At 32.5% G+C, this 144,179-nt stretch overlaps 6 protein-coding genes across 16 annotated transcripts; 4 read left to right on the plus strand and 2 right to left on the minus strand.

Moving 5' to 3' along the window:
* Positions 1–20,501: 20,501 nt before the first annotated feature.
* LOC120072534 (NADH--cytochrome b5 reductase 1) lies at positions 20,502–25,508 on the minus strand. Its single transcript, XM_039024922.1, has 9 exons — positions 25,224–25,508; positions 24,197–24,338; positions 23,495–23,585; positions 23,323–23,400; positions 22,751–22,831; positions 22,552–22,641; positions 22,040–22,105; positions 21,445–21,531; positions 20,502–20,832 (listed from the first exon to the last, which is right to left on the minus strand). Exons 1-9 carry the CDS (start codon positions 25,339–25,341, stop codon positions 20,740–20,742), a joined length of 846 nt encoding a protein of 281 aa, XP_038880850.1. The 5' UTR covers positions 25,342–25,508; the 3' UTR covers positions 20,502–20,739.
* Positions 25,509–36,989: 11,481 nt separating this feature from the next.
* Positions 36,990–56,584, minus strand: LOC120073869 (L-2-hydroxyglutarate dehydrogenase, mitochondrial). 10 transcript variants are annotated; one of them, XM_039026767.1, is made up of 8 exons: positions 56,191–56,584; positions 55,473–55,754; positions 54,655–55,091; positions 53,796–53,955; positions 53,003–53,115; positions 52,616–52,717; positions 49,863–50,021; positions 39,588–39,978 (listed from the first exon to the last, which is right to left on the minus strand). In XM_039026767.1, exons 1-5 carry the CDS (start codon positions 56,455–56,457, stop codon positions 53,005–53,007), a joined length of 1,257 nt encoding a protein of 418 aa, XP_038882695.1. In that variant the 5' UTR covers positions 56,458–56,584; the 3' UTR covers positions 39,588–39,978; positions 49,863–50,021; positions 52,616–52,717; positions 53,003–53,004. The 10 variants fall into 10 exon arrangements, with proteins under 10 accessions (XP_038882690.1, XP_038882692.1, XP_038882698.1 ...); XM_039026762.1 differs by adding an exon at positions 36,990–37,505 and having other exon boundaries at positions 39,658–39,978; positions 49,863–52,717; positions 53,003–53,955; XM_039026770.1 differs by having other exon boundaries at positions 39,567–39,978; positions 49,863–52,717; positions 53,003–53,955; positions 55,473–55,594; positions 55,679–55,754.
* A 9,426-nt stretch (positions 56,585–66,010) lies between these two features.
* Positions 66,011–67,569, plus strand: LOC120073413. Its single transcript, XM_039026263.1, has 3 exons — positions 66,011–66,502; positions 66,787–66,911; positions 67,123–67,569. The coding sequence occupies exons 1-3, from the start codon at positions 66,097–66,099 to the stop codon at positions 67,327–67,329; spliced, it is 738 nt and encodes a 245-aa protein (XP_038882191.1). The 5' UTR covers positions 66,011–66,096; the 3' UTR covers positions 67,330–67,569.
* Positions 67,570–69,267: 1,698 nt separating this feature from the next.
* Positions 69,268–70,678, plus strand: LOC120073412 (metacaspase-9). Its single transcript, XM_039026262.1, has 2 exons — positions 69,268–69,859; positions 69,935–70,678. Exons 1-2 carry the CDS (start codon positions 69,508–69,510, stop codon positions 70,534–70,536), a joined length of 954 nt encoding a protein of 317 aa, XP_038882190.1. The 5' UTR covers positions 69,268–69,507; the 3' UTR covers positions 70,537–70,678.
* A 4,338-nt stretch (positions 70,679–75,016) lies between these two features.
* Positions 75,017–82,103, plus strand: LOC120072954. Of its 2 annotated transcripts, XM_039025496.1 has the most exons (4): positions 75,017–75,244; positions 75,365–75,988; positions 81,442–81,762; positions 81,889–82,103. In XM_039025496.1, exons 1-4 carry the CDS (start codon positions 75,097–75,099, stop codon positions 81,912–81,914), a joined length of 1,119 nt encoding a protein of 372 aa, XP_038881424.1. In that variant the 5' UTR covers positions 75,017–75,096; the 3' UTR covers positions 81,915–82,103. The 2 variants fall into 2 exon arrangements, with proteins under 2 accessions (XP_038881424.1, XP_038881423.1); XM_039025495.1 differs by having other exon boundaries at positions 81,442–82,103.
* A 50,257-nt stretch (positions 82,104–132,360) lies between these two features.
* Positions 132,361–136,913, plus strand: LOC120074423. The gene is made up of 7 exons (XM_039027542.1): positions 132,361–132,561; positions 133,841–133,980; positions 134,528–134,588; positions 134,734–134,869; positions 135,017–135,347; positions 135,718–135,846; positions 135,950–136,913. The coding sequence occupies exons 2-7, from the start codon at positions 133,881–133,883 to the stop codon at positions 136,378–136,380; spliced, it is 1,188 nt and encodes a 395-aa protein (XP_038883470.1). The 5' UTR covers positions 132,361–132,561; positions 133,841–133,880; the 3' UTR covers positions 136,381–136,913.
* The last annotated feature ends 7,266 nt before the right edge of the window (positions 136,914–144,179 follow it).

Below are 144,179 nucleotides of genomic sequence, written 5' to 3' on the forward strand. Positions count from 1 at the left end.
AATGTATGCGATGTTATGTACTAGACCTGACATTTACTATTCAGTGGGATAGTCAGTAGATATCAATCTAATCCAAGATTAGATCACCAGACAGTCGTTAAGAATAGCCTCAAGTCTCTACAGAGAACGAAGGACTACATGCTTGTGTATGGTTCTAAGGATTTGATCCTTACGAGATACACGGACTATGATTTTCAGACTAATAAGGATTCTAGGAAATCCATATCAGGATTGGTGTTCACTCTTAACGGTGGAGTGGTAGTATGGTGAAGCACCAAGCAAGGGTATGTCGCTTACTCTACCATGGAGGCTGAGTATGTAGCGGCTTGTGAAGCTGTTAAGGAGGTCGTTTGGCTCAGAAAATTCTTAACTGATTTGGAAGTTATTGTGACTAATTCCCAAGAGCCTAGGAGTCATAAGCGCGGCAAGCACATAGAGGGGAAGTATCATCTCATCCAAGAGATTGTGCATTGAGGGGACGTGATTGTCACAAAGATAGCTTCAGAACACAACGTTGCTGATCCGTTTACGAATGCTCTCATGGCTACAGTGTTTGAGGATCACCTGCAGAGTATAGGTCTATGGGACAAACCACAACTGGACTAGGGCAAGTGGGAGATATTTTACTGGGCGTGTTATACCCTAGTTTATTTTTTATGTACTTGTATTTTCGTTATATTGTACACCCCACTAGCTTTAGGTCAAGTGCAAGATTGTTGGGGTTAATGCCCTAAATCTCGTAAGGTCTTATAGTTTGTAAATATTGTATAAACAAACTCTATATGTGATTAATAAAATATATGATATTTTATTCATTTTGTCTATAAAATATGTGATATTTTAGTTGCATTAACCACAAACTAATAAACTAACATCCAAGGTTATCTTTGTAACTTAAACATGTATGTGGTGACATACGGGTGGATCATGTTTAAGTGATAACCTAAATGGTCTGTAGTAGGTGTTACAATTGTTGTAAAGTGCTACAAATGATCCGATCCTGATCATTCATATATTAGACATGCGAGCGGGGATATTCTATACAAAGGAGTTTGTATAAGACCGGACCACGAAATTTTTAGTCTCATTATATAACACCGTTATAATAGAGACTTACATTTTACCAGGATGACCATAGGTAACATGACCTCTGAGTTGTGAACTCTTGTTTATGAGGGCGATCCTTTAATTTGTATAGGTGAGAATGGCCATATCAGCGACTCAACAAGCCTACCATTTTGGGGATTCGTCTGATTAGGGAGCTGGGAACACAGTTACACAAGATGGAATTCACTCCTTCCCCGAAGCTGGGGTAAATAGATAAATTACTCTCTTAAAGACTGATTCCAGGACTTGAATAATGTGACGCCACACCCTCTCCTGGCCCGATAGGGGTTTAGTCATAATAGAACTATGATCTATTGTTCATTAAAGGGATCAATGGTACTTAAGAAGTTAGATGTAACTATAGGGGCAAAACGGTAATTTAGTTCAGTTGTACTTACGAGCAATTTGTCAAGGGTCATCGTACTGTTGATTGGTTATATCCAATGGACACAGAAATATATTTGCAATGCGAAAAGTGCAACCGTCGGTCTTTAGTGGAGTGTCCAACAGTTAACGAATGATGAATAATATAATTAAAGAATTTAATTAATTATTCATGTACGATTGGAGCTTCAAACTACAGGTCCATGAGGTCCCCTTAGTAGCTCATAATTTAATTGAGAATCAGTTTTTAGATTAATTTGAATTTTTCAAATTAATAGAATGATTTAATTATATTGATATAATTAAATTGTTTCAATTATATATGATATAATTGTCATAATGTATTTGATACATTATAGTTTAATGGGAGAAAATAAATATTTGAATGAGATTCAAATATATTTTCTATGAATAGGATTCATAGTTGTTAAATTTAATAAAAATATGATTTATATTAAATGCCATATAATAGAGAATACAATATTAAAACTATAGGTTATATGTTATATTTGATATAACATATAATTTAATATAAATATAATATGATGAATTAGTTATCATATTTATTTATATTATATTATTATATTTTGAATAATAAGGGAATGAGTTACAATTCTCTTCCCCATCTTTTCTCTCCACCCAGTAGTGGGGTGGCTATTCATTTTGGGCAATAAGAGAATAAAAGAAAATTAGTTTTTCTTTCTCTGATTGAGAGAAAATAATAAAAGTGTTCGGTAATTTGTGAGTTCTTGTGTGAAAAGCTCTCAATCTTCTTCTTCCTCCACACATTTAAATCTTTCCATCTAACCAAAATAGTCAGAGCCCACCACTCTTCGGTTCTCACCCCGAGAATACCGACTCCATTGTGGTTGTATTCGGTTTTTGGTTCAAGAAAATTTTGAAGAATGTCTTCAAGAAGTTGTTGATTCCGTTCAAGTGCGTGAGAGAAGCACTTTTTCAAAAAAAAAAAAAAGCTTTATTTTCTTTTTTCCTTTTAAACTCATCCTAGTATATTATATCTTACGTAAACTCCTTTCCTTTTCCTCATCAAATTCCAAATTCCCAAATCCTTTTGGAAAATTATCCCAATAAAACTGATTTGAAACAATTATCTTTTCCAAAATCTAAATCTCCCAATTTTAATTTAATTTTCCAAATTAATTGAAGTATATCCCAAATTTCCCTTAAAATGTTTTAAATTCCAAAATCCTTATTAAAGCAAAAATTTTAAATTGAATTATCTTTTCATAATAATTCAATTTAACCTCCAAAATTTCAAAATAACTCTCAAATATTACAAAATATCCAAATTTAAATTACATAAAAAAAATTTACGATGTCACACCCATACACACTAAAATTGATAAAAAAAAACCAACGTTACAACCTATAACAAATCCAGAGAGCTACACCAATGCAAATGCATTGTATTTAGTATTTTAGAAATTACTAATTACAAGCAAATACATATACACAACCAAAGAAAAATAATAATAATAATATATATAGCTGAAAAAATAGATTGATTCGGGCACATTTCGAAGGCAAACAACTAATTGATGGAGGATTGCAGTAGAAAACAAAATCCAACATGGTGGTGTGAGGTTGAAGTAGAGAGTGAAATATGAAGAAGAAAAAGGAAAATGGAGATGTAGCTTTGTTGGCGATCGAAAATCGACGACAACATCACATAGAAGAAGAAACGATAAAAGGCGAAAAAAATCAAAGATGAAAGTTGGTGTATGGTTGTCGATTGGAGAGTCATGAACAAACAAGAAAACAGGAGAAAAGGTGGAAAGAAAACACACCAGAACTGTGCTGCTGCAACAATGGAAGAACGAATAGATGGGGAAGAAAGAAACATAATATAGGGTTATCCTTTTTTAAAACTTTTTTATCGATTTAAATTCTACTAAAATTTATTAGATTCTAACGGGAAATCTAAAATTTAAAATTCTATTAAAATTTATTCTGAAGCATGGGTTTAAACAAAAGAAATCAAATTCAAAATTTACCATTTCCAAACTATTCATAAATTTCAAATCCAAAAATTGCAACCATCATAAGAAAATGAAATTAAAAAAATTGAAAAGAATTACATGATACTGAATCAAATAAAAAAATTACAATATGATAAGAAAATGTATAAATAAATCGGAAAATAATAAAATCAAATCAAATTTGATAACAAAAGATATATTTGAGTATAGATTGATGGAGAAAAATAAAAAAACATACAAAATTCTGTTATAATCCGGAATCACAAAAATGATGACTTATAACTTCACATTACGATTACACAGTATGTGTAAATGTATACTATTATAATCAAGAATGATGAAAAATATTGGTTTAAACCCCATAACTATAAATTACAATATACTGCATGTGTAAATGTAGATTACTTAAGTCTCACGGTTTCATTTTACTATTATACGGTATGTGTAAATGTATACTAGTTAATCATCAAAACATACTAATATTAATGGAGAAAAAATCAAGAAAATATATTCTATTATGATCATGAATCACAAAAATGATGGTTAAAACCCCTTAACTTCACAATACAATCTTCAACGATTACATTGTATGTACTACATACTCCATTGAGGGCAAATCATGAATTATAAAATGTCAGATCACGTGCTCTATAACAAATTTGCTAAAATTCTTATTAGATTTTGGTGTCTTATTAGATTTTGGTTTTCCCCTTTTTTTCAATTGAAACTTAAAATCCTGCTATATACTCCAATTCTTCTAAAAATATTGCTAGATCAGGAAGGGTCCATTAATTATTATTATCCATAACTACATCCTTACTTCAACTCCAACAATAATTATAGTGTATTTATAAGAACACGAACCACAAAACTTAGCAGCCTTATTAGGGGAAAACAAGAATTAAAAAAATATCTCACACGTGATTTGCCAAAAATCCTATTATTTTTCGATTTTGACATTTTTTTTTCAAACGAAGCCTAAATCGTGTCTACATATTACAATTACTCCCAAATATATAAATAAAGGAGATCATCTTTGGTCTTAGAGTATTTAGTCATGATCCAAAATAAATTCATCAAACTAAATAAATAAAGAAGACTACCCTTCATTTTAATTCAGACATATTCTGAAATAATAGGAAGCCAAATATTTAAAAGTACACTAAAAAGACAATCCAAAGACATAAGATTCCAATACTAGCTAGCAAAAAAATCCAAGAAGATCAACAAGTCAATAGAACGATCTAAAAAGATCAATATGTTAACATACTGATTTAAGAAGACCAACAAGCTAATAAATGCAATGCTTACATACCCGAGAAAAAAATGGATGAAAAATACTAGAAATTGTGATACTTATACAAATATCAAAATTCAAGTTCATTTCCACAAATATGAATATCTCTAAATCTATTGTGATATACTCATAGGATATGACATCCCGAGTAGGTGGCCATCATTGATTGACCTTATTCTCTTTAAGTCTTTTATTAATCTGTTTCTTTTATTCACCTCTCGGCCAACCCATGATGGTTCATTAGTAATCATATTGAACAAAAATTTGAATATTTGAGGCCACGATATGTATTTAGTATTTTTCTTTTCTTTATTCTTATTGTTTACACAAGATCTCAATAAAGAAATTTATTCATGGAAATGAAGTAGATTTTATTGATGTGTAGTAGTGCTACAATTTCTAATGTATAATCATCTGATGTTTTCTTTCGAATGTAAGTTTTGATCTGAGAGCTAGCAAGTTTATTCTCATATCAAGGAAGTGAATCTTCAACTTTTAAATTGTGAAAAGATGGTCAATTTGTTAGAATATTCTAGTCTTTGAGACTTCTTACTTCTAAATTTTGGAATTCTCTAATTTCCGACTTTTGTAGATTTTGACTTTTGATTCCTCCAAGTGAATGACTCAATGGATGCTTCAATCTCGAATCGTCCAAATGAATTGTGGCCTCTATTTGTAAAGTTTTGAGAGACCACGTATAAGCTTGGACACGATTCACTTTGAACCCAACTTTTGGGTTTGGGCTTAGGCTTATTTAAGCAACTCATTCCTTTTCGATGAACTTGGATTATTCAGCTTTAGCACAATCTATTTTTTAATGAGCCCTAATCAAATTATTCGCGGATCCAGCTGTCATGTGGCACAATTTGATTGTCCAATTTTCATGTTTTTAAATTTAATATGAGGACAAGTGTATTTTCTAATCGATCCTAAATTTATAAGCATATATGTTTTTAATCATTAATGATGTGGCAAATGGTTATTGGTCAAGATTTTCCGGTCAATACTAACCATTAGGTATACGTTCTTTTTTAGAATGAGGACCAAGGTTTGTAGGGATGATATGGGGAACGAGGGAGAGGGCGGAAATGAAAATTTTCTCGTTAGCTAAATGAGTATTGAGACAAGGAATGTTCCCTATCTTTATCCTATGTCCGTCCCATCCACATTCTTCATCCCAACCCTAGTTTCCAAGCCAAAAATGGGTTTTGCCCACTTTTTGAAACTTAAGAATTTTAGTCTCTTGCTTACATCATTATCCGTCAAATTTACCAAATTACCCTTATTTCCTTTTTCTCTCTTCATTTTCCTTCCTCTTCCACATTTCCTTTTTTTTTTTTCCTCTTACTTCTTGATCTTCTCATCTTACTTGCCTTTGATTTTCTCTTCTTTTTTTTTCCTCTCCTTGTCTGCTCTGTAACTTTTCTTCTCCATGGGTTTGTTCGTCTGTCTTCTTTGTGGGTTTTGATCTTGGAGATTTTGTGCTGCAGAGCGAGAGAGCGAATGGGTAAGAGCATGAGAGCAAGAGAGCAAAAGAAAGACGATTTGCGTGAAAGAGAGAAAAGATAGAGTGAGAGCGAGATGCCCAATTTTCATTCACAAGGTTCCGTTTTGGTAATTTTACCCTAAAAGGACATCAGCAAAGGATAAAAAAAAACCTCAATTTCAAAAAGTATGACAAATTTTTTCATTTTTCTCTCAATTTTTGGGTCATCCATCCACTGGACCTTGACTTTGTACATGTATATGAATTCTAAGTTTGAACTTTTACGAAATAAAATTTTATTTTTATTTGAAAGTTTAGATTTTTCTCTTTAGATAGAGGATTCTTATTGGGAATTAATCATTTATTGATTTTTTTAATCTCGATATTAAATGGGGTAGTAAGGGGAAAATTTTTTTCTTCTCCTTTTACCCTTGCAATTTTTAAAAATTCCTATTTATCCCTATTATATTTCTTCGATTAAACCTTCTAAGCAGACACCTCTCACTCAAACTCTTTCATGATCATCAATTGAAACCTTTCATCAAAAGACCCTTTTATAAAGAGACCCATCCCTTTTACGACAACCATCCTAGCCTACTTTTTTTTAATTTATTTTTTTCAGTTTTACTTTTGTCAAACGTTTTACATAAGCAACCATTTCTAAACTATTATAAATCGAAATTGAACCAGAGTGCACGGGACTCTAAAATCGATGCCATTATTGATATGATAAAGTGAAAATTCCAAAATGAAAAATTAAAGTAGAATTTTCAAGAAGACAATTCCAATTCTTTTTTTCTCTCTTTTATTTTTGTTCGAATGACTTTTTGGAGAAAATATTAACGGTAATGGAATTCTTACTTTAGTTAATTGGACGAATTTTTGTGACTTACATTTTGCAGTTATTGAAAGGGGACGAATCTACAACATTGCTAGTTTTTAAAAAAGTGTAGAGTAAACAATTGGTTATTGTTGTTTTGTTTGTTTTTTTAGATGCAGGTTTTTGTATTTTTAGTTTAGCAATTTTCATTTGATTATAGATTCATTTTAGAAAGGCAAAGACTCAATATAGTTAGAATTGATAAGTAACCATTTCTAAATTATTAGAGATAAAAAAAATGAATTGGAATGCACAAGACTCTAAAATTTGTCACCATAGATACAATAAAATGACAATTTCAAAATGAAAAATTAAGATTGAATTTCACAACGAGAATTTCAGGTTCTTTTTCCTTTTCTTTTCTTTTTGTTTGAATTACTTTTTAGAGAAAATGTTAATGGTAGTGTAATTTTTTCTTTAGTTAATTGAACGAATTTTTGTGACTTGCATTTTACAAGTATTGAGAGGTGACGATCTATGATATTGTTAGTCTTTAAAAAGTGTCGGAGTAAGTAATTGGTTGTTATTTTGCTTTTTTTTACAAGCACATTTTTTTTATGTTTTTAGTTTACCAATTTTCATTTGATTATAGATTCTTGTTAGAAAAGCGAAAAACTAATACAGTTGGATAGAATTTTCTGGTATTCACAAGTAATTATGGTAACAAGGTATCTACATTGGTCGATTAAGATTCATAATTATTTTTTAATTTGTCTATACTATTTATAAAAAGGGCTATAAGAGGAGAATCTTTATATACCTATTTTGTCCTTATAGTTTTAGTAAATTCCTATGTTACCCTATATTGATTGAATGAGCCTTTTTGAATTTAGAGTCCATTCAAAAGACAATAGATATGATCTTTCTAATTTTTAATTCACAAATATATTTATATATTTCAAAATTAAAATTTTATGTTGAATAGGTGCAATTGGTGTTGTCAAGATACAACTCTTTGAGTGTATGTGTTTGACGAGCACCAATTGATGCCAACGGGATGTGACGTTTTGGAGGGTGTGGTTACACATTAAACATGTCTTTCCTTTCACATAGGATTGAAATGCATATATAAAAAGAAAAAAATTAAAGTGTGTGATTATGTTTTTAATTTTTAAGAAATCATATAACTCTCATAAAATAGAGAGGAGAGAAGAACAAACATAAGAATATAAGAGAGAAATTGAGAGAAGAAAGTAGAGAACATATGTATTATACTCAATTGAGGTGTGTTTTCAAATGATCTCTACAATCTGTATTTATAGGGTTGTGAGGATGGTGATTATAAGAATGAAACATAAAAAGGGGACAAGATAATTATGGGGATTAAATGGAGAGGTTAATGGATGAGTTTTAACCTATGGAGGTTATGCATGGACATCTACATAATTATCATATTTATAATATTTCCCCTTCGATGTCCATAATATACAAAATATATACATTGTTAAAACCTTACTAGGAAAAACCCAATGGGATAAAAACCTAGTGAAGAAAAAAAAAGTACATCATTCATATATTTTAATAATTGCCTCATTAAAACCTTGCTAAGAAAACCCAGTGGGACAAAACTATAGTCAAGGAAAAAATAGTGCAGCATATTTACTCCCCTCATGAAAATATCAATTGATACTCTTAGTTGTCACATACAAGTGTTGCGTATTTAAAATCTCAAATGTTGTTGCAGGTAACACCTTCGTCAATAAGTCTCCCAAGTCGTCTTTTGAAGAAATTCGTATAATAGCGATACTAGTACTTTATGTTTTATTATCTTCATATAAGAACACTATTGACTGGCCTCGTACATCATCAAGATTTTAACATGATATAAAGTAATTGTTATAATCTGCTTCATAAGCTACCATGGTTAGCTTTTTGGACCTTAATTTCAAATTAATTAATTAATTAATATTTTGATGATAAAAAACTAGCTTTTATTTATTAAAAATTTGAATGTTTTGAAGTACCCATTGTGTAGAGCTTGAAACAACGGTTTCAATGCAATTTGAATCAAGTTCAAACGAAGAAAATATGACCAAAACAAGTTTAACGAAAAAAAACTTGAGCTGATGACATGGCCAAGTTTTCTCATCAAAGTTGACCAATTGAAAAGTCCCCTTGAGCAATGGAAGAGTGACACATGGTGTGCTTTTGATTTTTGAATTGGTTTTAAAAAGAAAATTAATTTAAAAGGAAAATGACTTTAATATTATTTTATGTTTGTGTACTAGTTTTAGACACATAATAGGTTTTTGCTTTTTGTTGGGTTTTTAAAAAGAACATGAATTTAAAAAGAAAAGAAATTTAATAATATAATTTATTTGTGTCTACCAACTAGTTTAGTTTAAAATCTCCATCATTGATTTTTCTTTTCCGAGATCCAATGGTCCAAATTAAATATGGTTTTCAACAATTTTTCATCTCTATTTAAACTCATTTTCTCCTCTAAATCATAACAATTTTTATTATCTTCAATCCTCCATAACTCATTAAGCCACCATTGTTGCTTTTTCTCCAAGCTTTAATTTTCTTCTTTTCATCTTCTTCTTGAGAGAAATATTTTATGTTGTGAGGATTAATTCATTGATTACTCTTCAAGAGAGTTTTTCTCGTATTGTTTTTCATTTCCAAATTCATTATAAGAGTTGCTCTTGATCCCTAAAAAAAAGATTGTAATGGTTTGATCCCCAACCTTAGAAATGATCGTTTTCATTCTTGCTCCCGGAAAAAAGAACATTGTAGCAGTTCGATTCTAAGTCGTGGAAAGAGTCAAGTTCGTAGTGACATACACAAGAGGAGCTTGGGAAGTGGATATAGGCCGATTGTGTCGAATCACTATAAAATTCTCGGTGTCAGTTTCTCCTATTTAATTTTGCAATTAATTTATTAATATATTTCATTGCATAGAATTAGTTGTTATAGTTTGTTCTTGAATTTGTTTATGCCAATTTATTGATCTTTTTGAACTGAATTATTTGCATAAAATTTTTGTTTAAATTACTAATTAACAAAAGTTTGTTAATTTGTTTAATTGGGCTCATATTAGTAAAAAAAAAATTAATTGGTTTGAATAAACCCTATTCACGAGGGTTGTCATACCGATCGAACTCCTCCACATAAATTATTTTTAAAATATTATTAATGTTTTGAAAAATTGAATTGCAAGAGCTATGACAACTTTAAATGGTGATTCTATTAATAGACCTCATACTTTGATGGAAATAGAAATTATGATATATGGAAAAATAAAATGAGAACATTCATGCTTGCTATGATTTTAACATTTTGTATGTTTGTGAGCATGATTTGTCTAAGTTGCAATTAAATAATGAGTTGCTTTACTTTCAATGCCAAAGCCATAAATATCATATATTGTGTATTGGATAGACAAATATGTGATAAAATCTTACATTTTGAATATGCATATGATATTTAGAATTTTCTTGATAGTACATATAGCTTAGAAAATTCTCGTTATAGTACGATTTATTTGATGTGAAAGAGAACTATAATTCTAAAAATCAAGGAAAAGTCCATGAAGAAGAAAAAGGAAAATGTAATGGATCCTTATTATGCTTAGTGGCTCATTCAGATAACGACTCCATAGATGAAAGTGACAAAAATGAGGCAAATCATAGAACCTTCTTATGATGAATTATTTGATGCATTTGAAAGTATGCAACATGATCTTGAAAAAGTTATCTCTACATATTTAAAATTATCGAATAAGTATAAGATATTGATTGTTGAGGATAAAATTTTGATAGATGAAAATAATTCTTTGAAAAATAAAGCTACTACTAATATTTTGCATGATGATAAATTTTGTGATCATGAGAAATGTGCCTTGAATGATAGATTCAAGTTTCTTGAAAAAGAGAACGATGAACTCAAATTTTTATCTTGTGAATTGAAACTTGAAGTAAATCATTAGAGAGATAAAAATGAGTAAATTAAATCTGGTTCTTTAGAATTGAAAGATGAAATTGCTAGTTTGAAACATAGAATTAATGCGTTGGAAACTAACAATTCTTCTCTAGAAAAAAAAGTAAAATTTCTCTTGTTGATAAAATTAAATTTCTTGAGCATGATATTTTTTATAAAAATGAATTTGTTAAACCTTTAAGAGAAAAAGAGTCAAATCCTGTGACTATAGGTGCACATAAATTAGATAAAATTGTTGGATTGGATAAACCTTTTAGTGATAAAAGGGTATTAGACTATGTGAGTGAAAATTGTTCATCTACTTCTAAGAGTGTTACTTTTGTTAAGGTCACATTAATGTCTTATCCAATATGCCTAATCTTGTTAAATCAACTTTAACAAAAGTTGTGCATAAACGAAATCATGTTAGACCAAAATGTGCTCATAATATAAATTTTATGTCTAAGCATGGAAAAGGTAGATCTACACATGAAAAATCTAAGTTTATGCCTAAACATTATCTTGCTAAATCTAAATGTATTCATAGTACTAAATTTGTGTCTAGTCATGGAAATGCTCGAAGTGTGCATGGAAAATCAAAATTTTGTCATTTTTGTAGAGTTAAAGATCATATTAGACTAAATTATTTCAAATTGAAAAACGCTCCTAGAAAGAATTTCTTGATTAGAAATAAGGTACACAATCAATTAGTTCAAAAGAAATTCTTGCCCAATGTTGTATGTTATTCTTGTGACAAAGTTGGTCATAAATATCATGCTTGTTATTTACAAAAAAATGAATGCTAGTAATTTTGGATGTAATTTGAAATGAATTCCTAAATCTTTGCTCACTAATAATGGAGGATCCAAGAGATGGGTACCAAAATCCTTTGATCGAATTTTGTTTGTAGGTGTGATTCAAGAAGAAATTGTTGCTTAGATTGTAATTGTGGAATTATTTCAATTTGGAGCAACTAAAAGAAAATCTTGCATGAATCCTACAAAGGAAATGACTTACTTTGGTAACCTTTATTTAAAAGGAAAAAAATTCTTGAGACAATTATTCTTTTGTTATCTTTATTAAAATTATATCTATTGAATAGTTTTGAAAGGTTAGAATTTGAGATCTTGTGAATTACATTGACTATTTGATTTTTATGCCATAAAAAATTATTGTATATCTATCTATTTGGCATTTGTCTCTATTGCTTAATATTTGGTTTTTTGGCCGTTTAAATGGCTACTATATCCTTGTGTTTTTCTTTGAAAGATTTGAGCAAAAGGATATCGAGTTTGCAAAAGAGTGATATTGGTAGTGATAATTAAAATATGTTGTTTATGTTCTTAGATGAAATGGATTAGATTTCTATTAAATGCTTTTTTAGCATATTTTTGCATATCCTACGATTTTCATCATTGAATAGAAACTAATTGAGCATATTATCTGTCATATGTTGAAAATTGTGTTTTGTAATGTCGAGAAGATTTGATCATTGAGATTGTTGTTTTGAAGAATTGTTAAATTCCTTTTCATAGGGGGAGTATTTATGGAATTAATTTATATTTTTGAACCTCTTGAAATTTTTGCTCAAATTGGTGCTTATTTTATAATATGTTTGATATTTTGATATCTCAAATGTTTGAATTTTTCTTAATGATTTTATCTCCTCGGTTTTAATTGATATTTCTTATTAGAAGGAGAATGGTTGGCTTTACGGGAAGTTATGTATTTTATATATGAATTTCATTTATGAATAAGATTGATTCTCATATTCTTTTAGTGTTGTGTACCCCTCTTATGCATATTATTTATCCTTTTAAGGGAGTACTTATCTTTGAAGCAAAATTTTATTTGTTATTTCTACCCTCAATTTGATTATGTACTAAATGTCTTTTTGTCCCTTATTAAGGAGGAGTGTTTCTATTGATTCCAAAAGGGGGAGAAATTGTTAAATTGGTTTATTCTTTATGATGTCTTTTGAATCTACAATGTCGTTGCTTATTTTCTAAATGCATAGGAGAAGAAATATGCAAAATAGTATGTGTTCATGATTTTAGGAGACACTTTTATATCTTTGTTTATTTGTCTCAATTGTCCTTTTTTTAATTGATTCCAAATGGGGGAGAGGTAGTAAGAAAAATGAAAGTATCTTGTTATTGAAATATTCATAGTTTTCAAGTTAATTGAATTTATGTGTGTTATTGTGATTCTTGTTCATGTTTTATATCATACACCTCTTTGAATTTTATTTTTCTTGATTTGTTTGTCATCATCAAAAAGGAGAAGATTATTGGCTTTTTGGATCTTAATCTCAAATTAATTAATTAATTAATTAATATTTTGATGATAACAAATCTAGTTTTATTTATTAATAATTTGAGTGTTTTGAAGTGCTCATTGTGTAAAGCTTGGAACAACGATTCCAATGCAATCTGAATCACTCAAATTGGATATCAAACGAAGAAGATATGACCAAAACAAATTTAACGAAAAAATCCGGATCTGATGAAATGACATAAGTTTTCTCATTAAAAACTGAAACGTCCACTTGAAACAATGGAAGAGTGACACATGGTGGGCTTTTGATTTTTGTTGAGTTTTTAAAAAGAACATGACTTTAAAAAGAAAAAGAATTTAATATTATAATTTGTTTGTGTCTAACGGCTAGTTTAGTTAAAATCTTCAACATTGATTTTTCTTTTCCAAGATCCAATGGTTTAAATTAAATGTGGTTTTCAACAATTTTTTCTCTCTATTTAAACTCATCTTCTCCTTCAAATCATAACAACAATTTTTATTATCTTCAATCCTCCATAACTCATTAAGTCACTATTGTTGCTTTCTCTCCAAAGTTTAATTTTCTTCTTTTCATCTTCTTCTTAAGAGATATTTTATGTTGTGAAGATTAATTCATTGAGTGCTAACTTTGTAAATTTACTCTTCAAGAGAGCTTTTCTCGTCTTGTTCTTCATTTCCAAATTCATAGTAATGGTTGCTCTTGATCCCTCAAAAGAGTGGTTGTCACGGTTTGATCACCAACCATGGAAAGGATAGGGTTCATTCTTACTCCAAATATATATATATATATTTTAGCAATTCGACTCTAACCCATGGAAAGAGTCAAGTTTATAGTGATATACCAAGAGAAGCTTGGGAAGTGGATGTAGGCTGATTGTATCGAACCACTATAAAATTTTCAGTGTCAATTTCTCTATCCCTCTCCTATTTAATTTTACAATTAATTTATTAATATATTTCATTGTATAGAATTAATTGTTATAATTTGTTCTTGGATTTGTTTATGCCAATTTATTGATTTTTTTGAATTGAATGTCTTTGAAAAAAAAAATTTTTTAACTACTAATTAACAAAAGTTTGTTTATTTGTTTAATTGGGCCCATATTAGTAAAAAGTTTTCATTAAGTTAAATAAACCTTCACAGGGTTGCCATACCGATCCTATAAACATGTTTAAAATCTAGTTCTAACATATTAGAAAAGTAACTTATATTTTTACAATCAACTAGATCACAATTAGATTTATGAGAATAAAATAAATCTATATAAACTAATTCTCAAATAAAAACATAACCTATGTTTGACTCTACTCCAATATCTTCAGATGAATATTATATTTATGCTACGACAGGTAGCATATAAACTAGTAAAGATATAAGTACACTTATTTTCCAAAAATTATGGTTCTTCGGGACCTAAAGTTCTTTATTATATTTATGATATTAGATGATATAAATTTTCACACCAAGTGAATGAACCATCATAGAAATATTCAATGGTGAAACTAGTCTATGTAAGATCTATGCATAAATTGATGCAATTTCATCTACTTTATAAAGGCAAGCTAATGCAAAACTTATCATCCCAATTTATTTCTTAAAAAACTCTATTTGCATTTGAAATCTCTTTGGGAGTTTATGCTCAAATTATCAACATATGTATAAATAATATATAATAAATCTCAAGTTCTCATTTCTTTATAAAAGCATATGAACAAATAGGGTTATTTTTATACCCTCATATCATCTAATATTTAATAAGATGATTACTTTACATTCATCAGGAATATTTTATAAAAATCTCTATGATATATATATATATATATATATATCATTTCCTAATATTTTACTTATATGGTTTTGGTATCTTTAATCCTTTAGGGATATGTTATTAAGAGATTCATATAAATGTATAATGACTATATCCATAAGATGTATGTTAAGCTTTTCAATTAAATATCTCATGGTATTGTATCCACCATAGGATAATATGTCTCTTCATAATCAATATCAATGCTATGCCAGAATTATAACTACTAGTTTTCACGATTTGGAAAATGAATTTATTTCTATTGAATTGTTTGGTTTCTTTCCACATAAGTCAATCATTTCTATGACGTGACATTTTTCAATAGTATATAATACTCATTTTCATAAGTATAATATGTAGGGATGTATATTTATTCTCATATTTGAAAGATAAAATAATATTATTAAAAGAGCATCTTAACGAATAAAATATAATATTATTATGAGAGAATTTTACCTTTATTTAAAAGAAACTCAAATCTTATATAGAAATATGCAATACAATTAAGAAAACAAATATCCTAATTTAATTTTTCATATATAACAATTATATTCAAAGATATAGGAATATGAATTGATCATCTCAATCAAATCTTTCAAAAATAATAATTTATTTAAAATTAAGATTTATGATTTGTAGTCTATGATAAATTTTAATCTAAATGACATATTTTATACAAAGTAACAATTTTAAACATACACATGAAACTATATAGCATATTTGACATATTCATATAAAATGCCTAAAAACTTAGAGTCAATAAATATTTGATTTTCAATATCATTTCTATTTTGGATCACTTAAAATAAGGTTATTTGAGTTTCTCAAACCTAAATTTTATTATTCAACAATTTAACTTTTACCCATAACTCATGAAATACTCATCTAGATTGTGATGAAGACCCATGGCACAGTGTATGAATTTTTGGAGAGTAGGATTTGGAGTCTAACAAGTATATGTCTAACCAAATTCAATATGCTTGAGAAACTTGGAGACAAACAACGACCTACTAGTTGTAAAAAATCTCCCTTTAATTTTATAATAAGCAAACAAAGAATGCAAAGTCCCAAATTAGCCAACAAATGATGTAAAACCAAATTGCAAATAAGGCTTAAAAAAACTCACAAATGCTTCAAGCCAATGAAGATTTTAGTTTATTGCTCACATAAAATTGTATGAGTTTTACAACTTGACTAGATCAAATCTAATATTAAATAAATCAATTTTCACACATAAATCACATATATGATTAAAATAGAGTACTCGCCTTCTTTGAACTTTAGTTTTAAATATCTTGAAAATATGTAGACAATTCAAGTGGATCTTTGACGTTCTTGGTGTTCTAGTGAACCAACTCCAACCTCTACAAACATTTCAATAGTAGAAACTTGTGCTGAAAACCTATTATAAAATAGAGAGAAGAGAAAAACAAACATAAGAACATAAGAGAGAAATGGAGAGAATAAAGTAGAGAACGTATGTATTATGCTCAATTGAGATGTATTTTCAAATAATCTCTACAACCATTATTTATAAGGTTGTGAGAATAATGGTGGTTATAAGAATGAAACATAAAGAGGAGACAAGATAATTATGGAGATTAAATGGAGAGGTTAATTATCATATTTATAATAATAACTAAAATTTAGAGAGGGAAAAAAAAGTAGATCTTTTAAAGAAACAAGTTTGAAAATAAATAAAGTAAATGTATAAGTTTGAAAATAAATAACGTAGATGTATATATAAATAAATAAAAATTCAAAACAATTAAGAAAGTTGAGATCACTACATTCCAAAAGAAATTAATTAGTTTTCAAATTAAAATTTTAAATGTATTATATTAGTTTTAAAAATTAAATATAATTTTAATTTTTAAAATTATAAAATATTAAATTTTTTTCATAAAATTTTATGGAGATTAAAACAAACTTCAAATAGTATTTAAGTATGGCAATATGATTATTAAACAAAAACTAAACATCTTTATCTACTTTGAATTAAATTACCAAATTTTATTCGACTATAGAGAAGATTTTTTTGTCTTACTATTTAATTCTTTTTTTTTTTTCATAAAATCTCTGTCGTTCTCTTCAAATGGTTACAACTATTCAAATAATTAAAAAAAAATGATTAGTATTGCACACTATAGAATAATTTATTTATAAAAAAACAATAATATGAAAATATGAAAATATAAATTCTTACCCATTTAAATCTTAAAAATTTATTATAATTTTAAAAAATAAATAATAATTTATTTATTATGTGCTTAGAAATAGCTTTTAAAAAAAAGACTACAAGATTCACGTGCATATTTATGCACGTGTTTCTTGACTAGTGTATATATGTGTATATATCTTAATCAAAATTTAAAAACAAAATAAAATAAACGGAGAATGATTCTCCTCAACAATTTTAGTCATTTATTTTTAAATGTCAATTTAGTCAAGTGAATCAAATAACATTTACATAAGCAAAAATTTATATGCGGTGTAGATTGAGATTAAAATGTAGGATTGTTTTCAAATATATGAAAATGAACCAAGATATTTAAAATGAAAATGAACCAAGATATTTAAAAATAATAATAAAATATCATAGTCTATCTGCAATAAACCACGATAGACTACTATTTGTGTCTCTCAACATAGATAAAAACAGATAATAGTCTATCTGATCTATCACAAATTGACTATAATATCTTGTTATTATTCGTAAATATTTTTAATAATTTCGTCATTTAAAATAATTTTCCTAGAATGTAGATCACCATATGTTATATTTAAATGTATTTCATGGTTGAAAATTTGAAATGCAAAAAAACCAAATGGTTAATTTAAACTAAAATGTTCCATTTTTTTCACCCAAAAAATAAACATGTTTCTTTCCTCCCTTTACATTGTAAATTTACCAAAATGTCCTTAAATGATCACTTATTGGTCAAATTAGCATACCACATCAAAATAAGTAGAGTGTTAGCAACAATGTTCTTATTAGATTTAAAATCAAGAATTTATTGGGAAAAAACTCTTTATAAAGTCTATAAACAAGATGAAAATTGCGAAGGCTAGATCGTTACCAACCAACAATTCAAAATGTTATAGAGGTATTTTAGTAATCATCCAAGTGTTGAGCCTATTATAATTTATTAGATCGTTTTGGCAATTGATCAATCCAATTAGTTGTAAAAAAATAAAATATAGTTATGTTCATCGGCAAATTTAGTATAGGCCAAGTGACTCGAGTCCTCTTCAACTTTATGTTTTATATATATATAGCTGACATAGTATCAATACCATTAGCTAGTCCAGTGAACCCTCCAACACAGGTTCAAGCCCCACTTCTAAACATCAAGATATTAAATACGAATCAAAGTGAGTATAACTCAATCGATTTTTTTAGTATGATAAGGGTGGAGGGTTCGAGTTACAAATATTTTAATCGAACTGATACATACTGTATGTCAATTGAGTTGTACTCACTTTGGCTAGTTCAACCATTTATTAACATATATTAAATTCTTTGAAGTCAAGAGGTTAAGAAAAATCTCACTTTACCCTAAATCAAGTTAGCTAAATGCTAACTATATTCATCAAACGGCATATTCAACTTGAATGCTACTCTTAAAATAATAATAACAAATATGTTTGGTTAGAAAATTTATAATATTATATAGGATCTACTACTCTCATTCATAATTTGACACGTCATTAAATGATATATTAATTTATTATTTATTTATTTTGTAGACCTCAGATAATTCTTAAATTCTACTTTTATAGCAAACAATGACTGGTATCATAGTCAAGAAATTTTTCCATGTTTAGTTTCATAACAAACAACTCATTTGATGGGACATCTTACACTCACATATAAACCTAAATATATGAGTTATATCAATTAAAATTTTAAAGTAATAATTGTATCCATTTAAATTCTAAGTCTCGTTTGTTAATCATTTGATTTATGATTTTTTTTTCTTGAAAATTAAGTCTATAAATATCATTTTCATTTAAATCTGAATCCCTATTTAATTTGGGAAAAATTAGAATGTAGTCTCTATAGTTTCAAAAGGTAACTTTAATGAAAATCGATAAACGGGAATGCTTTTCCTAATAATGAGCAATGTTGAGCTAGCTTTGTTTTATTCCCTTCGATCCCAACTCGTGATAAAGATGAGATTTATGGTTTTTTTGTGTTTTGAAAACCATGAGTAAGAAATTGTGAAAAGAACAAATACGATTTTAAAAAACTAAAAAACAAATAGTTGTCAAATGAGACCTAAACTTTCATAGGTGAATAATTTAAATTCTCTGTTAGTGATTTATATCTCTTTTCTTTTAATTTCCTTTAAAATAAACTCAAACTCATCCAAATAAAGTTAAGACTGTGACTTAAGTCGATAAAAATAGAGAAAGGTTGTTACTATCCATTTGATTTTAGCATTTTTCTTTAATATTGTACTAAACCTTACATTAAAAATAAAAATAAAAATAAATCTTATACACTTGTAAAAATTATACACTAAATGGGTGTTTTATAGACTGTGGGTATAATAGTCGATAGGTTATCATACTTTGTGTTTAGAGTACAAACTATTTTAGTCTGAATACGAAATAATATACATTGTAACAAATAGTTAACATGGTAACAAAGAGAAATTTGAAATAGAAATAGTAAAATTAATTATAAGTTATAATAGTTGAAAACATATCTATTATAATTTAAACTTACCTAAAATTGGGACCCGAACACCCTCTAATATTTATTGTAATTACTTGACTAAGGAGTGTACATGAGCAAAAACAAATATATATATATAGTAAAACTAAACTAGTTAAAGAAACTTAATTGTGTAGTTGAGATAACAACCAAAACAAAGTATACCTCTAAACTTTCGAAATTTGGGAATTGTATTAATTAAAACTTTAAACTAATAATTTTATAAATTTAACTTTAAACTTTTATTAGTGTATTAATTTACTTCCTGCTTCAAATTTTGCTTGAAAAACATCAAACTCCTATATTGTTACAAGTAAATCTATTTCGATCTCTTATCTTTGAAAATGGCCAACGCATCAATTCTTACACATGTACACTTCTTCAAATGTCGAACTACCAAATAGACAATTATAATTGATGTATAGACAACTTTCAAAGAAAATCCTAATTGAGATTTCAACTTGATTCACTTACGAAAATTTAGGAGCTTAATTGATAGAACAATAAATCACCTGATATTTATCTAAACGAAATTTAATAGAAGGTGTAAATTGATACAATTAATATGTAAGATTTTACTGGATAGAACACCCAAAGTTTAGATATCAAAAAAAGACAAACTTCAAAGACTCTCATTATCATTGGCTCTAACTGCTAGAAGTAACCGTTATTGATGGCATCATACTTCCACAACATTGTTAAATAGAAGAGGCTAAGGAAACATCCTCTTCAGTACATAAATCTTGAGTTCTAAATTAAGACAGAAGTTTGAAATTTTCAAAATTTAGAAGTGGAAAAAATGATGCTTAGCTCTTGTGAAGAATTTGAGGAAAAATCAGAACATGAACAGCATCTCAGGTGCATATCCAAGAGCTTCAAGATGAGCAGCCATGGCCTTGTTCATTGGTGGTGGCCCACATCTTAAAATCTGCTTACAAAACAAGGTTTCGTATGAGATTATATTTTCCAAGTTTGAAACCATTCGTATTAATAAAAGATTAGATAGAAAACAACTTTACTCATCCCAATCCTATCTGATAACTATTTAGTTCTTGAAAATGAGCTTATAAACATTAACATTGCTTCTACGTGTGAGTTTCGTTATTATGTTGTCTATTTTCCAAAGATATTTTCAAAATGAATGGTTGTGAAAACACAACCACAATTTTCAGAAATGGAAAACTAGAAAACGAAATCCTCATCAAATGGACCTACTCCAATTCAACATGTAATCGTGCACATGGAAGAACAAGTTCGTTTGCTATTCAAGATATTAGTTTGAAGGGGAGGGCTTTTCTTTTTCCAGTTTAATTTTGTATCCCGTATTCTCTTTTGTTGTAATGTTATGTTTTTCCTTCATTTCTTGTATTTTGAATATTAGCCTCAAAATAAAAATAAAATAAAATAAAAAATAATTAAAACAAAAACGAACTTCAGTTGCTTTTGGAAAAAGGTCATTCGTAAAAACAAATTACAAGAGAAAGCCCTTTGGATAAAAAGAAATGGTTTTGTCTCTTATGGAATTGGTAATCAAATATACCTGAATATCAGAAGCAGGAGCAGGGCAGTGGGCTTGAATCATCTCCTTCGATACGAATCCGTCACCGCCATCCCACGCTTCAGGAGGCTGATTAAGAAATTGGTATACAAGATCAAAAAGATATGACATTGCAAATCATTCAACAAAAGTAAATATGCAAGCAAGCATAAATGAAGCTCAAGAGGAGATCTATCATGGCCTAAGAGAAGCCAATTCCATCCATAATTCACAACTTTACATATCCGCAGGTTCTCGTTACCTTGTTCGCGAAACTTTTTTAACAATTGTTATTGGGGTGGCTCTAGAGAGAGAACATCACCCACAAGGATAAACAGCTTTTAGAAAATAGTTAGCTGAAAAGGATTTTCATTTACCCTTTTGTTTCAAGAAATTGAAAACAACTTTTAAGAACAGTTATCAAACAACCCCAGATTTGAAGAACAAGAGATCCAATTTGTAAGGAAAGCATAACAAAATAATCATAATACGATTTTCCTTCATTTGACATGGAGATCTTGTAATGATAGAAAGTTTAGCCACAGAGAGAAGTTTAAATTTGTGGCTGTGGCAGAAGGAGAAGACTCAGAAGACTGACCTGGTTTAACACATAGTAGAGCTTGAAGCTATCTGGGTACCTTTTGGCAAGAAGATCCAACTCCTCCTACAACCACATAAGCTTCTTTTGGTAAGGAACAATTGCGAAATTAGAGAGAGAAATCATAGAAATTGAATTATTATAATGAAAGCAAAAGTGGAAGCCTAAGAGGAGACTACAAAACGGCACAAATTTATATGTTTTTCTTATCTTTGTATAAATGATAAATCCTTTTGGTCGAGTAATAAGTTATGCGCCAGTTGACAAATGAACTCTAGTCGAGCGTTTGACTGAGGAGTTCATTCAAACACTCAGCCGTTAAAATTCACAGCAATTAGAAAGGGGTAGATTTATTACAATATCACTCAGTTGGCCAGGTTTATCTCTCTCCATGAAGAGAAAAACTGGCTATCAACATGTTATGAAATAAAAAGATAGCCTGGTATCCAAATTTATGGTCAACATGAGGACGAGAGGGAGTGAGTATTATTGAAGATAGATATCGAAATTACCTTTAAAAGAATGTCCTCATAGGTGACATTGGCATAAATGAGATGTACCTTCGTCTTGTCATTTGGATTTTCTAATATTGCTCGAGCAACCTAAGAAGCAGAAACCAAAGCAGAATATCTATAACAACAATCAAGTAGTTCAAATGATAGTAAGTTGAGGAACTAAAATGATCCAGCCAAAAGAAAAGGAAACGTGTACTTGATACATAGGAGTAATGCCAGAGCCTCCAGCAAGCATCCCAAATGCTCTGACCTGGCCGGTTTGATACCTGAAACGCCCCTGCAGCAATATTTCCATTGTGAATTTTGAATATTCTCGGTGTTTTCAGAGGTCCTGTGAAGTTCTTTGTTTATCTCTCTATCTGAGAGAGAATGAGAGCTGTTTTTGTGTGTGTAACAAACAAAATGTTTTCATGAAATTCTTGAAATAGAATGTGTGGGAGAAGAAGTCTGTGGCCAACCCAGAAGGAAGCTGAATGCTAGACACACATAGATAACAAAAACTAAGGCAGTTGGCATAGGAGACTAATTTCCCTATCAACTTCAACATGACTAATCTTTTAGTTCTCTGTTCTAAAAGATTACACATATTTACTAAAATCTTTGTTTGTTTTCTAGTTTACTGTTAAATTGTTTTAAAAATCACTGGTCAAGATTCAAGAAAAGGCTTCGAACATATTGAGTGAGCAATTTATTCAAAAGAGAATTTTTTAAAAGAAAACAATTAGAAAAGATAAATTATAAAAAAGGAGAATCCATCCAAAGACATACCTTGGGACCCTTTACAGCAAGAAAATCGCCTACGCGCATCTGTCGGAAATGGTGTGACATCCTTCCTTGGGGATACATCTGATTAAACACAATAAAGACTTAAGATTAACATGCATACATACCATTAAAATATTCCCCATTAACAGAGAATCCAAATATACAAATTACAAACCTTTATGACTAATTCAAAATATCCAACATCAGAATCCAAAGTAATAGGTGTGTACGGTTTGATAACCTCCTCACCTTGGCCATCCTTGCCCCTGTAGGATGAATGGATTATAGTTTCCTCAGGAAAATAAATCCTTTTTCCCATATGAACAAGTCATCTTCAAAAACAACACTAGGTGATGAGGCAATCAGGCATGCATCCCCACTCAAACCCAAGGGAGATTTCGAAAACCATTTCCAGTTAGCTTACTTCAGAATACGCAAATGATTAGAATAGTCTTTGAACGATGAACACGATCAAGCAGCTCAGAGAAACAAAAGATACACCACCTCGACAAAGTTTTTAAAAGTTTCCCAAGTCCTACAACCTCTCTAAAGCTAAAAGACCAAAAGAAGTAGCCACCATTAAGTCAAATGACCTTATTCCAATAAAAGTTGTGACCGCCAATGAGCTGAATCAGAAAATCTATAATGAGGCAGAGGCAGGATTGATAGTTTAACAGGTATCTTAAAGGAAACTTGCTGTATTTCCAGGTTTTCTCTAAGTTTAACAGAGTTAACACCGGAGAGAATAGTATTGAGACTCCTACACCATATAATGCAAGAACCAACATAACTTTTTTGTTCAGCTACACACCCATAGCCATGACATGTAGAAATCCAACTAATCCTATGAAGAATAAATAAGGATCAACTACCAGACCTGCAACTTATATGTTGTCCAATGGGAAGACCCAGAACTGAAGTAGGACTGGGGAGGGCAAATGTAAACTTCGCCACATTATGGCTCAGTTGCAGACGCCTGATAAGTTTAAACTCCTTGAAAATCTCTGGATCCAAGCAACCTGAATGCGTGAATCATACAATAAGGAAAAACAAATTAAGAAATGAATAAAAAGAAAGTAGCAATAACAGGCAATATTCTAACGTATCATCACAAAAAAAACCATCCATAGCACAAGAATCCTGCCAAAGGTTGAGTGAACACCACAATTAGTCCACACTTCACTGAAATTAATCCTTCTTCTTATCGAATCGTATATATATTTTCAATATTTTCAAAGACAACTCCAACATGAACCCCTGTTCATGTGATACCTCCCATCAAATCTCCTTAACCGATAGATCAATTAAAAGCAGATCGTTGGTTTAATTTTGAACTGGAATGTCCATGACAGGTCTTTTGAAAAAAAAAAAAAGAAAAGAAAAGAAAAAAACAACAAAAATTCAGATAAAGAAAATGGAACCATGGTAAAATTCAGACTCCAGGAACTATCTAGAGAGTGTCAAAATATTGATTAGCTAACTTCTGGGAAGTGTAAATTACTATGAACAGACTTAAGCACAGCTTAAGCTCAAGTTGTCAACATAACAACTCTATTCTTGTATGCTGAAATTACTTGTCCTTATCTGTAACACAATATTCTAAAAAGAGAGAAAATAATACAACAACAAAAATAAAAATACAAGCAGTTTGCATGGATTAAATTCTTAATCCATATAGATTCCTTACTCAAAACTCCAAATATTCACAAAATAACATGCAAGAACTTCACGCTGCACTCTCAAATTTTCATCAAAACATAACGAATAACACACAATAAATCCCATAAACTGGTCACAGAAATCAAGTACAAGAAATTTCAATCGCAAATCATGAATCCAAAACACCCAACAAGGAAATCCAAATAATGGGGGTAAAAAAAACTTGAATTCAAGGGGTGGGTAACCTCCAGATTTGGTTTTTCTGGGCGAGGATAATACGTAGAGAGCACCAACGGCAATGGCTAAAACAGCCACAGCGAGACCCAGAAGGATTTGAGGATCCAAAGACTGTAAGAAGTCCATTTAAACGATTCTTCCCAAACAAAAACCTTGATAAAAATCAAATGGGGTTTCGATTTTTTGGTGGGATTTGAAGAATTTTATAATGGGTTTTGATTCACCAAACTTTTTCCAGTTCCACCAGCTACAACCACTGGTGAAAAATAAAGCGCCCACAGAGTTAGGTGGAGCCTGAGGCAGGTATTTGGAGGTCTTTCAAGTAATAAAAAAAAACAGATGGGTGAGCTTGAAATTGATTGATAATGACACCAAACATTTTTCTTTTTTAATTATTTTAAATGATATAACTATTCCAAATTTTTTGCAAAAGTCTATCCGTCGTAAAATAATAGTCTGTCATAGCCTATTATAGGTAGATAGTAAAATTTTGCTTAAAATTAATTAATAATGATACTAAACTTTTTTTTTTAATTATTTTAAATGACAAAACTGTTGAAAATATTTACAAAAATCTATTAGATTCAATTACAAATTTAGTCTTTATGATTTGGAGAAAGTTAAAACTTAGGCCACGTTTATGTCAAGTGAAACGTGACCCACATCCATTGATAATAATCTGAAAATTGAGTCTCATTTGATTACGTTTGTTATTATTTATCTGTATTCTGTAATCGTAATGAATTGTGTGGTTTGCCTCCAAATCTGTAATCGAAGTGTGCAATTTGATTGAAGAATAAAGAATGCTCAATCTAATTGTATTTGAAAATTACATAGGACCTTTTACCTTTATTGTTACTATTAAACATATTGTTGTTGTTAGAGTGTGAGAATTATAAATCTATCACATTTACTATTACATAAACCATTAGTGTTAGGGTCCAAGGTAACAGTCATAAATGTGATAGATTCATAATTCTAACGGTAACGGTTACCGTAACAGTAAATGTAATAGATTTATAATTCTAAATAATCGTGATTAAAAAAGTTCAATTATATTTGCGGTTAAGACTCGTTACAATTGATTCATCAATAGAATTCTATTATGATTACATCAGTTTTCATTAAACGTGACTTTGGTTCTTATGGTTTGATAAGACGTGATAAATAATCTTTATGCTTTGATAAAATTCTCATATATGGTCTCTATCGTAAGAACTATTTTATAAATATTTTATCAAACCGTAGAAATTAAATTCTAACTTTCTCCAAATTGTAAGGAACAAATTTGCAATTTAACTAAAAATCAACTTTGATTCTCAAATAAACTTGATTAATTGCTAAAAAAAGCTAAATTATTAAAGAAAATGCTATTGATTTTATACTTTGTGTCAAAAATACCCTTAAACTTTCAAAAGTTTCAAAAATATCCTTAATTTCTTCAAAAGAGTAAAAAAATATTCTTTTCCTTAATTTTGGATGGAAATCGTTTAATTTTTGTTTCAAAAATATCCTTAAATTTTCAAATGTTTCAAAATATCTTTAAATTTAAAATAACTTTAAAAAAAATACTCTCACTTTTAGTATATGAATAGAAACGTTAATACCTTATTGCAAAAGTAACTCTAAATTAAATAGCAAATTTAAAAATGTTCCAACTGTTAGTATGTGATAAATATGTTTGAAGTTTTCTTAAGTTTGAAAAGAACCAATTTTAAAAAAAATTATATTGAGGTGTTCTCATACCTTTTTTTTTTTTTTTTTTTTTGTGCATATGAATACTCTCATTTTCACTTATTTTCCCATTCTTATATCAATTTTCTCTCCAACCAAAATGTTAAGTTAAAATATAAAATCACACAAAATTCTAAAATCAAAATCTCCCTTATGTACAACTTTATTTAAACATTTAAGTCTTAAAATCCTTTAATATTTCTATTATATTCTTGATTCCTGTTATAGTTCATATACCTTAACTAAAATGTGCAATTTTATGTATTTATTGAGATAAACAAATGTCAAATAGGTAACAAAAATTATTACGCATTTAATTCAGTTTATTTTCAGCTAAATGAATAAAAAAAAAAAAAAAAAAAAAAGAGGAGACTAAGAAGGTATTGAAGAAGAGAGGGGAGAAAAAAAAAGAGAAATTAGAGAATTTAAACGACATTAACTGTTTCTGCTCATATAATATTAGTATTGTTTTTTAGCTTTTTTTTTTTAGTTTAAGGATATTTTTTTAATCTTTAAAAGTTGAGGGATATTTTTTACACAAAACACTAATGGTTTCATCCCAAACTAATCGTAAAAGCATTTTTAACTCATTTTGAAAGTTTAAGGATATTTTTAAAACTTTTAAAAGTTCAAGATTTTTTAACACGAAATATAAAGCTTGGGAATATTTTGTACAATTTAGTCCAAAGAAAATATACCAATTCAATGAAGTATAAAACATATGTATATAGAAAAAATGATAGGATTTTTAAAGAAAAGCAACAATTACAGCTAAGCTTTTGTTAAATTTTATGAGTTTTGTCAAAATTATTCAATGGTTTGTGATAAGCAAATTAAAATTTGTCCAAAATCGGATGTCATTAAATTAGTGAGTTTGTAGTACCCAAAAAAAAAAATAGTGAGTTTATAGAGCTTTTTGCATAGTTTCTTATTTTTTTATTTTTTTGGTTTGTAATTAATGGATGAATTAGAAAAATTAAATAGCAAATAGAGATTGCAACACCTAATTGAGTCTAAAGTTCACTTTGATGTAATTAAATTTAGGTTTAGAATTTTATTTTTCTCTTCAAAAATAAAATAAAATATAGGGGTTGAAATATAAGTATTTTATTCCCAGATTTATTTTTCAGCATGTTAACCTCAAAATAATAATAATAATAATAAAGACCAATGTCTTAACCATAAGTTAAGCTTATGGTGGCTAAACTTTTTTTTCAGTACTAAACTATATATTTTTAAGAGCTATTTTTTGTTTTTAAAAAAATTGATTTCTAAAAAACAAGAACAAAAACAAAATTGATTCAATTTAATTTGGATAAAATTAGAACATGGTTCTAGTGGATTCTTATTTTGGTATTTGAACTTTCAAGTTTATTTTAGGTTAAAATATCAATTTGATTCATATACTTTGAAAAATTGAAATTTATTCAATTTTAATCTTTGTTTCAAGTTCAATTTTAGTCTCCATACTTTTAATAAGTCTTTAAATTTATTTTTTTTTAAACATAAAAAATTTTCACAGATAGAAAAAATGTCAAACTATTTATAAAATACTCCAAACGGGCAACAAATTCAATACCTATCAGCCTCTATCAAAGAATATTAAAATTTTTCTTATTTTTCTATTTTTTAAAATCTCCCAAAAATTTATTGGAATTGATTAATAAGAACAATAATTTTCACATTAAAAATTTCATTATGTGAATATGTTTCCAAAATTTGTAGTAAAAATGCTAAAATATAATAAATAGAAGTTTTTGAAAAAAATCAACAATAAAATTAGAAGTATAAATAAATTTTAAGATTTATTGAAAATAGAGGAACAAGCATTGAATAAATCTCAAAGTAGAGAGACCAAAATAATAATTTAACACTATTTTGATTCTTGAACTCATAAAATTTCTTTTTTTACCCCTAACTTTCAAGTTCATTCTATTTTGGTTAATTTATAAATTTGGTCCTTATAATTTGGAGAAAGTTAGAGTTTAGTCGTATGGTTATAATAGTTAGAATTTAGTTCTTATAGTTTGATAAAAACTTCATAAATAGCCTTTATACTATGATAAAAATTAAAAACTTCATAGACGATTACGGTAGGGATTATTGATGAGAGTTTTATCAAACCAGAAGAATTAAATTTCTAATTATAAATCACAGAAATTAATATTTAACTTTATTCATATTATAGAGACCAAATTCGCAATTTAACCTTCTATTTTAGTATTCAAACTTCTGAAACATCTATTTCGGTCCCTAACTTTCAAGGTAGTAACCATTTTTCCTAACTTTAAATAATAATAATAATAAGCTATTTCGGTCCTTGTCAAGTAAGTGTATTAATATGTTAATAGAAGTTTGATTTTAAGCCAAATAAGTTGAAGATAAATATTGAGCAAAGAAAACTTATGGTAGAAAGGCAAAGGTAATGTGGCAAAAATACTACTTCAATCTCTCTTTCTAGAGCATTCTTTGAATTATTCACATTTTTTTTCGAATTAATATCACCAATCAACTCAAAAATAAAATATTACACACCAAATACAAATCTAAATTCACCATAATATAGCGAAAGTATCTTTAGTTCTTGTATAATTAATCAATATCTAATATAAAACATATGCATGTGTGGTTATTCGAAACATAAACCAATCATTTATATCTTGGATTCCATCGAGTTTCATAATCATTTTTCAAGATATCAAGGTATTATGATGGTTTTTTAGAAGTTTAAGGATTAAAATAGATACTTTAAAAGTTCATCGTCGATTAAAATAAAACAAACTTCAGCCATTTAAAAATTCACGGGCTAAAACAAAAAATTGTGTTTTAAACAAAATCAAATTCTCGATATTTAGCATTTTTTTTTCTATATGATTTTACACAAATCAAAAAAATTCTAACTCTTTATATATGTATATATATATCCCTAAAATTTAAAACTTCATGAGATTTATATAATAATCAATCCCATAAAATTAAGATGGACTCCTTAAAATAAGAAAAAGGAAGGTCTCCACGGATCTTTCTTCAAGATTTGAAAAACTTATTCACATCTTCTCATTTTCTTAATGGATATTGTTGATGCCAAATTTTGGATAGAGGAAACCACCTAACTTTCATGTGACATCGACAGTGAATTTGTTAGAAGAGGAAAAAAACGTGACTTGTAAAAAAGAAAATATGCATATTGTCGTAGTATTTGTCACAAGCACTCTAATACTTAAGTCAGAGAGTGAAAAAGTGTGGAAGCTATAAAGTTTTAAAGTATGACTCAAGTTATCTCATATGAAGTTATAATAATATATTTATAGAGAAAGTTGACATAGGTTATTCTCTAGAGTTTCAAAGTTGTCTCGAGATAATTAGATAATCTACCTGCCAAGAATCATGCCCGGTTTCATGTTTTGCTAAAGTCAGCTTCAGCCAAGCATCTTCCTTAAGCCATATTTTGGGTTTAAATGATCTACTGAACGCATGCCTGCTAGGTATTTGGCAAGTCTCGACCTTGACCTTTTTCTACACTTATTTTGGTCCTAAGTTGCCACTTTTGACCTGTATCATGCTTCTTCTTGACTTTTTCGTTTCTATTTGAACGATGTCAATTACACCCTTTGATCTAAAATCATCCATAACATATATAATTGTGGACAAATATCAATTTATATCTTAAACTTTGAGTGTTGTATCAATTTAAACCTAAAATAATAATTGTATCAGTTTAAACCTTGAACTTTGAGGATTGTAGCATTTTAAACCTCAAACTAATAATTATATCAATTTAAACTCCCAAATTTTCATAATTGTATCAACTTAAACTCTCTATTGTATTTTATTTAGATATACTTATAAATGTTCAAGGTTTAAATTGATATATTTATGAAAGTTCATAGTTTAAATTGATATACTTATGAAAGTTCATAGTTTAAATTGATATAGTTATTAGTTTGTGGTTTATATTGATACAATTCACAAAGTTCGAGGTTTAAATTGATACAACCCCCAAAGTTTAAGGTTTAAATTGATACAATTATTAGTTTAGGGTTAAATTGATACAATCTCCAAAGTTTATGAGTATAAATTGATATTTGCCCTATAATTATTTTTAATCTAAAATATTTTAAAATCACCGGGGTCATTTGATTACCTACCTAAAAGTACTGAATTAATTTTATTTTAAATATGTTAGATAAGATGTAATGTAGATGCTCATTATTGGTCATGCGTCACTTATCATCACCCTATGTCATGTGTCTAAAGATTACATACTATTAGTGTCCATGTAATTTCCCTCCTACTTGCCAAATTGCCTATGAATAGTGGCATTTTGTGGGTTTTGAAAGATACATATTGGTGATAAATCTAAAAACATTGGAGAAAGGGGAGAAATTCATTCTTTGTTATTTTATTTAATTTTTGTTATTTATTTATTTTATTATATATTATTATTATATTATATTTTTCCATATTCATGTTCTCGTTGTGCGTTGTTATGCTCTTCAAATTCACAACACATTATCAGCACGAGCTCCTATTGTTTCCCTCACTAAAGGTAGGTTCTAAAGGTATATCGGTTTTTCCCACTTCATTATAATTAATAAATTTAACGTTATTTTGCATATTTAATATCTATTAAATTTCTAATATAAATACAATATTTTATGATAGTGTTGGCATGAAAAATCTCACAAAATTAGAATTTTTCGCTCTTGGTAGTAGTAATTATTTGTCATAGGTACTTGATGCCTAAATCCATCTGGATGCTATGAATCTTGGAGAGACTATTAAAGAAGAAAATAAGTCTTCCAGTCAGGACAAAGAAAAAGCTATGATTTTCCTTCATCGTCATCTCCACGACGGATTGAAATGGAGCATCTTACAATAAAAGATTCATGTATCTTATGAAAAATTTTGAAAGAGAGGTATGATCATGAAAAAACATTATTCTTCCTAAAACTCGTTTATGAGTGGATGCACTTGAGGCTACAAGATTTCAAATCAGTAAGTGATTACAACTCTGCATTATTTAAAATCAATTCGAAACTGTTGTTATGCAAAGAGAAAATTACTGATGTTGATATGTTAGAGAAGACATTTTTTACATTTCATGTCTCGAACATACTCCTGCAACAGCAATATCGAGAGAATGATTTTAAATAATGTTATGAATTAATTTCATGTCTTCTCGTGGTTGAACAAAATAACAGGTTATTAATGAAAAATCATGAATCTCGACCAACCGGGACGACACCATTCCCTGAAGTGAATGTTGTGAATTTTAATAATAATTGTGGTCGAGGTCGTGGTCATGGCCGAGATCGTAACCGTGAAAGAGGAATAAATAATTATTATTTTCGTGGTGATCGTTCTAATCATTCAACTTTAAAAAAGAACATACAAAATGATGATCACAAATGAAAAGCTCCACAAGATAAGAGTTCAAAAAGTATTGAAAACAAATGCCTCTGATACAAAATGACTAGGCATTGGTCATGTACCTGTCGTATGTCAAAACATTTAGTTGATTTCTATAAAGTATCTCTGAAGGAAAAAAAGAAAAATGTGGAAGCAAATTTTGCATACCAAGATAATGACATATTTGACCCATCTCATATGACAAATTTGAATGTGGCAGACTTCTTTGAATCTCAGAAAGGCAGAATTAATGAAACAATAAGTGTTTCCTTTGACTTTGAAAATATCTAGGTTTAATGCAGTGTAGGTAATATCTGCCTCACGGCTCATAGTATTTCTATCAATACTATTGGTTAACTTGTAATTTTTTTTTCTGTAATTTATTTATTTGTTAAATTTTACCAATAAATAGCTATTTATTTAATATTAATCGTATGTAGGTATTTTTACTATTTTTATTTTTAAGAAAACATATATGAAAAACTAACAAGAAGTAACAAGACAATAATTTGCCTTAACAAGCTAGTGGATCCAATCGAGAAAATCTTCCCACCACACTTAGAGAATAAATCTCCTCAAGTCCCCTGGAAGCCATATTGTCTACCACATAACTTTGTGAATGACTAATATGTTGGAATTGCTTCACCATCTCACCCGTATCCACCTCAACAATCTCTTCTACAGAAGAACTCACAATCGTAAAATTGACCTCATCTACATTCAAAATACATACTATTATTAAGCTATTAGACTCTATCCTGATCAGATCCAAGCCTTGAGATGCAACAGCCTTTAAACGATCAACAATAGCCCACACCTCCACAGTCGTTATCCTTGACGTTGGATGGTTTTGCGGGAGGCATGAGGTGGTGCAAGCATATGTTTTTTTAATCTTAATAGTTAATATTAAAAAATTTTAATTTTAGTACACTCACTTTCAAAAGTTTAAATATAGTCTATTTGTTTTCGATAATAAACTAATTGTAAATGTTATATTTTAAAGATTTATTGATCGTACATGAATCATGATAGCACAAGGCTCAAAATTACATGGACTAGAATGGTTCTTTAACCAAACTAAAAATGTAGTGATTAAGCTTTTTCAATATGCTACTTTTTCTCATCTGACTTTTCTCAATTTTCAACTTTATTTTAAATATGAAATTTTTATATTTAAATTAGTTAAATTTGGAAAAACCACAAAACAGAGAACCTATGTTTATTTTTAATCTCATTCAAACTTTTTTTCATTAAATCTTCACATCATTTCACCTTAAAATTGAATTGATGTGATTTTTTTCTTTTATTATCCAAAATTTTCATTTCACGTTTCACCTCAAAATATTCCTAAACTTTATATTATTTTATAATTATTTTTTATTTCTATTTTAAATTTCCACTTTCGTATCAACATTTACACGGACATTTACAAAATCCATCTAAATTTTGTCTTACTTTATAGAAATGATGGTTAAAAATACTCAATTATAGTCTAATTAAGCCACAATCAAAATTTCATTAATTAATTATACATTTTTCAATTACCATAAAGTTATCCGAAATTTTCCTCGATCTTTTCATAAAATCGGGGCTTCGATATTTCTATCAACATCAATATTTTGGACTTGGTTGCGAGTATTTTAATTTATTTATGTTAATTATACAAAATAGCAATGAATTTCATTATAGATTAAAAAAATAAAACAATTATGTCCCTAAATTTTGAATAGTTTTATTTTTACCTTTTTTAACTTTAAAATTGTTCCAAACAAATACCAAACTTTGAGATGATATTTGTTAAAATACAAGAGGAAATTGTTTAGATGGTGTGCTTAATCTTTATCACTACTTAGAAGATTAAGATCGGTACTACCATTTATTTCATTAGAGTATATATTGTTGAAAACATTTATTTAGTTGTCAATAAGAGTGTAGTTCAATTGACATAGTGTTCATACTATTAATCTGTAATTTGAGGTTCGATTTCTCCATCTACACTTTAATTATAATATCTTTCTAAGAAAAACATTTATTTAGTCAAACTTTTACACATTAATTACAATTTAATTGATGTAAATGACATTGTAAATAATATTTTGTTGTGCCAATTTACATCTTTTAACGAAAAACTCTCACGTAATTGTTTTTTAACAAGTTTCAAAGTCCAAACTTAAAAATGATTTTTTTTTTTAAGTCAGATTAATTGAACCAAGCCAAAATAATAATAATAATAATAATAAATTTTGAGTACTGAATCTATATGTATAATAGATGACTCCCACGTGATACAATGCTCTTGTTTTTGTTTATTTATTATTTTTTTTTTCTCTTTCTAAACGTGAAACACGCCCATTGCCCAGCGTACATCATAACCCTTTTTTCTTTTTTAATTTTTTAATATACATTTTTGGTGTTGTTTGAATTAGATTTTATTTGAGTACTTACAATTTTAATACATGAGACTTTAGAACCTGTTGGGTAGCCATTTAATTTTTAGATAAATATCAATTTATACCTCCTGAATTTTAGGTATTGTATCAATTTAAACCTTGAACTTTGGAGATTATATCAATTTAAGCCTCAAACTAATAATTGTATCGATTTAAACCTAAACTTTCATAATTATATCAACTTAAACCCTCCATTGTATTTCATTTGGATATACTTATGAATGTTCAGGGTTTAAATTGATATATTTATGAAAATTCAGAGTTTAAATTGATATATTTATGAAAGTTCAGAGTTTGAATTGATATAATTATTAGTTTCAGGATTTAAATTGATACAATTATTAGTTTAGGGTTTAAATTGATACAATCCATAAGAAGTATAAGTTGATATTCATCCTTAATTTTTTTTTAATACTAAAAGTATATAGAAAGTTGAGAGATTCAAAACACAAATCTTTAACGAGAGAAATAAAGAGTTATAAAGTCTAAGGAATTGTAAACTATTGGAGCCAAGTGTTCGTAACATATAAAATTAATTATTTTTTAGTAGTGAAACTTACCAACTCCTTGGGTCAAACAAGAAGTGAAGTTTACAACTCAAGCTTCACAACTACTTGGATCAAACACATCCTTAATTGTTAGAGATAACAAATACATAAGGCTTCAATAAAGGTTTTATATTTCAATTATATATAACTTTTTCATTATTTAGAAAAATGTCTAAGTTGACTTTAAAATTACACAAAAATTAGGACTCGATTATGATTTAGTCCTCAAACATCAATTAATTACATGCATGTTCTAAAGTTTATTTAAAAATAAATATAAATCCGCTAGAAGAACGAATAAGTAGTTACAATGAAAATGAAAATGTTTTAGATGTAAAGAAAGAAAAGAAAATCTCAATTAGTTAATAATCTATAATAAATGTAAATTCTCTTTTCAACACACTAATTAATATATATATTTTGTCAATTTCTCTCTCTAGAATGCAACAATAAATGCTACAGTTAAAATTAAAAGAGCATTTTCGTCCAAATTTTCAATGAAAATATCCAAAACTTTACACATTTATGAGAATAAATTTTGTAGAAGGTCTACATCTATAACTATCCCTAGCTGTCCTAAACTTACTTTTTGAAGGTTAGTTTGAAAGTAAAAACAAATAAATCATTAATTTAAATAATTACTAAAAAATATCCACCAATATCAATAAAACTGAAATTCCAATATTGATATTCCCATTTATATTTAAATTCTTGCTTTCATCTAGCTTGTTCTCACACACAATTTTTTTTTTTTTTTTTAAAGTAAAAAATACAAACTTTTTTCACATTTCATAGGCATGGTAGATTAAGCTCATTTTGATTTCTCCCACGTGGTCAATTCACCAATGAACACTTGGACAACTTTATGTCAATTTTAATTGTGCATTTAAATAATCTCTCTGTATTTTGATAAACCCATCCCAAGGTCTCTATTGATGAGTGTCACAAAAAATAGTTTGACCATACCTAATATATAACATACACCAACTTACAAACTCACACTATCATCAAGTCGACTGTTGGAATGCTTTGAATTTATTTGTTGACGCTTCGAACAACCAAGTACGGGATATCAAAATTCGTATTTAGCATATTTATTAATTTATAGTTATTTACGATTATGACACTAAGATTTAGAATAGTGCGTTATATAAACTCTCTAACCCTAAAGACGCCGTTTGATGTAATTTTTGAAAACATTCTCCCTAATAATACTGTTCTCCCTCTGTCCGTGGATGTAGCTAACACACCGTTAGTGAACCACGTATATATATGTATCAATCTTCTCTATCTCTACGTCCCTTTTTATGTTCTTTAATTGTCGATTTCGTAACATCGACATTTACTAAACACCATTAGTTGACAGCAAAACCATCAATAGATCAATTTACACAACTTGTATTAAATCCTGTGAATCTATATACACTGAACATCATTTGTTATTAATCTGATATCATGATTAATAGGGCATGTCATGTTTCACTTGAAACTATCATTTACTAATTTCTAGCCAAGTTATATATAAAATATCCAGAATGAATAATGTTATATCCAAATCTTGCATTTTTATTGCAACAAATGTAAGAAAATTTGAACCTTCATATTGCAACAAATGGAACTATTCTGTTTTATATTACAATTTGGTTGGCTTTTCATAGATATGTGATAGGTCCATATTTCTTTACATTGACAAGCTAAGTTTGGTTTTTTCTTCATAGAAAATAGAAGTGCAACTCACCTCAGGGTTACCAATGCAACTTATTCAAGAATTAAAAGTACGTTTGATAATGTTTATGTTTTTTACTTTTCGTTTTCGAAAGATATATCACCAACAATTTTCTTTGTTTTATAATATATGCATTTAGAACGTTTTTCAAAATTTTCAAAAGCAAGAAAACAGTTCTAAAAACCATATTCTTTTGTTTTTGAAATTTAGTTGGAACTTTTTTAAAAGAAAAAAATTGTTAAACAAAGAAATTGATAGTCAAGTTGTTTTAATTTTAATGAACAGAAAGCTAAAACAAAATCATTATCAAACGGAATCCTACCTTGCTATATGCTCTACAATTGCAAGGCTTGAAGTCAGCCCAGGTGATTCAATTCCAAAAAGGTTGATGAGACCAGAAACCTTATGAATCTCCTTCCCCTGCAAAATATCATAGCAATTCCGTACTTAACATTGAATGACATTAACACCGAGTGAGATTTTCTAGAAAGCAAGATAACATTACAAAGTCCAAAATGTAGTCTGACGTAGTTCATGGATCTGGCACTTGTTTCTGTCCTAAGATGAAACCAAGGTATAGAAAAAGACGCAAATATATGGAAGATTCAATTAATTTGACAATGAATGGCAGAATTGAAAAATTAGGAATGCAAAAGAAGCTTGAACATCAATCAAGTTCCTAACTGTTTAATAATGAAATGGTTAAGAGTGTGTTTGGAATACATTTTCAAGTGTTTAATTTTTAAAAATAAATCATTTTAAAAGAAATTGAAGTATTTGACAACCACTCAAAATAGTTTTTCAAGTGTATTTTAATCGATTTTTATCAAAAGTGTTCATATAGAAATGAGTTTATTGAAACATGTTGAAAATAAGTTTATTAACATAGGGACATTTACGTAATTGTGTAGGTCCCTAGGGTTTCCTACTGTCTATTTATAGAGTGTGTCCCCGTGTATTCAATGTATCAGATTAACTAATAAGAAAAGATCTTTATATCATGGTTTTTCTCCCTGTACTAGGGTTTACACGTAACTGTGTGTTGTTATTCTCTTTTCTTCTTCTATATTTTAACATGGTATCAGAGCTAGGCGACGAAATCCTGGCCGTTATGGAAGAGAACCAAACACAGTCGTCTTCTACTGATGGAACTTCGAGTTTTGACATGAAGACAGCTATTCGAGCGGCCGTAAAGAAGTGTTTTCAAGCAGTCCTACCGGAGTTGATTTCTGTCGTCCAACTGCAGTCGATAGAGAGCCAAAGTCGATGGGAGCCACCGCGCCAGATAGAAGCCACGATCGGCGACCAAAACCAGGGTGGCGTTGTCTTCGACAGTCGGATAGAGGTGAATCCAATCAAGCCCAACCGAGTCTTCGACGGTCGGACAGGAACATATCCAATTGAGCCCAGTCGTGGGTTGTTGCAATCCGCGTCGATCGAGCCCAGACGTATCTTCGACGGACAAACAGGAACGAATCCGATCAAATCCAGCCGTGGGTTGCTGCCATCCGCACCGATCGTGCTCGCGCCAGGTCCATTCGATCAACGTGCACCGAACACTTCGCTCGAGCATTCCAGCCGACTGGTGTCTTCTCATATGCCGGCGAACTCCTTCCAACCAGCGACTTCCTTCCAGCCGTCAGTGGTTGCTCCGTTTCTAGCCGGCACTTGTGGCTCGAACCAATGCCCAGATGATGTTAGACAACGGTTTGCTTATCTCCAACAATAGATTTTGGACTTGGATACGATGTTCGGCGCAAATCCCCAACCGATTCAACCAATCTATTCAGAGAATCCGGTAAATTCGTTCCCTATTTTGCCAAATGCTTCTTATTTATCTGGCTCGATGGGCAACTCTGCAGGATTTCTTGTAGGAGAATAATTAAATGGCCAAAATTACTTCTCATGGTCCCAATCAATCCAAATAGCCTTGGAAAGGCGTCACAAATTTGGGTACTTGACAGGGGAGATTCCAAAGCCAGTACCAAACAATCCTCAAGAACGGATCTAGAAAGGGGAAAACTCGCTATCACACTCTATCTTCGTGAATAGTATGGAACCTTAAATAGCCAGACCATTATTGTATGTTGCAACTGCCAAGGATATCTGGGAGGTTGTACGAGATTTGTACTCAAAGGGACAGAATGCCTCTCAACCTATGAAGCACAGATACAGATACGACTACATGATACGAATACGACGATTCGTCAATTTCTAAAAAACTAAGATACGGATACGTCTAAGGATACATCACTTTTTTATATACTTTTTTAATAAATATATTTCTAAAAAACGAGAATACTGATACGTTGAAGATACATTTTTTTTTCTTTAAAAAAATTTAGGATATAAATAAATTTAGCATACAAGTTAATAACAATAGCACAAAATAGAATACAAACACTGAAATACAATAAAAAAAAACATCTAAGATATTGAAGTACAATAGTTAATAAAATGCAATAGAAAAGTGACTCATGTTGCAAAGAAGAAGAAGAAAAGATTAGAGAGAGAAGTATGAAGATAAACAAAGAACTTATTGTTGAAGAAATCCAAATGGTTTATACTTAACCTTAAACTGGATGTGATGGTCCTTGAACCTTGCAATTAAATGTTCTTTGTAAGCTTTTCAGGAATGCGGGCTCGGGAGAGGCATGATGTTAATTGATGCTACTCTTTCATGACAACTATGGACATTACCTTACTAGTTTCCTTTTTAAACCTTATTTACTACAGAAGTGGAAAATCTTACATGCTTTATTTAGGAAACTAGTTTACAATTTCAAGTTACATTTACTAGTGTGGCAATACCCCAACTACAAATCTCTTTTAGTACTATTTCTAAACTTGTGGCAGACCTTGACCAACTTCGCAACCTGGACTCTTCTGCTACCTGCGAGAGAAACACAGAAAACAAACCATTACAAGTCTTCAGATCATAAGTATAAGCATTATATTTAAAAATATAAGTACAAGGTTCCACTGCAAACCATCACAATCCTAAGCATTATATTACGAGGTTCCAATGCAAACCTTCACAATCCTACCTACACACGATAGATAGTTAACATTTCACATTTAAAAATATTCATCAACCTATGTACACATCGTTCTCCCTTTCATGGGCTCAGAAGCTAGGCCTGTCGACTCTCTGACCATCCCATTCAAGGTTTTTCCTTCCCACTGGCTTAGGAACTAGATTCTTGGGTCCTCGCACCATCCCGTAGGGATTTATTTTGGGCTCAGGTTCTAGGTCCATAGACCCCCTGACCATCCCAATCTCATATTCATCTCATAATATAAACTACAACATATTAATTCTAAATATGCTTAAAAGAGTAAAAGAAGAAACCACTCACAGTGACCTGTTGAGATTTCTTTTTCCTCCCAGTTCACCCAGTTTCCCTTAATCTTCTGCTGGACCCTATTTCAGATTTAACTTTAAACTTAGATTACTCACTCTTTCGAGCCTTATCTCAAGACATTTCATTCTTAAAAAATGTATAAAAATGTCTTAACCAGATTACCTTAGAGTTTCGCCTTGAAACTCCTTGACGATAGTTCGAAGTCTCAAGTTCACTCCCCCTGGCCCGACTATTTCCCCACTGGTGAGCACCTCTCAGTTTTCCTTGAATTTGACAGTCTTAGAATTAGAATTTCATTAAGGCAGCCCTCATACCAAATCTACATTTAATTTAAAAGCTTTTGGTCAAAAAATCACCTGATTTGCACGAGTAGTCCGGAATAACTTCCTGTTTGAATTTAGTCTAGGCGGTGAGCACCTCTCAATTTTCCTTGAATTTGACAGCCTTAGAATTAAAATTTCATTAAGGCAGCCCTCACATCAAATCTACATTTAATTTAAAAACTTTTGGTCCAAAAATCACCTGATTTGCACGAATAGTCTGAAATAACTTCCCGTTTGAATTTAGCCTAGGCATCTGTCCGTACACCCAGCTTCCTTCAGCGCCTCTGTTTTTACTTTCGTCCGATCAACGCCTCTTTTCCCTCGTTCAACGTATGAATGTCTCTTATTTTCTCCTTTCTTTGTGATTTTTATGGACTTAAATGGTTTGTGGGTTAAAGTGAAGCGTTCTGCTCCTTTTATAGGCATCCCACCCTTCTCCTTTTTCCGATATCTCCTCCTTTGATCACATCCAAGCATATTCCTCTCATTCTGCCAACGCCCAGCCTCTTCCACCTCCTATTTGATGAGTCTTCTTCATGCATCAAACTCACTTTGCATGAATATTTATTCGTCCAGCTCCTACTATCTCTGTTTCAGACTTTCGTTGATAACGTTATTTGTCCTGATGAGATCATCGATCTTGCGTAACGCAGTCCTCAGCACCGCCCCATCGTTTAGTTCCTACTTCTATCGTCTAGCTCCAACAACCCATCGTGTAGCTCGATCTCGCGCATAGCCTATCGCTTAGCTACTGCGTGCATCGTTTAGCATTGACGCCTTATCGCCCAACGCATCCTCTAATCGCTTAACGTCATATCCCAGCGCCCGCGTCTATCGCCCGTCGCTTAGTATTCCACCTATCGTGTAGCGCATCTGCTCATCGCCTAGCGTAGCACAGCTATCGTCTAGCGCCTACGCCCATCGCATAGCGCCATCGTATAGTCCATCGCTTAGCGCCCGCACATCGCTTAACGCTTAAATATATTTTGTTTGTGATTAATAAAATATATTTTGACAATTTATGTTTGTTTGATGAAATGATTATTAGCTAGATGGGATCAAGTCAAGCAAGAAATCCTTTATGCGAAAGGTGTGGGAAGTACCACCCTGGAGAATGTTTGAAGGGAACAGATAAATGCTATATTTGTAGGCGCACAGGACATAAAGGGAAACAGTGCCCAGAGTTTCAACATTTCCTTAGTCACCGGGAACCAACCTTTGACGTAAGTAAAGACTATCCCTTTCGTAGATGTCATAAAAGCCATTTAAGAGACCAAGAAGGGAGAGAGGGTCTATGTCTCAAATGCGAACAACCCGATCACCATTGTAAGGATTGTCCAACCAATAATTCGGCCAGTAGCTCATGAGGAAATTAAGCTTAGAAGGATTACTAGTATTAAAATGAAAATAAAAGTGCTTGTAAATAGAACCTATGTGAATGAATAAAGTTGTAAAAGGTTGATATAAATAAATTAATTGATGTTTATAGTAATGCTTCAAATTTCCGGACGAAATTTCTTTAAGGGGAGGATAAATGTGAAACTTGCATTCCTATTTCCCTGTTTAAACTAATAACTAGGAGAATCTAAGTAGGTATGAAACCCTATGCCAAAAGGAAAAACTCTCAGTATTGAATAAATGTTCTTCAAAAAATTTGGAATTTAACTAATGGAAATTTAACTAAGTGCAAGATTAACACAGAACCAAGTGTTTAGTGTTAAACGCATAAATTAAACTAAGTCAAGGACAATCATGTGTAAATTTGTCAAGTTGAATGCATTGCATGAAAGTCGTCCATGCGTTGAGAATGCGTGAGCAAGAGCAGAGAAAGCGAGGGGTTAAACGCAAGGCGCTGGATGGACAATCGTGTAGCAAATGAGCAGTACTACACGATGAGGTAGGTGATCGTGTAAACGGACACTAGACGATTGTGTAGCAATGCGGGGAGCTAAACGATCATATAACAATGTGCAGAGTTAAGCGATGCGCTAGACGATCGTGAAGATGCGTGCGACGTTAAACGATGAGAAGTGACGTGCTAGATGATCAGGCTATACGATAGACAAAGTACTACACGATTAGTGTAAGCGCTAGACGATAAGCGTAGAAGCTGAACGATAGCATTAAGCGTTAAGCGATACGCGGGCGCTAACCGATGGACTATACGATGGCGTTACGCGATGGGCGTAGGCGTTAGATGATAGTCGTTCTGCGCTAGGCAATGAGCAGATGCACTACATGATAGGCGGAATACTAAGCGACGGGCGATAGACGCGGGCGCTGGGATATGACACTAAGCGATTAAAGGATGCGTTGGACAATAAGGCGTCAGTGCTAAACGATACACGTAGTAGCTAAGCGATAGGTTATGCGTGAGATCGTTGAGAGCGGATCGAGCTACACGATGGACTGTTGGAGCTAGACGATAGAAGCAGGAACTAAACGATGGGGTGGTGCTGAGGACTGCGTTACGCAAGATCAATGAGCTCATCAGGACAAATAGCGTTATCAACGGAAGTCTGAAACAGAGATAGTAAGAGCTTGACGGATAAATATTCATGCAAAGTGGGTTTGATGCATGAAGAAGACACATCAAATAGGAGGTGGAAGAGGCTGGGCGTTGGCAGAATGAGAAGAATACGCCTGGATTTGATCAAAGGAGGAGGTGTCGGGTAAAGGAGAAGGGTGAGATGCCTATAATAGGAACAGAACGCTTCACTTTAACCCACAAACCATTTAAGTCCATAAAGATCACAAAGAAAGGAGGAAATAAGAGACATTCACACGTTGAACGAGAAAAAAGAGGCGTTGATCATACGAAAGAACAGAGGCACTGAAGGAAGCTGGGTGTACGGACAGACGCCTAAGCTAAATTCAAACAGGAAGTTTTCCGGACTACTCATGCAAATCAGGTGATTTTTTGACCAAAAGTTTTTAAATTAAATGTAGATTTGGTGTGAAGGCTGCCTTAATGAAATTCTAACTCTAAGCTATCAAATTCAAGGAAAACCGAGAGGTGCTCACCAGTGGGGAAACAATCGGGTCAGGGGGAGTGAACTCGAGACTCCGAACTATCACCAAGGAGTTTCAAGGCGAAACTCTAAGAAGGAAATGTCTTGAGATAAGGCCCGAAAGAATGAGTAATCTAAGTTTAAAGTTAAATCTGAAATAAGGTCCAGTAAAAGATTAAGGGAAACTGGATGAACTGGGAGGAAAAAGAAATCTCAGCAGGTCACTGTGAGTGGTTTCTTCTTTTTACTCTTTTAAGTATATTTAGAATTAATATGTTGTAGTTTATATTATGAGATGAATATGAGATTGGGATGATCAGGGGGTCTATGGACCTAGAACTTGAGCCCAAAATAAATCCTTACAAGATGGTCAGGGGCATCCAAGAGTCTAATTCCTGAGCCTGTGAGAAGGAAAAACCTTGAATAGGATGATCAGAGGGCCGGCGGGCCTAGCTTTTGAGCTCATGAAATAGAGAACTATGTGCACATAGGTTGATGAATATTTTTAGATGTGAAATAATAACTATCTACCGTGTGTGTAGGTAGGATTGTGAAAAGCTTCACGGTAGGATGAAGGTTTGTATTGGAACCTCGTAATATAATGCTTATGATCTGAAAAAGACTTGTACTTATGGTTCCACTCACTGAGCTTTGTAAAGCTCATGGTTTGTTTTTTGTGTTTCTCTCGCATATAACAGAAGAGTCCAGGTTGCGAAGTTGGTCAAGGTCTGCCACAAGTTTAGAAATAATACTAAAAGAGATTTGTAGTCGGGGTAGTGCCACACTAGTAAATATAACTTGAAATTGTAAACTAGTTTCCTAAATAAAGCATGTAAGATTTTCCGATGTTGTAGTAAATAAGGTTTAAAAAGGAAACTAATAAGGTAATGTCAATAGTTGTCATGAAAGAGTAGCATCAGTTAACATCACACCTCTCCTCGAGCTCAGGAATGAGAGCTCGAAGCGGGGTATGACAACTCAAATGTGAAGATGGAGACTAGATGATTCTAGTCTATGATTTGGTCCGTTATTTATTTATTTATTTATTTTAGTTTTGGACTCGAATAGTAAGTTTTTTAAATAGGTTGCCTGATTTTAGATTGAGAAATATTATATAAGTTACTTGTCTTTTTTCTTTTTTTTTAAAAAAAAGTACACATAGAATTAGATACGTCAAATCGCGTGTCAAATGCATATCTAGAAAGTAGCTGAAAATATAGATACGTCAAATCACGTGTCAGATACGTATCTATGAAGTATCTAGAAGTATTGGTATCTAAGACGTGTCTGATACTGATTCTTTGCCTCACATGAAGTATTTGTGCTTCATAACTCTCGACTATATATGCTTCACAAGCAGGTCCATGAATGCAAATAAGGATCCATGGATGTTACATCATATTTTAATAAATTACAATGTTTTGGCAAGAGATGGACCTGTGTCGAGAGATTGTCTGGAACTACGCACAAGACGGGACTCAATACTTGAAAATTGAAGAAGCAGACCATGTGTATGTTTTCTTGGCTGGATTAAATCCTAAATTCGATGGTGTCCGTAGTCGAATATTGGGCCAACGCCCTACACTTTCTCTCAGAGAAGTTTGCTCCGAAATAGGGCAGGAAGAGGATCAGTCATGTGCCATGAATAATCCTATTACTACAATTGATGCAGCTGCCTTCATTACAAAGTCGCCCAGTGCTGATGTCGATAAAAAAAACTCTCACCTGTGTGTGAGCATTGTAAGAAGCTTTGGCACACAAAGGACCAGTGTTTGAAATTGCACAGGAAACCTCCAAACAGCAGGCGACGACAATCTCCTGACAAATCTAATACTGGTCGTGTCCTAGTAAGTGACTCCGCAGATGAATATACTCAGAAGCAGTCTTCCATTGACAGTAAGAACAATTTGAATATGGTTAGGGTGAGTGTTATTACACAATCAGATAATTTTCCTTCATTTTCATTTGGCATTATTAGTATAAATGGTAAAAAATCGTAGATTGTAGACTCAGGGGCCACAGATCATCTTACAAGTTCTTCAGATCTGTTTATTTCTTATAACCCAAGTGCTGGAAATTAGCGTATTCGAATTGCAGACGGGTCTTTTACCCCTATTGTAGGGAAAGGTCATATCTCCCTTTTTAACGGTTTAGTTCTGCGTGATACTTTGCATGTGCCTAAAATCTCTTATAATCAGCTGTCTGTCAGTAAAATTACAAGGGATTTGAAGTGTAAGGCAATTTTCTCATCTGATTTCGTTTTGTTTCAGGATCTAAAATCGGGGATGACGATTGGCACTGCCCGGCACGATAGGGGACTCTATTTCCTTTCTAAAGATGCTTCCTCTAGAGATGATCATCGAACTGGGTTTATGTCATTAAATTTTTCTATTTCTAAAAATGACTTTATGTTGTGGCATTTCCATTTAAGACATTCGAATTTTCAATATATGAAGTATTTGTTTCCGCATTTATTTCGCAATGTTAATACTTCCTCTTTAAATTGTGACGTGTGTATTCGTGTCATGCAAAGTCGTGTTTCTTTCCGGTCTCAGCCTCATAAACCCTCGAGTCCTTTTACTCTTGTTCATAATGATGTATGGGGTCCCTCACCTATTACCACTTCCACTGGTAAACGTTGGTCTGTCACATTTATAGACGACCACACTCGTCTTACCTGGGTCTTCCTCCTCACTGACAAATCTGAGGTGTCATCCAATTTCCAACAATTTTATACAACTATCGAGACTCAGCTCAATGCGAAGATTGGAATTTTACGGAGTGATAATGAGCGAGAATTCTTCAATACCTCCTTCAGAGATTTTCTTGTGTCTAAGGGAATTGTCCACTATGGCTTGTGTGCTTACACTTCGTAACAAAATGGAGTAGCCGAGTGGAAAAATCGTCATCTGGTGGAAGTAACCTGATCTCTTATGTTATCTGCCACTCTTCCGTCATACCTGTGGGGGGATGCAGTTCTTACTGCCACCCATCTCATTAATCGGATGCCCTCTCGTATTCTTAACCTTCATACTCCCTTGAAACTATTTAAAGAGTCCTTCCGAACCATTCGATTAATCTTCGATGTTCCCCTTCGAGTCTTTGGTTATGTTGCCTTTGTTCATTCCCATGGTCCAAACTGCACAAAATTTACTCCTTGTGCTCAAAAGTGTGTCTTTGTTTCACTTCATCAACGTGGGTATAAGTGCTATCATCCGTCATCTCGTAAATACTGTGTCTCCATAGATGTCACCTTCCTCGAGGATCACACGTTCTTTCCTGTTAGTCATCTTCAAATGGAGAACATGAATGAAGAGACTAACTGGTCCTCTTATGTTATTCCCTTAGAGTCAGCTCCTATTCATATCTCGTCTAAGCCTAGTTCTGAGCATGACGACTCGGTCCTTCCTACCAACCAAGTTCCTTGGAAAACTTACTATAGGAAGAATCTCAGGAAGGAAGCAGTATCACCTGTTGAAACAGAACCGCCGGCTCCAGTACATGAGTCAGGCCCGCCATCAGATCCAAGTACGTATATTCCTGAAACTAATGATGTTGATGTGTGTATGGAGACTGACGAATGCAGGCAGGATAAGAGCGAAGGAAGTAGTAATACTGAAAGAATGGCAAAAGAGGAGACAGCTGAGAATGAAATGATTCTAGTTAATGATGATGTGGAGGATACTACTGAAATCTCTGATACACGATAGCCAATCATGTTGAGGAGCCTGGACAGTTGAAGAATCGTGATGCATCGCTTGATCTTCCTATAGCTCTGAGGAAAGGCACTCGTTCATGTACTAAATACCCTATGCATAGTTACATGACGTATAGTAATCTGGCACCCGAGTTCAAAGCGTTCATTACCAGTCTGGACACTGTGATGGTTCCAAATGACATAAGTGTCGCAATGGAAAAACCAGAATGGTGGTCTGTTGTTATGGAAGAAATAAGAGCTCTCGAGAAGAATGGAACTTGGGAACAGGTGGCTCTGCCTGAAGGGCACAAGATAGTTAGATGCAAATGGGTGTTTACTATAAAATACAAATCAGATGGGACGATTGACCGATACAAGGTTAGGCTCGTTGCAAAAGGCTTTACTCAGACCTATGGAGTAGACTACTCTGAAACTTTTTCTCCCGTGGCCAAATTAAACATTATCCAGGTGCTTTTGTCATTTTTCGTAAATAAGAATTGGCCCTTATACCAATTTGATGTTAAAATGCTTTTTTGAATGGGGTACTTGAAGAGGAAATCTATATGAGTCATCCTCCTCGGTTCGAGAGTCAGTTAAAAAACAGGGTGTGCAGATTGAGAAAGTCGCTATACGGATTGAAACAATCTCCACGGACCTAGTTTGACAGATTCATAACTTTTATGAAAGCACAGGGGTATGTTCAGGGGCATTCTGATCACACACTATTTACAAAAAGGTCGAAATCAGGGAAGATAGTTGTTCTTATTGTCTACGTTGATGACATTGTTTTATCTGGGGAGGATGATGCTAAGATGATGAGACTCAAAACGAAGATGGCCAAAGAGTTTGAAATTAAAGACATTGGTAAACTAAGATACTTTCTGGGAATGGAAATAGCTCGATCAAAAGAAGGTATCTCAGTTTCTCAACAAAATACACTCTGGACTTACTAAAGGAAACGGGCATGACTGGGTGTAAACCTATTGACACACCAGTAGAGTACAATGAGAAACTCAGTGAGAAGAATGATAGAGTTCTTGTTAATAAAGAAAGGTATCAGCGGTTAGTCGGGAAGTTGATCTACTTGTCTCACTCAAGGCCAGATATTTCGTATGCAGTAGGTGTTGTCAGTCAGTTTATGCAGGTTCCCTATGAAGATCATATGACAGCAATTGAACGTATCCTTCGATACCTGAAAGGAACTCCTGCAAGGGCTTGATGTTCAGAAAGTCCGATAAACGATTTGTTGAAGCCTACACTGATTTTGACTGGGCAGGTTTTGTTGTTGACAGAAAGTCGACGTCTGGGTACTGTACGTTTGTCTAGGGTAATCTAGTCACCTGAAGAAGTAAGAAACAATGGGTCGTTGCTAGAAATAGTGCTAAGGCTGAGTATAGGGCCATGAGTCTGGGGATTTGTGAAGAAATCTGGTTGAAGAAAGTGTTATCTGATCTCCAGCAAGATAATGAGCTTTTGATGAAATTGTTTTGTGACAACAAAATTGCCATCAGTATTGCAAACAACCCGGTTCAACATGACAGAACTAAACACGTAGAGATTGACAGACATTTCATTAAGGAGAGATTAGACAGTGGAAACATATGCATCCTTTATATTCCTTCAAATTAGCAAGTTGCAGATGTGCTTACAAAAGGGTTACTAAGACAGAGCTTTGATTATTGTGTAAGCAAGTTGGGCCTTTTGATATCTATGCTCCAACTTGAGGGAGAGTGTTGAAAATAGGATTATTAACCTAGGGGCATTTATGTAATTGTATAGGCCCTTAGGGTTTCCTACTGTCTATTTATACAGTGTGTCCCTGCATACTCAGTGTATCAGATTAACTAATAAGAAAAGATCTCTATATCGTGATTTTTCTCCCTGTACTAGGGTTTCCACGTAACTGTGTGTTGTTATTCTCTTTTCTTCTTCTATATTTTAACAAAACACTTTTGTCTTAAGTCAATCCGAACGAGCCTTATGTTCGTAAATTTGATATTTGAAATGAAACTTCTCATTTTTTCTATTCCTTCTCTTTTTCTCTCTTATCTCTAGATTTACTGTGTTATTCGATTTTCCACCATATCGTCCAACAAATGTAAACATCCCAAGAGTATCGCTCACATTTCACAGGAAATTTTGTCACAACACCATCATTTTGTTGAAAGAAGAAATCCTTTGACATTATCCAGATTTTAAATTTGTATTAAAGAACAAACTTCTAACAAATTTCAAAGTAAACAGGTGAGTTAGTCTGAAATCTAGCAGCAGAGAAAACTACTTATTGTCCATTCAAAAACCAATCAAGAGTCAAAGACTATTGGGTGGTAGTGGTAGTGCATTGGATATGCATAATTCAAGATAAAGAGCTTAGAAATGACCTGTATAACAAAGTCAGCTGGAGTTTGTCAGGGCCTAAGAGTTTTGGCCGAATTCCTGCATATCCCGATTGTAGAGATCCATCCTTGAGCCTGGGTTAGTACTTTCTTACTTCCTCATAAAGCCACTCAGCACGACTACTAGGCACGGAATAGTCAAACCTAGAAAAGAAAGATATCATTAAATTGACAAACGTCATTCCTTTTTTACATCCTTCAGTTTCAAGGTCAAATTTTACATGCACCTCGACTAATCTTTCGAGACAAATCACTTTGGATTTATAACATTTGATTTTCAGAAAACTCATAGCATGTTTCGGAGTGGTTTAGAACATGACAAGAGTACTGTACAATTTCAAATTTTGACATCGATATTAGAACACTTACCCAGAGTCAGAGAATAAATATCAAAGAAGAAATTTTTCATTCTAAAACTAGGTGATATTCTATTTCTAGCTTTATAAATTTATCTTTCTATTTCTCCATAATGCATAATTGTTTTTTTTTTATTTTATAGCCACGAGTTATCTCCTACAAAGAAAAATAAAATATGGTGCTTAAATGGAATAGACAAACATGGATTGTATCACTACTTTCTTGCAAGAGAAGTAATTAACTCTCTAGGTGCTCTTTTAAATGTTATAAAATAAAATGTGACATTTATATGAGAAAAGTAACTAAAAGAATATTTTTATTAATTTATTTATTATAAATTATTTATAGTATTTAAATAATGCAGTTTAGGTATTTGGGGGTGATGATGTGTCGAAGACAAATGAAAAATTATATTAATTGTGCAATGTAATGTGAAGTTGGGAAAGAAGGTTAATGGACCAATCTCACATTGAAAATTTGAGATCACTCCACCTTCGAAGAGTTGTATAAGGTCTGTTGTGTCTAAACATTCGAAAGGTTTTGAACCAAATTTGGTGAAAGTTATGAAGAACAATGTATCAACCAAGTTTGGTAAAATGAGTCATTTGATCAGCCTTGGGGAACAAAACTCGATGGATACATTGTTCTTCCTAGCTTTCACCAAACGTGATTTAGAACAGACTATACACCTCTTTGAAAGTGGAGTGATCTCAAATATTTTAGTGCAAGATTGTTCCATCAACCTTCTCTCCCAACTTCACATTGAAATGCACTATCTAACATAATTTTTCATTTGTCTTCACAAACATCATCACCCCCAAGTACCTAAAATGCATGCAAGTAATATTTAAATACTATAAAATATTTATAATAAATAAATCGATAAAAATATTATTTTAGTTACCTTTCTCACACAAATGTCACATCTTATTTTCATAAGATTCAAAAGAGCCCCATGAAGGTAGTGATACGATCCATGTCTATCTATTCCATTTAAGCACCATATTTTTTATTTTCCTTCCTAGGTGGGAGATAACTCATGCCTATAAAATAAAAAATAAAAACAATAATGGATTATGGAGAAATTGAAAAATAAATTTATAAAGCTAAAAATAAAATGTCGTCTGGTTCTATTATGGAAAACTCCTTTGATATTCCTTCTTTTACTCTGGGAAAGTGTTCTAATATGTATTCAAAATTTGACTGTGGTTTAGAACATGACAACGATATTTAAATCCTTATTTTCATCTAGCGTGTTCTCACTCACAAAATTGATAAATGAAATCAATTGAGAACCCCAAACAAAAGGGATTACAAAAGTGAGCGCCAAATACTGGTGAGAAAAGATAAACTAAAGTGAGTGAAAGGGTGCTTTGCAATTTTTTAGTACCACAAATTGTAAGAATGAAGATTTGAACCTCCGATATCAAGAAAAGGAATGTCTTAATATTGAGCTATGCTCATGATGAAATAAATCATATACTTTGAATTGATTTCTTAGATTTTAACAACAAAGACAAAAGTAAAAACTTAATAAAACTTGACTATACCAAACCAATCCAATACTAGAACAAGTTCAAAACGTTATCACCTCAAGCAACTTGTTCACAAAATCGCTCTTGCTCTTGCTCTCGCTCTCGCTCAAACTATCGCTTAGACTCTTTTCTTCAATTGAATTCTACCTCCCGCTCTCACTTTGCAAATTCTCCCTTCTAAGCTTAGCTTGTCAATCTCAATCACTCCATGAAGCTTTAACTACATGCATTACCAGCAAACGGAACAACTAAACCCTAACCCTAACTTGTGACTAACCAGATAACATGACACAACAATATACATCATACCCACGCTCAAAAACAACATTCAACCCTCACACACACCTCAGAATCCATTGAAATAAATGGATTTGCAGTACATCAAATAGATTAAACCAAAACAATTTCAAAAAACAATAAAAACGAAAATGAAAGGGAAATAGAGTGATACGTTACCTTGTGAAATGCTAAAGGGAGTATTCTGAGGCGAATCACGAAGACAAAATGCACACTTAACAGTAAGAAACACAGAGAATACAAGAAGGAAATAAGGAAAGAAAAAGGAAATGAATCAAGGGAGGGAAGTTCTTTTGTTTAATACCTAAGAGCAATAAGGTAATTGTACAGTAGAACACAAACTTTTTGTAGTCATTATTTATTTTATTCTAAAATAACATTTTAATAATTATCTATATTTCACTCCGACTCTAGATGAATGTAAACAACATCAATGGATTTCTGATTCTAATTCCAGACAACCTTAGTTAACAGCATCAAATGATAGCATTCTCACTCTAAACGAGACCTTTGAGAGAATGAGATTGCCAGATTAGGAGTGAGTCTCACGTTTGATTCTCATTCTTGTTCACAAAATCGCTCTTGCTTGGTTTTGGACCTTTTGGTAAACACTTTGGAATGATTTTTCTTCCAATTTCTTGGTTTCAATTCCTGCAGAGAAAACGTTTCCTATAAAATATAATTTGACTTCTCATGCAATTATTTTGTTTTTTTATTATAATTTGGTTTGTCTTTTCATAGATAGGTCCCTATTTCATTACATTGAAAAGCTTGACTTGATTTTTTCTTCATAGAAAATAGAAGCACAAATCGTCCGAGAGTTACCAATGCAACTTATTCGAGATTAAAAGTTTAAATAGCTAATCGAGTCATTTTAAACTTTTAATTTTTAAAAACAGAAAGCTAAAAGAAAAATCATATCAAACGGGGTCTTACCTTTACATATATATTGCAGCTATATGCTCTGCAATTGCTAGGCTTGAAGTCAGCCCAGGTGATTCAATTCCAAAAAGGTTGACGAGACCAGAAACCTTATGGATATCCTCCCCCTGCATAATATCACAATGATTCCATACTTCACACCGAATGACATTAACACCAAGTGAGATTTTCTAGAAACAAAACATTGCAATCTTCAAAATGTAGTCTGAAGTAGTTCATTGAAATCTGACACTTGCTTCTGTCCACGATGAAACCCAGGTATATAAAGTATATAAAGGGAGTAAGTCGCCTGTTTACTTTGAAATTTGTTAGAAGTTTGTTCCTTACAAATTTAAAATATGGATAATGTCAAAGGATTTGTTCTTTCAAGTTTCAATAAACTGATGCTGTTGTGACGAGATTTCCTGTGAAATTTGAGCCAAACTCTTGGGATGTTAACATCTGTTGGTCAATTAGGCGGAAAATCGAATAACACAATAAATCTGGAGATGAGAGAAAAAGGAAAAGAGAAGGAACAAAATAAAAGAAAAGTTTCATTTCAAATTTCTATTTTAAGAACATGTCAGATTTAACCACTCCACTTCGTTATTAGACCAACAAGAACTTGTTTGATGTTCAAGCTTCAGATTTTGTCCCTGATTTGTCAATGCACTCTTTCACTGTCAAATTAACTGAATTTTCCATATATAATAAGAAACAGAAAAAATTGCTTATTGTCTATTCGAAACCAATCACAGGTCAAAGACTTTGGATATGCATAATTCAAGATAATAAGCTTAGAAATGACCTGTATAACAAAGTCAGCAGGAGTTTGTCGGGGCCCTGAGAGTTTTGGCCGAATTCCTGCATATCCTGATTGTAGAGATCCATCCTTGAGACTGGGATAGTACTTTCTTATTTCCTCATAAAACCGTTCAGCACGACTACTATGAACAGAATAGTCAAACCTAGACAAAAAAATATCATTAAATTGGCGAACATCATTCTTCTTTTACATCATTCAATTTCAATACCAACTTACATACTCCTCGACTAATCTTCTGAGACAAATCACTTTGGACTTATTAACATTTGATTTTCAGAAAACTCATAGGATTTTAATATTCTACATAGATTCATGTGTTATGAACTAAGAAAAGTGTGTAAAAGCAAGAATGGTAACAGGGAAGAGCCAAATAGGGGACAGAAAATGGTTAGTTCAGAGTTCAACAATTTATTGAAGGAATTCCAGCAAAACGCCAAATCATGCGAGCTTTCCATACGGATTTCAAAAAAAATAAAATAAAATAAAACGAAAATAAAACAAAATAAACTAAGACATGAACCCTGAGGTTCAGGCTATTGCTTGAGCATAGGAAGATAAAATCAGCAATTAAAACATTGACTGAATGTAAATAATTTGCCTACGACCTGTGTCATAATATATGAAAAGATAAAATCAGAAAAGAGATAAAATCAGAAAAGAGATATGTTTCTTCATTATATCGTACCAGAATTCAAATTTTGAAACCAGAGAAATGGAGTCTGTATTGCAGCTAGGCAATATGAATCCATCACTACCAGAAGCCAACAATTTGAATAAAAATTCAATAATGAAACACTCAATGAGCACATAAAATTAACAAATAATGAAATAGAGTGTCTACTTGTTCAAGAAGATTGAGATTCCATCGACCTCATCAATCCATTCGACATCAGGACCAAACTTGACTTGACCATCTAAATCCAGTGTAACATGCACACCAATACCACCATCCTCTGGTAGAGGATAAATCAAACGCTGGAATGGCGAGACTCCCACATTTGACAATGTAAAGTAGCAGCCACGTGCATAATAAGAGGGAGGAATGACTCCATCATGGAGACCATCGAATCTCTTTGCAAGCGGAACAGCAGATAACCCTGTGGAATTCACTACAAGTCTAGGAACCAACATGAACTCTGGCACTGGGGGATGATCTTCATTCATCTTTTCAAGATTTTTGGAATCGGATATATGGAGGTGAATTTTATTTTCTTGAACATGACCACCAATAACAGCAGTATTATAAGAGAATTTAGCCCCATGATTTTCAGCCTCCCCCTGGACCCACAAGGGAGTGATATTTCTGTCAATATGCAAGTAAATTAAAGTGATCAAATATATAATACCGCTGCAATCATAGACAATGATGAAACATAGCATGGATGAAGTTATACATGTATATAGATCTAACTTATGGAATGCCAATGAGTGATATTTGAAGTGGTTAAAATAACTTTTGTCATATTTAAAATTTATTCTGAAACATGCGTTTAATCATTCAAAATCAATTTTGATGTATGAAAATCGCATTTTAAAGTGTAAAATCAAACATTAAATTAATCTTGGATGATTAAAAGCATGTTCCGAAGTGGTTTTGAGCATGACAAAAGTAATTTTAACAATTTTATAATCACTCTCAAACATGCTCTTGGGACTTACCACTAAAGATAACATAAACGAATGGGAATCAACAATTCCAGACAAAGGTGAAAGCAAGGCTTTTACACACTGTAATTCAGGTTCCATTCTCATTGCCTCATTACCACCAACCATCCTCAACCCTTCAACCCCATTTTGAACTCCCCGAATCAATAATTCATTCAACTTTGGAACCTCTGATGTTCTAGTAGCAACTATAAGCTTACCAATTTGTTTATGAGGAATCTCATGTTCAGAACAATACCGGTAGAGTAAATCTCTTCCTCTTACGCAAAGAACTGCCTGCAAAAATTGATTGAGTTCATTTAGCTAAACTTTAAGAAGATATTTCAGAGAAATATTAGAAAGTTGCCCCAAAAATTTCACTTCGCTATCGATACTCCCTCTTTTATTTATTCATTTGTTATTTTAAGAAAACAAAAACAACAGTGAGTATCATTTCCTCTTCTATTGCAATTTGCAGCATTCAGGTTTTCAAGTACCTTCATGTGATATAGGAATCGGATAATCAAATTATGCAATATACACTATACATTTGATTTCTAATGAAAACTCTACAATCCTGTTCGCACTTAATACAGACTAAAAAAATGCGTCCATCAACTACAATTCTGCATGCAGTTAGATCCATAACCTAATTTTTCAATCCACGAAATGCTACTAGAAGAAATTTCTAATTACAGAAAAAGAACAAGAACGAGACGAAGTTTCAGTTCACCTTGAGAGAATTGCGAGGATAGTAAATGCCGGCATGGATGACTTCGCTGTTGCGAGAACTAGTTCCGGTACCGAAGGTGGGAGCAGATTCTAACACCAAAACATCTCTGCCTCTGAGAGAAAGCTCCCTCGCCACTGCTATTCCGACCACACCAGCTCCGATCACGACGCAGTCCACTTTCTCTTTCGCTGTACCGTCCGCCATTGATGATATCCTCCTCGCCATGCCCGTTCTACCCCGTAAACTTCGAACAGCAAGATTCAGCATCTTCTTCTTCTTCTCCCCCCGTTTTCACAACTTTCCTTTTTCTTCTGATTGGGGTTGAGCTTCGAGCTCTTCTGGATTTTTGTTTCAATAACTTAAAACTTGAAAGATTTAAAAAGATATTATGTATTTGAATTGAACACCCTATTTGTAAAATAATAAACTATTATATATAAACAAAGATAGTGATGTAATATTACAGTTTTATTTTACTAAATTTCTGACCGTAATATTTAAAAATAAAATTAGAATATGATATAGTATAACAATTTTATTACATAGCCAAGTAAAGATCTAAAAAATGTCAAAAATTCTATTTATTTTTTTAATATAATATTAATAATCCTTCTAACTAAAAGTAGTGGATAATTATATTTTATTTTAAATATCAACACTATGTTATTCGTTTGAGTAGTTGTTAGAGGTGGTCTTCTCACAATTAGCGGTTGAAGTTGGTCGTTAAGGCAATCGTCAAATTAGTTGTCTGTCAGACATGGCATCCAAGGTGGTATTCATCGAAATTTTTTATGATGGTGGTCATCGGATATGTCACCAAAGTGAGACAGCGATAGTCGTCGACGAGTGGAGTTGATGGAAATATTTGAGAGAGAGAGTTATTGTGAGGTGATTTGCATTGAGTTTCCATTAACATTTTCAACATTCGGGGTTAAATGTTAAGTTGATAAACCAACTCAATTCATGTTGGTGAGTCAAATTACACCCCTCCAAAGTTTTATATAATGATCTTTTACTTTATATAATTTAAATGAGTATTGTTTTTTTAATTTTACTTTTTTTAAAAAAATTTAACAAAACTGCACTATGATATATTGAAAAAAGATTAAATTGCAAAGGTAAGAATCTAGTCCTATAATTAGAATTTAGTTCCTATAGTTTGATAAAATCATCCTAATTTAACCTTTATTTATGATGACTTTTATTAAACTATAAAAACTAAAATTGTATTTTAATATAAAATTTAAAATAAATTGTGATATTATTTTTATATAATAATTAATTATTTACAAACAAAATTTTTAAATACGTAAATTTTTAAAAATTTAATTTAGTCTTGCAAAAAGAATATGGAAAGAAACCTGCAATATGATATAATGAAACAATAACCAAAAAAAAAAAGTGATATTATATTTCACTAAACAAATAAAAGAAATGGTTTTGTAAAATTAAAATAAAAAGTAAAACAAAAAAACTGGGAGCAAATATAATTAAATGGGGTGTTCGTGGGGTTGGTTTGGTTGATTTAAATGAGTTTTTAGATCCAATCCAATTATTGTAAAATTCTTCAATCCAATTAATTAAAAAAAAATGAACCCAATATTGATCGATTCGGATTAATCAGATCATTTATTTAAAATTTTATTTTGGAAAGAATAAATGTGAATACATAAAAATTTTATTTAATTATTTTCATTTATTGAATTAAAATTGACAACACATATATGATTGTGTCATAAGTTATACTAGATGTGTATAAGAGACAGATATATATATATATATATATATATATATATTAAAGTTAATAATAAGTTCTGAACCAATCCATAAATAGAGAGTCTCCTCTTCCTTGTATTAGAAGATATCTATATTATGAACGATAAGATGTCTAATTCAAGGAAACTCTTTATTTATAGAAAATTACAAGAGTCTAAAAAGGATAACTAAAATAGGTTAAAAACTAATTTGGTAATTAAAATGTAATTGATAAATGATTAACTAAGATTAACTTGATTTTACCAAAATATCTCAGTCCTTTTACATCAAATAGGGTATGAGAATTAGTCTATTTTGTCCATATATTATTACAAAGAAACCATAGCTAAGATTTACTATATTTGTATATGTTAATAATTTGAATATATAATGGAAACTTCTGAAGAAATTTCAAAGGCAGTATAGTTTCTTAGGAAATAATATGAAATGAAAATACCGAAAAATAAAGTTTTGTCTTAGCTTGCAAATAATGCGTAAAACGTATGGAATTGTGTCAATTTATAGAGAAGATATCTTATATGGACTAGGTACATCGTTGAATACTTTTATGGTGGTTCATTTATTTGATGTGGAAAAAATATATCATTTGATCTTAGGTAGATAAGAAAGAACTTTGGGTAAGAACCATGATTTTTTGTAATAATTGTACTTCTATCTCTACTGGTTTATACATTATTGTCGTAGCATTTTTAGTAATTATATTACATAGATATAATATTCATCCAAAAGGGTAAAGTTAAAGATATATTATGTTTCAGTTGAAAATTAGTTTACATGAATTTATTTTATTCTAATAAATATAATTGCGATCTAATTGGTTGTGAAGATGCATGTTATTTATCTAATGGTTGGATCTCAAATAGATTATTTATTACTGGATATATTTTTCATATTACTACACAGTCTATGTAGTAGATCATAACAACTACGGCTTTAAATCATGTTGAAACCCTGATGATTCATGAGATTAACTAATAGTGTTCTTATATGAAGACAATCAAGCATAAAATTAATGGCAATATCACTATTCAACATATTTCTTCAAAAGATGATTTAGAAGACTTATTGATGAAAGTGTTACTTACAACAATATTTGAGAAGTTGACACTACAAAATTTACATCTAATGCCCAAGAGTTATCAAGTAATATTTTCACGATGGGTGGTAAATGTGTTGCATTTTTTCCCCCTCGGCTATGGTTTATCCCACTGGGTTTTCTTAGCAAAGTTCGTGATAAGATCGTTATTAAAGTATATGAATAATATACTATTTTTCCTTCCCTAGATTTTTCCTATAAAGATTTTAACAAGACATGCTATATATAATATAAACATCTAAGGTAAGTGCGATATACATTTGAATAATATATTGAGGTTCATGGATTACATATCCCCAAATCTTCTAGTATCTTTACCAATATCTGTATCACTTTATATTTTATAAACTCTATAAATAGTGGTAAAAATATAAATAAATAGAAAATACATTCACCCTCTACTTTTCTTTTCCGTATTCTGCTCTCATTCCCTTGTTTCACAATATTACTATTTTTATTGTTTTGTGGAGGTTAAAAAATGTAGTTGGATTTGGATAATTCAAGAGAGATGATATGTGGCATCTTGGATAGGAGATGATATATACCATACATATGAATTTATACTCATAAATTTTAGATATCGTATGAATTAAAATCTAGAACTAATAATTGTATCAATTTTAAACAATGAACTTTGGTAAGTGTAACGATTTACATTCTCCACCTCCAAAATTCGTTCAATCAATATCGTATAAAACTTATAATTTGAGTCAATTAAACTCACGAATTTTCATAAGTTGACCAATTTTAAACCTTTCATTCATTTGAAAATCATTTATGCATTGAATATCAAATGTATGTAGACTTCTTCAAATATTAGTTTTACAAAATGAATGATTAGAGTAAGTGCATGGATGGTTTTTAATAGAAATTTTGACTAAGGGCTCGTTTGATAACATTCTTGTTTTCTGTTTTCTGTTTCTGTTTCTCATTTTTTAAGAAATGAAGTTGTTTGATAACCATTCTCGTTTCTTATTTCTAAATTTTAAGAAATGTATCTAAAAAGAGGGTCAAATTTGAGAAACTACACAAAATAGTTTTTGTCGTTCCTGTTTCTATTTATATATTCTTGTTATGTAAATTAACCAAACCTAGTGTTTGCTTTATAGGTATTCAATGCTAAGACCTTGTTTGATAGCCATTTTGTTTTTGTTTTTTAAAATTAAGCTTATGAACACTATTTCCACCTCAAATTTTCTTTTTTTGTTATTTACTTTTCATCAATGGTTTAAAAATCAAGCCAAATTTTGAGAACTAAAAAAAGTAGTTTTCAAAATGTTGTTTTTTATTTTTAAAAATTGGTTGAGAATTCAACTATTATACTTAAAAATATGCATATCATTATTTTTTATTTTTTATTTTTTATTTTAAAAAAACATGTATGAAATAGACTTAATTTTCAAAAACTAAAAAATGAAAAAAGACACGGTTATCAAACGGGACCTAAAGGATTCAAGAATTATTCCACCAGTCACAATGTTCTCATTTAAACAATTTATTTTTATGTTTTGAATAATCTAATTTTTATATTTTATTTCAATATCCCATCCAAATATTTATTACTTTCCTTTATTTATGTATTAGTTTAATATTGGATTATAAATTTTATAATATTTAGATTTATATATTATTTTAATTTTCAAAATTCAAAATTTCAATTTGTATATTTTAATATCTTGAACTTTCAAATTTAAATTTTGCAGAGTAGTATAGTCGAGTTAGACGTGGGTCAAAATTATTTAGGACAATAATTCAAGTGAGAGATGATATTTCGATCAAATTTGGGCAACATTTGATGGATAGATACAACTTCATTTTTGTATTTAATTGTACATCAAGACTTATTTGTATTAGATGATATAAATTTTTAATAATTTATTTTTCGATATTTCAAGTATGACACATCTCTTTTTATATATTATATTACTACAAAAATAAAAAATAAAAAAAGAAACAAGAAATAGTTATCAAACAAGTTTCGATTTATGCTTATTTTTCTCAAACAAAGGAAACATGAATAATTATCAAATATATTCCCATTTTTAGTTATTAAAATACAAGAAACGGGAAACAATAAACAAGGGACAAAAAACGGAAAACGAGAAACAGAGACATTATCAAATAGGCACTAAGAGTCTAAATGATTAATTTATGAAAGTTTAGGGATTTAGTTGATACATTTACGAGTTTCACACGAGATTTTTCTAAGCACAATGTAAGGTAGGGTATAAATTGATACACTTAAAAAAGTTTAGACTTTAAATTGAATTATTAGTTTAAAGTTTACATGGGTATAATCCCTAAAATCTAAAAATATAAATTGATATTTTTCCTATATAATAACATTTGTTTGAGGATTATTTTGGTTCAATCACAAGTGAAAAGATTATTTTGGAATTTTTCAATGAAAGAAAACACCAATATCCTACCTATAAGTTTTCCCAAATCTTTCATCAAATATTAAAAAATTTGATATCAAATGTTACGTAATCTTTCCAATCTTAGGCACAATTTCATTTACCAATTATTCAAATGAATCTTGGGTGGTTGCAGTGTGATTTTTAAAATTTGGAAAAGATTAGATAAAATTAGGAAATTTTAAATAGAATCTCCTTGCTCATCAAATTCCATCGAGAAAACTAAAAATAAAAGTTAATTTTTTTATTTAATTTTGGGGTTTGATCTCGGTAAGCACCAAGAAAAACTATTTAAACCATCGTTCGAAAAGTAAACTACTTATAGAAGAGGGAAACATTTTGAGGCTAATTCTGTCAATATCCCGAAACGATATTTAAGTATGATATATTTTGTTTTGCTGTGATGCGTTTATTTATTAGTTAAAGAAAATTATCGCATTTCTTGATGTACACATTATTTATTATTTGTTCCAATAATAATATGTGTGTTTAAAATGATTTTCCTTGAACGTTTTGTTATAACTATCGAAAATTTAAACCATTTATAGTATCGGTAATTTTTCTGGAAATATTAATCGATATTTTACCATTTTAAATTATTATTTTAATCTCTGGGTCAATATTTTATGTTCATTAAATTTAAATGAATCTTATATTTTAAAAATAATAATAAATCTGATAATTTGTGCTTAACTAGTTCTAATTCCATCATTATAAATAGGAATGTTTCGATTTTTATCTTTTCTTTATTATTACTATCATAGCAATTTTCCATTTACATGAATGAACTAACTAGGTGTTAAAAGAGAAAGAGATAGTGCCTCTTATTTTAGAACTATACTAACTTACAAAATGCCTTTTTTTTTTTTTTTTTTCTTTCTTTTTCTTATGGTACAATCATGTCAACTACCACTCAATTAAACTTACCTTGACACTCTTATAGAGTTAAATTAAACGGTAAGAAAATTGACTCGGATGTGTTAATGGGTGGATTGGGTCAAATCCATAAGCGAGGACATACTCAAAGACGAAATTTTGTGGGAGAGACCAATTCCTAGATGGCCCATAGAGTCCATAATTACCTTGAGACAATGTCACTCCTATAAGAACAAGAAATATTTAAATAGAGATTCTAATCTCTTCAATTAGGTACATGACTTTTCTTGTTTAGCCCAACTAATACCATTTTGATCTTATATTTATTTAGGCCCCGTTCGATAACTATTTTATTTTTTGTTTTTGTTTTTGAAAAATAAGGCAGTAGACACTACTTCTCCCTCTAAATTTTTTCTATTGTTATCTACTAATCACCAATGATTTAAAAATCAAGTCAAATTTTGAGAACTAAAAAAAGTAGCTTTCAAGATATTTTTGTTTTTGAAATTTGGCTAAGAGTTCAACCTTGTACTTAAGAAAGTTGTAAATATTATAAGAATTGTGGATGAAATAAACTTAATTTTAAAAAACAAAAACTAAAAATAAATAGTTACCAAACAGAGCCTTAGATGTTATAATGCCTGGAGAACAGCACCACGATAATGCAAAAATTTGTCACATAAGTATTTATCACACAAGATGCATTGTCACGGTCGATTGGAGCAGTATTTAGCTAGTTAAATGTGTGCTAAAACTTTAATGAGTTTCATCTAAAACAAACAACAATAGTATTTTTTTAACTCTTTTGAAAATTTAAGACTTTTTTTTAACATTTTTAATGCGCAGAATTGAGTTGAGTTGAAAATAATTATTTGGGAAGTTAGATAATGGAATTAGATTATCTGTACTTATGGTGTATAGTTGAGTTGGAATGTTTGTGTTTAAGGAGTTGAGTTGGATCAGAAAGTATGTGTTTGGAGTGTAAAATTGAGTTTGAGTTTCTGGTGTAGTTTTTCTAAATGAAATTGATTTTGTCTTGAATTTTCCCCCTATTTTTCTAAGTTTCCAACTATACACATATTCTCCTATTTAACACTAAAAAACAATTTTTTTTACCTATTCTTAAAACATAACAAATTTCTACAAATTAAACATAAACAAAACACAAATTTTGAATTCAATTTTTGAACTCTCAATTACATAACATATATATTTTTTCCATTCCTAAACACTAAACATGTTCCTCGAACGAATTTTTTTCACAACTACTTAGCTCTCAATCATGAACATGGAAGAAACTTAAAAATTAAACATTTTGTTTTTCCTTATTGAAAAATGCAACATATTTTTACCATACAACTTGAACACTCAATTGCATAATAATTTTATCTACATTTCCAAAGAGATGTCATATTCCAATAAAATGAACATTTTCTCTAATCTCTATCCCTCGATTAATTTTAACTCAACCATAAACGAGAATTAAAAAATAAAAAATAAATAAAAACAATTTTTTATCTTGTTGTTTGCCCATTTGTGAAATATGAATTTCAATTTTCACATGGTTAATGCTTTTGTTCTTTATTTTGTGCAAACGTTTGGTTCTTTTCATTTTACACTGTTAAAACGAAATTATTATTTTTTTTTTTTTTGTGCAAACTCGTTTTTTTGCAATTATTTTTATGGTTAAGTATGATTTTCCACTTACAAATAAAATAATAATATCAACCAAAATGTCTATGTACATGTAAAAAATGCATAACAATGAATAGCACTCGATACTTCATAAATTGTTCTCCAACAATCAAACAAAATTTGGACAGTAAAAAGTAGATTCTGAACTTAAAACTAATGAACCTCAAACTAATCATTGGAGGAATTGTGCAACCAGTTTTGGACCCTACAAGTAAGATAACAAACTATAGTTAGATTAGAATAAAGCTAAATGCAAATAAAATTAAAAATTAAGCATACTACAACATACTTTCAAAGGTTCAAAATGAATTAGATCAAAATACCGAGATAAAATAGGGTTGTCGTTAAAAGTCTCGTTAGAGGTGGTCTTCGTCAGAGTTAGTCATCTGAGGTGAATGTTAGTGTTGGTGAAAAAAGTGGTGTTCATTGGACTTAAATCATCGAAGATGGTCTTTAGAGTTATCGTTGAAGGTGGTTGTCGGAGGCCGGAGTTGGTCACCGGAGGTGATTTATCGTGGAGTTGACCGAGCGAAGGTGGTTGTCAGAGTTGGTCGCCAGAGTTGTTGTCAAAGGTGGTTGTCAGAGCTCGAAGTTGGTTGTCAGGGTTGTTGGAATGTGTTAGCAATAGTCATCGACTGTAGCCAATGGGTAGAGCTATTAAAAACAGTGGATAGAGATAGAGAATTGGAGTGAGTTAAAGGGAGAGTTGGGATGAGTTGGAGTTATATTCTTAAACTTTCAATTATAAAAATAGGGTAAGTTGCAAAAACAACTCCTAAAGTATGGTGGTCGTTGTAATTATATTCTTAAATTTTCAATTGTAAAAATTGAGTCATCAAACTTATACAAGTTAAAATTATGAGAAATTTTTACAGATGACCCAGAAATTGGGCAAAAAATGTCAAATGACCCAAAATTTCCAAAAAAAAAAAAAAAAAAAACTCGAATGACCCTTTGCTAACGTCAAATTTGGGTGAAATTACCAAAATATATTTGCGCGCAAATGGAAAAGTCGTCTCGCTCCTGCTCTCTCTCTTATTTCTATCACTCACGTACCAATGTTCTCTCTCTGTATCCCTCGTTCTCTCTTGGTCTCGGTCTTGGTCCCGGTATCTCTCACTCTTTCTCTTCCTTTTTTCACTCATAAATCAATCTTCTCTCTATACCATCAAGTCTTCCTTTTCTCATTCATAAATAACTCTCTCTACATATCTCTTGCTTTCTCTCTGGGTCTTGTACTCTATATCTTTTGCTTTCTCTATGGGTCTTACCCTCTATTGGGAGGGCTCATTACATATTAATCATCTTCAACGACATTGCTTTTTCTCTCCCAGGTATGCAATTATCTTAATTTCATATTCTTCACCCTTTCTTTTTCTTTTATATTTATGCTCATGGATTTGAGATTTTCATTCCGAAGCTGGCCGTCAAGTTGGGAGAGCTCATTGTAGAAAGAGAAGAAGAACAAAAGAGGAAAAAAGAAAAAAAGTTTTTCGCTAAAGTTGGTCCACCGAAAAAAGAAGAAAAAAAAAATTCGTCGAAGTTGGTTCGCCGGAGAAGTTGTGGTCACATTGGAGAAGAAAAGAGACATCGAAGAAGGAAAATAGAGAGAAGAAGAAATAAATCAAGGGCATATTCGTAACTTCACTTAACCATGGCATCAACAGAAGTCCTTTAATATTTCGGGTTTCTAAAATAGGTCAACTGTAGAAATTTCTCTAAAATTAAACCCTTAAACTTATATAATTGTAGAAGTTATAATAATTGTATAAGTATGAGTTCAATTTTATCTGTTGAGATCTAATTTCTATAACTATTGCAAGTTTGGAGGTTCAATTTTAACACCTAAAAATTTGAAGACTCAATTTTTACTATTAAAAATTTGAGAGTATAATTGCAACTGCATTTAACAATTTATTATTTAAAATAAATTGATTTTTCCGATTAGACCTAAAATCATTGTCGCAAAAAGATTACGAAGAGAGAATTTCATAGCAGGCGCTTGAGCAGTGGTTAGTATGCAAAGCATTGTCAGAGAAGACGACAATGGCGAACCCTAGGAGGAACTCCATTTCATTCTCATCTTCGAGCAATCCTCAAAGCTTGGAGAGTCCATTTCACAGTCAATCCCAAGGCCGAAGCCTTTCTCTCTCGTTAGCCTTGTCATTCTCGCATCTGAAGAACTTTCTCAAGAAGCCTCACGCCTTCCCTTTCCTTCTCTCTGTTTTCCTCTTACTCACATGGATTTCTCTCAGAATCCAACACTCTTCTTCTCGCTTCTCTTCTCCCAATTCCTCTCGATTTCAGCAGATTCCCGATTCGTGGAGCAAGGATGACGATCTCAAGGCCAACCTCGTCCGCTTCAAGTCTGGATTCCCTTCCCCAATTGCCAAGGACAACAGGGGCTGGCTACTCGACCCTATTTCTCTCGCGCTTGGTTCCGGCATTCCTGGTATTCCGATCGTCTTCGCTTCTGGTTTTAATTCATTAAGGTTCCGTTTTGTTTGTGCTGAATTCGGCTTTTTGGTGTCTTCTTAGCCTATTATGACTGCGTTTCTTCATTGCTTTAAGCTTGAAACTATATGCAACTATCCACTGCGACTGGAACTTAAACCCCAGTTGTTTATTAATCCCATAAGTGCTCCAAAATCAATCAGTTCTTCAATTCCAATTACCTGTTTTACGGCATTGTGATTTCCGAGTAAAGCCAATGTTCATTTCAGTGATCATTTGCAGGTGGAGCAGTGACCTGTGCTTCTATTCATATTGGAGAAATTCAACCTGGTGCTATGAGGGGAAACCACAGACATCATACATGTAACGAGACATTTGTCCTGTGGGGGGCTAGAACAAAATTCAGGGTAAGCTAAGGAGTACGAGATTGGAAATCATTTGTTTTTTTTTTTTTTTTATCTGTTTTATATCTCGCATTTTATGGATGTGTCATACAGTTGGGAACTCTTTCCTTGAATAAAAAATGGTTGGATTCAGAATTAAATATGTCTTAAGTCAATTAATTATCTTACCCTACTGCTAATTTGGATTCTGTGTCTCTTTATGCACTTTATGCAGTTGGAGAACAGCAAGGTTGGTGATAAAGGATATGCTGAAGTGATCATTGGTGCGGATGAGGTTGCTGTTGCAGCAAGTCCAAGAGGAACAGCCCACGCATTGATAAACATGGATCCTGTACGGACTACATTGTTTCTGGGGTGTCAAGATGGTAGTATAAACTATAACAGTTCAACTTCAGATTTTAAAGTTTGGAAAGATCTTTAGTTGCAATAACTTCTCTTAACTCAGCAACTATTTAGGTCTTGACAAGAATGTCTTTGGCTTTTCTTCTTCCCTTCTATTTCCCTTTGCCTAACCTGTTGGATTTTTGCTAGGTGGAGGGAATGGCATTGTACTTGGAGAATTTGTGAGCCAATTGTGTCATGAACTGAGATCAATTATTACATCTTTGTATACAGTATTCTTTTTATACAGTATGAAATATACTTCAAGTCTGAAGCACAACCTCTGGATCTTGACTGTGAAGTGGAAAAATTGTGAAGGCTTTAATTAGACTAAGTGCATAATAAATAAAATATAAATGCACAATTAACATAATATTAATAACTAGTGTCAATCACGAGATTGAGAAATGAAAGTTTAAATATTATTAACTTTCAACCTCTACCAAATCTTAGAAGTACATTACAAGATTACATTGCAAATATTTAAAATATTAAAAATGTCATCACATAGCAGGACTTCATCTCCATTTCCTCCCATCATTAGGCTTATCCCCTCCATAACTCTTCTAGTACCATTTTTATGTGCCTCCACAAGTATTAGAGACATGGATGGAGGGAGGGTGCTTCGAGAGAGAGAATGTCAGATGGAGAAGATGAATAAGTTCTTGTTTAAGCTTTTCATCTATTTATTATCTGCAACTGCTATTTTATTTCTTAAAAGATGTTGCCCTTAGGCATGCATGCTCAAGCAAGACAAGGCGGACCCTAGGTGTACATAGGTTTCAGTTGTAAACTTGGCAAAGCTTATACAGTTAGTCCAGTTGAAACTCAAACTCAACCTTCTTTGATTCTCTCTTTTTGATAAAAACATTTTCATTCATAGATTGAGAAGTGTTATAAAGAAGGGTTGACATCTGAGTTTCTGATCACTGAACTGAATTGTGGCACAAGATTATAGCATAGATTTTCTTGTTATAAATTGGACTCATCTTTTGTATTCCCTTTGATAGGGATCTTTTATATATTCTTTGGATATTTCATTCATCAATGAAATTGTTTTTTATCAAAAAAAAAAAAAAATGTATTGTGACACATTTCTTGCAAGTTCTGTTCATTTTAGCTTCACAATGTTGGAAAAGAACCTTGTAAATTCTAACATTTCCATATGATATTAATATTTTTAATAACTCAATGTAGTTCACCTTCTTCTAGCACATGAAAGTGTTCATGTGCTGAATTTTACTGTTAGAGTATTCAGCTTTTTTTCTATTGTAGAAATGTTGAATCAGGCAGCTATCTTTTTTGGGATTATATTTTTACTCAAAAGACCTTGGTTGAAGCTGTTCAGGGTTTTAAATTTCCATTGAGTTTCTCTAAGGACGTTGTAATTGGCATCTTGTGAGACATTGGTGCTGGGTCTTGGGAGAACTTTCCAGTAAGGCTTACAATTCCCTGGAGATACACTAGTCTTGTGGAAATTTGGTTGGAAAAAAGAGTAGAAGAATTTTGCAGAATGTCAGCAGACTGTGGGAAGACATTTGGGAACTTATGGTTTTTGTTGCTTCTTCCTCTTGGGATGCAAATTCTTTTTATAAATTGTAATGATACATCTTTTTATTTATCAGCCAAGTGGAAAGGTTGGACCTTTATCCGGAGAGTATCTTCCTCTTGTCCTCTGTATAGGTTCTAATTTTTCTATGAAACGGTCTTGCTCCATATGAAAAAAAAATGTCTATTGAATGTGACCTTTGTAGTTTCTTGTTTGATGAAAATACTTGAATAGTGAAAAGGGTTTTGGAGGCATAAGCATGAATAAATATTTTTCTTTTACCAAGATTAGCTGTGTAGAACCGTAGATTGGAAAGGTTCTATTATTATATATGAACATTTTATCTGATTGTCATCTTGAAAGCTTTCTGATTTAGGGATAAAATTTGAAACCTGTCTATTATTAGTCAACGTCCCTCTTGAAAGAAAAGTGGCTAAGTTTAGAACATCTGTTTCATTGGGACTTAACTTGTACGTATGTGATTGTGATGATGGTTAAGCTTGAAAGCTAACTAAAGTAAGGAAACAAGCAAGAAAATTGCTTGTATCAGAATGCAAGTTGGACATTAAGATATAGTTGTTTTTGCATGTGTATAAAAAGCTAGATTCTGAAGCCCATCATATCAAAACTAGTGTGAGAAAGAGAGAGGAGAGAGAGATTGGTGAAAAAATGGAGACAAAGAAGAGGATGGCAGTTCTGGTAGGGTGCAATTATCCTAATACCAAGTATGAGTTGCATGGCTGCATAAATGATGTGATGGCCATGCGAGAGAAGCTGATGAGCAGGTTCGGTTTTAAAGAGAGCAATATTCAGGTGCTGACTGACGAGCCAGGCTCGTTGCTGATGCCAACTGGTGCCAACATCAAACGTGCGCTGGGGCGAATGGTTGGTAAGGCAGAATCGGGAGACGTGCTGTTCTTTCACTACAGTGGACATGGAACCAGAGTTCCATCCATGAAACATGGAAACTTCCTTCGGCAGGATGAGGCCATTGTACCTTGTGACTTCAATCTCATTACAGGTTTGTTTGTATGTTGTTATTTAGATTAGGAAAGTGATTCTTGCATTTTAGCTGAAATTTTAATTGTGTTTGCAGATATCGATTTTCGTCATCTTGTAAACCGCCTGCCTAAGGGAGCAAGCTTCACCATGATTTCAGACTCGTGCCATAGCGGAGGTCTGATCGACAAAGAGAAGGAGCAGATTGGACCTTCTACCATCATCAACGGTGAAAAGCTCTCACTCCCATCTATACCAAACGCTGCAAAGGCAAAAACCATCCCCTTCCAATCAATTCTACAGCACCTTTCATCACATACCAACATCAACACAACAGACATTGGCACCCACCTGCTCGAAGCCTTTGGAGCAGATGCCAGTCTCAAGTTTCAGCTGCACCCGCGTGAACTCGACACGGTTGACTTGCTGAAGCCCGATGCAGGGATTCTGTTGAGTGGGTGCCAGGCAAATGAGAGTTCAGCAGACATGAACCCGGATAATGCAGGTGGGAAAGCATATGGTGCATTCAGCAATGCGATCGAGAACGTGCTCGAGAAGAACCCCGGTGTACTTTCAAACAAGCAGGTGGTGGTGATGGCGAGAGAGAGGCTGAAGCAGCAAGGCTTGAGGCAGCAGCACCCCTGTCTGTATTGTAGCGATGAGAATGCTGAGGCAATGTTCTTATGCCAGCGCCCATGAGCTAATTTTTAGCCCATATAACACAGAATCGTGACAAAATAAATGAAATAAAATGAACTGTGATTACTTTTATTATTTGTAAACTTGATTGGTTTATTTAATAAGAAGGAAACTGTAGATGAAGTTTTAAGCTTTTTATAAACAAGTATTTTATTGTACTGTGCAGTTCCTTATTTTGGTAATTCAAAAACTAAATATTTCAAAGATATATGATGCTTGGGACTATATATATGTGTGTGTATATATAATTTAAATAATTGGGTTCTTAATTGGACATAGGGTCACATAAATTTTAAGAAATATAAATAATCGAGCAAACTAAATATATTTTTTTTTCTTCCAAGTTCTCATCGGTTAATTACTCAAAAAAAATAAAAAATAATAATTTTGATTAAATTACAAGTTTAGTTCATAAATATTTATGTTTTTGCTTAATTGGTCTTCAAACTTGAGAAAGTGTTCAATAAGTTCCTAAACTTTCAATGAATTTTGTATCTAATAGGTTCTAATACTTTAAAACGTCTAATATGTTGAATTTCAAATTCTATAATTAATATGTACATGTATTTTAAGAAAAGTTGAATGGGTTAAGAACCTAATTAGATATAAAATTGAAAATCCTAGAATTTGTTGGACACAAAGTTGAATGTTTAAAGGTCTATTAGATAATTTAAAATTTCGGAATTCATTGAATACAAAATTGAAAGTTCAAGACCCTAATATAATACCATTTAAGTTTACGATTCAAAATGACACAAAGTTAAAAGTTGAGATTAAACTAGTAATAATAATAAATTTTAAATAGCTCGTGTAAGACTTAATATCGTTATATACTTTAAAATTACTGTAATCTATGTGATCTTGGATTAAAAACAAGTTTAAAAATGTTTTTCAAAAATAGAATATATTAATTTTAAAAAAATAAAATAAATTAAAAGAAGCTTATTAGTTTATTAAGATTCAAAATTAAGCATAAAGTATCCCACAATACAATTTCAAAATAAGATTAAACTTTTTTTTTAGTACAAATTGAAGTAGGGAGATTTGAATTATAGACCACCATAACCATTACTTGATCAACTCCATCATCGATTGATTTTTGAATCAATTAATTTATTGATTTAATCAGTAAATTTTGGTGACTTTTTTTAAGTGTTTTTTGAAAAAGTGTTTTCATAAATTATTATTTTTTTAAAAAAAATATCTAACCATTGTTGAGAAAAATAAGAGCAATTTTTACCATCTAACTAACTAATGATTAATAGTCACCTAACTAAAACCATTCGATTAATAATTATAGCTAACATTTCAAATTATAATTTGCATCGCTATGTCTAAATACACCATCTAAATATTTCTTTTGTTTTTTTTTTTTAATCTAAATAAAGATTGTTGATGCTAAATTTTGGATAGGAAAAACATACATAACTTCACGTGATATCAGTAAATTTGTTTGAAGGAAGAGAAGGACATGACCTGCAAAAAAGAAAACCTGCACATTAGTTTAGTGCTTGCCACACACACTTTGATGCTTCACACTGATGTGGTGCTTGCCACACACTCCGATGCTTAAGTCAAAGAGTGAAAGAGTGTGGAAGCTAACGAGTTTGAGAGTAGGACTCAAATTAACTCATATGAAATTATAATGAAGTATTATAGAGAAAACTGACGTAGGGTGTTCTCTAGGGTTTCCGAATTGCTTTAGGATAAGTAGATGACCTACTAGGCCAAAGGACATGCTCGGCTTTATGTTTTGGGCCGAGGTCGAGCATCTCTCTTAGGTCATATCTTGGACTTAAAATGTTACTTCGGGTTGGGGTCGGGACATGCATAAAGCATGCCCCATTAGGCGTTTGACAAGGGTCGATCTTGAGCCTGAGCCATGACTGAGGTCACTGGCTTGTCAAGTCTAAGCCAATCCCCTTCTCCTAGGTTCATTTTGATTTAGTTACCACTTTCAGTTCATATTATATTTTTTCTTGATTTTTTTTTCATTATTAAATGTCATATCATTCGATCTAAAATCATCTATAATAAAGACCATCTGAGAGGTCGAATAAAGTGTGAGATTAAAGCTTTTAAATTCATAAAACACCAAATTCAAAGCCATTTGAATTAAAATTGAAATTTACATGGGAATATTTCGTAGTTTTCTAGAATTATAAATGTCCTATCCTATCGCTATGAGAGAGAGGGAAAAAAAATAAAAAAAAATAAGAAGAAAGAAGAAGTAGGATGTTTTTTTGGTAGTTGTTTTAAATAGTAGTAATGAAAATATTTTTAGGTATAGCAAAATGTCACTTTTAGATATGACTACCAGACACTAATAGATGAATATATCAAATAGATCGCGATAAACATTTATTAGACATTAACAGATGTCTATTGTGATCTATCGAAGTCTATTGTGACATTTTATAATATTTATAAATAAGTTGGTTCGTTTTTATTTTTTTTTTTGAAACCAACTCTTTTTTTAGGACAAATATCAATTTATACCATGAACTTTGGTGTTGTATTAATTTAAACCGTATACTAATAATAGTTGTATCAGTTTAAACTCTAAACTAATAATTGTGCCAATTTAGATTCTGAACTTTTATGAATGTATCAATTAATTTAAACCTTCAATTATGTTTTAATGAGATACACGTATGAAAGTTAAGGATTTAAAGTGACATGTTTATGAAAGTTCAAAGTTTAAATTGATACATTTTATGAAAGTTCAGACTTTAAATTGATACAATTATTAGTTTGGAGTTTAAATTTATACAACTCCCAAAATTTAGAGTTTAAATTGATACAACCCAAAAGTTTAAGGGTTTAAATTGATATTTACTTTTATTTTGTTATTTTGTTATTTTTTTAATTTTATTTTCAAAGCTGAAATCCTAAAAAGCAATTGGAGCATAAATCCAAGAGCTCCAAGGAAATTCCAGTCTTTAAAGTTTCGTATTTGTATTGTTTGCCCTTTGGACTAAAAAAAGTACGGTACATTTTTTAATTTGTGTCTATTATAGGTATGAAATTTTAAAATGTCCAATTAATTTCACTTTAAATTTTGTGTCCAGTTAATATATCCCTAACATGTACAAAATTTTAAAAACTAACTAATCTATTCAAAATAAAAATAATTTTTTTGTCAAATTAAGTCCTAAAATTTTCAATTCTATAGTAAGCCAATGAATTTAATAAATATAGGTCAAGGACCTTTATTAGACACAAAATAATAATAAAATAAATTCATCTATTGGGTACACAATCAAGTTGATTACCTTATTTATTAGATACTTTTTAGGTTAAAATACTATTTTAGCCTATCAACTTTAAAATTTGTTTAATTTTAATTATTAGACTTTCAAATGCCCAATTTTGATCCATATCCTTTCTAACAAATCTTAAATTTAGTCACTACTATTAGTTTAAAAAAATTTTCACCTATAAAATTTTTTTTAAACTATTTATAGAAATAACAAAAAAAAAAAAAACATTAATAAGAACTTATTAGATACTTCTATTAGCGCCTATGAGTGATATAAATTGATAGAAGTCTAATATTGATAGAGGCTGATAGAAGTCTATCCGTGTCTATTAATAATATAAATCAATAGAAATATAAAATAATTAAATTTTGCTATTTTGTGTAAATAATTTTATTTATTTTTCTATTTTGAAAATTTTCTATTAGTTTACTACTATTTTTTTCAAAACTTTTTTTTATTACTTATTAATATTTTAACTATAAATTTTGGAAATACATTTATGCATGGTTTTTTTTTTTTTTTTAAAATTTTTTTTTAATTTTATTTATTTATAAAAATTATTGTTGTTGTTATTTAAACAATTTTAATAAAAATGATTTTGAAGAAACTAAATTTAAGATTTATTAAAAATATAAAACTAAAATTAGACATATAAAAGTGTAGGGATAAAATTGAATAAATCTCAAATTTCATATTAAAAAATAATTTAATTTTCTTTTTAAAATTCAAGGAACAAATAAAAAATACCAAACAATTTAAGGACTAAACTTATAATACAACAAATAAATTTTTCCTTATTTATAGGTTAATATACTACTTTAGTTTATGTATTTTTGTTTTGGTTTATTTTGATATCTATATTTTTAACTTTGGTTTATTTTGGTATATGTACTTCCAAAATGATCATTTTTGATCCTTGTACTTTTAAAAATTGATCATTTTAATCCTTCTTTCATTTTTTTATATCAAAATGGTCACATGTTTAAAGTTGAAGGAAATAAATAAATAAGTTGAAAATACAAAACCGAAAATATAAGAACTATTTTAAAAGTACAAAAAAACAAAATAAATGCTAAATAATATTTAAACCTTATATATATTAGCAATAATTAGTCTACACTTAATCTATTCTCTCTTGTTTCTTTTACCCAAAAAAAAAAAAAAATTATATATATACATAAATATATATATGTAGGCAGTTGCTTTAACAAACTCTACTCTCTTTGTTCTTTCTCCATTGCCGTTGAGCTTCATCATACACACAGAAGATTGCTAGCGAGAGAGAATCTTTGAATCAATGAAGAGACAGAACAGTCAGTTATCGTCAACTTCCCGCCGGGATCCTCCACCGGAAAGTCTTCGAGCTAAGAGCATCGGTTGCATGTCCGGCATTATTCATCTTCTCTCCAAGTACCAGAACCGTCACAAGAAATCCCTCACATTCGGTTCGTCAATTAATTACTCTATTTCTCTTTCACTTTCCTTTCATTTTGATCTCTTCCTCCGTTCAATTCATTGAACAAATCATATGTTTACTTCAATTAATTTCTTGATATAATTTTTAGGAAAGAGTAAGCAGGAGAAGGATATTATTGTGTTTTCTTCTTCTTCACCTAATTCCGATCAAACCTTAGTCTCGGCTGCCTGTGTATCTCCGGCTACTCCGCCGCCACAGAGACAACGAAGGTCACGAAATGAAAATAATAGAGAAGGAAAAGGAGCGGAGGTTGTTGATTTCAGCCGGAGAAGAATCTCCTGTGATTTACCGACGAGGAGTCCGACGCTTTCGGCAGAGATACGGCGATCGAGTTCCGTAAACTCGCCGACGATGATCGGAAAATCTCCAGCGCTGGTAGCGCGATTGATGGGACTGGAACCGGTGCCGGCGGAAGAAACGTCAAGCGAGAAGAGGAGGAAGCTTTTGGGAGCGTTGGAGAAATGCGATAATGACTTGAAAGCTCTAAAGGAGATTATCATGGCTTTTCGGTCACCGGAGAGTCATCCACCGTCGGCAACGATTGCCGGAAACTGCCTGAATCGAGACGAAGAAGTACGGACGATTTCAGGGCGGAAGTTTAGAGACTGTAACTGTGGCGTTGACGAGAAGCAGCAGCAGCAGCAGCCACCGCAGCCTTGCAGTCGATTGCATCTGAACAGAATCAACCGTACAACCAAAGGGCGTGAAAATGGTACGTTCGTAACAGTTCTTAGCATTCAATTTCGTACCAAAATGCTTAAGTCTAATTTTATTTCTATGAACCCTAATTATCTTTTGAAATTTTTAGTTTTATTCTTACTATTTTAAAAGATATCAATTAAGATATTTGGTAAAAATTCTGTTGATTTTTTTTAATATTATTAGATATAAATTGAGAATAAAAACTTATCTAATTTATACCTAATTAAGTTAAACCATTTTCAATTTTCTCAACCTAAAAATGAGATTAACCAGTAAACCTATTCGAAGGTGTTTGAAGGAAGGAGGTAAATATCGAAGAGTGAGGAGTTATAGAGTCTAAGGTATAAACTTGATTTTTTTTGGTAGTGGAAGAACTCATTAATTCCTTGGGTCAAACGAGAAGTGGAATTCATAACTTCTACTCCCCAACTTTTACTTTCAAACTTTTTAGACCAAACATAGTTTAATATAGAATAATTGTGAGGTATGAGTATTTGCACCTTCGACTTTAAAAAAAAAAAACTATACGTTAAGTATTATTTGATTTACGAAATGAGACGGAAATATATATATATATATATATATATATATATATATATATATATATATATATATATATTATATTATGTTTCAAAGTAAGAATGGAACAATTTAAGACTAACTCTAACTAAAGAGTAATTGTGTACTAAATTAAACTTGAGTTTTTGAAGATATATATAAATATATATACCATAAAACTGTTACACCGACAAAATTATAGAAAAAATATAATTCAGAAGAAAAAGAAGCTAAAGTAAAAAAACTTACAAGAAAAGAAAAGAAAAATTATATAGGAATCTCAAGCAGGCAAAGAAAAAGATGAAGCAGGACAGCTTTATTTTACCTCATAATTTACACGAATGCAGTTGTGTTATTTTATCAACTTTTTCTCCCCTTGAGTTATTCTTGGAGTAATTTTGAAGAATCCAAATGCTTAATCAATTTCTAACTAATTGGATGAAACAGTAAATATCGGGAGTCAGAAGTTTTTATAAGAAAAAGAATAAAACTACTTTTTGATTTGAGGCATTAATTTTTTTAAAAAAAGAAAAACTAAGAAATCAATTATCCAGTCCTATTTTGTTATTGGGCTCCATGAAAAGAGAGATTTGCTCAATATTTTGTTTCAAATACAACAATATGTTCAATTTAAGGGGTTTTTTTTTTTATAAAAAATTTAAATCTTATAATGAATGACCAAATAATTTGTTTTTAGAATTAGTGTTGTAGAGACCTAGAACGAAAATTTAGATTGTCACATTATTCTAAGTTACCATCACACTAGTTAAAGTAATGATTTTTATTCTCACCGTCTGAATCTAAAAATGAAAATTGGAAGTATTCATGCAAAAGTCCCATTGAATATTGTAATTTTTTTAAAAAGCACAATGAAGATAACTTTAAGCAAAGAACAAAATTTAGGATTTTTTTTTTAAAAAAATTATAATTTAGCTTTTATTTAATATCTGTACAGATATATCAAGTATATGCTTGAGCTCGAGGGTAGTGCCCAGAAATATTAGTAGTCTAGTGGGTACAGGAAAAAGACAAGAACAGTGGTCTTTGAAGGAAAAGTAGAAGGGCATTAGCATGCCAAAATATAGGATTCCCAGCATCAACCTTCATAGCATTTGTTAGGCTCAGTGCTTTTACTGCTGTTTAGGCATGAGGGGACATGGGTAGATACTTTTTAGTTGCATATGTAATTATTACATGTATGGTACCCAATAACCATAGGAGTGCCATTCAATAACTTTATCAAAATTGAGAGTCAAATTTCTTAAAGGTATTTGGACCAAGGAGTTGGAATAAGATTTAGAGAGGGTAGAGTTGTGAATTCCTCACTCCTTGCTTGACCTGAAGAGTTTGTAGGGATCCCACAACTAAAAATATCAATTTTATGCTTTATTAACTCTTTACATTGTGATTAAAATGAGCTTAACTCAATTAACATAATGTTCATATAATCAACTTTGAGGTTAGATGTTTGATTTTCCGACCCTATATATTGTCAAAAGAAAAAAAAAAACTTGTGCGGTGAGTCCTAAGAGTTCACAACTCCCTAGATTTCACAATTTCACTCCTTATCTCAAACATCCATCTATGTCCCAAACTCCAAATTCTAATTAAAAGTAGGTTAAATTTTAAATTTAGTCATTATGGTTTGAAGAAAGTTACACTTTAGTCACCGCAGTTTTAAAAGTTAGAATTTAGTCTCTATAAATTTAATATTACAAATAGTTCTTAGATAAAATCCTAAAAAATAGTCTCTATGGTCAGAATTATTTATGAATGTTTTATCCATAAATAATTATAGAGATTAAATTTACAATTTAACCTAAAAATTAATTTCAGATGAGATAAAAATTATTGGATTGCCTTTATTAAAAGGATTATCCAAAATTCTAAAGATATGGTATCAAGTTAGTTAGAGGCAACAAACTGATGTTGCCGAGTGATAAATTACTACTAACTTTGTAATGCCTCTTAAAATTGAAAGGATATATTTAAGTTAAAAAAAGAGTAATATATTATTACTATTAAAAACCTTTTTTTTTTCTAAAAAAAATTGATTTTATTATTATGTTTATTTTATAAAATCTCTAGAATACTCAATAAATAAATAAATAAAATGAAAATTTTCATAGATAAAAAAAATGTCAAACTATTTATAGAAATAGTAAAAAAAAAAACTGTTAAACACCGATAAATTTCTATCGGCATCTATCAGTGATAAACTTCTATCAATTTCTATCATGAATAGATAGTGATAGACTTTTATTAATCTCTATCAAAGAAGATTAAAATTTTGCTATGTAAGTAATTTTTTTTATATTTTTTATTTTTAAAAATCTCCTAAATAAAACTCTACATTCATATTAATTAGATATATGAATATAGTCGGGATGTTTAGGTAGATTTATGAATATATATTAAAATGATTATTGTTTGGAATTGCTTTCTAGTTATTTAACAATATATATATATTTTTTATTTTTTAAAAAATATTTTTTAAACACTTAGAAAAAAAAAATCCAAACAGGTATAAAGATGACTTTGAGATTTGGGGTCAGAGAAAGAGAATCATTTCTCCTGATCTATTCTCAATTCACATAGAATGCTTTTCAAATTACGAGGTCCAACATGAAATTATTTACAGTGGTCGTTGATTTCTTAACGAAGTGTCATTTTTATTCCTTTATGTTGTTGGGTTCCACCACTGTATATATTTTGTTAATAGTTTTTCCTTTTCTCTTTTAACCTTTTTGTAGGCTTCAAATCAATTTAATTAAATTGGATTCTTAGTATAAACAATATTAATCACAATCTTTTCATTCTCATTACACAAATTTTTCTTTCCTTTTTTGACTTCACATTTCCACTTTAACTTTATTCTTTGACCTGTCAATTGAATTAGATAAAAATATATATACAAATGTGAGGGGATGAAGTGGACCACTGTTCCACACAAGCTCCTAACAAGCAAATAGCAATGGTTTGTAATGATTCAGTCAAGTCATATATTGTTTAAAAAAAGGTATGTGGAACATATACACAGACCTTCTTTCACTTTTTCAGAAATAAGTAAGCAGTAGATGGCTTTCTTTCTTTTTACTCAGCAAACAACCAGGCTTTTTCTAAAGCCATTGTTTCCAAGCTTCTCTTCCTACTCCCACTGGCCACAACTGTCATCCAATTCCTATCCCCACCACTCATCAGTAATTTATATCACTGCTGCACCATGAGAAATTACTGCTTTTGCATTGTCTCTTCTTCTTCTTCTTCTTCTTCTTCTTCTTCTTTTTTTTTTTTTTCCTGCATTTTGTGAAGTTTTTTAATCCCTTTAACCCTTTCTCTTTTGGTGTTTATGGCTTACTATATTATTTCTAAACCCTTCAGATCATTTTATGCTCCATACAATTGGGAAAAAGCTCTGACATTCATTTTGTTTGGACATATCAAGCTTGACACTCTTTTTATTTGTTTACTTTTTAATTAAAAAAAAATCATGACCTAATTAAATGATATTTTGGTCACCATTACAAATTAAGGTCATTTTACGATGCTTTATTCTCATTCACATACTTCATAGAAAAATTTCTAGCATAGAATTTCTCTAAACTAAGCGCGTTTGACTTTAGAATTCCTATGATTGAGCCACCGGAAAAATGAAGGATGCACCTGTGGATATATGTAGTAACTATCAGTTCATTTATGTACCCTTCCTAAACTTGGATGTCATAATTGACAGAAACTATAATGGACATTTTGAGAGTACATGAACCGAAATTATAAGCATCAAAGTAGATAAGTATCTAAACCTTAATTTATTGGTCAAAACTTTTTAACTTGAACTATTTTTCGAAGCATAAGTGTCCATTTGGATGCAAGGTTGAACGGTTTTGTTTTATTTTGATTGTCTCGAAATTCTCACATTAATAAAATTGTCCTCTTCGTCCTTGCTTTTGGACTAAGATTCTTTTCTTCTTCTCACTGACATGAGATTATGATTTTCTTCTCAAAACACATTTCCCCTTTATTGGTTTCATGGTCTCTCATTTATAGATGATTTATATTATAACATGTTCTTTTCTGCCCCTCCTTCCATGCCTATTTGTTGCACACACTGATGGAGAGTGAACCTTGGTCACTTTTGCTTAATTTATAAAAAGTTTGGATTCTGATTTTCATTATCCATGCTTAGAGGCACTGAAGGAGAATATGGAGAAATTTCTTCGGTTGAATGCATTTTCAATCTGTTCAGTTATAACTTTCTTAATTACAAGGGGTGGAGAACACCTCTGTATACAGGTGTCAAAAGAATACTCTAAAAATTACTAGTTTAATGACTTAAGATATGGTTTTCTGGGGGACCTAGGATGGGCGGTTCAAAACTATCTGGGGCGCACTAGCCTTGCTGGTCGGTCTACAAGACATTTCTAGTACTTGTAGAGAGGTCAAAGTTACTGAGGCGGCAGGCACTTTGTGTTGGACTTACTGAGGCACTGGTAAACTAATTTACAACCTATTCAGGTCAAATCTGAGGTGGTTAAACTGACAAATGGGAATGATGTCGATATTTCTGAAGTTCCTTTCGTTCTTGAGGAGATTAACGTTATGGCTTAGCTATTGGAGGATTTTTTTTTCCCCACATTGGTCAGTCACAATGCTTTGGCGTATGCTCTTGCAAAAAGGGCTTTGGACAAGAGAAATTCTCTTTCATTATTCTCCCCTTATACCTTGAATGGTTTTCTTTGTTGTTGCCTCGTGATATAATTCTTTTGTTCTTTATGATACCTTTCTAAAAAAAAAAAAAACTTAAATCTTATCGTATTTAAACTATATATATATAAAAAAATCTCAATAATATATAGAAAAAACTAAAGTAAAGCCGGTTTGGAATTATTTTTTTTTTCTTTACAGGTGGACAAGAAATAGAGGAAGAGCCAAAGAAGAAGAATCCAGGAGCAATTGAGGAGGACAGAATCTCCATATCTTCCTTAAACCCATGCATTACCAAATTACAGGAACGGATCATAAGGTTGCAGCAGATCAGTAGCATTCAATTAGAAACAAAGGCATCATCAAGAATAATGGAGAATATGAACTTGAAGAAGACGAAGAAGAAGCAGGAAAACGATGATGGTCAGCCATTAACATGGAGAAGCAAGACCATGGGAGAGAGCTTGGAAGAAATCTCAAAGGAAATCTCGTGGGGACTCAAACATGAAATGGTAAAAATAGGTATGGCTTTACAAAATCACATTTACAAAGATTTGATTGATGAGATGCTCACTGATATTATGCCTTTTTCTTCTGTTTATTCCTCCTTTCTCATCCCCTTTGATTCTTCTATCCCTCCATTTGAAGCATGTAGGAGAAGACTGCGTTTCTAGCCTAGCTAATTGCTTTTCTTTTTCTTTACGTACAAAAATTTATTTATCTGTTCATACTTTCCACTACTTCTCAAGAAATTATAATGATCTCCCTCTAGAAATTTAGTTCATTTATGGTTTTCTTCTTGCTTGTACATGTAGCACATTTTCATTCTGGTCCTGTAAAATAATATTATATTTACATCTTAAGCTCGGTTTGATAATAGTTTCATTTTCTTTAAGCTCATGATGAGAAAAATTGTTCATTGAGGTTGGTTATAATGGGATTGTTTTGTAATAATCATTGGATGTTGTTTTAAAATTTTGTTTCGAAACCTTCTTCACACTACTACAAAATTGGACTTTAATTTCGGTTTAAAACTGATATTATAAGGGAATCGACATCGAAGATCGTGTTATAAAAGGTTTTTAATGTCAGTTGTCTTTAATGTCGATTTTAAACCATTATAGATGACCAAGATTTCAATGCCAATTATTTTCATTGTTAGTTTTCAACTGATATAGAATACTGTTTTCAATATCGGTTGAAACCGACATTGAACATTATCTTCAATGCCAGTTTTTCACCTACTTTTTGTTAGTAATTATCCGGTATTAAATGTCTGTCATTGTTTTGTTTAAAATATGTATATATACACACACATATACATTTATATTTGTTGCTTATGCATGTGCAAATCAATAATATTTCTTTTTTACCAGTACATGAACAAAATAAAATCTCAATTACTTTCATAAATCCCTAATAACAAGTCACAAAAGAGGAAATAGATGTTAATTTAACTCTAAAACCAATGAGTTCGATCCATTAGGTTCTTCGATTTATTCGGAAAAGAAATGAGAGACAAGAAAACATCTTTGATTACGATTAAAAGGAACAATCTCAAATAGACCAAGATCCAATTTCGGGTCATTTCTTGGTGAACAATTAACAAATTACCAAAACTCATAACGGTTACATAGCAAAATTAATTTTTTTTAGATACAAACAACTTTTATTGGTGTATCAAAAAAGAAAAAGAAAAAAAAATGCAATACACTTGTCGCCATTATATAGTGTTTTCCAAACATAGTCTTCTAGTAGCTCATTCGTTATGTTCTCTCCACCATCCACCACAAGTTTGATCCAAATCCAACGCAGGACTTCTTGCAAGCAAAGAAAGAATAGGCAAACAACATATATTAAGAATTCAACTACCCCACACAAGAGAATTTATGAAATTCGAGCTAGGAGCAAAATTAATCAAGCGAAAAAAAAAAACACTATATTAACATGAGAAAATACCAATGCAACATGCAGCAAAATGGCAATTGGATTAAGATGGTGAATGATGCTTCAATTTTTCAATTGGGTACAATATCACCTATATAATCTTAACTGTTTAGAGAGACTCTCCCTATAATTAACAAAGCACCACTCTTATTCTATCTCTCAAACTAAGAGGATTTGATGGTTGAAGATTAACCAATGAGGACAGATGTCAACACCAAAAACCTGCAAAGAAATGTAGGAATTAAGTGAAAATAACTAGGATTGCAACACAGACATGCCATGTAGAAGTTGTTGGATTTTATGTCCTAAAACTCATAGTTTGTAAATTAATAAACATATTTTGTTTTGTTTTTCAATAAAGTTGTTATTGAAATTGTAATCTTGAATCCAATAAACTAAGGTCCTGAGGCTATTTAATGTAGTTTGAACTTTATGTAGTGACATAAATGTGGATCAAGTTCAAATATATAGCCAAAATGGTCTATAGTATATGAATAAGGTTGGACGCCTTATTCTGGGGACACTATGGATGCGACCCACTTTGTAGTTAGTATAAACGATGTGATCCTGAATCGTTCATATAGAGATATGTGAGTGGGGGCATCCTATGTAATGAGTTTGCATAAGACTGAACCATGAAATAGTCATTTTTTACGTTCTAAATGCCGTTTTATGTATAAAACTGACTATTTCGTTAATTTATGACCTAAGTAACTTAATCTTAATTCTGAGCTAACTATGAACTCTTGTTCACTCGGAATTATTCTTAGATCTGCATAGGTGAGGGCAGCTCATCATCGCTGGCCCAATAAGTCTCCTATTTCAGGGGTAAGATCAGGTGGATAGCTGGGAACATAGGGTGCAAGACGGAATTCACTCCTACCCTTTAGTACTGAATCCAGGTCTTGAACAAGGGGCCCCACCCTCTCCTTGGCCCTAGAGGGGTTCGGTTTATAGGTTGGACCTTAAACCAATTTTTCATTAGAGGATCAGTGGAACTTAAGGAATAAAATGTAATCTCGGGGGTAAAACGGTTTTTATGACTTAGCCGAGATTACGAACAACCTGTGAAGGATTAGCTTACTAATCATGGTTATATCAAATGGACACAAATATATCTATAGTGAGGAGAGTGCAACTACGGGACTATAATGGAATGACCCATTAGTTAACGAATGTTGATTAGCTCCGTCTAAAAAGTTTAGCCAGCTAATCTCGGATCGTTGGAGCCCATGATCTATAGGTTCATTAGGTTCTCCTACTAGCTCATATGGAATAAACTTAGAACAGTATGATAAAATAATTCGAATTGTTCGAATTAGGTGAAGAGAGAGAAACCGACAAATATATGTGATATAGTGGTCGGGGTTTTTAGTTTAGAGATACAATTTTAATATTTAAATTTGATTTAAATATCAAGAATATGAATACGTTTATATGTATTCATATTCTGAAGCTCGGAAATAATGGAAATGGTCAAAGATGTAAAAAATCAAAGAGTTGACTTTTGACTTTGAAAAGTCACATTTTGAGCGATCTTATATTCAAATGTGATTTGAATTTCGAGAAAATGAATGCGGATTCATGCTCGGGAGGTCAAAATTAGTACATACGGAAAAAAATCATAAAAAGTCAAAATGTTGACTTTTTGGTCAAAGTTTGACTTTGACAAAATGACTATTTTGCCCTTTGAGTGGGAAAATCCAAACTTTTATTGGATAATTCCACTAACAAAATAGTGGGTTAGGTGTTGGTTTATAGTGGAGACATTAAATCTACCTAGATAGTGGATTTTAGGTGTTGGATTTTTATGAATTGATTTCATGTAATTTTTGCATGACCCTTTTCTATAAATATGGGCTTTTGAATTTAGATTAAAAACTTTTGCCATTTTTGCCAATTTTAGTTTTAAAATTTGGGCTGGAAAAATCACATTTTTGGAGAAAAATTTTCAACCCAAACCCAACCCAAAATTCCATTTATTTTTCCATCTCTTTCTCTCTCTCGAGTTCTTCATTCATCTGGTCCCACAATCCGGTTCTGAGTCTAGAAGATAGTAGGTCAGCTCTAGTGGTGGTCCGGAAGAGTTCGGGTCGAGATTCAGCGAGGAAAAATGGTTTTCAAGAGCTTCAAAGGTAATTTTAATTTACTATTTTTTCCTTTAATTGCATACTAATTTCCTTTTAATTAAAAACAATTAGAGTGTAATTAGGTCATTTTTCCGCTGCGTATGTCTCGTGTTCCATAAGAAGTATCAATCCATCTCACTAATTCGACTTTGTAGTGCTCAGGTCAACACATTGCAAAGAAATGTAGGAATTATCATTGCAAATTGAGTTGTATTAGTTTCATTTAGAATTGATCACAGTCAAATATTCATTTGTATAAGAAGATAAAAGAAGAATGAAATGATTCATGAAGCATAGTAGCAAATAAGACCCTAACTTAAAAGGTTCATATTTTTGAAGTCTTACATTTACAGTAAAAAAGCACAGCCATAAATAAAATGTAAGGCAAGAACTAGAACATCCCCTTCCTAATCATCATTGTATTTGATATAGCAAATCAGCTATAACACGAAACCAAAAATAGAATCATCTAAACTACACAAATCACAGGGAATAGTAGCAGAACTGTTAACATCGTCCGATACCAAGCTCAAATTAGCCTATGAAGCATAAACATAGATACGACTACACGATATAGATACGATCGGATATGACGATTCGTCAATTTCTAAAAGATTAAGATACGGATACGTCTATGGATGCATCCTTTTTTTATATATATCTTTAATATATATTTCTAAAAAAATGAGGATACTGATACGTTGAAAATACATTTTCTTTTTCTTTAAAAAAATCTAGGATATATATAAATTTAGCATACAAGTTAATAACAATAACACAAAATAGAATACAAACACTGAAATACAATAAAAAAAAAAAAAATCTAAGATGTTGAAGTACAATAGTTCATAAAATGCAATAGAAAAGTGACTCATATTGCAAAGAAGAAGAAGAAGATTAGAGGGAGAAATATGAAGATAAACGAAGAACTTTTTCATTGAATTGTTGAAGATATCCAAATGGTTTATATTTTAGTGGACTTTGTGGGAACTCAAATTTGAAGATGAAGATTAGATGATTCTAATCTAGAGTTTGGTTCGTTCTTTTTTATTGGATGAGTTGCTTATCTTTTTTCTTTAAAAAAAGTACGTGTAAAAATAGATACTCAAATCGCGCGTCAGATACATATTTGGGAAGTATCTGAAAGTATCGATATCCAATACGTGTCGGATTCTTTGCCTCACATGAAATATTTGTGCATCACAAATACATAAATAATTGAAGGAAACTGACCACATATTTAGGTTCTACATAGAAATAATTGTTTTAATGCTACGAACCAAATTTCGAAATAGGTCGAACATAACTTAATTACATGTGTAGTATAATCACAAAAAAAAAAAAAAAAAATCACTTCACTCAAAAGATTTCACATGCTATGTTTAAGGCATCACAACTAATATCTTATGAAAAAAATAACAATTAACAAAAAGTAGAAACTTAGTAATCAATCCTATGAACAAAGAAAATGGAAATCACCAAAATGTGATTCTATAGACACGTCATCGAAAATGTTTTCAAGAATTGGAAAAAAAAAAATAATAAATAAAATTCATATGATCAAAACTACATATATAAACAAATAATAAATAATAAATAAAATGTGATTCTATAGTTTATATAAATGCATATAAACAAATGAGAGAATTTAAATCTCAGTATAAATCTCATTAGGATCATGAAAAACAATGTAGTTGACCCAAAGCTCACATGTAAGTAAATCAAAGATTTTAGAGCGGGAAAATAAATATCGAACCAAGGAAAACAATATAGGTTGCTGAAGATATATACCTCAACCATGTAATGTCTCGACAAGGAAACCTTTTCTTTCAGTGTGGTGTCTTAAAGAGGGCTCTATTCACACTGTTGGTGTCTCCAAGTTGTTTGTAATTTAAATTCAGTATTTTGTAATATTTGAGAATATTTGTGAATTTTGAAAGTTAAATTGAATTACTGTAAAAGGATAATTCAATTTTATTATTTGTTTAGAAGAAAATTTTGAAATTTAATTTTGATTAAAGGAAAATTTGGGATTTATGTCACGTTCGGAGAAATTGAATTGAAATTAGGAGTTTTCTTTTTGTATAATTTGGAGAAGATATTTGGAATCAAATTAAATCGATTAATTAAAATAATTGGCCTAAATTACTTTTCCAAAAAGATTTGGATTTTAAATCCAAAAAGATGTTGGGATTTGAAAAGGAAAAGGAAAGTGTTTTGGAATGAAAGAAAAAATAAATAAATAAAACTTTATAATCTCTCTCTCCCCCTCTCTCGTTTCGCACCGAGACCCTATTGGGAATGTCCTAAAACTTGTAGTTTGTAAATATTGACAACATAATCTATTTATCAATAAAAATATTATTGAGTATTTTATTCAATAAATTGTTATTGATATTGTATTCTGTTATAAAAATCCAATAAACGAATCTATGGCTATAATATGAATACTTTAATTTTATATGGCGACATAAAAGTGGATCAATTTTTAATATATAGCCAAAATGGTTTATAAATATATGGATGAGATTGGGTAACTCATCTTGGTTACACTTTTGGATGCGACCTATTTTGTATACTGATACAAATGATGTGATCCCAAAATTATTGATGTGAAGACATGTGAGTGGGGGCATCCTATGCAATAAGTTTGCATGAAACCAAACCTCAAAATAGTCATTTTTCTTTATAACGATCATTTACTATTAAAATTGACTATTTCGAATTCGATGACCTAGGGTAACTCGATCTTAATCCTGAGCTAACTATGAACTCCTGTTTATTCGGGATTATCCTTTTATCTGCATAGGTGATAGTAGTCTAACAGCACTGCTCAATAAGCATCCCATTTTGGAGATAAAATCGGATAGATTGTTGGGGACATAGTTCTGCAAGATGGAATTCATTCCTACCCGACTTAGGGTTAGCATATAGGTTGTTCTCATAACCACTGAGTTCTGGTCTTGAACGACAGGGGCCCTACCCTCTATTGAAGAGGGTCATGATTTATTAGTTGGACTGTAAACCAATTGTTCAATAGAGGATCAGTGGGAGCTTAAAGAGCAAGATGTATTTACAAGGGTAAAACGGTAATTTTGACCTAGCTATAAATACGAACAACCTGTGAAGGATTGACTTACTGAATATGGTTAAAGTGGACAAAAATATATCGAGTGCAACTATCGAGTTATAATGGTATGTCTCGATGATTAACGAATATTGATTACTTCGATCTAAAAAGTTTAGCCAATTAATCTTAAATCGTTAGAGCTCATGATCTGTAGGTCCATAAGGTCACTCTACTAGCTCGTAAATTATATCTTGTATTAGTGAACTGAATCGATTTGAAATGTTCAAATTCGAAATTAGGGTTTTGAATTTGAAGTGTTCAAATTCAATTAGGGTTTAATTAATTGTATTTGGTACAATTAAAACGTTCAATTTTGTTGAAATTAAACGAAATTGAAGAGTTAAAAAATATTTAAATAATGATTTAGATATTTAGTGAGGTGAAATATAATATTTGATATTTGATATTAAATTTTAATTAAATTAGTTTGATCAATTATCCAATTTAATGAAATTCAATTTTGAAATTTGTGTCCAAAATTGGCAATTTGATTAAATTGATTTTTTGGATTTTTTTTTTAAATTCTAAATTGTAAAACTTAATTTAAAAGTTGAAATTTGAAAAATCAAATTTTAATTAAGTTTTATTTAATCAAATTTATATTAATAAATTGGATTAAACTATAGATATTTGTATTTTCCCACTCAATAATCCACATCATGCCACTTCAATTTCAATAGAAATTGAAGTGGCATCAACATTTGATTTAGAAATGCATGGTCCAACACTATTAATTGAAGATTTTGACTTCAATTGGAGGGATATGCATGCTTTTTTTCAAGCTAAAACTCTGCTGGATTTTTCCTCTCCAAACCCTCTTCCATCTTAACCCAATTATCCTCAATTCGGTATTTCCACCACACGAGGATAGTAGAGAAGATCCTCTTGGTGGTCTACTGAAAGATTGAAGGACAAATTCGTGGAATTCAGCTGGAATTTGAAAGGTCCTCATCAAAGGTAATACGTTTTTGAAACCCTCATTTGAAAATTGTTTTATGCATGCTTTTAAACTCAAATTAAGTATAATTAGAGTGGTTATTAATTCTGATTTCTTCCGCTGCATGTTAGTATACTTTATCAGACCCACCTCCTTCCTCTCGTTTTTTTTTATTCTTTCTTCACACCGCCAACACCCATACGAAGCCCTAGTTGCCGTTCCTGACCCATTGCCATCGCACCAGGTAAGAACCGCTTCACCATTCCTCTTTCACGTCATGTCAGATCTACCTATTCCCTACTGCTTTGACCTTGTCGATCGCCGGATTGTTTGACCTTATCTCGTGCTGTCAAAGCACGCCGCCACTCCAACCACTCACACCACCTCTTTCGGTATCCATTCGTCGTAGCCGTCGATTTGGGCCAAGCCTTGATGTCAGCTCCGTTTCCCACCGTCATTCGCTTTTGTGTGCCGCTGCTCATCGTTGCCAGCACAGAGGGTTGTCGGAATCTCTGTGATTTTGGTGAGTTTTCTTAAGTACTTCAAGATTTTGGGTTGTCAAATTCAGATTCTATCTAGTGGGGACTGTAATCTCTCTCTCTCTTTTTTTTTTTTCCCGGGATGTTAGATTGAAGGAATTTTGGAGTTTTTGAAGGTGTGAAGTGCTGTCCAGTAAGTGTTGTGGTCATATGACAAACTATTGATAAGTTTTGGTGAATTTTAACCCTTTGAGCCCATTTGGATTAAGGATAATTGTTGAAAATTTAGTTATTAAACTTTGGTTTTGATTTATGATCAGATTGGACAAATAAATTGAACTTTGGAACTGACTTCAAACCAAACCACGACTTTGGTAAGTTAAATTGGGGACATTTTGATTTAATTGGTTAATTGGATTTAAACCCCAAAGGACAAATTTAAAATTTTGAGATGCATGATTTTAGGCCATGGTTGCTAAATTAAATTTGGCAATTTATGTTTTAAGATTGATACAAATTTCCTGAAGGTCTTGGTGCTAGATGATAAATTTAAGAATGATTATTAGGATCCTAAGACTGTTTGCATCTAGATGTATGATGATAAATAAGTAGAACTTGATTATGTTTGAAGTATGTTATGAGTGTAGGCATGAATTAAATTATGTTGTTTATATGATTTGCTAAATGAACATTGAGCATAATGATATTTATTTGCATATTTGTGGGATTATGTTTTATGGTGAATGTTATGTTTATGATTATAGTGATAGTTACCCCTACCTGTAAATAGATCATCCACTAGAGGTGGTGATCTCCTTCGGGATTTCACCAGAGGTTTTGTGTTTCCTTCGGGATTCACCAGAGGTTTTGTGCTTCCTTCGGGATTCACCAGAGGTGGTGATCTCCTTTGGGATTTTACCAAAGGTTTTGTGTTTTATTGAGGAATCACCAGAGGTTTGTGTTTCCTTCGGGATCCAACAGAGGTGGTGATCTCCTTCGGGATTTCACCAAAGGTTTTGTGTTTCTTTCAAGATTCACTAGAAGTTTGTGTTTCCTTTGAGATCCACTAGAGGTGGTGATCTCTTTCGGGATTTCACCAGAGGTTTTGTGTTTCCTTCAGGATTCACCAGAGGTTTGTGGGTACACCTAATTTACGGTAAAGTGGGTTCAACTATGCATTAGTTAGCCATCGTATAGAAAGTAGAGGTTTATGCATATCCCACTAGAGAATGGCATCTAAGGACATATATGCTTAGCTTGACCCCAGTAGTGGGGTTACTTATTGAGTATTTTATACTCATTCTTCCTTATTTTTTTTTCAGGTAAGGGTAAGAGCATGCCAACGAATGACAAGCAGAATCCGTGATCAAGCCACTGGGACTAGTCATATGCTTCTGCCCATGTTTTCAGGATTTTTATGTTTTAAAATTTCTAGTTTTGATGTTTGAATTTGAAAATTTTGGTATTTGTGCTTTTGAACTTTTGATGAGATTTTTCTTGTTTTATTTCATGGTTTTAAGGGTACTCTATTAAATAAATTTTAGTTATTTACTTCATAGTATTTAATTGGCTTTTACCAAATCATGAAAATGTGTTGATTTGAAATACATGCGTGCATGTGGCAATGGCCTAGTATAAGTCCTAGAGAGTCGGGTCATTGCAGTTGGTATCAGAGCCCATGTTTTGAGTTTTGCAGATTGACTTACTATGTAAGTCTAGTTAGCCCCTGTGGCCCAGTAACAGATTCCTCGTCATCGCCAGATATGTTTTACAAGTAAAAGTTATCAGTATGTTATGCATAAGAATAGTTTGGCATGATGCTTTATTAGATCTGCCATTATGAGAAGAAATTTAGTAAAAAGGTTAACTTTGAGTTCATGATAGTGTTGGGATTGGTGTCCTAATTCTCCCGGAGTCTCATAGTTCGTAAACATTGTGCACATTGTTATGAATAAAATAAGAGTTATTTTATTTTGCATTTACTCATATCCAATAAACAAAGCTCCATGGTTATTGTATGTAAACTTAAGCATGTATATGAGATATACAAGTAGATCATGCCTTAAGTGATAACCTAAAAAGGTCTATAGTATAAGGATTAAGAAGGGATACCTGATCCTAGTGACACTACGGATACGACCCACTTTGTAGAAGTTTGCAAGTATTGTGAACTACTACAGATGGTTGATCCTGACCATTCATGTAGAGACATGCAAGCGGGAGTGTCCTATACAAAGAGTTTGTATAAGACCAAACTATGAGATGACTAGTCTCTTTATATAATTGAAGGAAATCAGACATGAGGATTTCCATGAGCAGCGGAATGATCGTTCCTAATTTCAATCGTATTTGAATAACAATAATTGCAGTCAAGAAATGGAACATATAGGCTATGCACAAAATGAAATTACAACATGCTTTACTAAGATCAAGGGAAGAATACACATACCTTTGAAGACTCATCTTCAACACCCTTGATCACGAACTCTCGTTCAACCAGCAAGACTACAACACACGAATGCTCAAACACTACGATTGCGACCACAAACATAGTGAACTCCAAGATCACGAACACATCAACCGACCTCCAAAAACCTCGACTATGTCGAGTTGAGTACGACACCATCACAATGGCTACCTTGGTATTCTCGATGTGGAATCAAGAAGTGTAGGCTCTGTGTGGACTTGGTTAAGAGACGAGACCTGAGGAACAATCGTGTAAACGATTAAGTAAGTGGGAGATGACAAGTTTATCGTATAGATGATGCTCAATCGTTTAGAAGAAGCTCCGTGATCGTTTAGCAAAATCTGCACGATCGTTTAACTATCGACCAGCTTAGTGAACTATCGTATAGATTCACTCCACGATCGTCTAGTCTTTCTTCAGATGTCGTTTAATAAATCTCATTCACTTGAAAACCATCGTGAGTCTTTCCAAGAATAGAAATCTCAATTAAACAACTACTAAAATTAATTCAACAACTACTAAAATTAGGAAAACATTTTTCCTTTTATCTCACAGTTAACATGAAACCACCAATAACCTCCCACTTAATTGGTTATTAGAGAAAAAGAGATAATTATCCAATAATTAATATTATTATAAATATATATGATAACCAACTTACCATAGTATATTTATAACCTATAGTTTTAATATTTCATCTCATGAAACATATAAACCATAGCTCTTTTTCTATTTCATGGTACTTAATGTAAATCTCATTATATTAATCCTCAACTTGATGTATCTCATACATCACCTCAATTATATCATATACAATCGAATTACCTTTTGTCAATTTGAATATTTCAAATCAACACCAAGAATTGATTCTCAACTTGAATCCATTGAGTTACCAAGGGGACCTTATGGACCTGTAGCTTTAAGCTCCAACGGTACGTGAATAACTTATTAAACTCTTTAGTTACAGGATCCACCATCCATCAATTGCCAGACACTTCACTAAAGACTGACAGCTGAACTCTCCTTACCACAAATATGTTATGTGTCTATATCAACCAATCGACAGTGCGATAACCCTTCACAGATCGCTCGTAAGTACAGCTAGGCCAATAGCCATTATGCCCCTGTAGTTACATCCAACTTCTTAAGTTCCACTGATCCTCTTAATGAACATAAGTCATAGTCCTACTATGACTGAGTCATCTCTTCCAAAGAGAAGCTGTGGCCACTATGTTCAAGCCCCGGAATCAGCCCTTAAGGGAGCAATCTATCTATTTACCCCTGCTTTTGGGAATGAGTGAATTCCATCTTGTGTAACTGAGTTCCCAGCTCTTAAATTAGATAAGTCCCCAAAAAGGTAGGCATGTTGAATTGGCAATCTGGCCACTCTCACCCATACTAATCAAAGGACCGCCTTCAAAGGCAGGAGTTCCCAAAACACTCAGGATTGAGGTCATGTCATCTATGGTCATTTATGTGAGATGTAATTCTCTAGTATCAACGATGTTATATACAGAGACGAATCATCTCGTGGTCCGGTCTTATACAAACTCTTTGTTTAGGACACCCTCGCTTGCATGTCTCCACATGAATGATCAGGATCTACCATTTGTAGTAGTTCACAACACTTACAAACCTCTACAAAGCGAGCCATATCCGTAGTTGAAGGAACTCTTAACGAAGAGCATTCATGAGCGTATTCGAATCTTTCCGATTTCATTGTGACCGAAATTACCACACACATATTCTATCAAACAGTTATGCAATACACATTAATTAAAGGCATGCTTTGAACACTAAAATACAAGGGAAAGAGTTTTCGTACCAGTTGAAGACCCTCTTCAAGCTTTGGAACCTTTATACAGTGGAATAACCTCCACTCGCACTCTATCGCCCAAAAAACCAGTCGGTTGTAGCATCACGATCGTCTACACGAACGACAGCAACACGAACAGTCACGAATAAGTGAACAGCAGCGGGGACGACACCATCAAATGGAGCCTTTGGTATTCTCGGAGTAAGAATCCAAATTGTGGCCTTTGGTGAATTTGTTAGAGGTTGGAGAAAGAACAAATCGTGTAGATGATAAGCAAGTGGGAGAGAAAAAGCTATCATATAGCTGTGTGCTTATTGTTTAGAAGAAGCTACACAATCGTGTAGGTTTTACTAAGTGATCGTTTATTAAATGGTAGACGATCGTTTAGAAAACACGGCACATTATGCGATTGTTTAGGAAAGTTAAGCGATTGTTTAGAGACGAGCGTGCGATCATTTAGGTACTGGTGTGCGATTGTTTAGGCGATGGGCGACTATCATATAGGCTCTCAAACTATGCGATCGTAACATTTTCATACCGATTGCGTTTTTTTTTTCGAACTTTTTTCAAAAGGAAACAAATTTTCGTTTTATTCTTTGGTTACAATAATCGACTTCGAATTCTCCCACTAACGCACGTCCGAGGAGAGGTTTTCGGCCAATTATCATATAATTAACCAATTTAATAATTAATGAATATAATTATATTATATTCGTACCCTATAGTTTGATATCACATATCTACTATAGTAATTTCTCCTCCACTTGATATAAATCATATTTATATCTAATTTTCTCCAAAATAATGTATCTCATACATTTAGTCAATTATATCATATATAATTAACCAGTTCAATTATATCATATATAATTAACCAGTTCAATTATATCATATATAATCGAACTCCCTCTTGTCAATTTGAACATTTCAAATTGACCCAAACACTGATTCTTGACTTTTTCCAAGCTACCCAGGGGACTTAATGGACCCGTGGCTCGAAGCTCCAACGGTACGTGAATAGCTGACTAAACTCTTTAGCCACAAGATTCACCATCTGTTAACTGCCAGGCATTCTACTAAAGACCAACAGCTGAGCTCTTCTTGCCACAGATATATTTTTGTGTGCATCGGATATAACCAATCATGAGTACGATGACCCTTCACAGATGCTCGTAAGTACAGCTGGGCCAATTTACTATTTTGCCCCTGTAGTTACATCTCATTCCTTAAGTACCACTGATTCCTCTAATGAACAATACAACATAGTCCAACTATATGTGAATACCTCTCGGGGCAAGAGAAAGTGTGTGGTGCCACATTGTTCAAGCCCTGGAATCTATCCTTAAGGGAGCTATCTATCTACTTACCCCTGCTTCGGGGAAGGAGTGAATTCCATCTTGTGTAGTTGAGTTCCCAGCTCCCAAATCAGACGAATTACCAAAATGGTAGGTTTGAATCGGCTACCTGGCCACTCGCACCCATACAAATCAAAGGACCGCCCTCAATGGTAGGAGTTCCAAACTCACTCAGGATTGAGGTCATGTTACCTATGGTCATCCTAGTGAAGTGAAGTCTCTGTCATGAACTGTTTTATAACAAGACGTTAACACTTCGTGGTCTTATACAAACTCTTTGTATAGGACGCCCCCGCTCGCATGTTCCAAACACGAATGATCAGGATCAGACCATTTGTGACAAGTTACAACACTTGTGACCATTCCACAAAGCGGGCCGCATGTATAACATTACCAGGATAAGGTTTCCCTCTTATATCCATATACTACAGACCATTTTGGTTATCACTCAAGACATGATCCACTTGTATGTCACCACATACATGCTTAAGTTACATACAGATAACCAAGGATTTTATATTTATTGGTTTGTGGTAAAAAAATAAAATATGCAACTAAGCAAAAAACAAGATGTGAAGTAAACATCATATAATATACAACACAAGCGTTCGTACAAACTATTTACAAACTACAGGACACAAGACTTTAGGGTATCAAGCCATTGTATGTCGATCAGGTATCCCTCCTTAGTTCTTATACTACAGTCCTATTTAGGTTATCACTTAAGGTATGATCCACTTGTATATCTCATATACATGCTTAAGTTTTCATACAATAACCATGAAGCTTTGTTTATTGGATATGAGTAAATATCAGATACAATAACTCTTATTTTATTCATAACAATGTGTATAAATTAAAAGACAATGGATCCTCGACCCCATCATTAGAAATGACGTTTTGGACTTCAGTCAAACCCATGTAGCGATTCATTGGGTTCAAAACCCTGCCACTACGTCGAGACAGTCTCAACTATTGAGCTGGTTGATTAGAAGCACCGACCTCAACAACTCTTGTTGATATGTCAGTCTGTTCAATAACTCTTGTTGAACCCTCAGTAGTCTCAGTCTCACAAAAAATCTCACGTAAAACAAGCTTACTTCGTGGTTTATGATCCTAGATGTGATCTTCTTCCAAGAAGATAGCATTTGTAGAAACAAACACTTGTTCTCACTCGAATCATAGAAATATCCACCTCTTGTTTCCTTAGGGTAGCCTACAAAGAGGCAAACTTTCGAACGTGGTTCCAACTTCTTTGGGTTAATCACAAGCACATGGACTAGACACTCCAAATCCTAAAGTGGCATAAACAACTCAAAAGGTGTTTCAGAAACACTTTTTGAGGGAATGTTGTTCAAAATATAGCATGTAGTCTCCATAGAAAAACCCCAAAACGAGTCTGAAAGATGAGCATAACTCATTATAGATCGAACTATATCCAACAAGGTTATGTTTCTCCTTTTCGATACACCATTCTGCTGAGGTGTACTTGGGGCTGAGAGTTGGGACGCAATCCCATGTTCTATCATTTATTTTTGGAATTGGAGGTCCATATACTCTCCACCATGATCAGGTCGTAGTGTTTTTATATTCTTACTTAACAAGTTTTCAACTTCAGCCTTATACTCCTTGAACTTGTCAAGGGCTTCAGACCTACGTGCATTAGGTAGAGATACCGATACCTTGAATAATCATCTGTGAAAGAGATGAAATATTCATGCTCACCTCGAGCTCTAACACTCATCGGACTACAGAGGTCAGAATGTACAAGCTCCAAGGCTTCCTTGGCTCTGTAACCTTTTCCAGTAAAAGGTCGTTTGGTCATCTTGCCTTCGAGGCATGATTCACACACCGACAATGAGTTTTCTTTTAAACTCTTTAGAAGTCCATTTTCCACCAACTGCTCAATCCTATTAAGGTTGATTTGACCTAACCTGAGATGCCAAAGATGGGTGTTTTCCTTAGGAGAAACCTTTGGTCTTTTAGCTGTTGTTGTTGTACTGATCATTTCAATATTAAACAAAGCTTTTATGACTAACGGTTTTAGTACATATAAGTTACTTTCCATTGAACCAAAACCAATCTTCATTCCATTCTTGAAAATAAGCACTTTATTCTTGAAAAAAGAGACAGTATAACCTTGTTCAATGAGACAAGAAACCAAGATTAAGTTTCTTTTAATATGAGGAACTACGAAAACATTATCCAGTAATCGATAACATTTCTTGTCCAAAAATAACTTCACCGTGCCTATAGCAACAACTTAAACAACCTCATCAGTACTGACTCGAAGAGTCAACTCTCCCTCTGGCAATGTTTGTCAGGAAGTAAATCCTTGGTAAGAGGAAATGACGTGATTAGTAGCACCCGAATCAAGGATCCAGGCAGAATCATCAATCTCTACCAAACATGTCTCCAAGATAAATAAGTCACAGTTATTATCTGTAGACATCCTCCTCTTTTAGAGAGTAGTGGGATCATCATCAGAACGTAAATAAGCCCAGAGTTCCATGTCAGAGAACATTTCTCTTCTATAAACCTCAGTAGAGTTAGCAACACTTGCTTCCTCTGCCTGGAGTTTAACTTGGAAACCGGCACTACTGGTTTTGTCATCCATCACTTTGTGCTAAAAAACTAAGAACTGACGTTCAAATAAATCTTACAACGAGTCCATGATCTCACGTCAATGACCATGTTCTCAACCCTTTTGGCCAAAACATCAGGTATGCTACCCAAAACGTGAAGTTGGCCCAATGAATTAGCCTTCATCCACACCTCATATGCACTACGAACACTTCGAGGTGCATCAAGGGTCGGGACTTGAGGACATTCCTCAACCATGACAAATTCACGGTTGTTTACCATGAAATACGTTTTACAAGACTTTTTCCACTGTATGTAGTCGGTCAAATTTGAGGCATTAAACGGAAATACTAATAAGTTGTTAAATACAAGAACACATTGACCTACGTTAGGTTTTAAGCAAATACCCGTTGAAAAAACATACAACATCCTCAAGGATCTCATATCTAAGAGTTCCATGAGCATGTTCGGATCGCTCTAATCTCACCGTGACTAAAATACACATTATACATTCAAAACATACAGTTATGCAAACAAATTTTAATTAACGGCATGTTATAAACAAGATAATAACATGGGAAAGAGTGCCATACCAGTTGAAGACGTTCTTTAAACTTCAGCACTCAAAGCAGCGAAAATCTCCACACGATCTACCAACGGCCAGCGGAAACGTTGACTACAGTAGCATAAACAACCCCAAACTCACGACCGCAATGGGGACGACACCACCAGTAAAGAGCCCCGGGTATTCTCGGAGTGAGAACCCAAAGTGTGGACTTTGGTGAATTTGGTAGAGGAAGGAGGAATACCAGATCGTGTAGACGATACGCAAGTGGAAGGGAAAAAAACGCTATCGCATAGCAGAATGCTTATCGTTTAGAAGAAGCTACACGATCGTGTAGGATTTACTGAACGATCATTTAGGAAAAGGTATACGATCGTTTAGCAAAATCGGCACACACTACGATCATTTAGAAAAGCTATGCGATCGTGTAGGTGATAGTGTGCGATCGTTTAGGTGTGATGTGGACGATCATTTAGGCAGAGAGAAGCTATCGTATAGTCTCTCATTTTACGTAAGCGATCATTTAGTCTTTCACCAACGCGTGCTCGATTTCGTTTAGACGATCTGAATAAAAATGAAAACTATTTTCATTTTAATTCATCGCTTACAATAACCGACGTCGCCCCACAAACCCACATCCGAACGTGAATTTTGGATTAATTATCATATAACTAATCAAGTATTTAATTAACAAATATAATCATATTATATTTTTATCTTATAGTTTGATATCACATATTTACTATAGTATTTTCTCCTCTACTTGATATAAATCATATTTATATCTAATTTCCTCCAACATAATGTATCTCATAGATTTAGCCAATTATATCATATATAATTAATCAGTCCAATTATATCATATATAATCGAACTTTCTCTTGTCAAATTGAACATTTCAAATTAACCCAAATACTGGTTCTCAACTTTGTCCAAGCTACTCAGGGGACCTAATGGACCTGTAGCTCGAAGCTCTAACGGTCCGTGAATAGCTGACTAAACTCTTTAACCACCTGATCCACCAGCCGTTAACTGTCAGGCATTTCACTAAAGACCAACAACTGAACTCTTCTTACCACATATATATTTTTGTGTCCATTGGATATAACCAATCATGAGTACGATGACCCTTCACAGATGCTCGTAAGTACAACTGGGCCAAATTACCGTTTTAACGCTGTAGTTACATCTCACTCCTTAAGTATCACTGATTCCTCTAATGAACAATACAACATAGTCTAACTATGTGTGAGCACCTCTCAAGCCAAGAGAAATTGTGTGGTGTTACATTGTTTAAGCCCCGGAATCACCCCTTAAGAAAGCTATCTATCTACTTACCCCTGCCTCAGGGAAGGAGTGAATTCCATCTTGTGTAGTTGAGTTCCCAGCTCCTAAATCAGATAAATCCCCAAAATGGTAGGTTTGAATCGATGACTTGGCCAATCGCACCCATACAAATCAAAGGACTGCCCTCAATGGCAGGAGCTCTCAACGGCAGGATTGGGGTCATGTTACCAATGGTCATCCTAGTGAAGTGAAGTCTCTGTCATGAATGGTGTTATATAATGAGACGTTAACACTTCGTGGTCAGTTTTATACAAACTCTTTGTATGGGACGCCCCTCGGCGCATGTCCCCAACAATTATCAGGATCAGATTATCTGTAAAAAGTCATAACACTTGTGACCATTCACAAGCGAGCGCCATTCGTAGCGTTACCAGGAAAGGTTTCCCTCCTATAATCCATATACTACAGACCATTTTTGGTTATCACTAAGACATGATCCACCTCTATGTCACCATCTACATGCTCGAGTCAATAAGATAACTAGGGATTTTATGTTATGGTTTTTGGTAAAGCAAATAAACAAGTAACTGAGCAAAAATATAAGATGTGAAGTAAATATCATATTATTAACAATACAAGTGTTCGTACAAACTGTTTACAAACTACAGGAATGAGACTTAAGGTATCAACCCCAACACATCCAACAGGTTAGCAAAACTAACATGAACCCGTGTGACATCTAGTTTCACAATGACGCTTCAAAGTTTTAGGACAAACACACCGAAGAGAGGTCAATTATCCCTCCTCTTGAATTGTGAATTTCTCAACCAGTCATTAATACAGAACAACTTTGCTCCTATTAATGACTAGCCATCATTGATTTGGTTAAGAGACCATTAAACTTACTTAACAATCTCCCATAAGTGTAACCCTCCATTTTAGGCCATAGAGATCCACCAAGAAGCCAATCCGAAGGAAAATTCTAATTGAGGCAAAACCTAAAGCGACTCTATCTATTTTTGAAGTTCACCTTGATCTTGACCAACTGCACAAACCCATTTGAAGGAGGGCTCCCAGGGTGCTACGAGAGAGTAGAGAATGATTTCATGGTGTAACCAGAAAGAGACTGTAGGATGTGTTGACACACACCCTTCACCCACTTACTATAAACACTCTCTCCGTCCACCTTGATATTGACACATGCAAACACCATCCGAAGGGGGATGCTCCGAGCGCACCACGAGGCCAAGCATGAATCTCACGACGTGAACATTCAGGGAGAAACATGAATGGAATCATTGACATATCAGACATATCTCTTCCTCCCACCAAGTATTTTATAACCTAGGGTTTATTTTACTTAGAAAAAAAAACGGCTAAGAATTTTAACTAAGTCACTTTTTAGGTTTGCCCAAGAGTAACTTTTACCTTGGATAGTTGAAACGACTTTTGATCATCATCCATTAAACTCTTTAACGGAGTCTTTGACCAACTATCGCATGCTTGCAGAAAATCTATCTAATTCACTTTTCCAGGTAGGTTCCAAGGTAAGGGTGTTCTGTTTCCATCAGCTTACGTACCCCAGCCTAGAAAGAACCCGCCTTAGACAAAAGGTCCCTTATGGATAGATTTAATACAATTTTAATCTTTTGTGTCAATCAATTTAAATCTATTAAACCGATTTGAAAAGATTAAACTAGGTTGCTAATCGCATTAGAACCTTTGAACTTAGGTCTATCTCAATCCAATTTTAAAACCGTTTAAAAACATGAGTTCACCCTAAGTCCACCTGCAACTCTTTCTTATCGATTTTGGTTCTAATTTCTATTATAACTCTTATAACAGAAACAACCAAAACCATACACAACGCCAAGAAAACACATAAAGTGTCATGCTCCATGCATTGTTCATTCATTGCTACCTTTTTATATAACACTTATACAAACAAGCAACGAACCAAGCAAAACATGTTTCCATTCACCCTTATACTATAATGCTTATAATATAAAAATGATGCATGAATATTGTTACTGTATGCATAAATATAACTCTTATATTTTCATGATGCATCCACATGCTCTCTTGTAATTTCATCGTGCAATATTATAACACTTATAATACATGATGCATGAATAATTATACTACCTAAAGTGGGTTTTAAATCTATATGTCGAACACTTTTCCATATAAACTACATATATCTCATGTATAAATTACAAATGTTGATGAACTGGAAAAAAAATTTCCTCAAATCCTCAAAACTAAAGCTAACTATTACAAAAACAAAGAGTCTCTGGTTCAAACAGGCGAACTGAGTCTTGAACCGTTCGGGTGAAGCAACGTGTCTCCACTGATCGTGCACCAAACACCTCGCGATCGTCTATACAAAAAAATAAATGCATTATTGAATCGTTTACCTACGCTTCTAAAGCTAAACGATTGTTTAGCAACAATCGTGTACCTTTTACTATGCGATGAAGCACGAGGTATGCTATCATGCAGCGCGCTCCGAAACGCAAGTATTATACGATCGTCTAAACGACAATGATGCGATGAAGCACTATCGTCTAAAAGATCGTTGAGCGAATGCCTTTGTATCATAACTGCGTGATCGTGTAGGTAGTAACTATGCGATGAGGCATGCTAACTACACGATTGTTTAGCGCGCGCCTTTTACTAAATGATGAGCATCATATGCTCCCACTATGATCGTCTACCTCCAACGTCTCCGCGATTGGGCAATCAATGCTATGCGATAGAGTAAACGATTTACCTCATCGTTTAGCATTAGTTAAACGATCGTTTAGTAAATACTACATGATCACATAGAAAAATCTACACGATTGTTTAGCCAAATCCCAACTATCGTTTACGGCTATACAACACGACCAACTCTTGGTCTTCTTCTTCTTTGCTGAGAACCGTATCTCCATACTTCGAAACTTCATCACGAACGATTCAACAAACTCAAACACTTTGAATTATAGACTCGCTAGCATGTTAATTATGCCCAAAAACACAGGGGCCCTTACAAATTAATACTCTCTAATTTAAAGAAAGCTTTACAAAGGCAATTAAACCCGTAAAGATTCATCAAGGCCATCCACAAACGCATTTAACAATTAAACGCAATGCAGAAAACCCACCACGATTGTAAAAAAAGTTCAAAACGAAAGTGAAATTTGGAATATCAGATCAACCTTTCTTTGATACCAATTGAAGGAAATCGGACATGAGGATTTCCATGATCAGCGAAATGATCGTTCCCAATTTCATCGTATTTGGAATAACAACAATTACAGTTAAGAAACGAAAACATATAGGCTATGTAGAAAATGAAATTACTGCATGCTTTACTAAGATCAAGGGCAAAATACACATACCTTTGAAGACTCATTTTCAACACCCTTGATCACGAATGCTCGTTCAACCAGCAAGACTGCAACATAAGAACGCTCGAACACTACGACCACTACCCTGCACGATCAATGCGACCACGAACACAACGAACTCCAAGATCATGAACACAACAATCGCCCTCCAAAATCCTTGACTATGTCGAGTTGAGTACAACACCACCACAATGGCTACCTTGGTATTCTTGGAGTGAGAATCCAGAAGTGTGGGCTCTGTGTGATCTTGGTTAGAGGACGAGATCGGAGGAACAAACGTGTAAATGATTGAGCAAGTAGGAGATGACAAGTCTATCGTATAGACGATGTCCAATCGTTTAAAAGAAGCTCCGCAATCGTTTAGGAAAATCTGCATGATCGTTTAGCTATCGACCAACTGAGTGAACTATCATATAGATTCACTCCATGATTGTCTAGTCTCTCTTCAACGGTCGTTTAGTAAATCTCATTCACTTGACAGCCACCAGAGTCTTTCCGGGAATAGAAATCTCAATTCAACAACCACTAAAGTTAGGAAAACATTTTTTCTTTTATATCACGGTCAACATGAAACCACCAATAACCTCCCATTCAGTTGGTTATTAGAGAAAAAGAGATAATTATCTAATAATTAATATTATTATAAATATATATGATAACCAGCTTACCATAGTATATTCGTAACCTATAGTTTTAATATTTCATCTCATGAAACATATAAACCATAAATCTTTTTCTATTTCATGGTACTTAATGTAAATCTCATTTACATAAATCCTCTACTTTATGTATCTCATACATCGTCCTGATCATATCATATACAATCGAATTACCTCTTGTCAATTTGAACATTTCAAATCAACACCAAGAACTGATTCTCAACTTGAATCCATTGAGTTACCAAGGGTACCTTATGTACCTGTAGCTCGAAGCTCCAACGGTATGTGAATAACTGACTAAACTCTTTAGTCATGAGATCCACCATTCGATAACTGTCAGACACTCCACTAAAGACTGACAGCTAAACTCTTCTTACTACAGATATATCATGTGTCCATATCAACCAATCAATAAGGCGGTAATCCTTCACAGATCACTCGTAAGTACAGATGGGCCAATAACTGTTATGCCCCTATAGTTACATCTAACTCCTTAAGTACCACTAATGTAACACCCCACATTTCTTTTAGTAATAATGTAATTTCAGTAATTTTTACTATTGAAGGGCATTTTTGAAATTTTGGACTTCAAGTGTAATGGCAGGAATTTAATTGTTAGCGTGAAATTATTTGATTTGTAAATTAATGGCAGGAATAATTTCATTTTGAGAAGGAAAGGAATTTAATAGTATAAAGTGGAATAAGGAAAATAATAAAATGTAGTTTATTTTTATTTCCTTTTTAGTTTATTATTATTATTATTATTTTATTTTTATAAAAACCCCCAAACCCCCTTCTCCCTCACTCGACCTCGACCGCCAGCCCAGATCTGAGTTGCGACCAGCCTAGATCCAACTTCGACCTCTTCGCATCTCAACTGTTCACGCCGCCCAGATTCAACTTCGACCTCTTCGCGTCTCAGCCATTCGCGCAGCCCAGATCAACTTTGGCCTTCCACCTCGAAGTCGCCCGCGTCGGAGTCGCGAATTTTTCTGCCGCTTGACTCGTCATGCCATCGTCTGCACCAGTTACGACCCCCATCGTGGTTGCTATCAGATTTGTTTTAGGTAAGTTTTTCGCCGTTGGGTTTTGCCGAATCTCGTGGATGTGGGTAACTTGGTGATTCTTTTCTCATTATTGGCCATGGTGTTTTGCTTCATTATTTTTGACATGTCTTTGGTTGGATTTTTAAGTCGAGTTTTGGAGAAGCTTGAAAGTCAAAGGGGTGCCGTTAAGGAAGGTGGGAGTGGTTTCGCCATTGGGTAAGCTCTTGGGCATTTCAATTTTGGTAATCGTTGCGGGTTGTGTGGTTTGGGTATTTTGTTTTTGGGTCTGAGCTTTCGAAGTTACTATTGGACTGGAATTTCAATGGTTCTATTCGTATGTTAGGGTCGTTACTCCAAGTCGCTGTCATCGTTCGGTTGTCTAATTTTATTTGTAGACTTTCGATTAAGGTAAGTAATCTTACTACTGGAACTGCCCACAGGCCAGACACTAGATGTATGCTAGTATGATAGATGAATATTATGACAGAACGATGGCATGATAGATTGATAGTATAGTATAATCGATGCACGTTCTTGTATGAGGAATTGAAAGATTTATTTGTGCACGTAGATACTTGGATGCTAGCATAAGATGATATTTGATTCCTTGAGGTTGTATTTGATCTGTGAATATTGAGGCATATATGTATGTTGTAGAGCCATGATGTTGAGTCGTATATGCATGTCATAGGACCATATTGTGATAATTATGATGTTGAAACTATGATAGTGATTTTACTGATTACTAAGAATGCCCCTTAGATATTGTGATTCCTTTGGGATTCACCAGATTTGTGATTCCTTCGGGATTCACCAGATTTGTGATTCCTTCAGGATTCACCAGATTGTGTTTCCTTCGGGATTCATTAGATTGTATTTCCTTCAGGATTCACCAGATATTGTGTTTCCTTCGGGATTCATTAGATTTTATTTCCTTCAGGATTCACCAGATATTGTGTTTCCTTCGGGATTCACCAGAGGCAGTGGGCATATTTAGCTACAGTAGGATAGAAAACAGTTTTTTATTTATGTATGTGTCTCATGAGGACTAGGACTAGGGGTAGGCATCTAAAGGACATAGATGCCTAACCTGACCCCAGTAGTGGGGTTATTTACTAAGTATTTTATACTTATTCTTTCTCATGTTGTTGTTTCAGGTAAAGGTAGAGATGCACTGGCGATGGACAAGCAGAATTCGTGATCGAGCCACTGGAACCAGTTTTATGCTTCCGCTCATGAGACTTAGATTTCCTTTCATGTTTTGCTTAACTTAAAGTTTTGATATTTGAAACCTACTATTAAGAATTTTTTTAAGACTTATTTATTAACATTTATGATTTATGGGTACCCTATTGTTATTTTTAAATTTTGCATTTAATAATGGACTTTGAACTTACCTTATTTATTTAGCATTTATTTTACGATAAAAGAGTGTTGTTTTAAGTTCCATGCATGTATGTGTTTAGTAACAGCCTAACTTAAGTACTAGGGGGTCGGGTCGTTACAACTGATCCCTCTAATGAATATAAGTCATAGTTTTACTATGATTGAGTCCTCTCTTCCAAAGAGAAGTATTAGCCATTATGTTCAAGCCTCGAAATCAGCCCTTAAGGGAACAATCTATCTACTTTCCCCTGCTTCGTGGAAGGAGTGAATTCCATCTTGTGTAACTGAATTCCCAACTTCAAAATCTAAGTCCTCAAAAAGGTAGGCATGTTGAGTTGGTAATCGGCCACTCTCACCCATACTAATCAAAGGACTGCCCTCAAAGGCATGAGTTCCCAAAACACTCAAGATTGAGGTCATGTCACCTATTGTTGTTTAGGTGAGATGTAAGTCTCCAGTATCAACGACGTTATATACAGAGACAAATCATCTCGTGGTCTGATCTTATACAAACTCTTTGTATAGGACATCCCAGCTCGTAAGTTTCCACATGGATAATCAGGATCTACCATCTGTAGTAGTTCGCAACACTTATAAACCTCTACAAAGTGGGTCATATCTGTAATGTCACCAGGACCAGGTATCTCTCTTTAATACTTATACTACAGACCTATTTAGATTATCATTTAAGGCATGATCCACTTGTATATCTCATATACATGCTTAAGTTTTCATACAATAATCATGGAGTTTTTTTTTTATTGGATATGAGTAAATGCCAGATAAAATAACTCTTATTTTATTCATAACAATGTGTATAAATTACAAATTACGAGACTCGGGGAGAATTAGGATACCAATCCCAAAAATAACACCATTGATACTTGAGACTTACATCTCACCTAAACGACCATAGGTGACATGACCTTAATCCTGATTGTTTCGGGAACTCACACCGAAAATACCAAGGTAACTATTATGGTGGTGTCCTCACTCAACTCAATTGAATTCGAGAATCTGGAGGTCATTCGTTGGGTTTATGATTTGTGTGTTCGTTGTGATCGTGTTGTTGTACCAATCGTTGTGTAGTGTACAATATTTATGTTGACGAACGATGTTGAGATTTGGTGGCAATCGGTCGAGAATTTTATTGGCACCAGCGAAGGGCCAGTCACTTGGAACCAGTTTAAGGAGTAGTTCTACGAGCAATACTTTTTAGTCGACACGAGGTATAATAAGCAGGTAGAGTTCATGAATCTGAAGCAAGAAGTCTTATCTGTGGCAGAATACGAATGAGAATTCACTAAGTTGGCCCATTTTCCTCTCAAGTTGGTGGCCATAGATGAGGATAAGATAGAGAGTTTCATCCAGGGCCTGAAAGATAAGCTAAGAGGTCATGTACTGGCCCATGAACCCACCATTTATGCAATAACATTGCTTATAGCAACCATAATTGATTCCACAGTAGGAGAGGGAAATATGACATCTCAGGGAGCAACATCCTCTTCAGGTCAGAAGAGAAAGGCAGATTAGAGGCCTCCAGAGCCTCCACAAAAGAGTAAGTACACAGGCAAAGCTCTACAGCAATAGGGGCAGTCGAACCCTCAATTTGTAGCTATTAAAGAAGATAAGTCGGTCTTTTCGATTTGCGGTAGATGCCATTGGGGACCATGTCTGGCCGACACATGAGTCTATTTTTGGTGTGGCCAGAGAGAGCATATGTCGGAGAAGTTCCTCAAGAGGAATGCATCTGATAATAGGGGCCAAACTGCGAGCTCGAATCATGGTGGTTAAAATTTCCAATAGCAGCAGGGTAGAGTATATTCCACCACTCGACAGGAGGCCGAGATGTTTAAAATTGTTGTGACAGGTACGTCCCAACTTTGGTACACTATGCATTTTTTTTTTTTACTTCGATTTATCTCACTCATTTATATCATCAACATTTGTAAAGCACGCCATGTTAGAATTATAACCCTTATAGTATGTTCTATCAGTTTCTACTTCTTCAGTGGAAATCATGTTAGCTACTGAAAATATTAACGCATGTTAAGTCGAAATAAAAAATCATACATTAGATGTGACCTTTTTAGTTCTATACATGCGTGATTTTGATGTGATACTGGGCATGGATTGATTGGCTTCTAAACATGCCAATATAGATTGCTCTTGCAAGAAGATGATTTTTAACTCTCCTACGAAAGCCAACTTTAAGTTTAAAAGGGTTGAGACCCTGGTCCTACCCAAGGTAATTTCGGCTATGAAAGTAAATAAGTTGCTTAACCAAGGTACCTGGAGTATCTTGGCCAGTGTTGTTGACACTAGAGAGGCTGAAGTCTCCTTAACTTCAGAGCCAATAGTAAGAAACTACCCATATGTTTTTCTAGCGGATCTCCCTAGTTTACCGCCACATCGGGAGATAGATTTTGCTTCGATCTTGAAAGCTCCATACAGAATGGCTCTAGTGGAATTGAGAGAGCTTAAGATTCAGTTGCAAGAGTTGTTGGATAAGGGTCTCATACGCCGTAGTGTGTTACTGTAGGGTAACCAATACTTCTTGTGAAAAAGAAAGATGGATCATTGCGTCTCTACATCGACTACAGGTAGTTGAATAAAGTGACTATAAAAAATAAGTATCCACTTCCCAAGATTGATGACTTGTTCGACCAATTGCAGGGAGCTATAATGTTCTCCATGATTGATCTTCAGTCAGGTTACCATCAGTTAAGGATAAAGGACAGTGATATATCCAAGATGGCTTTTCCTTCGAGGTATGGGCATTATGAGTTCATCGTGATGTCGTTCGATTTGACGAATGCTTCTGTAATATTTATGGACTTGATGAATATGATGTTCAAGGAATTTCTTGACACTTTTGTGATAATCTTCATAGATGATATCTTGGTTTACTCTAAGACAGTGGTAGAATATGATGAGCATTTACGAAAGGTTTTGGAGACTTTAAGGGCGAATAATTTATATGAAAAGTATTCTAAATGTGACTTTTGGTTGAGGAAAATGTCATTTTTAGGACATATGGTGTCAAAGGAAGGAGTCTCCAATAATCCATTGAGGTAGTTACAAGTTGACCTTGTCCAACCACGATCAGTGAGGTGTGCAGTTTCTTGGGGTTAGCAGAATACTACCGATGATTTGTGAAGGATTTTTCTTGCATAGCCACTCCATTGACTCAGTTGATTAGGAAAGGAGCTTTCTTTGTATGGAATAAAGCTTGTGAGGACAGTTTCCAAGATCTTAAATTGAAGTATTTATTGCTCCAATTCTTACCATACCGAATGGAATGGGTGGTTTCATTATTTATAGTGATGCCTTCAAGAAGGGATTGGGTGCATGCTAATGCAGTAGGGTAAGGTAGTTGCGTATGCCTCTTGTCAATTGAAGAACCATGAACGAAACTATCCTACAGATGATTTGGAGTTGGCAGCAGTGGTTTTTGCCCTAAAGATCTAAAAGATATAAATTTTCACCGACCATAAGAGTTAAAAATATTTCTTCACTCGGAATGAGTTAAACATGAGACAACGTAGGTGATTAGAGTTAGTGAAATATTATGATTGTGAGATTCTGTACCACCCGGGAAAGACAAATATAGTGGCAGATGCTCTAAGTAGGAAGGTACCTCATTCAGCAGCCCTTGTTACCAGACAGACTCATTTATGCAAAGACTTTGAACGAACTGTGATTGCAGTAGTAGTGGGGGAAGTCACTGCACAGTTGACACAGTTAGCGATTCAACCGAGTTTGTGACAGAGAATTATTAATGTTCAACGGAGTGATCCTTATCTGGTTGAGAAAGTTCACAAGGTGTAGTCAAGGCAGGGTGGTGAGCTCTCTATGTCCACAGATAATGGTCTTCTCTATCAGGGACATTTATGCGTATCAGCGGACAATGATCTTAATAATGATCTATTGTTGGAAGCTCATAGTTCCCCATCGATACATCCTGGCAGTACCAAGATGTATTAAGACTTGAAACGTAATTACTGATGGAATGACATGAAAAAAGAGATAGCCGAGTTCGTCAGTAAGTGCTTAGTGTGTCAGCAAGTGAAAGCCCTGAGTGAGAAGCCATCAAGCTTATTGTAGCCCTTAAGCATACCAAAATGGAAGTGGAAGAATATGTCTATGGACTTCATCGTGGGGTTGCCCCGAACAGCAAAGGGCTTTACTGTAATCTGGGTGGTAGTAGACAGGCTCACTAAGCTAGCACATTTCATTCCAGGAAAGTCTACTTTTTCGGTGAGTAAGTGGATGCAGATATAAATAAAAGAGGTGGTGAGGTTGCATGGAGTACCTGTGTCCATTGTGTCAGACAGAGACCCTCACTTTACATTTAGCTTTTGGAAGAGCCTTCAGTCAGCGTTGGGTACTTGATTGGATTTTAATACAACTTTTCACCCTTAGACTGATGGGAAGAAAAAAACATTTGAACTAGACACTAGAGGATATGTTGTGCGCTTGTGCGTTAGAGTTTTCAGGGAGTTGGGACCCTCATCTACACTTGATGGACTTTTCATATAACAACAATTGTCAAGCTACCATTGACATGTCGCAATTTGAGGTATTATATGGAAAGAGTTGTAGGACTCTTGTATATTTGGACGAGGTTGGTAAGAGGAAGTTGCTAGGATCTAAACTAGTGTAGACTACGAATGAGACAATACAGAAGATTAGAGTACGCAGAAAAGCAAATCAGAATAGATAAAAGAGTGATGCCGACGTTAGACGTAAAGACCTAAAGTTTTAAGCTGGTGATAAAGTGTTCTTAAAAGTGGCATCTATGAAAGGTGTTATGAGGTTTGGAAGGAAAGGGAGCTAAGTCCATGTTTTATTGGGCTTTTTGACGTTTTGGAGCGAATCGACCTCGTGGCTTACCGGCTTGCATTTTCATCGTCCCTCTCTTCAGTTCATAATGTTTTACATGTCTCGATGCTGAGGATGTATGTGACAGATTCGTCCCACGTGGTAGACTTTGAACCATAATAGTTGAATGAGAACTTAAGTTATGAGTAGAAACCTGTTCAAATTCTCGCCAGGGAGGTGACGACTTTACGCAATGGGGAAATAACACTTGTGAAAGTTCTATTAATTTAAATTGTGTGAACAACACTTGTGAAAGTTCTATTAATTTAAATTGTGTGTGTGTGACGACTAGCGCATATTGCTACACGATCGTTTAATCAGTAACTAAGCGATGAAGCTTGCTGACCTAAACAATTGTCTATCATGTTCGCTCGTTAAACAATACTCAACGATCGCGTGCCCGATCGTCTTCCCAATACGTTCAACCTCGATCACATACTCCTTCATCTTCACGATGTGATGGATAATGATCGTTAGAATATCTTCTGCACGATACGAATAACCCTTGATCGTCTCCTTCCTCGAAGAGCCGCAACCTTTGCCCAGAACTTCGACGAACGACGCAAGACTTCAAACACTTTGAATACAGACTCGATTATGAATATATATGCCCAAAAACACAGGGGCCTTTACATACAGTCACAAATGTAAAAGGAATTTAAACAGACCGAGGCAATTCATCCTGAAACATCCATTAATTCGGTAAATCCACAGTAGTATTAACATTTAAAACAACGTAGAAATGCACCCACCAAGAATGTAAACGTTATTTCGTTGCAACAAATGAAATTGGAGTATCAAAAACCTTGCTCTGATACCAATTGAAGGATCTCAAAATGAGAATTCCATGAGCGGGTTTTGATCGCTCCGATTTGCACAGTGACCGGAATATAAACGTAATACATTCTATATCAACAACTATGCATAATAAAACTCAACAACAACATGCTCAATAAGGGATAAAACATAAAGAAGGGGTTCATTACCAGAGGAAGACGATCTTCGCACTTTTGAACCTAATGCAGCAGAAAACTTCCAACGATCTACTAGGACCTGATGAATCTCTTGTCAGTTGTTGCACAATCCGAACGTACACGAACAAGTAATTGGGGACAACACCACCACCAGGGAGACCGAAGTATCTTCGGCGTCAAAAACCCAGAGAGTGGGCTTTGGTGAGTTTGGTAGAAGACGGAGGAGAGAAAATCGTGTAGACGACAAGTGCACATAGAAGGAACTTTGCTATCATATAACGTGGATGCTTATTGTGTAGTAAAACTACACGATCGTCTAGGAAAAATTGGACGATCGTTTAGGAAACTGGTACACGATCGTTTAGGGAACGCGTGAGTTAGACGATCGTTTAGACAACTGAGAATCTATACACTGATACTATAACCAAGAAACAACAACCACGAAAAAGCCAACGGACCGACGTATAGGCTTTCAGTGATCAATCTTTCATGATCTCTTAGGGCGCGGGATTTCATTGCACAAACGAAATTACATCTCAATTGAAAACGATTTTCAACTTTTAATCCTGTCGGTTACCCCAACGCTCGCTTCCACGTTCCCACGTTCTCAAACGTGAAAAATGGTTAGTTATTAAATAATTAATCAATTAATTTATTTAATAAATATAACCATATCACTGGTTTCTCGACTTTATCCAAGCTACCCAGGTGACCTAATGGATCTGTGGCTCGAAGCTCCAATGGTACTGTGAATAGCTGACTAAACTCTTTAGCCCGAGATTCACCATCCGTTAACTGCCAATGATTCCACTAAAGACAACAGCTGAACTTTTCTTACCACAGATATATTTCTATGTCCATTGGATATAACCAATCATGACTACGATAACCCTTCACAATTGCTCGTAAAGTATAGCTGAGCCAATTTACTATTTGCCCCTGTAGTTACATCTTACTTCTTAAGTACCCACTGATTCCTCTAATGACAATACAACATAGTCCAACTATGTGTTAACACCTCTCGAGCAAGAGAAGGTATGTGGCTCCATATCGTTTAAGCCACGGAATCAAGCCCCTTAAGAGAACCATCTATCTATTACCCTTCCCTCTGGGAATGAGTGAATTCCATCTTGTATAGTTGATTTCCCAGCTCCCAAATTAGACGTATCCCCAAAATAGTAGGTTTGGAATCGGCGATTTGGCCATTCTCACCCATTACAAATCAAAGGACCGCCCTCAATGGCAAAAGTTCTCAACTCACTTAGGATTGAGGTTCATGTTACCTTGGTCAATCCTAGTGAATGAAGTCTGTCATGAATGGTGTTATATAACGAGACATTAACACTTCATGGTCAGGTCTTATACAAACTCTTTGTATAAGACGCCTTCGCTCGCATGTCCTCAACACGAATGATAAAGATCATATCATCTGTAGCAAGTCAAAACACTTGTGACCATTCCACAAAGCGGGTCGCGTCCGTAGCATTACCAGGACAAGATTTCCCTCCTATATCCATATACTACAGACCATTTTGGTTATCACTCAAGACATGATCCACTTGTATGTCACCACATACATGCTTGAGTCACATACAGATAACCAGGGATTTGATTTTTATTTGTTTGTGGTAAAGTAACTAAAACAAGTAAATGAGCAAAACAACAAGATGTGAAGTAAATATCATATATTAACAATCACAGGTGTTCGTATGTACTGTTTACAAACTAAAGGACATGAGACGGCATCAACCCCAACAACCTATGGTCATCCTAGTGAAGTGAAGTCTCTGTCATGAACAGTGTTATATAACGAGACATTAATACTTCGTAGTCAGATCTTATACAAACTCTTTGTATAGAACGCCCCCACTCGCATGTCCCCAACACGAATGATCAGGATCAGATCATCTGTGGCAAGTCACAACACTTGTGACCATTCCACAAAGCAAGCCGCATCCATAGCATTACCAAGATAAGGTTTCCCTTCTATATCCACATACTACAGACCATTTTGGTTATCACTCAAAACATGATCCACTTGTATGTCACCACATACATGCTTAAGTCACATACAGATAACCAGGGATTTTATGTTTATTGGTTTGTTGTAAAGCAAATAAAATATGTAAATGAGCAAAACAACAAGATGTGAAGTAAATATCATATATTAACAATCACAGGTGTTCATATATACTGTTTACAAACTACAGTACACGAGACTTTAGGACATCAACTCCAACAGTAACAACTACAGAGTTGGTCGCATCCGATGGTGTTACAGAATAAGGTACCCAATCTTATTCATGTACCATAGATCATTTTGACTATTTACTCGAACTTGATCCACTTTTATGTCTCTACATAAAGTTCAAGTACTCATACAATAGTCATAGGTCTTAATTTATTGGATTGAGATTTTCATACAATTTATGAAATCAATAATAAGTTCATTGATTATAGAAAATGTTTATCATTTTACACACTGCGAGTTTTATAACATAAAACCCAACAAATTGAGAGACTAAATTGATCTATTTATGACTATAAAAAAAATTGATTCACTTATGAAATTTTAAGTCTCACATGACTTTTATCCAAACAAAACCAAATGAAGGGTGTAAATTTATACACTTACAAAAATACAGAATTTAAATTGATATAATTAATAGTTTAGGATTTAAATTGATATAACTATTAAAATTTCTGGGTAAAAATTGATATATTTTTTTTAAAAAAAGAAGAAAAATAAGATTTTTCAAAATTTTGTGAATTTATGACCATTTTATTGATGTAATCAATTTATGATTTTTATTAAGAGGTGTTTGGGACATTGACATGAATTGAGTTGAGTGGGGTTTTTAACTCAACGCATTGCTCACGAACTTCACAAAGTTGATGTTAATAAATCACTCAACCTCACCAACTTCAATAGTGTTCATTATTGAAGTTTGTACATTCTCCCTCCAATATTTCTAATGACCCACTAGTTGGCCATTATTGACAATCAACTTAAACAACATGCTTTAATGACCACCTCTGATGCCCAACTCTGGCAACAACCACCATTGGTGATATACTGTCGCCTCACTCCACTGACATGCTTTGATGACCACCTTCGATGATCAAACTTCAACAATCACCTCTGACAACGACCACATCTATCGACTACCTTCAGTGAAGATCGCCTCTGACAATCATCTCAACGATCACCTCCACGAGACTACCACATCCGATGGCCAATTTTAACAATCATCTTCAATGACCAATTGCGACTACCAACTCCATCGATCATCTCCATTGACTAATTCTAATGACCCAACTCAGCTCATCATGAACTAAAAGGACCACCAGAAAAAAAAAAATTGGGCAATGAAAGTGTTTTTAAATACAAAATTGAAAATATTAGTTCATAGTATTTAATAGTTGTCTTATATAGTAATTTAACATTAATAGAAATTATTTGAGCATACAACCAAACCAAACAAACTTGTGTATATAAATACTCTTAAGAAAATGACTAAACACATTTTTATTTTTATTTACATTTCACCGCCTATCAGAAAACTCAACTAGGGATGGATCCAAATATCTTCATAATGGTATGATATTGTCTTCTTCAGGCATAAAATGACCAAACACATTTTATTTAATGCATTTTCAATTTTAGTCTTAAACTCTTTGAACTTTTCAAAAGCTTCAGACTTCCGTTGCATTATATAAACATACCAATATCTTGAATAATCATCAGTAAAAGTGATGAAATATTCAAAAATCCCCTCTTGCCTTAACATTCATCGGACCACAAAGGTCTGAATGTACAAGCTATAAGGGTTCTTTGGTCCTCTGACCTTTTCCAGTAAAAGATCTTTTAGTCATTTTGCCTTCAAGGCATGACTCACACACAGGTAAAGAATTTTCTTCTAACTCGCTTAGAAGTCCATTCTTGACCAATATCTCAATCCTATTGAGATTGATGTGTCTAACCTTAGGTGCCAAAGAGGGGCATTTTCTTTAAGAGAAATTTTAAGTCTTTTATTTGAGTTACCACAGTTTTAAACATTTCAGTGTTAAGAAGGGCTTTAGTTGCTAACAGTTTTAGCTCATATAAACTATTTTCCAGCTTAGCAGAACAAATATTAATACCATTCTTTGAACTAACGCTTTATTTACTGAGAATTTTATAAAGTAGTTTTGTTCTAATAAACATTTTACAGAAATCATGTTCCTCTTCAAACCAAGAACAACAAATACATTGAAATTTTTAAGTAAAATATATCTATTCTGTAAAGTCAGCTGGAGTCTTCCCACTACCACAACTGAGACAACGTGCCCAGTTCCAATACGTATCGTCATCTCCCCAGCTTTCAGTTGCCACCAGGAACTAATTCCCTGAAATAAAGAACAAACATGGTTAGTGGCACTTGAATCAATTATCCAGGCAGAATCATCATTCTCCATTAAACAGGTCTTCAGTACAAGTAAATCATATTTACCTTACTTGACCTTCTTCTTTTCTGCCAAGTATCTGGGACAGTTTCTCTTTCAATGTCCCTTGTGACCACAATGGAAATAAATTCTCTTTGCAGCCTTGGCCTTCTTGCCCTTCTAGACAGCAGCTGGTGGGTTAACTTCCCCTTTCCACCTTTCTTCTTCTTCCACTTTTTGGTGCTGGAAGAAGAAGACACGGACTTAGTTCTACAGGATGATCCTCTATAGAACTTCTTTGAGGACAAGGCAACATTTGCCTCTCCCTTTTGTTCCTTGCTTTTCATCAAGGACTGAGAAGTCTTAAGCTCATTAAGCAAGGTGGTCAGGTTGTAGTCAATCTTGTTCATAACAACATTTCTACAAAACTATAGGAAACTTTCAAGTAAATATTCTAAAATGAAGCTAACTTGACTGGCTTCATCAATGACAGACCCATTCATCTCCGCCACGTTGAAGTGGACGATCATGTTGATAACATATTCTCTAATAGATATCTCTTCTTACATACAGGCATTGAAGATGTGTTTAGAGCGTCGTGCTTGAGTTGTGTGAACGGTTGTCCGAACATCCCCCACATAAACTCCATGATCTCATAGGTAGTGATCATGGGCTCATGCTTCTTGGCCAGAACTTCAAAAAGGCTAGCCAAGATTTACACTCACACCTTTTCATTTGCTCTTATCTAGTGCTCGTATGCCTCTCAAACATTTCGAGTGGCATTTTGAGTAGGAATAGGAGGACAATCCTCCATAAGGACAAAACATAGGTCATCAGTGATCAATATTGTGTTGATTATCTTTTTCCACGTTGTATAATTTTCGTCGATATATTTGTCGGCGATGAGCAAATTAAGTGTTGCGAAAGTCATAATTAATAAATTTCTAAAACCATACAAATTATTTATATTAGTAATCTATACATTAATCCAATTGCAAAAACCAATCAATTTTAACAAAAATCTAATGCATCCTAAGTGACATCTATTTTGCAATAATGCATCAGTAAGGTAGGACAAAAGCCACCGTAGGGTGATCAAGTGCCCCTTCACTATAATGAGACTATCTCAACCAATAGACAGAACAGCTCCTTATTACTATAACTATTAGTCACCATTGTTCGGTCCAGAAATTGTTAAACTCGCTTAACATTTCTTGTAAGTGTAACCCCTCATTTTAGATTCTAGAGTTCCACCCCAACGAGCCAACCATAGGAAAAAGCTTATTAGGGCAAAACTAAAGTAATCCTATCCATTTCTAGAGTTTGAGGGAAAGAATCATGTAAATGATATCCATATAGAGACACAAGCAAAGGTGCCTCGAGGCCGAGCATGAAACTTTACTACAAACTAATGAGAGAGACTGTGGAATGTGTTGACATATGTCTCGCTCTCACTTACTATAAACACTCTCTCCATTCACCTTGTTATTAACCTATAAAAACACCATCCGTAGGGGGACACAAGCAAAGGTATCTCGAGGCCAAGTATAGATCTCACGATGTGAACTTCTAGGGAGAAAGGTGATAAGAAAAAATGAATTATTATATGCCCATTTTCCTTCCACTAAGTGTTATACCTAGGATTATTCAACTTAAGAAAATCCGACCAAGGATTTTTAACTAAGTGTTTGTTTAATTTGCCCAAAAGCAATATTTACTTTGGATAGTTAAACAATTTTGATTAATGTTTATTAAACACTTTAATAAACTTCAATCAACCATTGCATGCTTGTAACAAATCTATCTAATTCATCTCTCCAGGTAAGTTCTCAAGTAGGGTGTTACATTTCCATCAATTTAAATACCCCAGCCTAGACAAAATTAACCTTAGACAAAAAGTCTCTTATAGATACATTTGTTACAAATTTAATCTTTTAATTAAGACTCAATTTAATCCTATTAAACTGATTAAAAGATTAAACTTTATTTCTAATCTTATTAGAAAAGTGATCTTGGGTCTATGTGAATCATATTTTAAAAAATTATTTTTAAAAAATGATCTTTACCTAATGTTTGCAGGCAATTCTGAATTATTGATTTTAATTTTTAATTTTATTTAATTATAAATTTTATAAAATAAATTAAAACCATACAATTGCATTCATTGACATACTCAGTAAATTATAACAATTATAAATTACCTAAGGTAATGTCATGTTTCATGCAATTCCATTTCATTACTAACTATATATAACACTTATATGATAAGGTAATGAAATAATTAATAACATCCATCCGTACATACATTCAACTATATATTATAACACTTATAATATAAATGATGCATGACTATATTATTAATGCATGCATGCACATATTATAACATTTATACTATATGATGCATGAGCATGCTATAAAATAAGAAACATGCAACTATATATCATAACATTTATAATATAAATGATGCATGACTATATTATTAATGCATGCATGCACATATTATAACATTTATACTATATGATGCATGAGCATGCTATAAAATAAGAAACATGCAACTATATATCATAACATTTATAATATAAATGATGCATGAAATATGCATAACCTATAGAGAGATTTTATACTATATGACATATTTTATGACATATAATAATAAATTAAAATCATACATCAAATGTATAATTGAAAAATATATATATTGGACCAAAATGGGAAACCTAAATAATGAATTAAATTAATATAATACTTATATTAATTTAATTAATTAGAAAACATCTAACTATTACAAAATAATAGTCAACCGGTTCGAAACAAGTGAACCGAACCTTACCGCTCGAACTAAACTGTCCAGCACCCGAATCGGACCTAAATCGCTCGAACCGACCGAACTGAATGCGAACTAGCCAAGCCATGAACTGAACTATAGAATTGGTTTGTTCTTTCCATCTCGGAGCGTTGCAACGTTGTGCCGCTACGGAAAGAACAAAGCGTTGTTCTTCTTCGCAACGTTGCAATACAGTTGCATTCTCCTTTGTTTCTCCTCCAAATTTGGTCTCGATCTCTCCATAACATCACCATAAACTCACAAATGACTCAAGAACATAAAATACAGACTCGATCGCAAATAATATGCCTAAAACACAGGCCCTTACAAACCACATTGTAAATTGAAAACAACAAATCTATGTGACCAATCCCAAAAACATCCAATAATCTTAAACCATTCATAAAAAAACGAGCATCACATGAAGAATTTGACAAAATGAAACCCATCAAAAATTCTGTAAAATAAATTGTGAAAATTTGAAAAAATTTGGGCAAAAAATCCCGCTCTGATACCAATTGAAGGAATTGATGAAGGTCCTTGAGTGGAAGCGGGAATCAAACCCAAATCCCAATTTTACAGAACAAGAATTTTACAGAAAAATTATAGAAGAATTATGCATATAATTTAAGTTTTACAACATGCTAATATGAAAAAGAAATTTAGAATAGAGAAAAGAGGACTCACCCTTGAAGAAGTTGATTTATATTCAATTTCCATGTTGATTTATATCCAATCCTAAAACAAATCTTAAATCATCCTTCACTGGTATGTTTGGTTTCCATGTTGATTTATTAAGACCGTTATTGTTATTGGAAGCAAGTGATTTTAAAGAAGTTGACATGCTGAAATTTAAACAAATTCTAATTAGTAAATTGCTTATTAAACCCAATTCAATTTTAGCAAAAATAATAATGTACCCAAGTTTCATTATTTATTTGCAACAATGCTATAATGAGTCAGAATAAGTGCTATTGAAGGGTAATCAAATACTCCTTTACTAAAGAAAGACATTCTTTACTAAATACTATTTCCATAATAACTCAGTAATTCTATAAATGCAACCCTTAGTAATTCTATAAGTGCAACCCTCCATTTTCAAACTTTAAAGGTCGACCCCAATGATGCTACCATATTGGAGAGTCAAGGTAGGGAATGGACCTAAGAAATCCTATCCATTTCTAGAGTTTAAGTTGTTCTAAATCCTATGTTATAACCTTCCAAGGGGATAGCCGTGGTTAGTGACTAGCTAATGCCGCCTAAAAACGACTGCAGACGCAACATAGGAATCTCATGGTCTAAACTAACAGAAGAGACTGCAAGACACGTTGACACATATTTTTCACCCACTTACTATGAACTACTTCCCCTATTCACCTTGCTATTGACTCATACAAACACTTTCTGAATGGAGGTCACTCCCAAGGTGACACAAAGCCGAGCATGATCACGGTGTGAATTCTTAAGGATGTGAGAGCTAAAGATCAATATATCGTATATATTTAATTTTACTATGAACTACTTCCTATTCACCTTGATATTGACCCATTGGAGGTCATTTCCAGGGTGACACGAAGTCAAGCATGAATCTCACGGTGTGAATTCTTAAGAACGTGAGAGCTAAGAACAACACATCGTATATGTTATTTATCTCCCGCTAAAGTGTTCTAACAACATATTATATATGTTATTAATCTCCCACTGAAGTGTTCTACTTGTTCGGGTATACTTTTACTTAGGTTTATTTCGGCTAAACAAACAACCTAAGTCTATGTGGTTTATCAAAGTATAACGTTTATAATTAGATTTAACCTACGATGCTTAGGTGATAAACCAGTTTTAAAACCTCACACTGCTCATGCATGCTCATAAAATCGGTTAATAACGCTCAATTATTCGGCCATAATCCCCAGGTAGGAGATGTTCCATACATAGGCGTCAACTTTAGTACCCCCAACCTTAGATAAAATTATATATCGGTTGAGTTTGTAACCCAAGTTTTATAAGATAATGACCTATTTTAACTATTAAAATAAGTGGTTAACCTACATGAGAATGCAAGTTATCTTTGTTATGAATTTTAATGTCTAATCCAAATTTATAACAACTTATAAAATAATAGACATGCTTTGCATCCATAACATTCATCAAAGGTATTTAAACTTTATTATAACAATTATATTAAACTTTAGAAACCCAAAACATGCATATTATATATTATAACTCTTTATAACATATTTTTAATGCATGTATCATGCTTCCTATGGTGGGTTTTTAATTCTACATGGCATATACTATGCATATACATGTTTATTTTAAATATAACATACATCACATGCATAACTATTTAAACACCACTAATATGGTTCAACTTTGACATTCTAAGCTAGCAAAAATGACTAATTATCACAAAATAGCTCAAAAACAAATCTGGACCGCTCAACCCTGACCCGACCCAAACCCAAACCGCCCGAATTGGCTCCCCAAGGCTCCAATTGAGGCTAAATCGGACTCTAGAGTGGCTAAATCGGACTAAAACCCACAAAAAATGATCGAACCGACTTCACCCGCGTAAATCGTCTCACGAACGCACACGTCTTCCTGGGTTAGGATGAACAGCGTCAGACGCCGCATCCCAGTGTTGCAACGCCATGGGACTCCAGGATGAACAGCGTCGTGACGCCATATGAGCAGCATCACGACGCTACGAGGGCAATGGCTTCTTTTCCAGTTTTTGCTGCTAACCATGCTTGTTTCAAACTTCGATTATAACCTAGTTTCAACTCTATTGACTCCAATAAAAATACAGACTCTTGAGCACACAAATAAGCTCATCAATCAAGAGTCAATTACAAATTAAATTCATAACCAAAGAGAAATCTAATGCCAAAGTCAAATTTCCACCAAATCAGTCAACCAAACATACATCCATAGAAATTCACCCGCCAAACTCAAATTAATATTAATTAAGTGCTTAAATTATGCTCTAATACTAATTGATGGAATGAACATGAAAATAGTGAAAGTAATCAGAATCAATAAATACTCTCATTACAGTTAATTTGAGTTTAAAAGCGTGTATGAAAACAATTTTCAGAAAAGAAGGTTTCAAGAACTTATATCTTTGAAGAAATCCACCAAATCCAAGTTGTTCTCCACAAAATTGAGCTAAAAAACAACATTAGACCACCATGAGACCTTCTCTGCTATTCTTCAACTTGAGCCAATGAGAGGGTGGGGCCCCTTGTTCAAGACCTGAATTTAGTATTTAAGAGAACATCCTCTCTACTATCCCTAAATTAGGTAGGTGTGAATTTTATCTTGCACCCTATGTCCCCTGCTATCTACCTGGTCTTACCCTTGAAATGGGAGGCTTATTGAGCCAGCACTGTTGAGTCAACCCTCACCTATGCAAATCTAAGGATAATTCCGAATAAACAGGAGTTCATAGTTAGCTCAGGATTAAGATCGAGTTACCTAGGTCATCGATTTGAAACAGTCAATTTTAAATAGTAAACAACAGTATAAAGTAAGAGTGACTTATTTCTTAGTCCGATCTTATGTAAACTCATTATATAGGACACCCCGCTCCTCATGTCGCTACATAAACGAATTAGGATCACTTCGTTTATAGCACTTTACAACAAATTGTAACAACTACAGAGTGAGCCGCATCCGATAGTGTTACCAAAATAAGGCACCCAACTTTATTCATATACTATAGACTGTTTTAGCTATTTACTCGAACTTGATCCTTCTTTATGTCTCCACATAAAGTTCAAGTATTCATGTAATAGCCATGGATCTTAGTTTATTGGATTTAATTTTTACAAGTGCAATTTACATATTCAACAATAGTTTTATTGAATAAATGTCAATAACATCTTTATTGATAATAGAAAATGTTTAACATTACAAACTGCGAGTTTTAGGCATACCAACCCAACATTGGTATTTTGGAAGAGAGAGATAGACTTTGAGAGAGGAAAAAGATTATGTGAAAGCCTGAGAACTTTTCTTATAGTTTTTCTAATAAAAAAAAATATACAAAGAACGTTCTCTGTAAGTTTCAATCACTGAATGAGTAAAAAGAGAACAACCTTCAACTATCCCCACCACTCACGTAGTGAGTTAAGAGAAAAAATAGGGGAGGGAAGTTATTTCCCTCCGTTAATTCAAATTGAAATTAAAATACAATAAATTAATTTTAATTTAAATAAATAAATAAATATATATATATATATATATATATATATATATATATATATTAAACTATAACCTAAGGTTTAGTATTGTATCACATACAATATAATCTATAGTTTTTAAATATCTCAACAATGATATTTAATATAAATCTCATTTATATTAAATTCAGTTATATGAATTCAATTCACATATCTAAGATTTGAATCATATTCAAATATTTATTTCCTCTCAAATAAACTTTATAATTTAATATATCAAATACATTATAGTAATTATATCATATATAATTAAATTAAAATAATTATATCACATATAATTAATTCCTTCAATGAATTTGAATAATTCAAATTAATTCAAATTAATTCAAATTTGATTCTCACTTAATCCCTGATGAGCTATAGAGGGGACCTCATAGACTTGTAGATTGAATGCTCCAATGGTACTTGAATAATTAATTAAACTTCTTTAATTAAATTATTCAACATCTATTAATTGTCGAGCACTCCACTAAAGACCAACAGCTGCACTCTTTACACTACAAATATATTTCTATGTCTATTGGATATAACCAGTCAACAACGCGCTGACCCTTCATAAATTGCTCATAAGTACAACTAGACCAAAACTATTGTTTTGCCTCTATAGTTACGTCTAACTCCTTAAGTACCACTGATCCTTCTAATGAAGGATAAGTCATAGTCCAACTATGACTAAACCCCTTTCAGGCCAGGAGAGGGTGTGACACCACATTGTTCAAGCCTCAAAAAAGTACAATCATCATAGACAAAATAGTCAAATCCAGTTAGTCAATGTCATTAAGTCATGCAGTTCAATCAATCATAATTTACCGATCTCAACAATAAAAAATAATTAGCCAAATTCGTCTTAACAGTCTCAAGAAACAGTCCATGTGATCTTAAGTAACCAGTCCATATATTCTTAAGTAAACAGTTCAAGTAATCTTAATTAAGCAGTCCAAGTGAGGGACAACTGGTTCAAAGGTGAACCAGTAGAAGAACACTTACCTCAAATTTAAGCCCAAATGTAATATTTCAAGTGAAATTCCCTTAATGGCTTTAACAAACTTGAACCAAATCTCAATACGTATTTTGCTCCAAACAACTTCCAAGTTTGCACAAAAATCCAAATCTACATCAGAATCATAATTAAGGGGTATAACTTACACCAACATAAACCAATCTAAAAAAAGGATTTAGAAACCTTAATCACTTACCAAGAGTTGCCAAAATCAATCTTTAAGACTGAAAGTTTCCAAAACTTCAATCTAATATTTGAAACATGGATAACATCAATTTCATGCCAAATTTAATGGGCATTCAATCAAAACCCAAAATTTCATCATTAAATCAAGATCTTACCCAAAACCAAACTTTTCGGCAGAATACACAAATTTGGCGTATGAGGGCTCGACGAAATCCACAAATCTGGCGTGTGAGGGCAGAAGATCGGTGGCGGCCGAACAACATCTGGTGGACAATTGGTGGCATTGATTGACGGTGGTTGGACCTCCACGGCTAAGAGAGAGTCGACCGAGAGAGAGGGTGTATGTTATTGGCAGCGACCCACACGAACGGCGGCTGGCAGCACAAGTAGACCCGACGAAGGGCAGCGACATTCAGCTTCGAGGAAGAGATGACACCGACGCGACTAGATCTGACGTGAATGGCATCGGTGATTACGCGGGTGAGATCGACGAAGCTTCAATTGGACGAACATGATGGCTGCACGTGCGTGGGTTTATGTAGAACGAAGGAGGGTAGGGTTGGTAACGGGGCTAGGCGGGGCAGGGGAGGGTTCCCTGTCCCCATCCCCAATGGGGGATTTTATCCCCATCCCTGCCATTTCAAGGCGAGGACGGAGACAGGGATTCCTCGTCGGGGAAATGGGTCCCCGCAGAACCCATTCCCTGTTTTTCCTTTTATTTCCCTATGGGGTTTTTTTTTTAATTTTTTTTTTTTTGTAAAATTATTTTTGGTTTGGACTTGGACACTTTAGTTGGACTTAGATTGGGCTTATCCTTTTATTTTCTTATGGTTGTAAGTTTGAGGGATTTTTTTTATGGAGAGGAAGGTATGAGAATGTTCTCAAAAACTAAAAAACACAGAGAACTCTTCTGTTGTTTTCTTAGTCTCAAAATTGACAACCATCCAAGAAGAAGAAGAAAAATTTTTCTTTTCTACTTGCCAAAAATAACTACCAACCACTTACGTGGGTGGAGAGAAAAGAAGGGAAAGAGAGTTGTAATCCCTCATTTGTTATTAAAATAATAATAATATAAATATAAATATGATAACTAACTTATCATATTATATATATATATATTAAATTATATGTTATATCAAATATAACATATAACCTATAGTTTTAATATTGTATCACGTATAATATAAACTATAGTTTCTTTTCTCTTTTATATGACATTTAATGTAAATCACATTTATATTAAATTTAACAACTATGAATCCAATTCATAGAAACTATATTTGAATCTTCAAATATTTATTTCCTCTCATTAAGCTATAATGTATCAAATGTATTATAACAATTATATCACATATAATTGAAACAATTTAATTATATCATATATAATTAAATCCCTCTATTAATTTGAACAATTCAAATTAATCCAAAAACTTCTTCTCAATTAATCCTATTGAGCTACCAAGGGGACCTCATGGACCTATAGCTTGATGCTCTAATGGTACATGAATAATTAATTAAACTCTTTAATTAAATTATTCACCATTCGTTAACTGTTGTTCACTCCAGTAAAGACCGACAGCTGCACTCTTCGTACTACAGATATATTTCTATGTCCATTGGATATAACCAATCAATAGTACGATGACCTTTCACAAATTGCTCGTAAGTACAGTTAGGCCAAATTACCGTTACCCTTATAGTTACATCTAACTCTTTAAGTACCACTGATCCCTCTACTGAACAATAGGTCATGGTCCAACTATGACTAAACCTCTCTCGAATCAGGAGAGGGTAAGACCCAGATTCAGCCTTTAAGGGAGCGAGCAATTATCTACTTACCCTGCCTTGAGGAAGGAGCGAATTTCATCTTGTTTAGTTGTGTTCTCAAGTCCCCAATCAAACGAATCTCTAAAATGGTAGGCTTGTTGAGTCAGCGATCTGACCTACCCATACAAATCAAAGGACCACAGTCGTAGGCAGGAGTTCACAAATCACTCAAGATTCAGGTCATGTTACCTATGGTCATCCTGGTGAAATGTAAGTCTCTACTACGAACGATATTATATAATGAGACTAAACATTTCGTGGTTCGGCCTTATACAAACTCCTTTGTGTATAATATTCCCGCTCACATGTCTATACATGAATGATCAGGATTAGATAACCTTGAATATTAGTTTATTGGTTTGTGGTTAATGCAACTAAAATATCATATATTTTATAGAAAATGAATAAAATATCATATATTTTATTAAATACACAATGAGTTTTTTGAATAATGTTTACAAACTATAGGACCTTACGATATTTAGGGCATCAACCCCAACAGAGGCCTCGTTGTTCAAGACTCGGAATCAACCCTTAAGGGAGTAATTCATCTATTTACTCTAAAATCGAGAATGAGTAAATTCTATCTTTTGTAGCTTAAAATGGTACACTTCTTGAGTCGGTGAGTCGGGCCACTCTCACCCATACAAATCAAAGACTGCCTTTATAGATAGGAGTTCATAACTCACTAATGATTGAGGTCAAATTACCTATGGTCATTCTATGAAATGTTAATCTCTTCAGTCAACGGTGTTATAAAGAGAGATTAATCATTTTGCGGTTTGATTTTATACAAACTCTTTATATAGGATACCTCCACTCACATGTTTCCACATGAACAATTAGGATCACATCGTTTGTCACACTTTACAACTTTTGTAATAATTACAAAATAGGTCGTATTCGTAGTGTTACCAGGATAAAGTACCTAATCTTATCAATATACTACAAACCATTTAGGTTATTATTTGAACATGATCCATCTATATATGTACCACATACTATTTAAGTTGCATAGAATAACCTTGGAACATTCTTTTATGGACAATTGCATATATAAAATAATCAACCATTATTTCAAATAACTTATTAACTATGAGGCTTTAAGGCATACTGATGCATTGTTGTTATGCGATGAAATAATGGTAAGAATGCGATGGTGGAAATGTGTTGTGCATGCAAGTTTTCTCAGTAAGATCCAAGTATAAATCCTACTGAGTTGCCTGGTAAGCCCAGGGTCAAACTCAGGAACTAAGGAAAACAATATGCGCTAGTAATTTTTAGACCACTTTGCGGTAACAAATAAAATCAAGGGGTTGGTTGGTTGGTTATTTGAAATATAAAAGCTATGCGGCAGATTTGAGAAAAGAGTTAATAATACGAAGGATGCTATGAGTATGTGGGGGAACGGGTTGAGAAGGGATTTAGCTAACACTTCCTAGGAATGCGTTCATGTTATGCGATCATGCTACACACATACAATAGTAAGTCATCTCTCAATGTAAATACTATGGTTTCTAGTTTTAGAACACAAGCGATGTATGCGATGGTGTCTATAGAACCTATGTTTAAGCCTCTATTCATGTCTATGCGATGACGAATGACACACACATACACAAGGCGACCGCATACTATCATGACCTATTTCTAGGGTATATGCTATGCATGTTGGCAAACAGAGCTTATCTCTAAGTCTCTATCTCTTACTTATGCAGATCTAATCTTGCTCTCTCGAGTCTAGATTCTAACCTAGCTCTCTCAAGTCTTAGGTTCTTTCTTTAGACTCTCTCTTGAGTAGCTCTAAAGGGGTGTTGGGAACAACATAAGGCAAGATGATCGCATGCAATGAAGATCATAGGTCATGTTAGCTAAGTACTTCTCAACCCATTCAACAAATTTAGCTACTCATGCGTATTTTATAGAGAGTGAACGGGTGTAGAAAAGCAAGTTCCATTCTATATATATATATAATCGAAGTACAGAATGACAATGCGGAATAAGAATAAAGAGCCTGGTAGCAATCTCTTGCTTCCCAAGACTTTTACATTGTTCTTCTTTACTCTACTCGAAAGATATTCTTGCTCTCGCAAGTCGGCCCTCTCTGTTTTTTCACGCTCCCTGGCACTCTCTCGAGCTGACCAGGACGATCTTCCGGTGTCTTTTTCCTTTTCTCACTTCCGCCTTCTAAGTATAAAAAAACTAAGAACAAGGCTAACTGTCCGAACTGTAAAACTGGGCTAACTAACTAACTGGTCGAACTCTTTCAATGAAGGTGGCCTTCGGTATTTATAGAGCTTCAGGGTGAAAAGCTTCTTCTCTCTTATGATTGCACTGATGAGATGACATTAATTTCTGTTTGATGCGTCGAATAATTGTCACCGAAAAGTTGAGTGTACTTGCTACAATAGGTCGTTAACGACGTGTCAACTTAACTCGGAATTAACCGTCATCAGTTTTCTGTCCCATCGTGATTTATTAAGCTTTCACCTAGATGCGCCGGCTCTATGCGGCCACCTTCTTGAGCAGATTTTCGCGAGCGCAATCGATCGCATCGCCTTGCGGTTGCAATCTCTCAATGCGCTCGGACGTTAATTTATTCGGATTGCATTTCTGCCTTGCGCCAATGCATTTTCTGCACAAAAATATATACGTTAGTTGTTTTAATGCGATGGATGCATGCGATCGCAATATTGTGAACTTAATGCTTTTGGACGCAATATTGTATATTTTTACCAATGCAATCCTGCATTGTTTTATGACTTTACCCTGTAATAACGTGCATTTCTGCCCGTTATCACATACATCCCAATAGACTTTGATTGCATTTCCATACAATTTGACATGTGATATCATAAAAAGTCCTAAACCTCTTGATAATCTATCTCAAATGAAATGTTACATGTAAAAAATTGTAAAATATCTGTGAACATTTTAAGTTAATATCTTAATTGAGTGTTAAATCTTTAGGAAAATATGTACGCAATTGAAGGGTTAAACTAAAATGTTAAGCAAATAAAAAAGACCACTAGAAAATATATTGCATTGATGCCTATGAATTAATAACTTAATTTTATACTTTTTAATAACCTAAGTAATATCATTATGGTCCCTATACTTTAAGATTTGTTCAATTTTAGTCCTTGTACTTTCAAATATCCATTTTGGGTCCGTCAATTGTTAATAAATCTTAAGTTTAGTCTCCCAATGTTAATTTATATCGAAATTGACTAAATAATTATAATAATTTTTATGCAAAGAAATATAATATGTAAATATGTTTTCAAAATTTAGAGTGAAAGTGTTAATAAATAATAGGAAAAAATATTCTTTTGGTCCTTGAGTTTTCAAGAATATGTGCATTTGGTCTCTGAGGTTTTAAATTGGCTAATTGAGTCCATGAATTTTTCAAAATACATTTAAAAGATCCTTCAACTAATAAATCTATTAAATTTAAACATAATATCGACTAGTTGGTGATCTGGCAAGATGGGTTGGAAAAAAAATATATTTTTTAATCTTTCTCTTCACTCTTATTTCTCTCTTCTTCTTTCTCCCTCTTACTCTCTCTCCTTCCTCACCATCTTCTCTCCTATTCAGCTTGGATTTATGGGTTGTCCTATTCTCGGAGAAACGACAAATAGTTATAAAAAATTTAATTAGTTTGATCTTGAAAAATCAAACAATAAATAGTGTTATCAAAATATTCAGTATCTATTTATGCATATTTAAAAGTATCACAAAGTTGGAAATTTTAATAAACATTCCATTGGAAAGGAAGACTAAATAAACACAAAAATCACAATTTAAACAAATAACGTTTAGAAACCCTAAGCAAGGGATTGGGGAAATGGAAAAAGAAAAGAAATATCAATTAAATTGAATCTTCTTCTTTAGAAGAATGCAAAAGCAGATTAATTAAATGCAGATTCATTCATTTTAGGTATTAATTAATTAATCCATTATCATTTTTTTTATTTATTTTCCTCTTGTTTTGGTTTCCATGACAGAAAATTTGGGATGAACCTACAATTAGAGGTGTGCACAATTTGATTCGATCCGATTTTAGACCGAACCATAAACCGAACGAAAGTCTACGGTTCTCAAGAAAACAGAACTGTAGAAACCAATTTCCATCAATTTGATTTCTGAACCGAACCAACCTGAATCGGTACAGGTCGATTCGGTTTTTTCGGTTTTATAGGACAACGAACCGTGGACTGAACCAAACTGGTCAGTTCGTCTACTTAGTGAACCACAACTTTTTTTAAAAAAAAATCGGACCGAACCGATTAACCGGTTTTCGTTGGTTCCTACACACTCCTACCTACAATGCATTCAATAGTAAAGTAATAGAGAATTTGACCCTAAACGCTCAAAATCCAAACAGGAAGATGGAGAGGGAGTAGAGATAATGAACATGAAAGAGAAATAAGAGAGAGTAGAGAAAAATTAAAAAATTATTTTTTCCCAACCCATCTTGCCACGTTACCATCTAGTCAATATTATGTTTAAATTAATAGATTTATTAGTTGAGAGACCTTTTAAATTTATTATGGAAAACTCAAGACCCCATTGGGTAACCATTTAGTTTTTAGTTTCTATTTTTTATTATGTCTATTTCATCCACATGTCTTGCAATAATTTACATCTTTCTTGAGTATAATGGTTGGATTCTTAAGCAAATTCTAAAAATAAAAACAACTTTTTGAAAGTTACTTTTTTAATTCTCAAAATTTGTCTCAGTTTTTTAAACCATTGGTAAAAAGTAAATAACAAAAGAAAAAATTTAGAGGTGAAAATATTGTCAGTAGACTTAATTTTAAAAAATAAAATAGTTACCAAACGGAAGTTCAAAGACTAAATTGACTAATTTAAAACCTGAAGAACTAAATGTACACATTGTTGAAAATTGAGGACCAAAAGAGTTTTTTTTGCTTAAATAATATTATTTAAAAAAACAATAATGAACAAACAATACAGACTAAATTTATTTAAGATTTCTCGAGAGATACGTGACTTAAAATGAACTAAAACTTCAAAATGAAGAGATTAAAATGATATTTTTGTTATAAATACTATGATAATAGATGTTTATTAGATGTTCATGCTTAGTATCCATTAACCATGTGTTGTGCCCTTATTTCCCAATGTGTTGTCCATCTTCCAGGACTTAACAGAATCAATTATACAGCCAATGAGGGTCTCTATTATTTTCTTCCTTTTCAAAGGTTGGGCAAACAACTTTTAGTCGTTGTTCTCAAGGAACCTTCACCTGAATTCCTTTATGTCAACATCACACATTATTAGTATCTATGTAATCTACCTTCTACTTGTCAAGTTGTTAAATTCCGTGAAAATTAGAAAAGTGAAAAAATTAAAAAAATTTCTTATTTTATATTTTGCTAATTTAATTTATTTATATTTTGCTAATTTAATTTATTTATATATTATGTTTAATTTCTTTTGATATTATATTTTATTGATATTTGTGTTCTCGTTGTAATCTTCACATTTATCATCATTTTAACAAGGTTTATTATTATCATTATTTTTATTATTTATAAGAAGCAGTATATTTTATGTGATAATAAAATATGAAACCCTAAATTGCATATTCAAACGTGGACAACGCCGTTGGTCGTCTTCGCCGGTTGATTAAACGCCGTCGTCTTCGTCCTTCGTCTCTGCCATTGTCTTTGTCGTTCGTCTTCAACATCTTCAGCGCCGGTGGTTTTCGTCGTTGGTCTCCGGCGTTCGGCTTCAGCGTCTGAAAAGAAAGGTTCGTTTCCCTTACCAGCTATCTTATCCCGAAAGTTACTTGAATACAAAGCCCGCATCTTCCATTTTCAGCGTCTTCATGAATTTCGGCCTGTTTTTTCATTTTTCTGATGGACAAAGTGAAGATTTGTTTGATATGTGCTAATTTCTGAAGCCCAAATCTCGTTAAATGATCAGTTCAATTGTGAATTATTACCTGGAGGAGTGTAAAGGGTTTAAAAAACGATAGTTCAAAACTAATTTAGAAGAAGAAGCGATCATGCTAATTGATCATTTCCTCGAACCATGTTGAGGAAAAAGGGTTTTGGGTTTATATGGAATTTCAACTCTAGCTAAGTTCTTGATTTTCCTGAATGGGGAGATCAAGAAGGTAGATTTTAGCTACTATAGGTCTGAGACAGTGTGGAAGATCTTACCCTTCGCTTTCAATTTGTATTCCCTGGTGACACATTAAGCAGGCTGATTAATCAGGGGGTTTAGGCAGGAGTATCAGAAGGTTTCTAGATCGGTACATAGAATTTTCACCTTACACATTTTCTTTGGAGATGAGGTTGCTGTAAAATTTGTAGCAAAGAGAAAGGACTATTACATTTATTCTTTTCTAAGGTATAGGCAGGAAGGATTCCCATAGATATCCTTTGGGATGGAAAGGGAGAGGGAACATATAGTCCCTTGGTGAAATAATACTTCACAACTAAGTTGGTGGAGTGAGTTTGTATTGGCAAGATGAGAATAAGTGGATTGATGGAATGAGAGGAATTGTGGAGTGAAAAAGTAGTTGCGTATTGCTCATTTCAAATTTTTTTTCTTGAGAGTTTAGACGTGAGGAATGAAGCATGATTTCTGAGTACTATAGAGATTGTTAATGGAACGGGAGGAATTGTGGAAAAAGGTTGCTGATGGCAAGTACATAGTGATAAACTAGATGAGTTCTTATTACTCATTTCATTTTTTTCTCTCTTAAGGATTTATGGTGAACTTTTGCTTTAGTTAGTTACTATCATGACTAAAATAAGTCAAGTGGTGGGAGAAGGATTAGCTGATTTAATTTTTCTGTTTGTATGCCCTTTTCTCTTCTTTGGTTGTTGTTGCTGCTTGTTTTCATCATTCATGTTCTGATGTTATTACACTTTTTTCTAAATGAATTGAAATACATGATAGTAAAATATTTTTAATTAACTTGCAACTCATATCTTATGCTTGAAGACTCTTCAACTACGCTACACCTCTTTGGTCTTTGGCCGTTTGTTCACATGTGCTTTATTTGGTACATTTATTAGAAAATAATTTGAAGGTTGGAGTTCAAAATAAAGAATAGCCATGTGTGGAGAATTACCTCTGAATCCAATTCCTTTGGAGAGTCGACCTGGCATCCTTTTCATTGGATCCTCAAATGTTGGCAAGCGCTCCCTCCTCTCTAGTAATTCTCTTTCTCTAACATATCTAAATTCGATCTATTTCAATTCTTGCTTGTTGCAGTTTATTAAGCTGATTGTCATTATGCCTGGTTGTAGTCCGTACGGTGTACGATACTGACCTTATTGAAGTTCTCAATTACTACAGTAGTCCTATAGTATTATAATGATTGGATTGACATCTCAATTCTCTCAACACCATGGAATATTCTCATTTTTTTTTATACATAATCCTGGGCACAATCTCGTGTATGTATCTGTATATCTATATATCTATATATGTATATATACATATATTTCATCTAATTGTAATTTTGTAATGGAGAAAAGTGACCACAATTTCATAGAAGGAAAATTTGTATTTGATAGTTATCTGTTTTTTCTCTCTTTATTATGTAATTTTCCTTTGTGACTAATGTTGTTAAGTTAGTGGGGTTTGTCTAGATGCACGTGTCTTGACATTCATGGATTATAAAAAGAATCATCATACTTGGCAGTTTTCATTTGAGAAACTGATCATTTTCGGTACCCAATATTTTTCTGAAATTGTAGGATTACTCACTGTGGACTTTGAAGACGCTTTGAATTCATCCTCTCAAGTTTCAGTCCATGGGTGAATAAAAGAATTTTTCATTTTTCTTCTTCCAGCTATCAATGTATCCTTCTTTGTAGCTGGTCAAAATGAAATTACTAGCTTTTTCTAGGTTGCTTGATGTAAATTTGACCTAAAAATGGATTTATTTTTCCTTGGCAACCAGTTGGACTATCAATACGCAATATTACACAGCTGATGTCTCTGTATCAGTGGCTCATTTGCATGAGGAATTTTCCATCGAGGCTTTGCCTATGTTCAATCAGTTGGCTGCCTTGGTCATGGTCTTTGACATGAATGATGTTAGTCCTGTCTATTTGCCTGATTTCATTTTGTTTCTACTCTAATTTTATGTCTCCTGGGAATCTAGTATCTTAACTGCGATTGTGTTGATCGATTTTTTGTTGATGTCATATGTTCTTAAGCCTACTACTATTTTTTCATTGCAGCTTTCATCTCTTGTGATGCTTCAGGATTGGGTTGCTCATGTTGATCTACAAAAAATTGATGTATTATTATGCATAGGAAATAAAGTAGATCTTGTTCCAGGTCATCCAGTTCATATTGAGTACAGAAAACTTCTGCAAAAGCAGAGACTTAAAGACTCTTCTATAGATTATTCAGATACAGCTGAATATGGAATTTCCGAAACTGAAGGAAGTAGTTTATTGGGAGACGAAGACTTCTCTTGGGAAACTAGGAGGTCATGTTTGGCATGGTGCATTGAACGCAATATTGAGTTCATTGAGGCTTGTGCATCTAATGCAGATTTTGATAAATGTAAGATCCTTGTCCTACCATTTGCTATTTTCTTAAGGTATTTCTAGTTCACAACCTCTGGATTACTATACGATGATTTTATAACTTTCTATATATATGGAAATAGAAACAAATCTTCCAGAGAGATGGCTGAGCGGTTGATGGCTCCGGTTTTGAAAACCGGCATAGTTCTAAACAAAGAACTATCTAACTGTCTAGGGATAATTACTCAAGATATTTTCATGAAACCTCCTTGACAGTGGTTTGAGTTTGTGAAACCTATCCCTTTCATATCACGTGTATTGGTAGGAAATTGAAATTTGTGCTGGTAAATGCATTGTAGAAATCCAACAAGATGATAGTTTGAACATAATTATACTATATTCTACAGGTTTATCAATTGATGGTGATATACAAGGAGTTCAAAGGCTCTATGGTGCTCTTTCTGCTCATATGTGGCCTGGAATGATTCTAAAATCTGGAGATAGGATTACCAAGGCATCATTACCCATAGAAGAAGGTTTTTTCTTCTTTTTTTTTGGGGGATTATATTAATCTTCAGTAGATTGTTTCATGTCAGTTAAAATTCTAAAGTCTATGCCTTTTTCGTTTTCTCCAATCAGAATTATCAGAAGAAGAATCTGATTTTGAAATTGACTACGAAATATTATCTGGGGGTTCAGCTGAGCCATGGGATGATTACAAGGGTTGCTCGTCGAATGGAGAAGGTTCGTCCATAGATGCTGGAGCTCATCGAAAGGATGATGACATTGCCGAGCAAGACCGAGCATGTCAAAATATCTTTGAACAGCCCAACGGTGAAGAAAACCCTGTGGCTTTTGATGGAGAACATAATCAAATGACGGATCCATGCGAGGGAAAACTTCTTGATCTCGAGGATTTAGAACGGTTGATGTCTGAGATAGGGAACATGCGTGACAGCTTGAGGTTGATGCCTGATTTTCAAAGGAGAGAAATGGCTGCAAAATTGGCAACGAAAATGGCTGCCATGTTTGGTGGAAGTAGTGATGATGATGAAGAGGAAGCTAGATGACAAGAAGAAATTTGGTATTCTAATCAAGTTTGCTGTCATGGGAGTAGTAGTCATTGTGAGCTGGGAAAGGTTTTCTGTTCATCTTGGTCCATTCTTTTTGTCAATTGCTCTGCCTTTTTCAACACTTGAATCTTGGTATGTAAATTTGAACACTACAAACAGGGTCTAAATTGGTATATAAACTCAAAATGCAAAAGGCAGTCATCAAATGGGAAGGGGTTGTGATTGCTGATTTAATCATTGAATATGATCTTGAGCTTGAGCTTGCCAGCCATGCAGAAAAAGACTAATCTAGGGTTTCTTTTTCCCTCTTAGGAAGAATTGTATTGTGTAGTATGGGCTTGTGCTGCAGTGTGATCAACTCTGGAGTGATTCTTAACCTTCTATGCGCACAGATCTATGAGAGAGAAGTATTTTGAATTTATATCTATCTAGTGTTATCTGTCAACTTTTTGAGTTCACGTCAACGGTTATTATGTGATGGCTTCATTCAATAATTTTTCTATACATGGTATTCTCCATATTTGTATACACATCACATTGTTTGATTTCTTTATTTGCATCTCCTTTAGATTTTATTGAGAGTTTATTCTTTTATTATTTTACACCAACCAGACTAAAGCATGTATTATATCGTCTTCTTTTTAACAGTCTCCCTATTGAACATGTGTTGAAAGGTTTTCACGAGATGGAAAATGAAAATTATTAGTCCAACACGAAGCTGATGAATAAGTGATTGTCTGATAATGAGCGAGGGACGTTTTTCTTTTTGTTAAACAAGGTTTATTGAACTCATAATTCATGAGATATTTCTTATGAATGTCAACTAGATATCGTAAGTAAATAACTCTTGGGTTGATTGTTTGATAAATGTTCACTATGAGTCATGTTCAATAGAATTTAGTCAATTATTTTTCTCTCGTTAAGGTGGAGAATTAAAATATTAATTCTCTTTCTTTATTATCAATCTTATCATTGTCACTTTTGAATCAATAAATTCATCTCTTTTATTTGTATGACTTGTTAGATAAAACAACAATCTCAAACGTTTCTCATCCGACTCTTCAATGCTAAGGATGTTGGGGAAAAAACCTAGCTAAACCTTTTTTTTCTTTTTTTGTGGCATTTGGGTCATCATTAACTTGGCACTTTAATTTCATATCTATCTGAAACTTTGTACTTGAATAAATGTTGCAGTTATTATCACAATTTCAATGCTAAATTCGATAATTGTACACCTAAAATAATGAAACGAATGATTTAACTTAGAATTACGAAAACATTTGACCCTAGATGCAAAATAAAGCACATAAAAAAATAATAATAAACTCAATTTTGGCAACCAAAAAACACAAATTGAACTAATTGAAAGCATCGACACATAATTGAGTGCTTTGATAATATAAAAAATGTACCCAATTTATTTTAAGTGTAGAGTTTAAATTGTACAACTTTTAGATCGTGACTTGTATAGTATCATGAGTGTGTTGGTAACTTGAATAGAATTTTGGATTGTCACACTGTTCTAAATTATCATCCCACCTTTTCAAATCTCAATTTCGACTTGACATTCTAACGCATTTTTACTCTAACATTTGTTTTGAAAATATTTATAAAAGGTAGAGTAATATTACAACTTTTGAACAAACATAAGAGGTTATTTGGGGAACCGTAATGGGAAGGGTTTGTAATGTTATGTAATCTAAAACCCATGTTTGAATTGAGCATTTTGGGAACAATTTGTGGTGTCATACTTATTCTGTTCCCACAATTTTCAACCTAACCCTCTTTCCCACCATTTTCATGCTTCACAAACCTATTTATGTTCCGCTCTCAATTTCTCATGCATTCTAACACTTTTTTGATTCTCAATAATCTTGATTACATTCTAGCATCTGGACAGTTCTTAAGTATTTTTTAAAACAAATGATAAAGTTTAAGGATTTTTTTTAATAAAATTATTGTTATTATTATTATTATTATTACTATTATTATTATTATTATTATTATTTGAGAAAACATTAATTTATGTCTTTAAACTTTGAACTTATATCAATTAAACCATAAACAAATAATTCCGTCACTTTTAATTCTAAACTTTTGTAAGTATATCAATTTATAATCTCTACTACATACGTTCCGTATGGATGATCATTATGTGAGATCTATAATTTTATCAATTAAACATCTAACTTTCACAAGCGAATCAAATTGGAATCTTGGTTATGATTTATTTAAAAATTATTCATGCACCAATATAAAATCTTAAAGAAAATGTAAATTGATAAATTAATTAAAATTCAGAATTTAAATTGATACAATTAATAGTTTAAAACTTTAATTAATATTATATCCGAAGTTAAGGGACATAAATGGATATTTTTTCAAATCTCTTCCAGATTTAAAATTATTTAAGAAGTAAGTATGGTAGTCCAAAAAAACAATCCGGATTTGTTCCAATCCCACCTTATTCTTGGGCAAAACTAAAAAAATAATTTTTTTTATTTTTATTTTTAATGAAAGTGTAGAGTGGTTGTGAAAAGAAAAAAAATAATTTTGTGCAGTTACTTGTATACCCGATCCATAATTTTGCAACTCCATTTTTGTCCATATTTTATTATGTATGCAAAAAATCCGATGATCCGAATAACCGATTAACCTAACCCAATACGTATAATTTGAATTAGGTTATCAACTCATTTAGATTGGATTGAGTTTAAATAAATGAAAATATTAGAGATTGGGTTGGTTCATGGATTCATCTAAACTAGCCCGAATAAACCCGAACTTATTTTTAATTTTAAAAAAGTATTTTTTTCCTAATAATACACATATATTTATTCTAATTTTATTTAATTTATTAGTATTTTTAGATAATTTAACTTCTTAGCATTTTTGAAAGAAAATTTTCATAATATAAACGGAAATTGAGATAATCTCAATTTAGTATATAAAAATTATTAAATAAATTTAACATGTTAAACTTTTATTTGTTTCTAGAACAAAAATTAAAATAATTGATCAGATTAATCCAAACCAATCAAACCCAAAATGTGGTTTGGTTGGATTGGATACATTATTTAATATGAGTTATTTGAGTTTAAGAAACTTACGATCCAAACGATTAAGATGAGCTTAAAAAAATACTTCAACCAACCCACGAACATCCCTAATTCATCCTATTTTTGTCTATACTTAATTAAATAACATGTTTTTTTACCAAAAACTAATTTAAATTACATGTATTGTTTCATGGGTATGAATATTAAATACATATAATTTAAATGTATGAGATAATTAATGTGTGTTTGGATATGTAGAATAATTAATGTCAGTAAATTTATAAATAGGAGTCTCACCCTTCATCTTAAGGGGATTGGAAGCTCTAAAATACAGGGCGGGCAACCGGATAGGAATAGGGATGGGGAGTGGGGATTTATAATCTCATCCCCACCCCATTGTCCGTTTTGGGGAGTCGGGATTCTCCATCCAGAGATTGGATCCCATTGGAAAATTTTCTCATTTATATTTTTATATTTAATTATTTTTTATTTAAAATCAATTAAAATTGGTATTATATTAAACTTTAAATATTTTATATAACAAATTGGTATTATTATTATTATTTATTTATTTAAATCAATAATTGAAAATTTTTAGATTTTTTTATTGTAAATTTAATAAAAAGTTGAAGATAATTTATATTATGAAATGAATTAAAAAAAAGTCAAAAAAAAAAATCAAAAGAATAGCTACTGTTATATATAATTTTATAAAAAAAAAATTGGGTCGAGGAGACCCTCCTCGTCCCTAGGAACCGACAGAGATTTTTGTCAACCCTACGAAAATAAGAAGCTCTGAAGATCTGAATAATTGAAGATCGAAGCTCTGAAGCTCTCAACTTCTGAATACTGAAGCTCCCAAGTTCTCAAACTCCAAAGACTGAAGCCCTCAAAGTTTGAAGAACTGAAAACCAAAACTCTTCAAGCTCTCACGGCTAAAGCTCCCAAGCTCTAAAAATCTGAAAACCAAAGACTTTGGAGACTAAGACTCAAAGTTCCTGAAGACATCGAAGTTGAAACTCTAAGAAGATTTGGAAGAATTAAACTTCTTTTAACGTTCGAAAGAAAGAATTAAAGGAACATATATTAGAGCTTGTACCTACATATACTACAAATCAATCCAAATACAAAGTTTGAATTTAGTGAAGTAAATTTCTTTAAAAATCTCGTCGAATAATAGAAAAATGAGCTAACTTATTTATAAATATATTGATAGGCATTTATCTGTGTCTATCATTGTCTCTCACTAATATATCACATTTTACTATATTTAAAAATATTTCCAACAGTTTTGACATTTAAAATAATTGTCCTATTGTTATATTATATTATGTAATCACTTAAAATAAAAATAAATGATATTTTTTTACATTAAACATGAATTGAATATAAATAAATTATTACAAATAATTAATTAAATAAAAATTAATTGGGTTATTAATCATTCAAAATATAATTTTATATTAAATAGTTAAATATAATATATTAACTGAAATATATTAAGTCTAACTAACATATTTATATTTAATAATTAATTAATAGTAACGATTAATTTTATAAATTAATTAGTTAATATTTTTACTATCCATCTTTTATGTATATATAGAGTTTTAAAAAACTCATGTCCGATGGTCTTAAAATTCTATTCATAATATTTTAAAAAGACATTTTTTATGAAATAAATAAGATAAATGTCCATGTCAAAATTTGTGAAACAAATGAGTGTTATTGTCATCCCTAGTAATGATATATTATTTTTAATAAAAAATTTGAATACTACCTTAATTCATATACTTTTAATTTTTGTTCATTTTAGTTGATGTATTTTTAAAATGTCATTTTGATCCCTATATTTTTAATTTTATTTTATTTTGGTTCTTATACTTTCAATTTTAGTTCATTGTGATAAATATAATTTTAATTTTGGTTCATTTTAGTATTTATAGTTTCAACTTTTGTTCATTTTGGTCTTTGTAATTTTAGAAAGTGATCATTTTTTCATTTTAAAGGGATTTCGAAACGTTCATTTTTTGAAAGTTTAAAAATAAAGATAAATTAAAATTAAAAGTATAAGATAAAAATGTAAAATTTTAAAATATAAGGATTAAAATGAAAAAAAAAATCAAAATACAGGAACTAGTAAACGGAAAAATGATGGAAGGATATTTTTCATTAAAATAATAATATCCAAAAAGAATATTCAAATATGAAAAAGAAAAAATTAAAGAGGGTGGAGCCCACCACAGAATAGACAGAAGGCGACCGGTTCGCATGACGTGGCAGTCAAAAGTGAACCAAATGACCACGCAGCGTCCAACCCGCGTAACCGCGTTCTCTCTCTCTCTCTCCGTTGACTCATCTCTTTTTATTCTTTTTTTTTAATATTTAAAACTTAAGACAGGGAAACTTTTAACCACCCACCACCCCCCCGAATTTTACTGCGGCCCTGTAATTTTTTTCCCACTTCACTTTTTTCCCCGAGTAAAAAATTTGTAACCCCTTCAGTTTTACCGTTACGTGGAGAGGGCAAGATCCCATACGGCCGTTACCACAGTATTATTTTTTAAAGCTCTACGTGTTATGGTATTATTGGTTTTTAAATTCCACGTGGCAGTATGATAGGACAGTTTTCCTCCGATTTTGATCCCTTTGGATCGTACGTGATTCTGTCTGGAGGCTCTTCTTTTTCAGAACCTTTATCTGTTAATTTACCATTTTACCCCTAGTGGGTTGGCTATTTATGTTGCAAATTCCAATTTTGTCTTTTGGAAGTCGAAATTCCTCAAATGCCCTTGATTTGTTTTCCAAGCTTTTTTAATCCAAGACATAAGTTCTAATGTTTTCTTTATATTTTTACAAGTATGTGTAGTAAGAGTGTTATTTATTTATTTTCAGGGATAGTTACCAATGTATCAATCAAACACAAAATATTAACATATATAACACAATATAAAAGAATTTATAGATATAACAAAATTAAAATCAAGTTCTCAAACTTATCAGTAATATCTCCAAGAGTCATCGTTGATAGATTTTGCTATATTTACCATTTTTAATAAATATTGTTACGTAGTTAATTATTAGTTCTAAAAGTACCATTCGCAATTTCTTTTTTTATATATTAATAAATTTCAGCTTCTATGATTGGTTGGATTTGTATAAGAATTTGAATATTTTTGGTTGAATTTTGGGTTTCCTTTTTCAAATAGCTTGATTTCTAGCTTTTTTTTCTTTTCAGAAGAATTTGATTTCGAGTTTTTTTTTTTCTCTCTCTCTTAAGTTTAAAATTCAATTTAAATGAAACTAAAATATTAAGGTTAAAATTAACCCAATTCAGTATATTAATAGAAAAAATTGACTTGTCTTTTCTTTAAAGATTCCTTCTAGAAAGTTGAAGGTATATAGTAAAAAGAAAAAAACATTGGTGGGTTGTTTGAGATATTTCAATCTTTAAACTTTTTTAAATTCCTCAAATACCCTTGCCTTTTCATCTTTTGACATTTTTTAAAAAAAATATTGAGTCAAAGAATGAAGTCATTGTTTAAATATATAACTATAATATTTCCTTTATTTATTTCCAATAACATCATAATTCCAATGAAAAGTGTCCCTATATACCGTAGAGAAATATATTAAGACTATCTTTTAAAAATTAGATGGTCAATCAAATAATCATTCTTTACTTCAATCTTGGTTAGTATAGTAAATATAAGTTAGAATGATTTGAACTTCTAATTTTAAAGAAAAAATTGTATGTAGCATAATTCATAATAATTTTTTTAATCCATTTGCGTTGATCTTAATAGAATTCACTTTAAATGGACCATAATAAATTTTTCAAAATACAAAAACCAACCCAATCATCTTTGGCTTCTGTTTTAGTAGTTCTACCATCTGTTTCCTTTGTGGGAATTCAAAATCTGGTTGATTATGAAAATACTCTAAATATTTAGAGAGAGAAAAAAATGAGATGACATAACTATAGTAATTACTCCTTTGGGAATTACCAAAGGATATTCATATCGAAACAATACTCAAACATAAACAAATGTATTTCATTATATAGATAAGTTCATAGTTAGAAATTTCTTCAAATTAGATGATATTTCATATACAGATTTAACATGTGAAAGTTTAATGTGTAGTTTCTTCAATTTGAATGAGTTATGTTTGATTTTGGTCAAGTATTAATTCAATTGAGTCAAATTTAACAAATGTTTCAATTCTTATTTTTATTTGATTTGATTTTGTATTTTGGAGAGTTATTAAATTGTCAGCCTTCAAATAACAACTTGTTTATTCCTTTGTAGCATCACATTCAAAATTGAAGAGTTCTCTACTTTCTTTATTTCTTTCAATCTTGAGTCGAGTTGAGAGTAAGTATCCAAGAGTTTTGCCAAATTCAAACTTGCAATTTTACTAGAGTTAGTCGTTGTATTTTATTGAGACAATCAATTTAGTCTGCCTGCAATCATACATAACAAATAATTGTTTTTAAAACAATACTTATTAGAAATGTGTCACAACTATTTATTGGCATCTCCATAATATCTTGAGGTTCTTAGTGATTTCAATTCATAAACCTTGTTATATCACATAGCTTACTTTTGGATTTGAACATTATTTATTTTGTATTTGTGTGTACTATATCTAATTAAGGTATAATCAATTTACTAGTATATCCAATTTTTGGATATCATTTCTCCTAACAATTACTGACTAGTTCGAGGAACAAAA

The sequence above is a fragment of the Benincasa hispida genome, chromosome 3, assembly GCF_009727055.1.
Source record: "Benincasa hispida cultivar B227 chromosome 3, ASM972705v1, whole genome shotgun sequence".
In the NCBI taxonomy this organism is placed as follows: domain Eukaryota; kingdom Viridiplantae; phylum Streptophyta; class Magnoliopsida; order Cucurbitales; family Cucurbitaceae; genus Benincasa; species Benincasa hispida.

Excerpts from the sequence above, each read along its gene's own strand:
- LOC120072534 (XM_039024922.1), bottom strand. The coding sequence starts at position 25,341 with ATGGACTTCTTACAGTCTTTGGATCCTCAAATCCTTCTGGGTCTCGCT. Across the intron at positions 23,401-23,494 it reads ATTTTGAATTAGTCATAAAG|ATGTATCCCCAAGGAAGGAT; the intron begins GTTTGTAATTTG and ends GTGTTTAATCAG. Across the intron at positions 22,832-23,322 it reads TTGCTGTAAAGGGTCCCAAG|GGGCGTTTCAGGTATCAAAC; the intron begins GTATGTCTTTGG and ends ATATTGCTGCAG.
- LOC120073869 (XM_039026764.1), bottom strand. The coding sequence starts at position 56,457 with ATGCTGAATCTTGCTGTTCGAAGTTTACGGGGTAGAACGGGCATGGCG. Across the intron at positions 55,755-56,190 it reads ATCCTCGCAATTCTCTCAAG|GCAGTTCTTTGCGTAAGAGG; the intron begins GTGAACTGAAAC and ends CAATTTTTGCAG. Across the intron at positions 55,092-55,472 it reads CGTTTATGTTATCTTTAGTG|GGGGAGGCTGAAAATCATGG; the intron begins GTAAGTCCCAAG and ends TTGTGGGTCCAG.
- LOC120073413 (XM_039026263.1), top strand. The coding sequence starts at position 66,097 with ATGGCGAACCCTAGGAGGAACTCCATTTCATTCTCATCTTCGAGCAAT. Across the intron at positions 66,503-66,786 it reads GCTTGGTTCCGGCATTCCTG|GTGGAGCAGTGACCTGTGCT; the intron begins GTATTCCGATCG and ends GATCATTTGCAG. Across the intron at positions 66,912-67,122 it reads GGGCTAGAACAAAATTCAGG|TTGGAGAACAGCAAGGTTGG; the intron begins GTAAGCTAAGGA and ends CACTTTATGCAG.
- LOC120073412 (XM_039026262.1), top strand. The coding sequence starts at position 69,508 with ATGGAGACAAAGAAGAGGATGGCAGTTCTGGTAGGGTGCAATTATCCT. Across the intron at positions 69,860-69,934 it reads TGACTTCAATCTCATTACAG|ATATCGATTTTCGTCATCTT; the intron begins GTTTGTTTGTAT and ends TTGTGTTTGCAG.
- LOC120072954 (XM_039025495.1), top strand. The coding sequence starts at position 75,097 with ATGAAGAGACAGAACAGTCAGTTATCGTCAACTTCCCGCCGGGATCCT. Across the intron at positions 75,245-75,364 it reads CAAGAAATCCCTCACATTCG|GAAAGAGTAAGCAGGAGAAG; the intron begins GTTCGTCAATTA and ends TATAATTTTTAG. Across the intron at positions 75,989-81,441 it reads AACCAAAGGGCGTGAAAATG|GTGGACAAGAAATAGAGGAA; the intron begins GTACGTTCGTAA and ends TTTTCTTTACAG.
- LOC120074423 (XM_039027542.1), top strand. The coding sequence starts at position 133,881 with ATGTGTGGAGAATTACCTCTGAATCCAATTCCTTTGGAGAGTCGACCT. Across the intron at positions 133,981-134,527 it reads CAAGCGCTCCCTCCTCTCTA|GATTACTCACTGTGGACTTT; the intron begins GTAATTCTCTTT and ends CTGAAATTGTAG. Across the intron at positions 135,847-135,949 it reads ATCATTACCCATAGAAGAAG|AATTATCAGAAGAAGAATCT; the intron begins GTTTTTTCTTCT and ends TTCTCCAATCAG.